The sequence below is a fragment of the Dromaius novaehollandiae genome, chromosome 17, assembly GCF_036370855.1.
Source record: "Dromaius novaehollandiae isolate bDroNov1 chromosome 17, bDroNov1.hap1, whole genome shotgun sequence".
NCBI lineage: Eukaryota > Metazoa > Chordata > Aves > Casuariiformes > Dromaiidae > Dromaius > Dromaius novaehollandiae.
This window is the reverse complement of record NC_088114.1, coordinates 2,110,159-2,240,388: the sequence shown is the minus strand read 5'-3', so window position 1 is coordinate 2,240,388 and position 130,230 is coordinate 2,110,159. Positions and strand designations below refer to the sequence as shown.

General features: G+C 45.4%; 5 protein-coding genes and 1 long non-coding RNA gene across 11 annotated transcripts; 4 read left to right on the top strand and 2 right to left on the bottom strand.

Moving 5' to 3' along the window:
• Positions 1-12,926: 12,926 nt before the first annotated feature.
• Positions 12,927-16,764, top strand: LOC135330180 (uncharacterized). The gene is made up of 3 exons (XR_010391991.1): positions 12,927-12,980; positions 15,391-15,516; positions 16,634-16,764. It is a non-coding gene; the product is annotated as an uncharacterized LOC135330180 (long non-coding RNA).
• Positions 16,765-17,626: 862 nt separating this feature from the next.
• Positions 17,627-61,494, top strand: MYO1H (myosin IH). 2 transcript variants are annotated; one of them, XM_026114584.2, is made up of 33 exons: positions 17,627-17,761; positions 17,958-18,056; positions 35,406-35,564; positions 36,719-36,834; positions 37,829-38,027; positions 39,106-39,186; positions 39,631-39,810; positions 40,696-40,794; positions 41,129-41,242; positions 41,649-41,720; positions 42,674-42,793; positions 43,157-43,224; positions 44,019-44,124; positions 44,798-44,878; positions 46,410-46,501; positions 47,884-47,978; positions 48,600-48,646; positions 49,240-49,320; positions 49,787-49,892; positions 50,133-50,250; positions 50,619-50,732; positions 51,712-51,788; positions 52,387-52,455; positions 53,147-53,231; positions 53,810-53,969; positions 54,865-54,948; positions 55,429-55,522; positions 56,301-56,356; positions 56,914-57,049; positions 58,056-58,123; positions 58,545-58,642; positions 59,672-59,771; positions 60,726-61,494. In XM_026114584.2, the coding sequence occupies exons 2-33, from the start codon at positions 18,045-18,047 to the stop codon at positions 60,747-60,749; spliced, it is 3,111 nt and encodes a 1,036-aa protein (XP_025970369.1). In that variant the 5' UTR covers positions 17,627-17,761; positions 17,958-18,044; the 3' UTR covers positions 60,750-61,494. The 2 variants fall into 2 exon arrangements, with proteins under 2 accessions (XP_025970369.1, XP_064377953.1); XM_064521883.1 differs by lacking the exons at positions 17,627-17,761; positions 17,958-18,056 and adding an exon at positions 31,582-31,694.
• A 459-nt stretch (positions 61,495-61,953) lies between these two features.
• On the bottom strand, positions 61,954-76,269 carry KCTD10 (potassium channel tetramerization domain containing 10). Of its 2 annotated transcripts, none has more exons than XM_064521884.1 (7): positions 76,148-76,269; positions 73,984-74,197; positions 69,137-69,306; positions 68,363-68,452; positions 67,614-67,666; positions 66,678-66,873; positions 61,954-66,079 (listed from the first exon to the last, which is right to left on the bottom strand). In XM_064521884.1, the coding sequence occupies exons 1-7, from the start codon at positions 76,148-76,150 to the stop codon at positions 65,861-65,863; spliced, it is 945 nt and encodes a 314-aa protein (XP_064377954.1). In that variant the 5' UTR covers positions 76,151-76,269; the 3' UTR covers positions 61,954-65,860. The 2 variants fall into 2 exon arrangements, with proteins under 2 accessions (XP_064377954.1, XP_064377955.1); XM_064521885.1 differs by having other exon boundaries at positions 68,363-68,449.
• On the top strand, positions 76,245-102,442 carry UBE3B (ubiquitin protein ligase E3B). 4 transcript variants are annotated; one of them, XM_064521882.1, is made up of 28 exons: positions 76,245-76,366; positions 76,983-77,086; positions 77,634-77,803; positions 77,899-78,019; positions 79,361-79,420; positions 79,768-79,872; positions 79,984-80,080; positions 80,626-80,711; positions 81,071-81,153; positions 82,114-82,219; positions 83,571-83,691; positions 84,370-84,547; positions 84,956-85,125; positions 85,829-85,996; positions 86,798-86,969; positions 87,740-87,858; positions 88,567-88,681; positions 89,098-89,197; positions 89,802-89,921; positions 91,613-91,789; positions 91,880-91,990; positions 92,589-92,726; positions 93,159-93,224; positions 95,715-95,773; positions 97,803-97,985; positions 98,427-98,538; positions 98,922-99,014; positions 99,482-102,442. In XM_064521882.1, exons 3-28 carry the CDS (start codon positions 77,643-77,645, stop codon positions 99,671-99,673), a joined length of 3,213 nt encoding a protein of 1,070 aa, XP_064377952.1. In that variant the 5' UTR covers positions 76,245-76,366; positions 76,983-77,086; positions 77,634-77,642; the 3' UTR covers positions 99,674-102,442. The 4 variants fall into 4 exon arrangements, with proteins under 4 accessions (XP_064377952.1, XP_064377951.1, XP_025970377.1 ...); XM_064521881.1 differs by lacking the exon at positions 76,245-76,366 and adding an exon at positions 76,425-76,578; XM_026114592.2 differs by lacking the exon at positions 76,245-76,366 and having other exon boundaries at positions 76,780-77,086.
• A 5,714-nt stretch (positions 102,443-108,156) lies between these two features.
• MMAB (metabolism of cobalamin associated B) lies at positions 108,157-113,117 on the bottom strand. Its single transcript, XM_026114590.2, has 9 exons — positions 112,920-113,117; positions 112,788-112,849; positions 112,575-112,668; positions 112,085-112,142; positions 111,099-111,171; positions 110,620-110,717; positions 110,226-110,290; positions 109,122-109,181; positions 108,157-108,719 (listed from the first exon to the last, which is right to left on the bottom strand). Exons 1-9 carry the CDS (start codon positions 113,033-113,035, stop codon positions 108,632-108,634), a joined length of 714 nt encoding a protein of 237 aa, XP_025970375.2. The 5' UTR covers positions 113,036-113,117; the 3' UTR covers positions 108,157-108,631.
• Positions 113,118-113,232: 115 nt separating this feature from the next.
• Positions 113,233-127,243, top strand: MVK (mevalonate kinase). Its single transcript, XM_026114588.2, has 11 exons — positions 113,233-113,289; positions 113,389-113,472; positions 113,553-113,697; positions 114,511-114,658; positions 115,857-116,012; positions 119,115-119,218; positions 120,269-120,314; positions 121,056-121,146; positions 121,623-121,739; positions 125,036-125,189; positions 125,523-127,243. The coding sequence occupies exons 2-11, from the start codon at positions 113,395-113,397 to the stop codon at positions 125,672-125,674; spliced, it is 1,191 nt and encodes a 396-aa protein (XP_025970373.2). The 5' UTR covers positions 113,233-113,289; positions 113,389-113,394; the 3' UTR covers positions 125,675-127,243.
• The last annotated feature ends 2,987 nt before the right edge of the window (positions 127,244-130,230 follow it).

The following is a 130,230-nucleotide window of genomic DNA, read 5'->3' as shown; positions in this document are numbered from 1 at the left end:
TTATCACATGGTATATGGGGGATGGGACTTGAAGACATGGGAGATCTTTTCTCCTGCTCTTAATGAGAATCTGTTCAGTTTAATGAGCATCAAATCTCTCTCCCTTAATTATAATCAGTAGAAATTGAGAGTAATCAATAGTTCTCAGCATCCAGGCCTTAATATACTAGGCACATCCAGAGAACCAAAAAGCAGCATAAAATATAAAGTAATAGTACTGCTATAGCCTAAGGTATGGAGTATGCATAGTTGCAAGTATTCACTAAAATACAATGATATGCTATGCCATTTTCATAACTTCTTACAAAGTCGACTTCACTTAGTGTCTTTATATACCTATGTTTTAACTTAAGAAAAAAAGCATATTTAGAATGCATTCCTTGTAGCCATATATTTGTAGGAGGGGTAAAGATAAAACATGGCATTTCTTCTGGAGTGTCTCATAATCTGCTTGAGCCATTGTATTGAACTTTTCGCTTGACTGGTTTCCTTGTAGTAGTACATTCACTGTTAAGAATCATTTCTGCCACTGAAGTGATTTGCATACCTCCTGCTTGGAAGTCCCACATGGTAACAGGTAAGGAGTAGAAGGGTGATTTATACCCATCTTGTTCACTAGGGGAGCTTAAACTGAAACGTGAAGGGATGAAGAGCTTAGTTTTCCAGATACTAAGAAGAGCACTTAACAAGTGGCAACAAGAGAAGTTCTGATTAAATACTAGGAAGAAAGGTTTCACAGTGAGGGTAATCAGATATTAGCACAGGGACACAGAGGTGTGGAGTCTCCATCCTTGGAGATACTCAGAGCTTGAGCAGATGGGGTCCTGAGCAACCGGATCTGATTCAGCCCTGCTTTGAGCAGGGGTGTGGACCACCTCCAGAAGTCCCTTCAAACCTAAATTACTCTATGACGCTGTAACAGTGACATCTATTACCCCTTGGAAAACACACATAAATGTTTACAGGCTCAGATTTTCATTACTGTTAATCAGAGCAGGGACAGAGTCTCCCCATTACCATCTAAAAATGCAGTTAAAATAATCAAACAGCGTTAAAAACAGAATTTCTCCAATAAGCAACTGGCTTCAGAGGTCACCATGTATGCTTTTGCTGTTACTCCCAGACTTTTTTCAGAAATTCCTTGACTGTTCTGTGGTATGTCTTACCGGCTTTAAGTGTGAAGGCAGGTGAAGTTAGTTTTACAATGCATATTAGCAAAAAAAAAAAAAAGTTTATTAGCTATTTCTACCCCTTCAGTTTCTATCTAACTTATTTTGGGGCATCTAAAATCACATGTAGCCTTTAAAATAACATAGTGTTCAATGATTAAATTCTTCCTTTGTTTGGAGTAATTGGATTGTAACAAATAAATAATGAAATAAAGCAACAGAGCCAAAAGAAAGATTTGCTTTGTAAAAGCATTGACTTCCTTGTATGTGAATTTCTCCTAAAATTAGCTTGAATTTCTATATCCTTTAAGCTGTAGTAGCTTGCTTTGAATGCTGAACTGAATTTATTTTGCTACCAACTGAGGTTATTGTAAAATATCTTAATTTTATTTTCCCCTCTCTCAAGTTGTATTTTAAGAGAGAGGTCCAAAAAGGAAAGGGAGATTTGAGGTACCCTCAAAAGCAGGTATTTATGAGCATTCCATCTAGACTTTGACCTCCGTGTGCCATCTAGTCAGAGTATAACATCAAAATATTTCCTCTACATCAAAGCTGTTTGGTCTGGGAATTGCAGTTTCTATGTTCAGTCTGGCATGACTGAAAAGCTGCTACATGTTTCCTCATCATCTTTTCTGTTGAAGGACATTAGAATATCCTGACTCTTTATCTTCTTCATCTTCATAAGGCATGATTTCTGATTATAGTTATCATCCTTCTTCGTTTGAATATCTAAAATGCGTGGAGAAAATAATGATGCGCATTAAGATCAGTGTCTTCAATTTACTGAAATGGGGTGCTGCTAAAGCAGTGAGTGCTTTTTAAAAAGGAATCATTTTGTTGCCCACTTCAAGCCAGCTTTGTTTTATGTGAAAGAGTAGATTCTCTGGCTCCTCCTTTATTTACCCAGTGCCTTTACAATTCATTCCTTCATTCCCCTCAGTACAAAACCTAAATATTCTATTTACATTTTAAACTGCAAATTCTCAGTCCCTGATCAAAACAAGAAGAAATTTGTTCTTCATCCTCCTACGAGTACACAGATTTTAAGTTTGTGTGTGTATTCTTTCCCTCAGAAGTAAAAAACAGAGCTATTTCAATTACTAAAAAGGATCTTTTCCCAAGACACGGGCATTCATGTCTAAATGAAACTAATGTGAAAATGGACTCTGTACAAATCATTTTAAATACAGCAAACTTCACAAGCTTCCTCCTTTTATTACAATGCAGCAGCACTGACCGTTTTTTATTTTATAATACTGTATCGTAACAAATTATACTTAAAAATCATTTAGTGTGAAATTGCAGATTAATCCCATAGGGATGGGGTTTTAGCACTAGTCTCGCCACTTGGGAGCATACAGATGGTGAATCTGAGTTTTACAATAGGCACAATCACTGATTACATGCATGGATGTAACGGACAAAAAGGCCCTCCTCGCAGCTAAGGTAAGGCAAATATGCTGGAGGTCCTAGTGCCTGACTTCTTCAGAATAAACTACATTTTAAAATGCCTTTAGCTTTGAAAAGTTTTATGATATGTATCACAGACAAAAAGAAACCTGCTTTATAAACCCTTTGGGATTTTTACTTTCTAAGGAGATTACTACTTTACTTTTTTATTTCTTTTTTTTCCTGTATTGCATCTTTAAGTAACAAACAAACTGATTCCTGTGGTAGGAGTTTGGCGGCTTCCATCAATGTCCTCGTTGCTAAAACTAATGCCTGCTGTTCTCTATTCAGCAGGGAAAAAGTTGTCTCACTCTGCATGAAGCTTGGCCTGTAAGAAATTAATCTTTATCGTCATGAAGATGATATTGCTGCCCAGTGTAGCCATGAATTTAAAACTGCAATCTGACCTACTCGCTGATTTTAATGTCATAGTCTTAATACTTAGGAACAAAATCCATCATACTCAGTCTGAGCTTATTAGAGTAAGCATGTCATGGTAAAGAGAATCATCTTTTCTCATATCCCAACTTAATTTGTTTAAACAGGCGTCACTTTTTAGCAGCAGTAATAGAGTGATCAATGCCTCAATGATTTTACAAATTATGCAAGATCCAGTGTTCATGTATGTGCTATTTTATGCATAGATACTTTCATCTGATTGTCACAAATTTTCATTTTCGGTTAGAAGGGAGGAGGTGAAATGTATACTAGTATACTTGAAATAGGAATACATTCCTTGAACAATTTTATAGACACTCTTATTACAACAGAGACCGATTGAGATTTTGTTTTTAATTACCTCAAAGAGTTTTAAAGTATAGAATGTAAATACAAGTTAGGTTTTGTTTGTATTATGGACTAAGATGTAGTTTTAGAAAATAGTGTTATTGAATAATGCTGAAGTTTAGGAAAAAAAAACAGTTGTGGATAACTGCTCTATTTACCTCAATTCATCTCATTGTAATTATATGTATCATAGAATTGCTCTAAAATATTAAAAACTATGCAGTTAGTGTGTAGCCCCTTTTGAGGCTGAAACCTTCTCACTACTGTATATTTACACAGTGCCTGGAAAAATGGGCCTTATGCTTCTAAATGCCACTGCAATGCAAATAATACATAACCATTATTATATGTGCTTTAAGAGCTGGCAGAGCCACAAAAACACAAAGCCTGACAATCTGTTCATAATTTACCCACTTAAGCTTAACCATTGCTGAGTTTTATCTTTGTGAGTGGACTACAAGAATACTTTGCCTCGATATGTGTCTATTTTGGGGCAAAATATAGTCTATAGATAGTGTAATTGTGCACTCAGTGGTTATTATATAAAATATTAGGAAGCAAGTGTTGTGACAAGAGAACTCTGATTGGCTGGCGTGTTTTCCAGCACTTCAAATGTCCAACATAATTGCCCTTATCGCAGTCTGTTAGCAAATTTTAACCCTCAAAATGTCATTAAAAAGAAGGTGATCTCTGAGAAATGTGATTTTAGTTTATTTTTACTCAGCCTCCAGCAAAATAATTACTTGCAGAAATACAGTGTCTAGTACAAGACCACAGAAACGAGAAGAATCAGGACTGAGGCTAAAACTGCTTCCCTGAACCATTGTATTTTCTGTAGTTATTGTGTCATATAATGACAGTTAGTATCACCTATATGGAAGGTAATGTCTTCTATACTTAGATGTATGACTTACAACATGTAGGTATAAAAGGTTGGGATACAAACTTCCTTTTTAGTGTGAATTTTGAATAGCCTGAATTTGTGAAATTAAAGCATAGCCTTGTACTGCGTAAGGAAAAGTATTAATGCTTTTATTTTACATTTTGGAGGTGAAATGTATTCTTTCAAAATTCACCTTTTAATTCAGATATAATGTTGCTGGCTGGTGGATATCATTTATGAATGTAGCTAGCAATTGAAAGAGACTATCTCAGAAACAGGGCTGCAGACGAAATTGTCAGTTTTGGTCCATTTATTGCTATTTTGTAGAATACAATTTGTTTACAGCCAAAGAACATTAGAGAGTCACGTGTAGATCTCATCTATTTCCTTGCTATAATAAGGAGCTTTTCCAAAATAATATTCCTAATAGTTTTGATCAAATCTCCATGGACTGCATGGCACAGGTAAGGATAACAAATGCTTTCATCCATACCAGTTTTCACATAAAGTTTTCCCATTTGTAGGTAAAAAGTTAGGAAAGAAGGCAAATGGAAACCTTTCTGGCAACCCTTTCTGGCTGCCTGCTTTCAGCTTCAGGCGAATGTACAACTTCTTGTCATCAGAGCAGCAAGCGTAAGTTGAGTACTTAAGCACTTCGGGAAATTCGTCTCTGAGGGGCTATTCACTGCCTCTGTTGGTGGCATTGCTGAATCTTTAGCCCTTGGAAGAGTAAGTCAGTTGCTTCACACAGCAATAGACACCTGGAGCATAATGATTAGCTTCAGAAGGAGCTGAGCCTAGTCCACCTTGCTTCTTAGCAAGGCTGCTGTAATGTCTAACCTTGACATAGTGGAATTAAATTTGGCCAGGATGTTACTCGCTGAGCCACAGAGAGAGACAGGAATCATCTGAAGATCACAGTCTGGCCACACGAAAACTGATGTTTGTTACGTAGAAACACAGTGAAAATACAACAGCTGAAGAAAGGCCAAAGACTACTTTAGAATTTAAAATTTTGCAGAACTCAAGTCTTCTTGATCCAGGGGCTAAGGATTACCTTCATCTCTGATAAGGTCTGGTTTTGATTGTTACCCTGTATGTTGTTGCACTAGTCTTATTAACCATGGCTAGAAATACTTCAAGTAGAGTATTCTTTAAGGTTTCTGCAGAAAAATGTTAATAGCAAATACACATTTTTTTTCTTGATTTCTATTTCTGCGATATTTTCAGCATATAAACAGACATTTTCATCTCAGACAAAAAATAAAACTTGTAGGATGTCAGCGTAATACTGTTAATGTGTGAAGCCCAAATACAATGTGGTAAAGGACAGTAGACAAAACTATCATGATCTGGGACAGAATAATTGATTTCCATTTTCTCTGTAGCTTCTGTGAATTTTAGGTGAATATATAACTAGTTCTAAGCATGTATCAAGCCTCATAAAAGCAAATCTACTTTCCTGTCAGTCATTCACGAAGACTGATTGTTTTCTGGAATTTCTGGTTCTGAGTATGCAAGTATTTGCACAACTTACCGTTACAGGTGGAAGTATCCTACAGAAAAATATCATTATGATGATTCCTATGAAGTCAGTGAGACTATTCATATGAGTGTAGATAAGCATGTACATATTTATCTAAGGATCTAAGACTGACATTTAAGATCTCTGCTGTTAATAAGGCCATAATCAATTTAGCATAGGCAAGAAGTAGTCACTTCTACTTATGAATAGCTTATGCAGCAGATATCTTGCTACCTCAGCATCTGTGTTCTAAACAATATCACGTTTTAGACAAGTGTCATTTCATGTTTACATGACTCAGAAATCTAATTAAACCATTTCTGCACCTTCCCTGCACCAAAATTCTTAATTCCAGTAATTAGAAGACACCAAAGTAAAGGCACGCTGTTTCATCAGATTTTAGACTACGAGACTTAAAACTAACATTTTCAAAAGCATTTCATGGTTTGAGAGAATGGTCAATTAACCTTGAGTTTCCTGTGGGGAACCCTGCAAAGAACTGTCAACAGTTCAGTTTAGAGAGATTTGTCCAGTGACCTACAAGGCCACTAAGTTCACGAATGCATGTAACAGTGTCATCATAGATTTGTTTCCTGGGTTACTATCGCAAGAGAATAAACCAATTGTTTGGCAGTTTCTGCTACAGTACATAGGTGACCAACTGAATGCTGGGAAGTGCCCCACTGCTATGATGTGCTCCAGTATAGCAGTTCGAAACTAGAACCACTCAACAGGAAAAAGAAAATCTCCGGTATCTTCAAGATGAATTATGTGGCTCTTTCTGTCCTCTCCATAACACTTTTTTTAAGGTGAAGCCAGGGGGAATGCATAGGCTGCCTGCTGAGTATATTTTGAAACCTCTTCAAATGTTAGTGTAAGATAAATATTTTATTATTCTAGTGGTGACAGTCTTCAGATTTAAATGATAGCAACATTTCCCTTTTTATTCCAAATTAAGGGCATCCTGTAGAGCAATAGAAATTTATGCACCTGCTCAAGAAAGCCAGTCTTAACACACTCTGAGCCCTTTAGGAAAGATTACACCGTCAAGCTACAGTGGCTGCATCAGTGGCCTGATTTTGTGTTGAAACTGAAAAGAAACTCAGAATCTAGTCCTGGCCATTGAAGTCAAAAGAATCTTTGGTTTCACGAGGGAAGCAGAATTAGCCATAAATAAAATGATCTTCTCTGTAGGATTTGATACATGTAAATGCAAACTGAAATCTAGCAGTTGGCATTTGGCTTTGCCTTTACTTCAGTGCTATATAAACAGGAGTGTAGCACCACTGTGCAAGCTGAACGAAGAAGTGATTTTTTTTCTTTATTCAGCATCAGAATGTTATGCCTGGCCAACTTGGCAAATGGAGGTTTGGTGTGTTGGTTCTTTACTGGATGCCAGCTGTGTGGATTGTTTTCAGCGCTTTCCTACACAAGACATTAAATGCTGTGTATGCTTCTATGAAGTTAAGTATCTAACTTATAAATACCAGGCAATTCTAAATTATAACACGGTGCCATAGGCTGAAATGAAAGTAGTTCAGTGGCATGAGAATAGGGAGTTCCTATATTAAAACTGATTTTCCTGGCTTTTGTCATTTTGTCAGACCCTTACCACTTAACTTTCACAAGTGTTGTCAGGGTTGTTACTTCATGATTGTAACTGTCTTTAGTAGTGATACTTCAACTTATCCTATGTGATGCTGCAAATTTGAAAGTTTAATATATAAAGTAATTAGAAGTGTTTGTGTAGGCATTGTTTTGAATACACATCTATATCTTTGGTTAATATTTTATTCATCATAGTGCACATTATTGTCGAAGTACTTCAGTTAATTACTCATTAGAATATATATTGTCATATTTTATCCATTAATGTAGAAATGTAACAAAACGTTTTTCTTCTTTAAATTGAAAAATGCTTACATTTTAGTATGCCTTAAAAACTAAGAAATTCCAGAATGTTTACCGAATATCTTTTAGTGTGGAATATTAGGGTTCCATTATCCTCCTTTCAAATTATAATTTAAAAAGAGAAGTCTAGTCCAAAAGCCTTTTCTTATTGTTTCTCTTGAATAATGACAATTGATGCCAAAGGCTATGACTTATTCCTTCCAAATATGTATGGTAGAGGGTCATTTTTAAGAAGCCAGGGGAGTCAGATAGTTCACTCTTTCTCATTGTTTTGATATTCTGTGTGTGAAGTGTGAATTCGAAGAATTTGGACTGCTGTCGCATTCTACGGCTCCGAAGAAGCCGACTTTCTTTGTAGCTGGCTGTGCTGCCTGCTCTGATCTCGCAACATCCCCTGTTGCTCGTTCCAGGCTATTGCACTAGCACACGTCCTGGGGGAAGCCGCTGCCGCTTGTCCTCCTGCAAGAGTAGCTTAGGACTAAGGGGAGGTAGGGGGAAGCTGGTTAGGGGGAAAAGAAATGAGCTTTTGAATAAAAAGTAAAAATAAAGCTGGAAACAAGAAGACAATTTTTAATGAAATGATTGTGAGTAACATAAGAAAATATCAGTCATGTAGCTAAACCAGTTGTTAGAAGATATTGAATATATTCCTCTTTTCCTAGCGCTCTCATAGACTGTCATGTGTATGGCCTTGCATAATCAGTCACAGATTTCCACCCTTTCTGAAGTATTTACTAATGCTGGATCTATTTGCTAAGTGAATTACTAACTCATTTTTCATCCTGTTGCAAGAACTGCTGAATACCAAGTCCTAAGTTGAGTTAGATGTCCAAAATAGAAACAACCAAAATTAATGAATGGTGGTGTAAATGTAAATTTCTGTTCCTCAAAAATTTCTTATTCAGAATTAGTCAATGAGATGACTGATTAGGTGGGTTCTGCTCAGCAGACAGTAGTATAACATGATCATCTGTGCCTTGGTTTATCCTTCTGTAAAATAGAGATAATGTCCCTCTCCGTTGCTATGCTAGGGCTTCATTCATTAGTTTTTATAAAGCTTTCAGATACTCTGATGGAAGAGGTCGTAGAAATGCAAAATTCTATCATCATCCTTTGCTGTTGCAATGAAGGGAAAAGTTTTAAATTTCCTTATAGAAAAAGATGTAATATATAGCAATTCAACTTGGCTTGGTTGCACAAATCCTAGTCATCACACTGCAGAAAAATAGGCTCAAACTTTGAAAAGTTGCAGAACCTGAACTGTAAGCGGCCTCCTCTAGATCAACTGTCTAGGAAATACAGTATCTTTTTGTTACGAACACTTTGAGCTCCTTCAAAGTTGTGAATTGAAGTCAACCACATGTTTAAATACTTCAATATGCTAATCCACTTTAAATACTTGACATGATGACGTGAGTTCCATTGTTGTTATACTTTTCCATGATGCTTACGTTTGTCCTTTAGAGGTGTTGTACACCTGTGGAAGTCACAGGATAAGATCAAAACAGAGGGATATAAAAATTCTACAGAATATGCCTCTTGGCATTGATCAAAGTCATAGGGCTCAAGTGATAATTAAGCTAGCAAAACATTTGCTTCTTCCAACTGAAGGGTGCAACAATTAATATATTTAATGATCTTTGTTGTTTTCTGTTTAAAAATATGTAAATACATATGCATACATACATGCATATGTGTGTGTACCTATATGAAGTATGGAAAGAAGTTCATACAGAAATATGGAAAACTGTGGAAACTTACTGTGGAATCTCTACGGCCTTGTACTCATGCACCCAAATCCCCACCAGAGAGGCACTGCTGTGTCCTCTAAAAGCACTTTTTATACTGAGTGCAGGTAATACATACTGCTGTGAATAACAGAATTCTCCAAAATCTTTCAGTACCTCTGTTTTGCTGCATGACATGAGCTGAGTATACTTCATACTAGAGGAGAAGTATACATTTTTTCTTTTCTTTCTTTTTCTCTTTTAATCTATAACATTGTTAACGATTGTAATAGGAATATATGCCCTTTTCTTCCAGGTGCTGCATAGATGTGCAGATAGCCAGGACGCGGGCTCCGAAGATATCCCTGCCTATGCTGATTCCCACCAAGTACTTCCCAGTCCTTCCAGGCAATTGAGTGAACAGATGTTTGGGTCAAGTCAAGTGGGTTTTTGCCCGGAGCCTGGGATGACTCAGTGCACTCAACCAGGAGAAGACACTGGAAGAAAGGAAGAAAATTGGCCCTTTGTATAGCCGGTAACCCTCTGTTGTATTTTAGCAATTGTGTTGTGATGTTGTAATGTGACCATAGAGAGTCCCCTCTTGAGGTCCTTAGTGTAGAAGAAGGAAGTATGAGGAAAAATAATAGGTCAAATTACAAATTTGCACATTCCTTTCAGCACAAAGACAAAAAAAGTCACATGGAGGAGAAGCACAAATGCTCAACTATTCTTTCTTTCCTCGGAAGTCACAGAGAACAGATTTAGAATGCAAAGCATGACTTTGCAGGCTGATACGTGTAAGGGGGGAGGGGAACAGGGGATAAAGTGCCAGTGGCAGCACGTTGCAGGAGCATCGTTAGACATTGAGAAAGATATCATTAGATTAAAAAAATGTCTTCACGGAGAAACAAAGGCAAGCCAAGGCACAGTGCGTCAGAGTTGCCCAACACGAACTTCAGAGTCATTGCTGTTGACAATAGATGCGCAGGCAAGCTTTGCCTCAGAGAGGTTAAAAATTCCAGGCAGGGTAAAAGTGGTGCCAACAGACACTGGCTGTCATTCTAGCCGAATAAACAGTCAACAATACTCTACATCTCCCTCTCCGTTCAAGATTAATTACTCATCTAAAATGACAGCTACTGTCTAGTGTCTAAAAGTTGTCAGGAGCCATATCCTCCATTCATTTTTCTTCAAGGACAAATAGCTTCATTTCTCTCAGTCACATTTCTGAATTTGTCTGACTGTTCAATTACATCCTTGAAAGTGCTTAGCAAAAGCTGACAAGTTTTTCCTGTTTTTATTGCTGTTGCTGAAAAGGAAGTAATCTGTTCATCATATGTTCCTTCTATCAAGACAGCTAGGTTTCTTAATATATCCAAATTATCTTTCCTGTTTTTATTTTTTATATCATGTAAAATAAAAGCTCAGTCTTTTTACTAAAATCTCTGGAGCATCACATAAGAAAAATATTGATCCTCCTATACTCCTGAAAATTGGTACTGGGATATGTAGTTGGGTACTTCTTTTTCTAGTTTTTCTTTCATCTTGTCAGATAGATTTAACCTTTATGCAATATATCTTTCTTTGGTTTAAGATGGGCAGTTTAATGATTAGGTGAATAGCAATATACGGGTTTGTAACAGAAAAAAAGAATCTGTTGAGGTTATTCATGTGCTTTTGGATTTGATTTACTTCCTACTTCCTTATTTAATAACTGGGTTCCTTAAGACTCCTTAAGCTTGAATGACCCATGTTTTGTTGCCAGGTCTATTCCAATGACCCCTGCCAAGACCCCTGCCCCAGTTCGTCTATCAGACAAAAATGAATCTATTCCAGGAGCTATCAGTTCCCATTATCTCTAATTGAGCCTGACAGTTGGAGACAGGCCTCATTATTTTTAATTGGGCCCTATAGTTCTAGAGTTAAATTAAACACAATTTAATGCAGATAGCTCATATACATTGGTATGGCAGAGTCAAACTGTATTTTAAGTTTAATGAAACAACACGTTTTGTTTCCAGGCTTTGTTTTTATATAGTTTTACTGCTTTGAGCTCTGCCTTATTTAAAACTTCCCTATTGCATGATGACACATGCATTAATTAGAATCTGAGCTGATCATGCACCTGTTTCGCCTTTTCACTAAATATACGTTTATAATGAAATTCAAAATGTAGGCATTCTTTATCCCCTTAAGGTGAGGTGATGATGAACAACTCTATTCTCCTATAAGATCAGCCCTCTCAGTGACAGATTATACAGAATGGTTAAGATAGTTTAAAACAGATTTGCAGTCACTGGTCATGCAAATAAAAGAAACTCCTGAAAGTTTTTCCAAAACGCCTAACTGGAAGTTTTATTTAGAATTTGAAAATTAAGGTATATATGTATTCCTTGGTTAGTGTATTTGTAATGCTTCATAACAGAGCATCTATGCTGTTTCTGTCATGAAGCCAGTGTTTTTGTTATTAACCAGTGGTGCTTTTCTGTAAAGACACCCAGGAATAAAGAAGGAATTGAACCATCCTGTTAAACAGATGCATGTTGCTCTAAATATTATAAATGATCATGTATTGAGTTTTCAGTAGGAAGGAACATAACAATCTATGCTGGTAAAGGAGCCAGTTTCACAAGCTTTACTCTAGCAGTCTTCAGTCATACAAGAGTTTGTAAAATCTTTCTCTGTGCTTTCTATTTGCAGCATGTAGTGAGTGAACAGCTGCTGCGAAACGAAGTCTACTTATTGAATTTTTAATTGTGTCAGAATACTTTGTTCAAGCAAGTAACCCATCAACGATACCCTTCTTTGGATTAAATATTGAGAAACCAAGGTCCCTAATTACAGAGACAAAAGGCTTTGGTTAAATACTGGATTTTCTGATGCAAGTTTTTTTAAACAGGTGAGGTAAGTGGACAATTCTTTGAATATCCAGTTTCTTTAATATACTTGCATTTGCTCCTTCTTCAGCTTTGCTTCAAGGACAAATAAATAAATTAAACAGCTTTTGTAACTGGATGTAACAAACATAACCAAACTGGACATTTTTCACAAAATTGATAACTTTAGGAGCTGTAAATCCGAAACAAGTATTCTTCCATTTGCAACAGCAGGAATACTAGCCTTCTAAATAGCTCAAACAGTTTGTATTTAATAATTAAATATTGTGTGTTTAATTAATAGATACTTAATCATGGAAATCGTATGTCATCAAACCTATAGGCTGGGCTTATCCTGGAGAAAAAGAAAAAGACTAACCAATATGTATGCAGTTACTGTACCTTTCTAGCTGTTTTTCTTGGCCTGTGTATAGGCATCCATTCCAGACCAGATATCAGTTATGCCTTCCCTTAGTTGCATGTAATGTTTCTTGTGAAATACGTTACACTCACAGCATAGACTAGCATCTGTGTGAGTGTTTTGTTGTCTATTATGCTGGACATAATCTCTAGCTTTTTTTCCCTGTAGTATCTTTTGGGGAAAAAGGGGTGACATCGCAGATTAAAGGTCTGCTCTACCTTCATTTCTCCCGGGTGAGTGACTGTCACTTTCAGGTGGTAGACACCATTTGACATTTTAATATTTTTTCAGTTTATTTCATTTGGGGACACATTTTAAAGCATGTTATATTTTAAAGCAACAGTAGGGAATATTTTCCTTGCTGAAAGTCTAATAGGAATCTCGGGTAATATTGTGCAGCTGTGATGAGTGCTGTAGCAAGCGGTAATGTTGGTGGGAGGACGTACTGTCACACACTTCTCCTGTCTGCAGCTCTCCAGGGAATGCTCCCCCACTCCAGTGGCACTCGCTGGATTCCCAAACCCCAGCGCAGTGTTTTCCAATGTCCAGCACCCTCACTGGGCTGAGTGCTCCCACACCTCCCCATGCCACGCAGCACCAGGACCCGGTGCCACAGCGCTTGTCCCAGCTGCACACCCAGCCCCTGCTGTACAGCCTTCCCGTGCACCCTCGCACTCCTGCACGCCCAGCAGCCACAGGGCACAGCGTTTCCATCACGTTCAGTTCTCCTTGCACACGACGGCGCAGGGCTTCTCTGACTCTCTTCTCAGTGGCTCCTTCTCCTAAGGTGTAGCCACATTGCACAGAGCCCCTCAAACTGCCCCATCTTCCTCTTCTTACCCCTCAATGGGACCAGTTAGTGATGGGGTGTTGGAGATCTTGTAGCTCCGACAGGTAGGAAGCGGTGTAGTGTGGGTATGAAGCGGTGTAGTGTGGGTGTGAGGTTATCAGCAGGGAGAGAAACGGCCTGAGGCTCGGGAGGGGAAGAGTCGGACTAGAAGCTTGCAAGATGCAAGTCACGGGCTGTGTTCAGGCTGTAGGGCAGCAATTCCCTTCCCCTGCTCCAGAGAGAAAACAGGGGGGATGGTGGCATAATTTCTCCCTAAAGTACTTTTTAATTGAAGTAAAAATTGTTACAGAAAGCAGTATTTTTTAGTCAAAACAGTTGATTGAAAGTATATCCAATAAGATCTCTGGAATTATTTTTTCATGTCCACATTCAGTATACGCATACTACTTTAGACATAGCTAAATACATGAGCTTCTCAGCTCTTCTACTCATTAGGTATTTTTGTTAGCTTTAGCTTGGCCAGCAAAAAAACCCTCTTTCCTAGCACTGCAGGAGGTCCCTGCTGTGACAGGCTAAAACACCAAAAGATACAAGGGGTCTGTCATATGCTGTTGTCCTTTTGATTGAACTTGGAGAGAAAAGGCTTTTGTATAGCTTGTGGCCAGTTAGCCAGCACACTCCCAATATTATAGGCACAGATTTTGTGACCTGCATGAGAACTGAGATTGAAATAGATTTATTACAGCTTTACATGCCCTTAGAAACCTTGTATCAATCTGTGGAATTTTTACTGTTTTTCCCATATATTAGCATATGGACACTGCAGAGCAATTCACGTCTGAATATTTGCAACCGCCATGCAAGGGAGGGGAATTATTATAGCCATATTTTACAGATGTGGAATTGCAGCTTCGCCTGAAGCTTCAATTCCTTCAAGAATTGAATTCCTTCAGGAATTGGAGCTTACCTGATTTATAGAGTACAATGCTATGGGAAGATCTAGATGAGGTAGACTTAAGTGCTTGTATCCTGGAAAGCAGTCTAGTTTCTGGGGGTTTTTTATATCCATGCTTGCTTTGCACAGCATCGTTGTATGGAGGCTTTTTCTGGGTAAATTCATGCTGGAGGCCTGTAACTGAGCAGGGAACTGCATCCAGGTCTCACAGAACTACTGTGTCAGCTCTCCTTCTGTGCAGACATAGACTCCCTAGATTGGTGAATTATAAATTCATTTATTACAGCATAATAAGTTGATTTATCATTTCCAGTTATTATTGGAACATCCTTGAAAATAAATGGTCTGTTTAAGCCACCTGTTTTCGTTTCCGTCATCACATAACGGTGTCATCCACGCTGAGCCCTTCTGAGAGCTCCAGGCTGAGAGTTTGAGCACAGCGATTCACCCTGTAGCAGTTGGCTTCTGAACTGACACACATGGAATGGGCAAAAAGCTTCCATGCATTAGTGACACCTTCTCTGAGAACGTAATGATCCCTTTCAGCTGCAGAACTAAAATGCTTCCTCTGTCACCCTCTCCATTGTTATCAGAAGAGTAACATTAACAAAAATATTACTACTGCATTTGTTGTACTGATTAACTCCTGTCTGTCCCAGTACTCCAATGAAGACAGGTCACTGCTTATTTGGTAAATTTCCCACTGCGTGCTTTCCAGTTTAGGATGAAATCTTAAATCCTTGTTCTGAGAAATTCCTCCTACTTTCAAGTGCAAATAAGCATATGCTCATTTTAAAAGAAGTGAGAAGAACAAGTGTTTATTGTATTGCATGGCACAATGAAAAAAGGTATAGACAGCATTTTGTCAGACTTTTTTTTTTCTTTTTTTCTGGAGTAGAAATCCATGAGAGACCATGAGATCCAGACCATGAGAAAGTGGATTTTCCCGTTTTTCAAAGCTTCCAAGTACCATTCTGAGCAATGCCAGTAAGAGAGGAAATATAAAATGAGTCCCATTTCACAGGTAGGAAAATTGAGGTGTTCAGTGAATTGTTCAGTATGACTTTCTCGTTTGCCTTGTGAAGATTAACTTTTTTGTTGGATACATTGATGATTCCACTGCTTGTGCAGCACAAGTTGTTGCCACATAAGGTTCCTGAATTGTGATGGCCATACCAGATTTGATATTAAAGAACTGTAAGGGGAAAAAGACTTCTGCTTGTAACATTCTCTTTTCAGCAGGGTTTTAAAGGTTAAGGCCTGCTGACTATGGGAGTGACTGCACAGGCTCTGTCAAGTAGTAATGTGTATAGATGGCACATCTCCTGCTCAGCAGTGCTGAGATTGCTGTTTTGGCCTTGGATGCAATGTGAAAATAATGTATTCTATTCTTACCATGATAGAAGAAGAGTCTTTGCCTCTTGAAATACTTGATCTTGTGTGATCATACTACTACTGTCAAAATGAAGTGCGGTGTGGTTTTGAGATCCTCACAGGCAGAGCAGGTCGCAATTTTTCTATATTACCAGGATCAAATTATCTCCTATTTCCTCTGTATTTTTTTGTCAACTTTGTTTGTTTCTTCTCAACTGCCTTGAGAAAGAATGTGGTTTATAAACAAAACATGTTGAGGATTTAATTTAGCTGGTCAAAAATACTCTTTTCAGATGTTAAAACTGAGGCTGAAAGAGAGGTCTGAGCCGCTGTTTTGAAAGGACAGGACTGTCTTTGCAGTGCTCTTTAGCCATCGCTGGCCCCAACAATGGTGGGAGAGATTCAGGGCCTGAGCTGATGAATCTGCCCCATGCTACTTTTTGAGACAGCACAACTATTGTACCTTGCTTACTAGCCTGCCGCCTTCTTTAAATAATATATGCTTGGAAGCCCGTGTAACTCACTCACTAGTTTGCAATTACATGAAGAAAAGATTAAAAAGCAAAAAGAAAGTATTTTGGAATCTTTAACAGAGCAGTAGAGGAGGACTATTCATTACTTGTGATGTTTGGAATTAATGAGGTAGGGGTGAATAATTGATAACCATTTTAACGCAAGCAAGAATTCAATTAAATATGAACAAGAGAAGCCTGGGCATGTGGTAAAGAATTTCTCTTTTCCCTTTTGACTGCAAACAATCCTTTCAGATCTGGTCACTAAAGACAACTGGCAATGAAATGGGTGTGTGAAAGAGGAGGAAACCAGATATTATGTTACTTAAAAGTCATTCATCATGTCACAGGAAGGCAGGAATCTGAACTCCTGAAATAAATAATCACTAAAGGTGATCTCCCTACACAAAGGTACTGTAGCATGAAGCCGCTTTCAGTCTCTAAAATATTCCTTCTGTAATTAGGCCAGTTACCCAAGTGCTATGTTTGCAGTACACCCGACGGAAGAACACGACATACTAAAATGATTTCCTGTGTTAGACATCTCCATGAACTGTCTGTAGAAATGAACTTACTGCTTTATTGTGCAGATGGGAATGCAGTGCAATATTCTCATCTTTATTTTTACCAACGTGGACACTGAAGTATAGCAGGATTCTGGGTTAAATTCTCAGGAAAGAATATTATTCCCTACTGACTCTCAGTTCCATTTCTGTTTTTTTTCCTGCCCATATGAAGTAATTGTCTAACATTCCTTACTGAGAAAGGATTGCATGAAAAGATCTATTTGGTATTACGTATGCTGACAACTTCAAAGTTGTAACTGTTGAAAGAGTAAAAATGCTTTTGTTGCTGATCAGGGTAATAGCACCATAGCACATTAAAATAAACACAGTCCATACCAGTTTACTGAAAATATACTGGCCTTATCTGTGCAAAGAGAGTGTCTTTGGGATGAGAATGGGCACAAAAACTTCTGTCAGCAAAGTGAGTGAAAAGTAGTAATACATGTATACTGCTTACTTCCAAGAGTTTGGCTGGGCACAAAAGTACTTTGTTTCTCCATCTCTCACAATATGTAGTGATATACTCATCCCCACTCTGATGTCTAGCCCTACGTAGGCTAATGAATTTCCCTCGGTGGTTTCTGCACCGAAGCCAGTAATGCATGTTCATATACTTTTCCTGTTTTGTTTTGTTTTGTTTTGCTTTGTTTTGTTTTTTATTTTCCTCTCCGTTTGCTGGAATGTGCCTAGAGAGCTAAACATGAGTGGTTTTGTAGTATTTATCAGCATTTTTTGTGATTTAGATGCACCCAGAAGCTACAGAAATTAGTCAACGGGAATGTCAGTATGAATCTTTGCTGTTGCTCAGTTTTCTGATGTGAGTACTTACCACTCCTCATTCTGCATAGCCATGTACGCTGCTGCTTTGTAAGAGAAGCATAGAGATACCTACTTAAACATGCACGTGCACTTTAGATGCTGCTCACTGTATGCACTATGTAATGGGGAATGAATTGCTGTGTAAACCTGAAAGAATCTAGTAATTTTTCTCCCTGTCTTTCTCTTTATTTAAGCAAGCTGTAGGAATCAATTGAAGCTCAAGGTCTACTTTTTCATCAGCTAATGTGTGTGGGACTGAGTACGAGGACAGTGCTGTGAGGATGCCAGCAGAGGTAGGACTACCTTTCCTTAGATCTGGTTACAATACGTCAGGACTCTGTAGAAAAAAAGGGGAAAATACAATATGTGAATGTGTGAGTTGAGTAGTCATTCACTGTAACACTGTTGTGCTTCTATTTTATTTTGGATAAGTCTGAATCCACACGTCTGCCCTGTCACAGTGAATGGCACATTGTACAGTGGGGTGAAGAGATCACAGAGGTTGCAGTGAGGCAGGGAAGTTAGTTAGTAAAATTTACTATGTGAGTTGGAATCACATTAAAGATTAATGTGTAGTCTTAGCATCTGTTCCTCCTTTGTAGGATATCTGCACTTTTAATTTTTAAGCACGTCTTAGCCTACGCCTGGGAAGAGAGATACTATAACCAAGAGAATATACATTATTAACCTTAAAGCTTCCAGCTTGAGACAGTTCCTACAGCTTCTAAAGTTCAGAGTTCGGAACAAGCAGATGAGCACAAACCACCGGTCTGCAACACCAGCACTGTACTGGATTGAGCTGACTCCAGGGGCAGTTTTAATGCAGCAGACATATGCACTCACTTATGTCGGTAGTTCATAATTAGGATAAAAAGTTTATACTGACTAATGAAAGATCACTGAGGTCTGCAACGTAATCTCAAGAAAGATACAGTTTCTAGTTCTTATCTCTGAAAAGCAGCCACTAGGCGTATACAAGTAGCCATAGGACAAGGTCCCTGACTCACACTGTAAATTATTAATGGTATTCTATTCGGGTGAGAAAGTAGTCTCATACTTAGCTGCACAGTGTTACGAAGGACCGTAAACAAGTTCAAAGCACCTTTTGAATGTCTTAGCTGGAATAATTGTTAACAGCTGGCTTTAACAGCATTCAAGATGGATACCCAGGTAACTTTAATTATTAGTGGCTATAGCAGTAGATGTATTAGCGGCTAGGTAGAGATGGAGTTCCATATGACATTTCTATTAACTGCTTTAGCAAATATTTGGATAGTGCATTTCAATAGGCTAGATGACGATACAATGATTTTGAAATATTTTTATAAAGCACACAACTGCTGTTATTCAATCACAAATATCTAGGCTCATTTCAAAAACTTCGTAGTGCAAGAGTAAATGTGTATTGCATTTGTCTTGGACAGTACGCCTTCAGCAGTAAGAACTACTTTTATCCTTGATACGTGTGTATTCATAAATACACACTCTCTCTCTCTGCTTGGAAATGTAATTTAGTGGACTTTGACAAAGAAATTTTTTGAAAGCTGTGGCTGAAGTGACATCTCGCTTGCATGCTAATGAAGTCTTGACAGAGGTGATGACAGATGGAACTCCAGGATCAAACCAGCTACGTTTTTTCCAACAAGATATTAAAATTTAAAGGTTTATAACAATTAACGTGCATGTTTGTAGGTGTGTGCTGATGACTTTCTCTTGCCATAGACTGTAGCAAAACTTCCAGGGAAAGTTCTGCAAGACATCAGTGGCTGTACTGCATCGTTAACACAGACTGTTTTCCTGAATAGTCTATTTTAGTCTTCCTCAATGCTTCAAAAGTTCTGAAGGCTGGCCTGTTTGGACAGCGGTCACAGCTTTGATGTGGCGCTTTGCCTCCAGCAGTCTCCTTCAAATCTCATCACAAAACCTGGTGACGATTTTCGGTGTTTGAATTGTAGGACCTCCAGCTAACATTGACGTTCTTGTTCCAGAGCTGACTTGTAAACAAATGAATGACGTCGTGATATTCTTGTGATCTATTTGGCAAACAGTGCGCTGCAAAATAACTATATTAATCCTCCATTTATTTACTGAGCATCAACGTGCTTAGAGGATGCTCAAAGGAAAAATGGTTCCTTTTCTTCTCCTTCTTTCTTCTTCCTCATAGAAAAATTACAGACTATACTTGACTGAGACAATAGAATTCACACTCACATACATTTCATGAAGGTCACTTGTGCAGCAGAGACAATGTCCTAGGAGGAACTGCAGTCGAAAAGCTTCACAGAGAGTGGCTCCGTCAAGTGATTAGACTGGAGAGAGTCAGCTTGGCACATAAGGAGAGGGAGGCCCTTCCCAGGCTAGGGGGAGGCCTGAAGTAAAGAATGACATCGAGTCATTTGGGAGAGATGATGAAGCAAAGGTGGTCAGCTGTAAGCAGCAGCAGCACAGAGGGAGCAGAGGTATGAGCCGGACTGGAACTGTACAGTTGGCACTGTGAAGACCAAATGACAGAGCTTGATGCCGAAGCCAAGGAGAAGTAAGCAAATTATTCCCAAATAAAAGAGAAGGTGACAGAGGCAGAGCATAAAAGAGTATTTAAGCTGCATCTTCTGAGTCAGAGAGAGAAATATAGTGACCAAAGGCAAAGCAGAGGATTTAATTTTTAATTAGCCGTAATTAATTCCTTCCGCGTCTCATATCTGGGGTGAGAACACCCAGTGAAAGGAAGTAATATTGGTTTTGCTTCAATGTATCATACTACCCTGGAGAGAGGGAGATAAAGGAATGTATTTTAGTCATTTGGAGTACTGATTACTGAACTTCGTGAGACGATGTGGGTGTCTGGCTGTGCAATGATCCTGTTAAATATATTGCAGTGTTGCTTATTGCAACACTGAAGTTTGTTTTAGTTCAGTTTGCATGTGATTTTCAATGATGCTGAAAGTGTATAGTCTAACTAGGAATCAGAGACAGCTGAGACCCCCTGTTCAGTGGTCTAAATAGGCCCATACTTAAGCATAAGTGTGTGAGTAGCCCATGGGATGTGATAGGTACCTTACAATCCAGGCTTTGAGCTGATACAGGAACAGGGGAATTTCTTTTTCATGAAAGCTGTAGATAACTTCCTCCCAGGAAAAGTATTTTATTTTATTTTGTTTTGTTTCATTTTTTAATTCCAGTTCTTATCTTTCCTTCTTTTAATGTGTATTTATTTGACAGATCCAGACTTGTTAACAGCTTTTGGTAGCTTGGGGCTTTTTGCAACTCTATTTAGAGTGAGCGTTTTCCTTCCCATTGTCATACTATTTGACAGGCACTTGACATAAATTACAGTTATCAAACAAAAACAAATGCTCAAAGAAAAAATCATTTGCCCTTATCTGATAACTTGGTGCAACTTCTTTGGCCCTACTGATATTAAACTCGCTAGTTCTTCATTCATCCTCACAGAAAAAAACAGATCAACAAGACCTGCATTTCTCATTTAAAAATTCCAGAGCAGAATTCTCCTGCTCCTTTTTCTCAGTTTGTCCTTTTGAAGGTCAACTTTGAAGACCATAAAATCAGCACAGTAATCCTAATGGTATACATGAGTAATTCCTCAGGCAAAGTTACCCTTTGTGTATCTTCACCCTGTGTTCCACAAACTCCTGAGCTTTAATATTGTGATGATTCTTACGGTGTCTCCAGGCCCTCCTGGCATGTCACATACTACTTGTTTCTGAAACAGTTTATTAACTGGCTGTAATCGTTGGGTACAGCAGCAGCATCTTCCTATTTGCTAAGCATTTAACTTTGGATTTTCAAGAGCTGAAAGGAGCAGAAGACGTCTCATATTTAAAAATAACCCCTCTTTGCTCTCTGTTTCCTCTCTACGAGCGCTGGGCTCACCGGCCTGGCAGAGCAAGAGGCAGGGCAGGCAGGCTCCGGCCGGGCCAGGGCTCTCCGTGGGGCTCTGCTCTGGGGACTAGGGGAAGGGAGATGGCCTCCTGCCACGGAAGTGCAGATTTTACAAACGTCATGAAAGGCAAAACAAAGAAAACACTATGTACAAAGTGAACTGTGAGGAGCAAACAGCAACTTAAATATGGTTTGTCTTTGTCTTTATTTTTCTCCTTCTATTTTCTCCTTTCCTTTTCTCTTCTGTCTAGTTATTTACTGTATTAATGACAAGAGAGAGAATTACAGCAAACAGGCTGAGCACATTCATTACTGCAGTAATTGTCATCGTTTCATACTGAGCCGGGACAGCCAAGCACCGTGCAAAGCACTGACACTGAACCGACCGATGGTTACAAGCAGAATGCATGAATAGTTCTTATCTTCTTTCTCCAGATTTAGGCTGCTTTTCTTCCACTTCTTTTCTTCACCCATTATCTACCAAAAAGGAAACATTCAGTTTGGCTGCCAGGATACTTTTGACTCACTGTAATAGTCCTCTGTGAGAAGAAGAGTTCTTACAGGAAAGACTTACGGATTCATAAAGACTAAACATTCCTTCCTTCAAAACCTCGTCTTTTTATTTTAACATATAAAGCATTTACTTCTAACTCAACTGTAGGTATTTCTACTTCTACAAGTAACATTCAGCGTTAAGTGTAAAATCAAGTTAAATAATACATAAAGCTATGTATCCCTTGTATGAAACTCATTTAAGAAATTAATAATTTTAGGTAGGTTTATTTTTCAGTACTACAGGAGTATATACTTTGATAGTAACACTTTCTGATTCAAACAAGCATATGAATCTGAGAGTTTCATATCATATCCTGAAATACAATATAGTAAAATACAAAAGCACCTGCTCATATATTGATCTTATATTTGTTAGCCTACAGTTACCTTACCATCTAACTCTTGTAAGCAGTTACCCATACTACTCAGTTAGGATTCTTTATTTAAAAAAAAAAAAATCAAGTATTGCATACAAAAATCTGCTTGTAGGAACCGCATTTCTATATATTGCTTCCTCTTTTATTGCTGTTAAGCACAAATAAAATAATTCTCTACTGAATGCATTACACTTTCTTCTTTAATACTACTGTTTTATTAAATAAAAACCTTCCTTTCTTCTTTTTTTTCTGGGAGGAAAAAGGAAGAGGTTTTACAGCAACTGCACCATAGTGGTATTTTATTAAAGATCAAGGCTAAGATGTTGTAATCAATATCTTGTTGCTGCTTTAAAACATGTCTATTTACTTACCTATTTTAACAGTTTTTTCTGCTTCAGATGATCTCCAGCTGTTAAGTAGCCTTTTAATCATAAGACCAAACAGCTGAGTCACCTTTTTCTCCATTCTGCACTGTTGCAGCAGTACCTAATATGCTCACTGTGGTTAGGTTTGTGTTTAAGATGGTGGGGTTCTTTTGTTTTTTGGTTTTTTTAAAAAACTGCTTTGCTTGCTTCAGGCTATCCTTTTTGTAGCAATATGGAAGAAGTGAGGGTAAGTCTAGAACTCTTTGTAAGGTTTTATGTTAATATGTGCTCTATTATGAGAATCTCTGTTTAAATTAGGAGGGACAACTATTTTGGCAAGCTAAGTCTAGGAGTCCCTGACTGGCATTGTGCAGATGGTAGTGATTTTCTTCTCTCTCAAAGAAAGGGAACTGTCTCTGGGGTTGTTTGGGGAGAATGTTGTGACCAAAGGAGGAGGAAAGCAGCAAGCTTTCACCTCTTTGAAAAAGGAGAAGAGAAGAATATTTTCTGATCAGTACAGGTGATCTTGCCTCTTACAGATGATCAAGATGACTTGCAACATGCAGATACACCACAAAACGCCCTAGGAACTCATGTCTAAGGCTTGAGGAGCCTTGACTTTTATTAAAAAATGAAAATAAAATGGGGGAAGTTGTTCTGTGGTGACCCTGATCTGTGGGTCCTGCTGCATGCAAAATGCTGAGAGCTCCCACATCCCCAAATTGTTTATTATGGAATAAAAATAACTTAGACACTGTAAGGGGAATCATTGTTTCTTCCTCCTTCCCCCCCCCCCACCCCCCCTTCTCTGCCCCCACGTTGGCAGCAAGTTAGTTAGCAATAGAGTATTTCCTTTCCTCTAACGTGCTTTCAGAGCTGCAAGTAGTGCTGGAAGTTCCTCATGGGTACCAGGAGCAGACACTTCCTAGCCTCAAGAATAGCTTTTCTACACTGTAGAGTGTAAGGACAGGTAGTTATGGGAGGTCTTCTGAAGAGAATACCCTATCTTTCCCTTAAACAAAATTCTCTTTTAGTAAGTCCTATTGCACTGTTCTTTGCTTAATGATACAATGGTTTTGACAGCAAGTCTGGTTTGTTAACCCTTGTGTTAGGTTATTTGGTGGGCAGACTGCAAAATACTATCCTGCGGCTTCAGGTGGTAGTTCCCAGAATGAAGTAATTATGTGCCCTGTTGATAATGTCTTCATGCTTGATACCTGAATTGAAAGGCTTGTTAGCGAAGCGTCTCATGTGCAAGGGGGTCTAGGAAAATTAAAACAACAAAGGAAGGTCAGTTAAAGTCATCTTCTGAATCAATTCGAGGGAGGTTTGTTATTTAATCACAAGAACGCTCCCTTCTTGCTTTGGGGTTGCCTGTCTAAGGTCTGTTGAAATACTATACTCACCAGTATGTCTGCACCTAGATCGATGAGTCTATGCTTGCAGCCTCTTCAAAATCCTCTGAGTTCTTTCTACCTGTGTACAAAACTGCAGTCTTAGCATTTGATGCTACTTCAAGCCTGACAAACCAGACCTGGAGCAAGTGCAAGTTCTAAATTAGTGCAAGCATTCAGGTGACCTTTGCTATAATTCATGTGAACTAGATGTTTATGTTGCAGCCCGTGTAGGTGACTGTTTTGTAGTACTTGTCAAAGCAACCCATGATTTTTGGGCTCTCGTGCAGAGATAAAGATTGTCTTTTGCTAAGGAACTTTAGTTGCAATCCTGTCTTGGACAGTGATATGTTGTCTTAGGCATCATTCATGTTGTCTGCTTTAAGTTTCCACACTGACTTCTCACCTCTCCTGGAAGAGAACTGCTTACACAGGCCGGCTTCTCCTTGCTTTCTGATGTCCAAAGGGTTTTGTCATCAGGGTTTGCATTAGAACGCTTGAAACATGATACCAATACTTCATTTTATCTGTCTCTTCCTTGCTGGGTCCAGTGGTGTGTGTTGGTGTGCGTTTTCCTTTGGTTCTCTAATCTGACTGTTTTGAAGCCTTTCCACAGTCGTGCCGTGCCTGCTTTGTGAATGCCATGGTGGTGCATTTACTTGTGCTTGAATTGTGGTGTGGGGTTTCCCCCCCACACACACCTGGAATACTAGCTTAAGAGTAAAGATAAAAATTGATTATATTCCATAGATTCCCTTGCCAAGCTGACTTTTAAAGGTTTCCTAGTAAATGCTGATAGTAAATTGCCTCTCTACAAAGATTTCATTGTACTTCTAGGAGTATTTTGAAAAGCTGTATGGGAATGGAGGGAGAAAGGACTATCCACAGGACGTGGAGCAGTATGCCAGCAACGTTACTAGTTTACTTGCCGTTCAAACTGAAGGAAGAAGGATCTGTGCTTGTCACTGTTTCAAGCTGTCGGGGTTCTAGAAGCTGAGAGGTGGTGACTGGCTTTTCTGTGATGTGAAAACCAGAATGCTCGAAGGATGAGAGGGGGAGAAGGTGCCTTTGGTCTCTGAGACTCCTGTGCAGCTGGTGCAGATCTGCAGCTCAGCCAGAGGGCTGCAACTTCTGACTCCAACGCCATGCAGCTGGGAGAAGTTACTTCATCTCTCTGTTTTCTTGTGACAAGTAAGAATAATGGTGTGCTTGTTCTGAACAGCCAAACTCCTGGTTATGACCGGAAAAGGAATAATTGTAAATATAGAGGGACCGCAACCTCATCCAGAGAAAGCAAATAGTTTTTACCTCTTCCCTGTAGTTTAATTTAAAATTTGGGGGGGTGGGGGGGGACTTGTGTAGTTATCAGAGCTGAATCGAGGACTGAGCTGTACTCTGGGTGACGTGGGAGGCATCGTAGCAAGGTGTCTTTCTCTGCTCATTTGCAAGACCTATGAAGTACATTAACTTTCTGTTATTGAATGCTAACATCTCTGTAATTTATGAATGTTCAAGGACTGTGCTCATCTGTCTTAGGAGCTGCAAAAATCTACTTTCCCCTCTTTCCAGAAGTTGTAACTGTGAGTTTTAGTTTCTGACTGGAAGTACTGTGCTGTGTTAGCTTGGGAATACATTTTATGGAGCTGATCAGCAATTTGTGCTCTCTAATAAGATGTCCTGTTCTGCAAACAGTAACAATCCAAGATTCATTAAGGAGCTGCCTCTGGTCCAGCAGCAGTAAATCTAAGCATGTCAGTGTTGAAGAAAACTTTAGCATTTATATCTAAAAAGCAGTGATTTACAGAGAGCAGAGTTCAGCTGTCTGTGTCCTGGCCTGGCGGCATTTGTAGCTTGCCTCTGTACAGCGTGTGTCTTCGCAGAGAAGGTGCCATTGCCGTTCCTCTCCTCGCTTGTCAAGCTGGGGTGCAGGGGCTACAGCAGTGCGTGGGCAGATGATATCTGCTGAATGCCAAACAAGCTGATAAAGCAAAATGATCTTTGCTGGCTATGCAGGAGCGCGTTGCCCGGCGAGGCAGGTAGCCAGCGCGTGCCGCAGCGCTGGGAGCTGGGCGCACCGGGCTGCAGGAATTTGGGGGATGCCCTGGGAATTAGGTGGAGGGAAGGGCTGTTTTTACTAACCTGGTTCTGAGGAGGAGGATTACTGGCACTAAACCAAAATTCGAACTGCTCATATTAACCTGACAGGCAATTGTTTTATTAAAGCTGACATGCTGAATGGGACTCTCTTTAATGATATTCTTTACCTGTCTCATTGTGTTAAAGTGGGGAAAGGAAAAAGGGGAAAGAGGAGAGACCAGACTGAGGGAGGGCGAGAGATGGCAGGTGGAACAGCATATCAGTACCGGTTTCATGTATTGAACCGCCCAGCTTAGCCGATGTAGACCGCGTAACAAGAAAGAGTTGCTAAGAACAAATCTCTATTGTTCCCTGTCATCTTTAAATGAGTGTCAAAGTAGGCAGGGGGGCTTTGACCGTTAACCGCACAATTTAGCCTGCCTGTTGTGTCCAGCAGGCCCCACCTCCTTGGAGTTTCTCAGATTAGAAAAGAAGGCCTCAGTCCCTTATAAATGGGCCAACTCTTCTCCTTTGTGTGCAGACTGCCCAGTGTGAAATCTGCAGTGACGTTAAATGTTTTCTAATGAATAATTACTGAAAGGAAATGCAGGAATATATGTGTAATGGATTGTAGCGCATTAAAATGTTTTATTTTGCGCACAAAAATGTTGTCCTTCACAAGCACCACGATTGTTTCAGAAAGCCTTTTGTGCGGGTTTGATTCTCAATGGATTATCTGTGAGCTCTTACATTTCAAATAGAAATCAAAAGGGTCCTTTGGCAAACCAATGTTTTTCAAAATGGCAGCCATGAAGCCCATTTAGTATTTAAAGTTTGGGTTTTAAAGAAATGTTTGAACTCTGGAGATTTTCTCACTTTTTTTTCTTTCTTTTGATTTATGAAAGTGAAGTAGTTCACCTCGACCTCCTTTCTATAGAGAAAGACAGACAGTCACCCTTTAACAAGTCTATAGTAGACTATTCCCTAGATACAGACAAGGGGCCTGAAGAATTGTTGGCGTTTCCCTAGGCTGTTGATTAACCTTAAAACCCTCTTATTCTGTATTCTTTTGAAAAGAAATTAGGTTACAATGTGTAAATTTTTCCACAGTATAATTGTATTTATGAATTCTGTTGCCTTGAAAAGTGTGTACAGTAGTTCAAAGATGTTCTAAACTACTTGTTTCAGGCCCAAGATATCATGCTTTTTTGCAATGCTCCAGTGTTTCCAAGGGCAGCTGATATGTAGCGTTTCAATTTCCATATACAAATGTGGAAAGAGCTTCCAAGAATATAGGGGCCAGTCTAACTACAATTTCTAAAAATCATCTACTCTGTTGATTATGTTGCAGTCAGAAGATTATAGCTTGGTCACTTGGTGCAAATTTGGTCTGCTTTAATTGGTGTATGTGCAATTCTAGTTTATCAGAAGATTGCTCCAAAAAGGTTAATCCTTATGAGCCATGCCAAAGTTTCCAGAGTAGGAAGAAAAGTTTCCCTATTGCACAGAGCTTGCTGTTTGCTCTGTGGTGGTAACATACTGTTCCAAGTCTTATTTGCAAGCATACATCAGTACTAGCTCTGTAATGGTCACAGAATCCAATTTCCCAGGGAGGAAGGGATGGGGTCCTGGCTGCTCTCTCTCGGAGCAGACACTGTACAGGCAGTTGCATATAGGCCTCTTCCAACATCCCTCTAGCATGCTTTCGTCTTGACCTTGGGTGAGCTGCCAGAGTTGAGGGAGGAAACATGATTGCCTGGGTCTGTCAGTCCTTATTCTCCTGCTGACCTTGCAGCAAGCTGATTCTGCTTACAGCAGTGCTGCTTCTCTCTTGCAGAAGGTTTTTCTTTCCCACTTTCTATGGTTGAGTTCTGTCACTGCCTTTTTGGCCAACCTCTTTTGAGAGCCTTAGGTGGAAGAAGCTGGAGTAGAGCCTGAAGGGTTTCCTTGGTATTATCCTTGTGATGCCTGGATTCAGTTTTAATGAGCAAATTCCTCAGCACAAGGGGAGCAGGACCGCATCAAGGAGTGTTGCCTGTTGCAGTGAAAGAGTATTTCCAAAACAGGACTTGTTGAAAAGGACTCTGCATTACCAGTGCTGCTCTAAGATCATCTGTCTTGAGCAGGCCTGAGACTTTCATTTCTGAATTTAAACCAGAGAGCTCCAGAGATGTCTGTTTACTGCCCTGCACTGCTTTGCTTATATCTCAAGGGCATAACAATAGAAGAACAGGCAAAAAGGCCGTAAGTGTTTGGTATGACAATAGATTTCCTAGGATGCCAGCTGGAAACAGAACGGAACAAATACGCTGAACACAGCGTTCAGCCTTAAATGAGGCTCTGATCTGGGGGGAGTGGGAGCTTTATTGCAGAGAGTATAACACAAATGTGCTCTTCTCAGTGAGATTTATCTTACCCTGTTAGCAAAGACTGTTTCTGTTGGGAAAAGAATGGTTTCAGATAAATCCTATTTGTCTGTTAAAGAGGTATATTTTTTTCATTTCATCTAAATTACTGGGAGTTTTTGTGTTTTTTTTTTTTTTTTTTAAGTTTTGTACGTTCCTGTTCATGATCAGTATTAGCAGAGAAAAAGTCAGAAATGCCTTTGCCCTCTCAGCTTCCTGGATCTTACTATTTGCCTTTTCTACTCAATGATTCTGAGCCACAAAGCAAGATATTTAACTTCTTAATGTTGCTGTAAGTCCAGGCAGAGACATTTTGCAATACAGCAAGGTTTCTTCCACTCCTGTAGACCCTGATCTCGCTGTGAGTTCCTTTAGAAGGACACCTTTATTATTCAGGGAAGTTGCACTTCAGTGTGATGTTTCATAAATATAGAGCTCTTTACAGGATTGAAAGCATCACCTAGTGTCTGTTTGAACAGAACTGATAGATCATTGTCACATCTGCTCGTGGATCACTGGCTACCCAAAAGGAGGGATTTTATTCTGTTGACAATTGTTTACATAGAGAAGTAATCGTGGGAAAATGCTTATTTTTGGTTGTCCTCGACAGCTGGGCAGAGCGAAAGAGCGACAGCTGGCATCATGTGAGAGCCGGCAGCGTCCAGAGATGTACCAGTCCAGCCTGAAAAGTCGTTTTTGGAAAACTGCCTGTTGCTTATGAAAAAGGGGAAAATCCGTGGCAACTTCATGCTGCAAATTAAAATGGGTTTTGTAGTGACCTCTAGTGGGGAGAGGAGCCCCTATAAAGGGGGTGCTGAAGAGCCGGATTCGAGGCTTAGAGTTTATTGCTTTGTCTTAAAACTCAGCGTTCGGTCTTTCGCTGATATCTTCAAATCATCAAGTGAGGCCGTAAACATAAACCCCATCACGGTGTGAGTGCTGACAGCATATTAGATAATTCATTAAACAGGAATGTTATGATCCCTGCCCAAGGAGGAGGGCAAGCAAACAGACCGGACATGTGATACTTGGTATCAGTGGTCACAACTTTCACTCCGTTAACTCTCTGGAAGAAGCATGCTTTGGAGAAAGCACAGTTTGCTGCTCGCGTGACAGAGGTAAAGCAGGAAGAAGGAAAGCAAAAAACACAAAGCAAAAAGTAAAAACGCTTTTGGAGTAAAACCACTTGGATTTGTAGGCTGGTGTTAAGGAAATCCAGCAGCTCTGGCAGGTTGGGATGTTTTGGGGTCGAGTGGAGGAGCCCCAAGAAGATTTTCAGATTTTTGTGGTGGGAAGTGTGTCCTTACAGCTGGAGCCAGTAAATCTGGAGTCTGGTGACTGGCATGGCGCTTTGCTAGAGTTCAGGGTGCTTGCTTGACTAAATGGGTATGAGACTACTTGAAAGATATGCTGCGTCAGACAGTGTCCGCCTAAGGCTTTGATCTTTTATTTGCATGGGTAGTGTGTAGCATGTTTTTCAATGCTTCTAAAATAGCAGTGGCATCCTAACTGATCCTTCTCTTCCCCTGTACATTAATGTCTTCTGTTCTATGGTATTGAAAACAAAGAAACAGCAAGAACTAACTTTGGAGCATGTTGAAAAAATAAATTCTGAACATCTGGCAAAGATAAGTAACTTTTCGCAAAGTTTCTAAGAAAAGTTGCAGGCCCTCCTTGCCAGGCCTTGTTTCTTTGTTATAAACTGGTACAAACTATGTCAAGCGAACTGGTCTGTGGCTCCTGACCTTTTTAGCCCTTTTTCAGGAGCTGCACATCTCATGAATTTGCGTTTTGATCCGATTTTTAGTTTGTCTTAGTTTTCAACTTTGATAGACAAATCCTTGTGGGAAAAGAAAAAGCTCTCATTGTAGCTGGGGATAGATTTTCTGATAGAGCTTGCTTCTCAGTAGGCAAGAAAGAAATCTCCTGACTCTTATAGTTAAATGATGAGGAAAGGAAAATAATCCCTTAAAAGAGCAGTCAGCAGTGTCTTGCTGGGGTAACGCGTACTGATGAATCCTGCTGAGGTATCTCTTACTGATGATGATATTAGGTGAGTGCAAAACTTCCAGTAAACTCTGAGAACTGGGGTGGGGGACAGGGTGGTAACCAGGGCTATGACAGTGCAATTGGCTGACCTCAGCCTTTGGCTCAACAGTAGCAAAATGCTGAGAAAATCTGAGCACAACATAGCCCAGTAATGAGATTTTTTTTTTTTTGTCTAACAGGGAACAGAGTGTTGCTTACCAATTAACATACTGGTGAAAGAATTAGGCTAGGGAAACCTGATCAGCTAGATAGCAACTGTGGTTTCGGGCTTATTCTTTCATGTTTCTAGGCTTGGAAAGAAGGTAAGATGCTCTTGTCCAGTTTGTATTGAGTTCTTGTTCAGAATGACAAATCCACCTTAAGTGCAAGCAGGCATTGTTTATACTAAACATTTCTAGTAAAATGATAAACTCTGTTAACCTTGTCAGATAGCCACTGTGTCATGACCATATCAGAGTGAAAAATGAGTATCAACTGTTTGGGGGAAAAAATAAGGGGAAATATCGTTTCAGTTCTGTACTTCCTTAGGTCAGTCTAAGTTTAAAGTTTTTGGTGTATAGTTTAAATTCTTTGTTTGGCCTGGCCCAGGGTATCTGCAGAGGAAGGCGGGTTTCAGAACATTCTTATTTTGATTAATATTGTATAGCTTTTGTAAGCACCAAAGTCATTCAGGCATTCTTTTTGCTTGTGATAATTCTGCTGAACTACTGCTTTACCCTGGGACAAAAATCTGATGACTTCTTATTCAGACCATCAGGAATAACTTGAAAACCTTATGCAGGCTGAAAGAAAACAACAGTGTAGAGAAAGGTAAGTGGGTTCATATGCAATACACCCTAAAAGAGGTCGTATGGGATACTCCAGAAGAGAACGCGCTTCCACTGTGGTGCAGTAACTCACAGGGATTGGGACTTAATGTTTGGCAGTTAGGTACCACTGACAAATGACCAAGATAGGGTGAAAATGTCCAGGTAGGTCTAACTCGGGTCAGAATAGTTTAGGTGCGTTAACAGTGGTCTGGTACTAGTGGCTGCTGACTCTGATTTGTTGCCACATATCCGATGAATAGATAACTTGATGGCTTACTAGAAAGAAGCACTGGCACGTTCTGTAACCACTGAATATACGTGGAGTGAAGATTATTTTGGGAGGTTGTGTTTCTGCAGCGCGAAGCTTAGCGTTAGCAGCAAACTGTGGGATAGCTGGGAGTAGGGCAGTATAGCATCTAATGCTGAAATTTGCCCTGGTTTTGGTGCATTATTACACATGGGAGATGATCCCTCTACATACATGGGGTTTGTATTCTCTCAACACCTAAGTGCTAGTGGCTTCTGCTAGAGATGTGGAATAAAGGGCTAAAAACACCTCTGGTCCTATCCAGTATGGCTGTTCTTTATATTACTAGCATTTGTATTTTTCTGAATCTTCCCTGTTGTAGCCAGACACAGGCCTCTGTTCTAAGAAGGGGTCTGCAGTTAAATTCAGAGATGCCTCTTACCTGGTAAGACATGCTTAAGTTTGAGAACTCATCCAACAACCCTGATTTCCTAACCTTGATTGCTTTCAATTCTCTGTCACTGGATCCTGTTTGATTACAGTTTGAATGCTCATTTGAGAGATGCATATCTTTACTGGTCTGGGATGATGGTAAGTCACTTCTGTTCTTGACCCTGAGCTAACAGACAGCTGCCCTGTTAAGCCCAATAAACGTTTGTACAGCTTGGTGAGGTCTTGGGAAAGCTGTGTGCCCTGCCAGCCTGGGCAAGTTGCTCTTGTTTGCAGCCAAGCTCCAACCTCAGTTGCCGTTGTATCAAGATAAGAAAGTCAGGATGATTAAAACAGAAATTTGTCTGCTAAATGGTGAAGAAAATATTAGGGCAAAAGCAAAGGAAAGAAGGTAAATATTTATTTCTATGCTCTTGTGTTTTGATTATGAAATGTATACTTGTCATTCAGAATATTCATCCTGTGGCTACTTATGGGGAGCAGATAGGTTTTTTTCTAAAAATGCTTTGTCTTTTAGTAAGAAAACATCTATAGATTGTATTGCCAAATAATATTGAATACTACTCAGATGAGATAGAAACTTATCTAAAAAGATTACTCTAGTAACTTGCTTTATAGCAGTCCATTTGTCCTATTTGCAACTTAGTGAAGTTGCAAGATGATTAAAGTCTTTGCAGAATAGATTTTGATTTGGATGTCACCATGGCAACTGTAGATTCTCAGTACAAAATCAGGTATGAGTGAATGTCCTGTCACGTGTATTAATCCAGAACAGAGAGAACTGAAATGATTACAGTTATTCCAGTTAGAATGGTCTTTCAGAGTGCAGTATTGTCATGTCTTCAGTGACTTTGCAAACCTGTAATCCCTTTGGGAAATGTCACAGCTACTGGTGTGACTAGCAGTCTGGAAACACCAGCATTAACAAGTATTGAACTAGCTACTTGGTTCAGAGTGAAAGTAGTAATGACTAGTGGTTTGAACACCCCTTAGCTGCTGCAACTTTTGTAGAATCAAATTCGGTATTTAATGTGTGAGACACGATGAATAGAAGGGTGGTGTGTGCGTGTGCGTTTTACTATTTGCTTGGGGGTCTGTGGGGTGTGGATTTTGGTTTTGTTTTGTTTTTTGGTCTCCTCCCTTGCCTCCAGTATTCCTGGTAGGAACACAACCAACTGGAGTTAGTGAATGTAGAAGGCAAAAAAAGTAATTACTTGTCCTTGAAGTTAGTGTTGGTATAGCTGTTTGTTTTGCTTTGTTTTTTTTAACTACAATAGGATTTAAATAGTATGTGGTTAGAACCTCTTTTCTCCTGAATATCCTGAATACACAGCTCAGATCTCTCCGTGAAATAAACTGATCTGAAGAACAGACTGTACTAAAAGTGGGACTAATGTATTAAAATTCCTGCTCGAGAGCTGACTATTCTGAGCTTCCCTAAATGATTTATTTCGGTCATAGAGTGTTACGAGGCTGGTCCTTTGCTTTTCATTGTAGTGAAATTCTGCTTCTAAATCCAGCAATACTTAGTGTCCAAAGTATTGTTGTGTTCAGCCGGTGCTATGCAGACTCTTCCCAAAAGCCCACTTCCAAAGTCGGAGTTTGCCAAACTTTATGATAAACATTTTACACTGTGCCTACTTACAGTTTACAAAAGTTTTGCTAAAACAGAAAAAAGCAACGTGGCATTGGCCGCCACTGTCCTTTTAATGCTTGTTCCAAACCTTACACATGATATTCTTGAGCAGTGGAGCAGCAAAACGTAAAAGCCCAGTGTCATAAAGGGCAATATGAAAATAGCAAAGATGCTAGACTTACGCACGCCCCCAAATCTGAAGAACTGCTGTATACATTCAACTGATGATCACTTAGCCAGTTTCTCTCATCTAATTTGCAAAGTCCAGGAACTGATAAAAGGTAGGTTGCTCAAAATATATTGCCTTCATTCCTGTCATAAGGAAAATATTTTATGCATTAGAGTAGGAATTTTTCTCTTAACCAGGTAATCTTTGGTTTTTAGTAATAATAAAACCACTATGGCACACTTATTACTATAGAATGAAGGATATCCTGTTTGCCTATCTGCTAGCATGAAATTATCAGCTTGGTTTTTACTTTAATAGTTAACATGCAGTTAATTCTTACGTAGCCTGTGAAACATAAGCTTGATCTTCAACAGTGAGAAGTATTTTCAACATAAAGTCCACTTCCATGATAGAGTCAGGAGTGGAGCATGCAAAGAAATTGTGATATTTTGTCAGTGATTTCCTTTTTGCAACCTTCAGCTTTTTGAGAAAGGAGAATGCCAGTAAAGGTGTAACTGTTATTTCAAATCGCTGTTTAATTGCAGTTCTATCGAATAGATGGAATAGCATCTCACTGCACAGATCTCTTGCTGGTGTGTGGAGACATCTGCTGCCCAAATGTAAAAGTTGACTTTGATCTGCTTGTGGACAGCATGAATAATAGTGAAACAGTCTTGTTCAGCGTAGTATTGTGGGAATTTTTTTTCCAAAAGATCAAGTCAAATGCAGCTTTATCTGGAGACTCTCCATTTTCATAATTATATCTGTGTTAAGTAGTTGCAGGTGTTGTTAACAACCTGTCTGGTATCTTCCACTGTTACCTGCCAGTTTAGTGCTTGAAACTGCTTTGTCTAAATTGAGTTAATAAACTATCTGAGATCATAACTGGATCTTCAGAGCTAGGTTTGTTTTTAAACGGCTGTTCTAATGTGCGGGGCTGCCTGGAAACTTTGGTCTTCCTCTCTGATTGTAGTAATGAGCCTCAGACTTCTTGACTGTAAAGATGTTAGAGTGCAAACTCGCATGGTGTGAAACTCCCGTCTTTGGGAGAGTTGTTGATAACAGCTTGGATAACTCTCTTTTGGGAACAATCTGTGCAAAGTTGACTTGGCCTTGAGCAGTGAGGAAGGAAGTCACTTAACTGACCCTAAGGGTCACTATCAGTGCTCTCCTAACACTGTGAACTCTTCATATAATCTTTGTATTGTAGAAGGAAGAAGTGGAAGATAACGCTGATGCAAACATGGAAGGGGCTCTGATAGCCCGGGACAGAGTCGGGGTGCAGGACTTTGTGCTTCTGGATTCTCACACCAGCGAGACTGCTTTCCTGAACAATCTTCGCAAACGATATCAAGAAAATCTCATCTATGTAAGTCTGCATGTTTTAGCATCAGTGCTGATCTTATGAATTCATGTAGCCCACTGTAAGTTAAATGTCTCTAAGTGTAGGCTTGCTAGTCAGTCTAGGAAGAGCTGTAGATATATATATTAAAATTGTTGCACATCTAGGTGGGAGTAGGTAATGCTGCAGAGGCAGGAAGAATTATCGATACAGAGAATAAATGTACTTCCCAGCATTGGTTTCCTCATGCTTTGAGACAATAAACCTTGTTTAGATGTTCATGGTACCGAGCAGAGTGATTATTCAATAGTAGTCTGCCCATTTTAGCTAATGAAAACAACAGTCTCAACCTGCTCTGATTTTGCTTATAAAGATCCAGATTATACGCATCAGATAGTAAAGGAATGGGAAAGTGAAACACCATGTTTGAAAGCAAGACAGCACTGAATGTCATACCTGACCTCTCGGAGAAGTGCTGAGTACTTCACAGGGTAACCTGAGGGAAGCCTTCACAGCCACCTTCACTTTCTCAACAGCCCTAAGGTTATATATTGACTTACAGCAGTAGCTGGGTGGAGGAACAGGACTACGACTTCCAAACATGCGCTCTGTAAGTAAGGACTGATGTTTGCGTGACAGTAATGGAAAGCATTAAAGAAGAGTGGTGAAGGTAGAACAGGGCTACTTTGGCATGCTGAAAGTGTATACAAATTATGGAAAAGGTAATTTCTGTCCTAAAATGTGTTATTTGATCACCTTTCATGGTCAGCAAGGAATTTTCTGTGTTGAACATTTTTTCTATGGAATAGGTAGGTATCCTATTTAGCTTTCCTTCAGAGTATTAGTTATTGGTCATTTCCAACGATTTAGTAAAACGGAGCTGGTATAGTTAGTGCATTGTTATATTCATTTTAATCCAAGCAGGAAAAAAATCCCATAAGCCTCATGAGCTATCAAGACTTTTTAATTAAAAATGTGAGGGTCTAAGCTTGTGTTTATTGTTTGACTCCACTCTTAACTGGGTAGGTTTTGAAACAGGTTTAATGTTGGCTTTGAGGCTTGGAAATAGCGAAGCCTGTGGATTTTTCATAACAAGTTCTGTCCCATCTTTCCTGGTTGTTTTTGTTTGTTCTGATGTACTTGACCTGATTTTCAGGAGCTGTTATTCTTTCCCCCTGTAGACATATATTGGTACCCTTCTTGTATCTGTCAACCCTTACAAAGAGCTGGATATCTACACAATGACACAGATGCAGCTTTATCGAGGAGTAAACTTTTTTGAACTGCCACCACATCTGTAAGTAGAACCCCTAGGGTTTCAATATAAATTAATATACTGGATTGTCTCTGTAATGTCATGCACTAGCAACAAGGATGTGTGTCCAGAGTCCCTAGGTTTGGTGAATGCTGATATTCATATCTTTCTGTAGGTAGGGAAGTATTTGTCTCTCTCTTGCAGCTGACCATGAGAATGAAAAGGGAGCAAAGGATTGCAGAGGTGATGTCGGGAAATTGTAGGTGAAGAGACTCCAAGAGATAGTCTTGAAGTTACTATCCAGACTGGTGCTCCTTACTATATATGGTCTAGTCTGGTCACTGCCTGACTGTGTGCATGTGCAATCCAGTATCTTTTCTTTCAGTGGTCCAAAACATTCAAGTTGTCTTGGCCTGCCCTCTGAGGCCCTGTGTCAGTGCAGGCAACCAAAAGATAAGCACAGTGCTTGTGAGCTGCCTCCACTTGGACTTCCCAGGAGGGAAGGAAATACAGACTTCAGAATTCTGAGCCAGAATTTCACCTTTTGGTGGCAGGAAGTTGCTGTGTTTTTGTGAGGTGTGTTTGGGGGCATTCGTTTTGGTTTGGTTCCCTGCTCCATTGGCATATTTGGTGAATGCAACATTATTGATTAACTTTGTATCTGTCTTTTTATGCAGAAGTTGAGATTTTCCTTGTGCAGAAGTCAAAACTGGCTTGTCTGCTTGAGAGGAGGGATTCCCTACTGTGTGCAGACTATATTCACCAGAAATACAAGCAGCCCATAAATCCTGTAGCAAGAGTGAAGAAAGAACAAGCTTTATCTGCCCTTCAAATACAAACTAGGTTTTTACTGTGAGACCTTGAGTCACAGACTTTTGTTCTGAGTGCTGCCTTCTTGTTGTGTCCACTGCCTGTAACGTTAGTTAGCCAAGCAGTCTGTACTTCTGAAAAACCTGCAGGCTTTTGATGCTCAGCTTCCTGTCACCATTTCTAACGTGCACTTCTCATCTGAATATTTCTTGTGATTCTTGTGCAGATATGCCATAGCTGACAATGCCTACCGGGTAATGTGCAGTGAATACAACAATCATTTCATCCTCATCTCTGGGGAGAGCGGAGCTGGGAAAACAGAAGCGTCAAAGAAGATCCTGCAGTATTATGCAGTAACCTGTCCAACTACAGAACAGCTGCAAATAGTCCGTGATCGTCTGCTACTTTCCAATCCCGTTCTGGAGGTAAATAAATAAGTTCACAGGACAGAAGTGTTGGCATCTATGATGCGTGTGTACACACTTGCACTCACAGATGGCCTCCAATTTTGTATTGTTTCGTGCTTGCAGGGAACAGAAAGTTAGCCTCTTGTTAGCACAGCCTCTGACAGAATTCTTAGGATTTAATATCACTGAGTGTTTAGGAATTCAAACTTGTTTTTCTACTGGAGGGTTTTATGCTGCAATGTCTTCCATAGTATTAAAATAGTTCATCCCTTCCCATAAGGCAAGTGTTATATAATGGGGCATAGTTAACAAGTTCCACAAAAGAAATAGGAAATGATAGAGATCACTTAATGAAGTCTGAATGTGCAGATTACTGAAACTTCTTTGAGCACCCGTGCCTGTCCCATTAGAAGCTTAATGTGGGAAAAAAAGGTGAGTAGCTGAAATGTTGCTGAAGGCAGTTACTGCTGAAATCCTGCCCTGAGTGGTCAGAGCTCTCTGGCTGGGAAGAGGAAGCCAGCACACACTGACCTGCCAATGTTTGTTCTTTGGTTGGTCCCCTATGATCATGTATCTTAGACTGGTTGACCGAAATGTTCCTTATCGAGAGTGACAGTAACTTAATGTAAGCCCTTGATGCATATGTGTACTCCAAGAACCAGCAGGCAAAGACAAATGGAAGCACAGAATACGTGGCATGTGAGCGGATGGATACCACTCAGGAGAATGTATGGGTAGAGCTTTAGAAAGGCAATTTAGTGAATGCAGCATAAATATCAACGTGCAGTTTCACAAGTTTCAAAGCTGATGTGTAAGGTAGCTGAAACTGAGAGTACAAGGAATCTGTACACCGTATACCAATTCCTCCTGACTTCAGTTACAGAAGATAAAATATATATATATATATATATAATGTGTGTAGCTGAATTACAGATTAAAGGTAGAGAAATACATTAGTTTAGTTCTTTAATCCCACTAGATTCAGTACTAGGACTCAGCTGATGCAGCAAGTCTTTGTTACTAGAACTTTGTCCTGTCTTGGATGTTAGATTCTCAGTAGAATGAGAAGTGACTTGATTTATCTATTTATCCGTAGGCTTTTGGAAATGCAAAAACTCTGCGTAATGACAACTCCAGTAGATTTGGGAAATACATGGATATCCAATTTGATTTTAAGGTGAGAACAAACTTAATGGACCAGTATTAAAACAAGCTGTATCAGTGAACCTCTTGGATGCTTACCAGGCAGCATAAGATTTATCGATTAAGGGTTACTTACACTGCAGATTTCTGACCTCATTTTTACAGGTCTTGCATTCTGTGAGTGAGGTGGCTAGTTATATATCTTGAAAGCTTTCTGTATTACTGGCAACACTGCCTGTACTCAGTGGAAAGGTAATATAGATTGCTGTAAAATAGGTTATATTAGAAGGACAGCAAACTCCTTGGGTACAGCATATACTGCTGTTGGAAACTTTTAAACTAAGAAAAAGACAGCAGATAAATAATGACAGATATGCTCCTCCTGACACTGTTCCTTGTGGTGGCTGTTTCTCCACACCTAGGAACAAGAACGTTATTTATATTTTTTGGTGTTGATCTGGTTACTTTATTTTCCTAGGGAGCTCCAGTAGGAGGGCACATCCTCAGTTACCTAATTGAGAAATCCCGAGTCGTCCATCAAAACCATGGAGAGAGGAATTTCCATATTTTCTACCAGTTACTGGAGGGTGGAGACAAGGATCTTCTTTGCTGGCTTGGGCTGGAGCGCAACCCTCAGAAGTACTCTTATCTCATACAAGTTAGTGAGAGTTCCTCCCTGTCTCTTCATTTTACATCTGGAACTGTAGGGATCTGAAAATACAGTTTTCTTCACTTGTTGAGACTATTCACTGGTGAACTGCTAAGAGAACCCACTGTGCATCATATTATAGTGAAACTTGCAGACAGACTGTTTGCAAAGATGTTTGCTCTGGGATTGTTGTACACCATTCTACCCTGCTTATTTTTGTAGCAGTAACTGTTCAAGCTGTGATGGTCTAAGGATGCAAGCGATAAACAGCTTATAAGGGATAAAATATTTCACTGGATCCACTGATACAGCTGCGGGGATAGAAACAAGCTTTTGGCTGATATGGCCCAGTGACAGCAAGGCTAGCAGAATTAAAAAAATAAAATCACTTTTTTTATGACAACAAGTTGTGCTTTGTATAAAGGCACCTCTTCTAAGGGTCCTTTGTAAGACTCTCATATAAAATGAGTGTCTCAGGACTTAGGGTTTCATTCATATTGTACAGGTTCATAAAATGCAGTGTACCATTCATAGTAGTGTTGTTGGAGTTTCTTCCTTGGTGAAGAAGAATATTTGGGCAAAAGATATTACTATTATTATAAACACAGTAGATGACTTTAAGCCCAAGCTCTTCTCAAAGCTTCACCATTTTATAGTAATCACTGTTTAGACTCTATGTTTCAAGTGATTGTTGCTGAAAGACATGATCAAATGAGTCACGTTCTGGATTAGCAAAAGTGAAACCAGTTGTTATAGCTAAACAGTTCCAAAGTGCATCTACGCAAGCTGAGGAAATTGGAGAAGAAAGTGTTATGCCTAGGCCAGACTGTGCTTGTTGATGATGCAATTGCTTTACCAGTGAATTATACTAATTATCTTTCTTTTACTGTCTAGGGTCGATGTGCCAAAGTGTTTTCCATTAATGACAAGAATGACTGGAAAATAGTCCGCAAAGCTTTTTCTATCATCGACTTCAGTGAAAAAGATATAGAGGTATACACAATAAAGGGGACTGAGCCTACCAAAGGGGATTTAAGTAAGGAAAGCACTGCTGTTTCTCTCTAAAAGTGATGGAAACATCCTTGCTTGGGAGAGGTGTTAAGAATGGAATTGCACAGCCTTTTTTGGGAGGTGGGGTGCAGGTGGGTGAAGAGCTCTATTGCTTGACACAGCATGGTGGCAACTGATGGCAGCATGTCTCTGAAGCAGGTTATCTAACTTGCTTCCTTCGGCCTAGACATGCTTTATCATCATGAACAGTGAAGATCACTACCATTCCACAGAGCTGTAGGAAACTGTTTTTTAATAGTTCATCTCTTGTTTTTAGCATCTCTTTGGAATTGTTGCCAGTGTCCTGCACTTTGGGAACATTCAGTTTGAAGAAGATAGCAATGGACATGCCATCATTCGCAATGGCACTCAGATCAAATGGATCTCAAAGGTATCTCTCTCCTCTCAGATAGTGTCTGTTTCTGTATGTCCTAATTGAGCGGGAGATCTGTTCCTAGAAGCAGAATGACTGCTGTATAAATACCCAGCTCTTGCTATAAATTATCTTGAGTTGTAGGGCCCCTTTTTTCCATAGCCCAGGGTGAGAGAACACTTGGATGAGCATCCACGGCTCTCTGTAATTTTCTTGCTTGCTGTTGCTCAGTGGTGAGCATAACTGTGATCTGCCAGTGCTGTTACCTTCCAGAAATGAGTGGGAATGGATAATGGGGGGTTATGCCTTCACAGAAAAGTGGTTTTTAGTTCATAGGAAAACCATTTCCTCCCCACACTATGCTACTTCTTTAAGCAGGAGACCGCTGGTCATATTTTGAGTACAAGTATTTCCTTCTCTGCAGCTACTGGGTGTGCACTTGTCGATTCTGCAGGAAGCTCTCACCCATCGGAAGATTGAAGCCAGATCTGAGGAGGTATTGACTAGACCACTGTAACTCCAGCCAGCTGGAAGGCAGCCTCATCTAGTGTTAGTGACAGATGAGGAGCTCTGTTAAGTGTCACAGTAAAACCAGATCCCTCTGAGTGTCTTTCTCCTCATCCATATTACCTTCCTCTGTTAGCCTGAGACTTTAAACTAAAAATATATTCCCATTATTAGAGTATTTATTGATGAATGAGGTAATAACCCATATTTAAAAAGTCAGTAATGGGAGACTTGCAGGTAGCCACATGTTTGAGCCAATTAATTTCTTTTTGTTTAGTCCCTGGAGTTCTTCCTGGGAAACTGGGCTGTGTAAACAGAGGAAAGCACTGGCATAAACTGTTCTTTGAGCATTTTGTAATAAGATTAAAAGAAAAAGAAGAAATAAATGGAAGTCAGAAGACTTCTCCCTCCTTTCCTAAATTTGGTAGTCTCCAATCAATCCTGCTAGCACGTGGCTGCCTTCCTGTCTTGCCTTTGTGCATCATATGGAGGGCAATATACACTGGTGAAAGCTTCCTCAAATTAATGGATAAAAATGTTAATACTTTAGGGCAAACATTGGCTCCTATTATTTGATTGGTGATCTCTTGCCCCACAAAGGATGGAATATAAAGTAATCTGTGAAGTTCTGGGAAAAAAAATGGACTAAGAACTAATCTCTGATCCAGTCAAAACTGCTTTATATGGACAGTTGAGTGGGAAGTGTTCACAGCCATCATGTATTAAGACCAAGTGTGAACTTTCCTGGTGGAACTGAGAAGAGGCCTAAAGCTGGAGGTTCACCAGGCTGCAATAACACTGATGCCAAATAAAGTTGTAGATAGTTACAGTTCAAATAGGCTGAACACTGCTGTGTTGACTGCCTGCTCTCCAGTCCAGAACTGTGAACTGGATTTGCAGCTGTGTTATTTATCATGTCTGGCATACCTTAATTTCTTCTAGGTTCTAAGCCCACTGAATGTGGACCTGGCATTCTATGCTCGGGATGCGGTAGCGAAGGCGATTTATGGGCGGACTTTCACTTGGCTAGTCAACAAAATTAATGGCTCTCTAGCCAACAAGGTTGGTTTCTTGTCTAGGGTCCTGTGTACTTCTAACACACTGAGTAGTCTTTCTAGAATGAGGCCCGGCAGCTTCATCACCAAATATTTTAAACACTTGGTAGTTGATGCAGGGGCATCCCGGAGCATGGAGTTGGAAACCTGTGTTTAGTTAGGTGTGGAATGTGGGAGATATGTGTTAAATAGCCTGGGCAGTGCATTACGTGCTTAAATGTGGTCACTGTATTGGCACATGACGTGAAGCTGTCAGAAGAAGGAGAATTAAGAGATTAAATTTAACAGTGAAGAAAATGATATGAAACATGCAGAGAAGGAACATCAGCTGAAGCAGCAGCTCACTAAGGAAAAATGGTGTCTCTGACAGGACTCAACCCGGAAAACTGTTATTGGTCTCCTGGATATCTATGGGTTTGAAGTACTGGACACAAACAGGTAACAGCTCCTGGGGCTGTCTGTCCTCATGCTAATGTGTGTGCGTGCTGAAGTACTACATGGCTCCTTGAGCTTAGTCTTACCTCAGCAGGACAAGCTACACATGAGTGCATGGTCTGAAATGCACCAAATTAGCTCAGCTTTGTGATGAAAGCTTTAGCTCAGATTGCTTGCCTGGATTTGAGCCATTGGTACAACAGTGTAGAAAGAATATATGCCATATACACACTGTTAAATGAGGAAACTTTAAAGCTTTGAAAGCCACAAACACACAGAAAATAGCTTTCTTTGGTCAAACATAGTTCTGTCAGTCTTGAGGACTTCAGGCCCCCAGTGTGCCTTCAGGTGAAAGGATATTGCAGAAATGTCAGCAATGTCACCTGCCAGAGTTGTTGGTATCTCTGACTTGAATGAGCTCTCTGATAACTGGTCCAGCATCCTGGGAAGGTGCTGGGACTTCAGGATTGCAGTACAGCTGATAAGGTTCATATCTAGCAGAGAGGGAGACAGGCCTGAGCACAGGTGGTGTGTGTGTGTGGTGGGTTTTTTTGTTTTTTTGTTTTTTTTGTTCTGTTCTCAGAGCTCTCTGATCTGGTTACAGTTTTAAGGGGTAGGTAGGGAAAAGGGAGCGAGTGTTTAAAGAAAATCCTTTAGCTCTCTTTATAAAACATTGTGGGGTTTAATCTGTATAGAAGTAGACTGTTTGATTGGAAAAGAGTGGGTGGTGGGTGGGGGAAGGAATAAAACTATGCCCATGAAATACTTGGATTAATGCTCATTTAACCACTCTGAAGCTTTGAGCAGTTCTGCATTAATTACTGCAATGAGAAGCTTCAGCAGCTGTTGATCGAGATGACCTTGAAAGCAGAGCAGGAGGAATACGAGCTGGAAGGAATAGAGGTAATTCATTATTCCCTTTTTCTCTTTGAACAGCCATTATGCTGAATGCTGTTGATCATCGATGAAAAGGACAACTTGTTTTTTATTTGCCCTGTTTGCTTCTACCCATGTGTAAAACTATCCTCTGTGTATATTTATGTTCCCATTTTAAAGACTGCTTCCTATGTGAGTCTGTTCTGCTTCAGTATGCCTTCAGTTTTTTCTACCCAGCAGACCCTTTCATTCCCAAATCTGGACAGTTCATCTTTGCGTTATTAATGTGGGAAGTACAAGATGACTGTGGATCTTATTTTGTAACCCTTTTTTTCCAGTGTAGTTTAGTCTGGACTTAATTTACACTGTCTAAGAAAGGAACAGGATATTCCCCAAAACTCAAAAGGTCAGCAGTGAAAATGTCCCTGTAGAAATAAGAGATCTACAGCGCAAAAGACACTGAAGGATTGAGTGTACTAGTGTAGGGAACAAGGGAATGGTCTGGGCTGCTGAAAGGGGGAAGACTGTGTGATCAGGTGATAATTCACTATGCTGCCGTCTTTCCTCCAGCAGCCTGGATAGTTCCAATTCCCTACACCGATCTTCAGTAGGACCAGAGAATCTAGCTCCAAAGAACTGAAAAACTGCACAGGAGAAGACCTTCTCTAAAACTGTTCTTCCTTTTTCTTCCTAATTCTAGTGGGAACCAATTCCATATTTTAACAACAAGATCATCTGCGACTTGGTTGAGCAGAAATATAAAGGAATAATCTCCATTCTGGTAAGAACAGTGTTTGTGCTATTTAAATTAGAATGCCCGTGCCTTATTGTGTATACCTCACAATCATATATATTTTTTCCTCTAATTATGTGAGGGGTCTGCATTATTTAGAATATAAACAAATAGACCTTGAAAGCAAAGACACAGAAGATTAGTGCAGAATCCTTGCTTGCTAATGAGTTGTGGATTTTGGAGAAAGCACACTGCTTACACAGCAACTCTGAGTGCTTGATCAGGGAGGTCGAGACCATTCTCTTCACTTTTTGCCTAGAGACAAACTGAGGCAGTAGTGGACAGAAGTGAGGTGCCCAAAGCTACCTAGCTGGCTGTAGCCAGTAGCAGGGATGAGACCCAAGCCTTTTCTGAGTACCATTCACAGCCTTTCCTGACAGCCTGTATTGCATTAGGCAATCGCAGAACACCAGGAATACTTCTAGCCATGGCTTCTCCATGCCATCTGAAGCCCGATATCCTGGCTCTTATAAAGATGAAAGAGGACTGCTCATCACATTTGTTGTTTGCTTATATGACTTGCTAGGCTTGATATCTAATGAATCAGAAGCCTTCAGCTAGGAAGGAGAAACCTGACAGCTGCCTACCTCCCGAGCTACTGATCTGACCCTTGTTTCCTTATTCTTTAAATGCATGCAAGCGCTCCTAAACCACTGCTCTAAAGGAGACCCGCTTTATGCCTTCATAGTGAGAGGAGGAGAAATGGGAGAGGCCGAATGCAGCTCTCTCCAGATCCTTTAATAAGGAGACGGTTTTGCAGTGCAGAGTAACCCTTTTTGCTCTGATTAAATATGCATAGGGAGACTAAGCGCAAAAGCTAATTACCATGATACATTCTAGAATGCAAACCCTAATTAGTAAGAAATCTAGTATGCTTCCTGAAGAAACTTGTAACCAAACTTAAAATTAAACTTTGCCTTGCCACTACCGCTGACTTGCTGACAAAGAGGAAAATTTTCATCACCTCAATGCAGAAGACAAAGGATTAGTAGTACACTGTAAGCCAGAGAGGATGCTACTGAAGCTTAGCATTAGTATCATATTACAATGATTGTTCTTTCAGGCAAAGCTTTTCTACACATAGAATATTTGTGGGAGCAGTAGGAGTTGTTTCTTGAGTTAGAAGAGAATATTCTATAAGCAGAATCCAGCTGTGTGATTCATGCAGACCAAGGGTCCTTTAGGTCCTTCTGGATTTTGGTGTCCAATAATATCATCTTTCACACTGTTATTTTTGCTTAAATGGGCTATAAGTAATAAAGGCTGAGGCAGAGCATTGCTGATTTGGAAAAAAAGGCAGATTTGACTTGACTTGATTTGACTTGACGGTTCTACATGAAACAGAAAAACAAAGCTCTAAATTTAACCAGGAAATTGCTTGTATAAAGTAGAACTCATTTCAAATTATAACAAAGGTCTTTGGTTTTGCGTAACAATGTTACACTAAATTATTAGTGAAGAGGAGGGTTGGCTGTTATTTACACATTGTTCAGAACAAAATTTTGATCTGCTGTTTCAGGATGAAGAATGTTTACGGCCTGGTGAAGCAACTGATTTGAGCTTCTTGGAAAAGCTGGAAGAGAAAGTAGGAGATCATGCCCACTTCGTGACGTATGCACTTATGCTCTGTATCCTACCGCAAAGGCAACTCTTCTCAAGGACCTCTCCAATACTCTGTTATGGGGAGGGAACACTTTTTCTTAGTACCAAAGAAAATCAAGATGAGCAGCCTGTCTACCATTGTAATGAGCTGCCCTGGTAGAGTGTGACCTGCGGTATTATGGGAGGGGGAATTTCTGTCTTTTTACCAGTGGGTTGCTGATCTTTGAGTCTGGTTTCATTCCACATTTGTGCCCTATATAAAAATTAGGGATTAATCCTGTGAATCGTAGGTGACTTTGACCCCCACTGACTTCAGGGAAAGTTGAATATACCGTGGAGAGGAGCTGAAGGCCCAGGCTGTGAAGTGTACATAAATATCTTTCAAGAGTCCATCTTGATAGGTCTGAGGAGTAGGAGTAGGGAAGAAATATGCTCTTGCTAGAATCTCCCAAACATGTGGCATTTTAGTAAATGTTTAATTTATAGTATTTGTGGATTCTGTTCTAGTGGCCAATTAACACATTCATACTAGATTGTTCTGGCAGTTCTTAACAGAAGCCTAATGAAAAACTGACTAGTTGTCAATTCAGAGTCAAGCTACTGAATTTACTGTTTGCAATATACTGTGTTTCTAGGTCTTTGAAGCTCATTACAATGAAATGAAAAACGTGTAGCCAAATTCCTTGTCACCACAGTGCGTCTTAATACTGTTCTGTCTGATTAAAAGCTTTAAACAGGAGTGCTAGAACTGCTTGCTTATACCATATCTGTATTTGGCAATACAATTGGAAGGAAATTTTAATATACTATTGTACTATTGTGATACACAACTCTGTGCAGTTTACACAGCTGAAACTTCAACTGTGAAGTTAACTTCTCCCCCCCCCCCCACCCCCCACCCCTCCTTTCTCTCCTCCAGGAGCCCTTACATTCTAAAATGTTCCTGCTATGGAAAACTTTGATTTTTGTTCTGGGGCAAAATAAGTCAAGCAATCATTCCCTCCTGATTTCAGTTTGAAATTGAGGAAGCTGGTGATATTTTTAGCATGTGTGAGATGAGAATATATTTAAATGAATGTTATAAAAGGAAATCTTATTACCTGCAGAATGAGCGATCATTTCCAAACAGCAATGGATAGATTGTAAATATTTTTGTTTCTGTGGTAATAGATGACTCCTGTTCTTCAGTACTGACTTCTGCTTTTATTTGTTCGGAACGGACAGGTGGATAATTCTCTGATTATGAGCTATAACTGTGTAGTCAGAGCTGTGTTAGTAGAAGTCTATTTAAAATCTGTTCCTATCTGTCATACAGCTGCTTTCTGTGCAAGTGAATTCCTACAAGCTGAAGAAATCTATTTGCCATTTTTTCTTCTTGTTTCTTTCTGCAGTCGCAAACTTGCAGATCAGAAAACACGAAAATCAATTGACTGGGTGGATTTCCGTCTCCTTCACTATGCAGGAGAAGTCACTTACTGTGCTGTCGGTAAGTGTGAACAGAATGTCAGTCTAGAAGTTACTTGAGCATTTAAACCAATGTGGGAAATACTAACCTGATATGAAGATGAATTATAAAACACCTGCCTTCTAAAGGTACTCTTACTCAATAGTCTAAAATGGTGAATGCAGTGTGAATTCCCAGGACCTAAATTTTCAGAAGGAAAATCTAGATAAGTTAATGTTATCCTGCTGCAGAATCTTGATGGTTTTGCAGGTTTGATGCCTATCTGCACTGAGCTGTGGACACATAAATTCTAAGTGTGTTGGCTTGACTCTGCTCATAGAGCAACAAGGCTGCCACTGAATGGAGTCAGACTCAAGAAAATATCTGTTCTTCAAGTTTTGTTTGATAATGGCTACAGCAGGAAATGGCGGTATCTCATTAGGTCAATAAATGAAGTTCACCATCATGTTCTAAGCACATCCACTGAGAGCCACTGAGAGCTCACTGTGTGGAGTGTTGCAGGCCTGTTAATGTGTTGAGGTTCTTGATGTAGAAGTAGACAACTGCCTTCTAGCGAGATTGGAGATCTCCTCTTTAAGCTCCTGAAACTTCTGTGCTAAAGAGTGTGGCATCCAAGAAGAACTGAAACTTTTTTTCTTTCAGGATTTCTTGAGAAGAATAATGATCTCCTGTACAGAAACCTGAAAGAGGTGAGAACAAAAAAGGGATACTGTTCTTGTAAGCTACCTTTCTTGAAGCAAAGAGATGTTTTGCAGAAGATGTACTTTACCTCTGTGGCAAGCAGGAACACAGATTTCTTCTTAACTGTGTTCTTTAGGTATTTACATGGAGCCTGTCTTGATCTGAGAGGATTATCCTTGGCTGAAATCAAAACCAATGAAAAGGCTCTTACTAATATCTGCCAGACAGAGATATGGCAATTACATAGTCTCGTCATAGGCTGGGCTGGATCTGGGCTGATGAAATTAAGAGGACTTGGACATAGGAAGTCAGGCTTCTGGCCTTAAACTCTGTAGATCGGTCTTTAATACAGAGTTCATTGTCCTTCTAAGAGATGTGTGCGACATCTAGCAATGAATGTGAATGCATGTGAAAGGAGTCAAAACAGATGATTGGAGAGATCACTTCTGGTTTTTGATTTTTATGACTCTTAGCAGAGAAATGCAAGCAATAATCTCTAGTGCTGAATGTCCTTACAGTTGTGCTATTTCAGCTTAGATGTATCACAGTTAGGAATATCATGCCTGCTAAATGTGGCAGCTTTTCATTTATCCTGTTTCAGGTGCTGTGCAACTCTAAAAATGGCATCATTAGAGACTGTTTTTTACTATCAGAACTAGACAACAGGAGGAGGCCAGAAACTGTGAGTTTCATCTTTAGTCTTAACTTTAAATGTAAACTTAGCTTCCTAACACATGATTTAGCCTCCCTTCCTGTCCTTAGTCTTGAATTCAGTGGAATTTTTTGCTGGTGTTACACCCCTGCTAGCTTCCTGAATAGTCATATTGCTTAGACAGCAGCTAGCAATGTGACACATCTTAATATTGTTATTAATGTATCATTCTAAAAAGAGCTCTGTGCATAGCATCCAGCAATTTTTAGTTTCTCAATGGCTACCTTGCGTGTCCAGCTGCATGGCAGGGATTCAGATCTTCCAGCTAAGCACCCTGTCCAGATAACTTATAGTTAGCTGTGCTTCTAAAACTCTTTGTGGTGATAATGTATAGATCAGCCTTTAACTTACAATCTAAGATCGGTGCAGTGAATGAGTTGATTTCAACGTAGCGGTTGAGTTCCAAGGCTAAGAGAGATTGTCGATGTCTTTTTAGGTTGCAACCCAGTTCAAAAACAGCCTTACAAGTCTAATAGAAATACTGATGTCCAAGGAGCCGTCTTATGTTCGATGCATTAAACCTAATGAAAACAAGGAGCCTGGTAAGGTATTGGGCTGAATGCACAGTTAAGGTAAAGGAATGAAGAAAGGGAGGCCTTAGCTTAGCTGTGGCTAGGTACAGCAGACAAAAAAGTATTTCTTGGTTAAGTTAGCAGCCAAGAAGTCACCTTGGGTAATCATGGATTTAATTCTTTTCTCCTGTTTTCTGTCCCAGTATGTGGAACACTGAATGAGCTTTTACTGATCGTATTTACCAGTGACTATGTGTGTGCTTGCTACAGGGAAGTTCGATGATTACCTGATCCGGCATCAGGTGAAGTACCTGGGACTGATGGAGCACTTGCGGGTGAGACGAGCTGGCTTCGCATACCGGCGGAAGTATGAACTCTTCTTGCAAAGGTAAATGGAGCTGTTCTACCCTCTAGCCAAGAGGAACCTGCCCTTTCTGATCCCTTGCGCAGTGCTCCCATGAGGGCTTCAGAGCAAGGTTTTTTTAAATGTCAAGTCTGTGATCTGAGATGTGTAGGTATCAGCAGATGTGTGTCTCTTCCCCCCCCACATTTCAAAACATGTAATCTCCAAAGGTTTTTTCGTTTACTTTTTGATGGGTGGGTGTTACAAGTGTTTGTTTGTTGTTGTTTTTTCCCCCGTATCCATTTCAATCTGCTTTGACATCATCTGCCTTGAATAAAGCTGTAGCACTTTCGGGGAGGAGGGCATCCCTCAAACCTGAACTGGTTTATGTTGATGTCTTGCTGATCTTTTAGGTATAAGTCCCTGTGTCCAGCTACCTGGCCACACTGGCATGGGCCAGCAGCTGAGGGTGTGGAGAGGCTCATAAAGTATATTGGTTACAAGCCAGAGGAATACAAGTTAGGAAGGTAAGCTTCCTTTCTCTGGCTGCGATCTCTGCTTGTCGCCTGCATAGTGCATGCTGTATTTGGTAGTCTGTTCTGTCCCCGAGTGCAAGCCACCATGCCCTGCTTTCCTGAAGCTGCAGCGTGCTGCCATGTGAACAGACCCCTTGAGCTTGGCTCCTGTTTGACCATGTGAACTGGGCAGACCTGCCTGGGTCTGGAAATCTGACAACTTCTGGTTAGTGACTTCTTTAAAACAAGCCAAAGTAGACTAACCCCAAAAGCATACAATGCACAGAGCAAGGGGATAAATAAAAAGTCTATATGCATAGATTTTCTGTTTATTCACTCCTTCATATCTCCATGGAAGCTTGAATCTAGCCTAGTTACTTCTGTCTCTGGGTTAGGAGAGATGGGCTGCCTTGCTTCAGTTCCGGGTCTTCCTACATCCCTGTCCTGTACATGCTTGGGCAGCCTGAGGCAACTTGCCTGTCTTAGGCCTGGGAACTTTTTTAAGGCCTTTGCAACCATTCCTGAACCACAACTTTGTCCTTTTCCTGCCAGACAAGACATGAGCCAGTCAGGGTTCTCTTACATGACCGCTGGCCAACAGAATCTGTGAATTAATTGGCTAGAATTATAGCTAAGAAAAGGAAGCCTGTTCTCACTGGGTTTCAGTTGTTTATCCTGAGCTCCACAACTCCTGGGATTCCTGCAAGTTTCCCAGTGTTGAAAATTACAAGTTGTCTATAAGCAGAGCTACTCCATCCAAGGCCACTGGGATCTTGTGCAGTAACTATTTCTGCTTTGCTTCCTTCCCTCTCCCTGCTGCCCTTTGGAAAAAGTGCTTGACAGGATGTGCAAGTTAGGGGAATGAAGAGAAATAGTTATGGAAAGAGATGTAACTTCTCAGTACTACAGCTAGTTGGAGGACTTCGCCCTTAGTTAGAGCAGCTGAAATGATGGCTCACTATGAATAAGCTGTTCACGGTCTCTTTTTCAGAACCAAAATATTCATTCGTTTCCCAAAGACTCTGTTTGCTACTGAAGACGCATTTGAATTAAGAAAGCACCTGCTAGGTATGGTTTCAGTTCCGTTTATCGTATAGACTGAAAAGCAGAGCCTGACTGAACTATGTTGTGGATTCTGGGCTCCAGATTCGTGTAGCAGATGCACCCTGCGGAGAGCTGAGGCCCCTAGTCTGCGTAGCCCTAGAGAGTCCCAGGAAACTTTCTGCGTTAGTCTCTTTTCAGGATGGGGAAAATCACTAGCTATATTGCTTGAGTTCTGGATACGTCACTCCTTCAGAGCTCCTTGCTGCTTCATCTCCTTGGTCATACTAGTAACATTGTGCATGTCTAGATGCAATAAGTACTTTTCCCCCAGGATTGGGATGGCACCTGTCTTGTAAACAGGGCATTCTAGTGTTACCTTTTTGTACCTGCTTGAAATGCATAGTGCAGATCAAGGGCATATTTTCCTATTCGGGTTATTTATGTTCCTGTTTCATTGGTGTTTTGGCACCTTAGTTCAGTATGCAGTAATTGTGGAGGACCCTCTGTGGCTGTGACTGGCACCTGGTGTCTGAAGGAATTTCTCACTATGAGTTTGGGAACGGAGCTCCTAAATGCTGTGATGCTGTAGATACAAGCAATGTCTCTCTACTTTTTTTTCCAGTTTCAAGACTACAGGCCAAATATAAAGGATGCCTTGGGAAGAGAGAGTACAAGAAGAAGAGAGAAGCAGGTACAGGCGTTGAAATCAAGGGTTCTGTTCTCAGGGCTAAATTTTCCAGTCAGAGTTGCAGCTTTGGGAGGTCATGAATCCATTTTGCTGCAGACAGCACTTACCGCTTCCCCACAGGGAGTGTTAGCTACGGATGTTAGGTCCAGATGCAGATGACAGCTGTATGAAGAACACTCCAAGAAGTCTCTTTACTCCACTCCCCATACCATGTGCGCCTCTTGGCCTCTCTTCAGAACTGCAACCAGTTCTGTGGGGCAGCAGCACCCTCTGCTGTGCATGTGAGGATGTTTTAAGATACTTGTTTTAATTTTTTTTCCCTCTTATGTTTTAAGAACTTCTGTAGCTTGGTAGGGAAATAACAGCTTGTCCATTTGTGATCAAGCAGTTTTATATAATATTGCAGATTAAAAGACTGGTTTCCTAGGATAGGCTGCTTGCCATATATAGGATACAGTGGGAACCTGAATGGTGACCCGGTCAGGCACTGCCGTGAGGTTGAGCTCTACAATACAGGTGGTGCTGGATCAGCCAGTTACTGTGAAGAACAAAATGTTCTCGACTTCTTACTGTAAAGATCAGCTGATGAGAAGAGCTGCAGAAGAGCTAGTTATAATTTCTGCTCTGTGAATTCACAGGATACCATGACATAGGACCTCTAATACTAATACAAGGACCTGATTAATTCTTGCAGCTATCAAGCTGGAGGCTTGCTGGCGAGGGGCACTGGCACGGAAAGAGGCCAAGAAGAGGACATGGGCTGTTCAGATAATCAGGAAGTAAATATCGCTGTGCGGTGGTTGAGGGGAGGGTCACAGCATGGTGACTATCTCTGGACAGCAAGCCCAGAGTACTGACAATACGCTGAATCAAAATCACTTCCTTCATGCCTATTTCTAAGCTACTGTTGTAGTTACCAGGACGGTTGCCAGATGGGCTTTATCAGAAATGCCTGTCACCTATTCATGAATTTCCTGACCTACTTGTGCAAATTTCTGTTACTCTGCTAGTTCAGTGGCATATCCCAGAGGATTTCCAAACCGATTATTGCAAGCTTGTCCATTCTCCTTGTATGTGATCTTCCCTCTCCACTCCCTTAAGCCCAGCTCTTGAATACTGCTTCAGAAGTGAAAAAACTTTGAACTCCAAATCACTGTATTTTGATCAGTGGAACTTGGAAAATTTTATTAATGTTTGACATATTGCAAGGCTTAAGATTTTCGTTACTGTAATACAGGTGACTGCACCCAAGTGTCAGTGATCTGTTAGCCTGTTTTCTGCCTTTTATGATTTCCCTTTCATTTTCATTGATTTCTGAACATAACATCTAAGTTCTGTTTGGTGATGTTTTCTGTAGATTCATAAATGGCTTCATCAATCGAAAAAAACCTCTTTGCCCAGAGAATGTTGAATTTGTACGGCTTGTACAATATACCTACTTTATGAAGCTCAGAGACCATCTTCCAAAAAATGTCTTGGACAAGAGCTGGCTCCAGCCTCCTTCTATCCTAGAAGAGGTGAGTTCCGTTGCAGGTTTGGTGAGTGGTGAAGGCGGCTTCTGTTATACGGTCATTTGTATTTACACTTCATGAATGAAAGAGCAGTGATCTGCTGGCTTGTCCTCTGTTCAGACATGATTGCAGATCCTTTGAAAGACCCCGAGATCATTTGTGTGGGCGAGGGGAGGAAGGGAATGGGAGGAATGTCACTGTCACTTAAGTTCCTGAGGGAAAGGAGGGAGCTTAATGCTTTGTTCTCAGCAATAGGAACAAAGGTGCAGCATCAGAAAAGTGAACTCATGAGGTCAGTTAAAGACAAAATCCTGCAACCTTTTAAACTTGCAGTGCAGGTAGAAACTTGTAGCCTTAGGGCTTTGGCAGGACAGGCATCCTCAGTGCACAAGCTGGACAAACTTAAATTGCTTCCAGCAGAACTTTCATTTAGAAGCAGCTGCTGACTGTTGTTACTGTCCCTTTGATCCTGCTCTTAGACTAGATCAAGAATAGAAAGATCACTCCCACACTGGCTGTAGCCAGTGCTTGGAAGATCAGGTGGGTAGAGGAAATTGAAAAGCTAAACCTGAAGGTAACATGAAGAACAATGCTAATGGCATGCTACCGGCTCTATGCTGTGGGCTCATCTGCTGGTGACAGATGCTATTTGCTGCTTTCAGTAACTCCAGTAATAATTCAGCCGCGTGGTGTCCTGCCTTTCAGCTGTCGTATAGGCATTAACAGAAAGCTATTCTGTAGGTGGGGCTTTAGGCTGCAAGAGCTGAAATGTACTGTCCTGTCAAATGACTACTGGATTTCTGACTAGATGTTAACAAATGTTTGTCTGTTGCAAGCTATTTTTAGGGCTGCAGCAGAAGCTGTTTGCACAACCGTGTTTTTTTGTTATTATTTTTGGTAGACATCCGAGATGCTGCAGAAAATCTGTATTAGGAACCTAGTAAGAAAATATTGCCGAGGAGTTACTGCGGAGAGGAAAGTACAGGTAACTAATATGTGAAATGTGAACATGCAAGTTAAAACATACTGTGTGCCTCTTATGTGCTCTTCAGAGAATTATCTGAAACACAAACTGTACTTTTTAATAGGCCACTGCTCCTTACACTGAACAAACACTTCTGAAGCTGGAGTCCAGTGTTCACATTTCAGTAACACTTGAAATGTGCAGTGCAGTTATACAGATGCACAGGTCTCAATCTTACAGCATGTAACTGCATCTCATATAAGCAGAATAGATCCATAAATAAGAAAGGATCTGCAAGACTATTTTCCCCTACTACCTCTTTGTGTGCTATAGTACAGGAATAAACTAAATAAGCTTAAAATGAAGAAGTGTGGCATGAGTCAGTTAGATATTGCATGAGTCAAAGAATAATACTGTCTAGCAGTGATGCCTGCATTATAACTGCTGATGCTATTAATGGAGAAACCCTAAGATGGTAAAGGGTGTTCCTTCTTAAAACAGTTGCAGCAAAAAGTTGTAGCAAGTGCCATTTTCAGAGGGAAGAAGGAGGGCTACCTGCAGAGCATAAACCAGCCTTTCATGGAAACCCGACTAAGTGAGTACATAAACCTCCTGAAGGATGTGGTCCTTGCTCAGGAAAATCCTGTCTGATAAAATAGATTCAGTTTCCAAGAGGAGCTCCTATCTGTCAGAGGCAGCCTCTCCTGCTGGATTCGGCCCATGCCATGGGAATTCCATTGCCCTGTCATGTTTAGTGGTCACTGTCAATCAGTCTGCTAGACTTTATTCTCAAACTGGGGTTAGCTGGAATCCATCTTGGAACAGAGAGCCATAAACCCAGGTGAAATCCCCCATGGGCTGGGAGTGACCTGGGACCTACCTTCAGCATGCTGAATGGAGCAGGGACACTGAGCTGAGACATTGTAGTGCAACATTGCTAGCTGTAGGGGATCCAATCCTAAGGATTGGGGCTGTTGGGGAAGGAGAGATGAATTTGGGGGAATCTGTATAGTCAGCGTTAAGCACATAAAAAGGATGAGAAAAGAGCCCTAATGGCACATTGCAAGGGAGAAGGCTCTGGAAGTTCTGGTAGGGTGCAAGGACAGTGGGTGGGTGGTGGGTGAAAGTCTGGGCTCACTATTGGAAAAGTCAAGTAACTCATGCTTCAAGTTACTTTCAGGCAGAAAAATCACTGAGACAGGTTTAGGAAGAGTTGGACATGAACACTTAATTTAGAAGGGAGCGTACTGTACCAACAGGATACAGATTAACAGGATTAAGACAACTAATGTAGCTGTTTAGCTTTTTGCTGGTAGGGGTGTGAGCAGTCCATTGCCTACACTCAGTTTGTGTCTTTCTGGTTTGCTTCTTAGAAGAGAACGATATAAACCCCAAAGTATTGCAGCTAATCCATGGTGAGAAGATCAAGGTAAGTAAAGAAAATTGGAATTTAGCAGCCCGTCAGCAGGCATTGCTGCTCTTGAACCATCTGTGTTCCAGAGTCCTGGCAGACAGCCACAGAGACTGGAGCAAGCCTTGATGCCTGCAGCGGTCTGGAAGCCACTGCTAGGTGGCAGGGCAGAGAGCAAGTAGCAGTGTAGTAGCAATTATGTCTTTGCTTTTAAACTGGAGACAGGTCTCAAAATACACCGAGACAAAAAGATGATTATTTTAAGTGTGTTTGTTAATAACAGCTTAACAAGCATCATTCCTGACTGAACTATAATCGACAGTAAAAGTGCAGATGTGTGCACTGCGCTTCCCATGATTATGGCACAGAGGGCACGGGCAAACCATTTTCTCAAAATAAGATTCTATCATCTGAATTTCAAAGCATAAAGAAACGAGATTATAAGCGGGTGGTGGCAATGGCCACTGTAAGATGTAGATCCCAGCTGCACAGAGCAGTGTTGCATGTTCCTGAACTGCCTCTAGCACAGAGCCCTGCTATAGTGAGAAATACTAACACTAACTTGTTGTTTTCAGTACGTGACCCCCGTGGTAAAATATGACAGGAATGGCTTCAAAGCACGAGAACGGCTACTTGTTCTGACCCAGTCCGCAGCTTATGTGGTAGAAATGGCCAAGATCAAACAAAAAATAGACTATGCCACTTTGAAAGGTAATGGTGTAAGTCACTGTCAGATTTTTTCCTTTCCATCAATGAACTTGAGGGTGAAAAGACAAACTTCTAAAACTTGGTCTTTGAAAGACTCTTGAAGCAGTGTTCTACCTGACAGCATTCTTTCCTGTGGCTGGCTAAAGGGTCTGCAGATCAGCATGCAGTTTCTTAAAATATTTAAGAGCAGGAGGACATAGTACCTTGAAATACTTAAGAGTATGAGGACTTCCTTTTATGCTGAAATGGGTAGGGGGGAACTTTCTTACCCTATTTTTTAGGTATTGTTTTAATTTTGCAGCTGGACTGAACTGTAGTCCAGGGGTAGAATCTGTACTTTATCCCTCCTCCTTTACTGTAACAATCTACTGCTGTATTTTAGAGCAGAGTAGGTTTTCATAGAGACACAGCCTTATCTGAAAAGCAAGTACCAACTCTTGTTTCATTCACCCCTCAGAACCTTTCTGTTCATGAACGTTCAGCAGTAGTGGGTCTTAGGCTATCACCTCTGCACTCTTATGGTCACTTTTTGCTTGGATTAGGGAAATAGATCTGTTTACTAGAATCAAATGGTGGTTTGGGGAGGGACAGGGAAAGTGTTTTTCAGTGGGAATCGAAATTTTACCTCGGAAGAACAGTGATTATGCTAGTTTCATAGATGCATAGATAATATGGAAAGGTCTGGGCCAAACATTTAATGAATCATGCTTAAATACAAATGAGTTTCGGGTAAATGGATGACAGTTAGATCTACAGAATGTATTCTGAAGACTTAAAGCAATAAAACTATGCTAATTCTTTGAAGGTATCTAAGCTGGGGGATAAAATTCCTTTGCACGTGCAAAGGTACAGAGTCACTCTTCAGGAATACGACTTCTTCTGCAAACAGGACAGAGCTTGAGTCACTGCCATTGCAAGAACAGTGCCCTCCTTAAACTGAGTAGATGCTGATCATGTTGTGTAACTGTCTTTGGTTGTTTTTCCTCCAATTCTTGCATTTCTTTTGAAGGCATTTCTACCAGTAACCTGAGTGATGGAATTGTAGTCATTCATGTTCCTGAGGACAACAAACAGAAGGTAGGAAGTTGAAATGTAACTACTGTGTGCTTGTGGTTAGAAACAGGGTCTTGTAGCCGACAGTTTTAATATTTTCCTGTGAAATACTCAGATACACCACTACTGACATTTACTAATACTGTAGATCTGTTAGTCCTTTAAATTCATGTTGCCTCATTATGAAAGCTTTCACTTTCCTTGTTAGAACCAGAGTTGCTATAAATCCTGAATAGCCCTAGGAAAGGCTTTTTAACATATCAAACTTGTATGTGATCATTTGTAATTGATATGTGGTGGTTGGTCATTTCTGTACAACAGTCACTACTCTGGTATTAGAAAGGAGTTTCCCCAAACTGGGGAAAGTTTCTCCAAACAAGAACTGTTGACTAGCTTGCATGCTGATGTAACACCAGATGACTTTATGCCTCTTTCTTGTTTCCAGGGAGATGTGATACTTCAGTGTGAGCATATCTTTGAAACAGTCACTAAACTCTGCATGCTGGCCAATAAGCAAAATCTTGTTAAAGTTGTGCAGGGAAGGTAAGAAATGATGTAGAATGGATAGAATCGTGCAGGCTGTATTTTGTGTCAGAATCTGCTTTAAAGACTTTTTGGTCTGGACTACTTGGGTCAAAGCTATTTATGTCACAGCAGCAGACACTACCCTGTAAGCTGATTAGAGATCTGTTGCAGTAGCACAGCTGTTCTGGTGACTTCTTTTCATTGGCAGTGGGGAAACAAGGTGGGACACACTGGAAGATAATATATTAAAAATCATTGCAGCCCATTACCAATTCTAGCAAAGCTTGCTTCCATAATGGTTGTGATTGCACAGTTAGGTGTACTGCTCCAAGAGTTGCCCATGAAAAACAAAGTTGTTAATGGGCGACTGTACTTTGAAAATGCTTTCCCCCGCCTACTGTTGTAGCATTACAAGCAGACCTGTTGGATCTGGCTGTACCCACCAGTCTCCTACTCATGTGACCTGTGCATGAGGTTTGTGCGACTAGTGGTTTTACAATAGGTCTCATCAGAACCAGCCCTGAGAAAAGCCTGGTGGGCTAAGCCTGCAGGTCATTTCAGGAAAAATGCTTCTCTCCCTAGAAGATTTGAAAGGCCCTAAAATGTGACTGCTGAACACAGGAACCTTCTTAGCCACACCACCAAGCTAATGACAGGTGATGCAGTTTGTCTCTTAAATCTATACATAAATTGAAACTGTCATATGAAACCTGTACTTCTATTCCAGCTTTTTTCTCTGGCCTTTGCATTTCAATTGTAATTAGATTCTGTGTATTCAATAGTTTTCTCCAGGCCAGATCTGCTTATCTTCTAAAGCTTAATTGCACCAGGAAAGATTCTAATGCCCAGACCAGGCAGGCATGCTCCATTCATCAAATCCTTCAGGGTTGTGTGGTATAATGCAATTGTTTAGGAAATTTACCTAAGCTGGAGGGTTCTGATCTTCTAATCTAACAAGATTTGCCAAGGGAACAGAAATAAGGGGGGCTTAGAGTAAAGCCTATTTTGAGGAAAGAATCTAATGAGTAATTCTCTGTCTACATGCAGTCTTCAGTTTCGTGTTGGCTCTGGGAAGGAAGGGACGATGATTTTCACTGTTGGGCAGGAGCCTCAGATCTTTAAAGCCAAAAATGGACAACTAACAGTGGTAAGGTTTCATCTAAATACTGGGAATATGACTTGTGCTTTCTCCTCTGATGCTCAGCCCTCGTGGAGAGCACGGCTAACTTTGTCTTGCAAGTGCCTGTTGTATAAGCTCCTCAGAAAGAGGCCTCCATTCCTCTTTCAGAGAGCAGAGATGTGCATGACAAAACTACCCGGTCAGCATCTGACCTACATAAGATAATGAATAATAGATGGTAATCACCCTGTGAGGAGTTGCAGCTACTCACCTTGCTTGTGAATTTCCACTCCTCCTTACTCTGCCAAGCTAGCACAGGAGAGGGATCAAGAGCATCTCCTGGCTTGTTAATTTGGAGAATTCAGCCTGAGCCTGAATTCAACATGCACCTGCAAACGTAGTCTTCTTTCTCTACCTCTTGCTGCCTCCCCTAGCCAAGCTGTATCTGAAATTGGTTCTGGGGTGGGGGGAAAAGCAGTTCTTATAAACCAAGCAGGCTATCTGAGAAAGATCTGTCTGATCTAGGGGCAGCCCCAGCAGCACTGCTAGGGAGGAGAGAATGAATTCTGACTCCATACGTAGCTGCAGAAAATGGGCTGGAGTGGAGCTTTACTCCCTGCTCTTGCTCATGTTCAGGCAGGGAGGCATGTTAAAAGTGAGAACCCTGCCTGTACCAGCTCCTGGCTGCAAGCCAGTAAACAAGTGTGGAAGGAGGGAAAGAAAAGATGTAAATCTTTAATGCTGCTTCAAAGGTGACCTTAGCTGTTTGATAGTTAGCTGAAAGCTCCAAGGAAGAATTAGGTACTGAGGTGCAGTACTGCTCAGGGCACTGGTTAGCTCTCTCCATCCCCAGAGATGAAGGGTGTTGGCTTTATATGCCAACAGTTAAACAGAAACAACACAACCCTTTTTACCGCATGCAGGGAACCTGAAGGGCATAACATTTGTACTTGTTAATGACTCCTTCCTTTTTCATCCCAGGTGTCAACCCAGATAAAGTCTTGATGAGAAACAGGAACTGTTCCTGGTCCCTGTCTTGGCTAGGAACAGAAAGGAACCTGCAGGATGAGATCAGCACCCACATCTCCACTGGAACCTTTGATGCCATAGGGCTGCTGTGATTTAAGAGTTTGCTTGCATCTTTTAGGTTCTTTTTTTTTATAGCTTAAAACTATTCAACTATAGCTAAGTAGATTCCATTATGTTGCTATAACATTCCAGTGAGCATTGATGCTAGTTGCACGTTGTCACAGGGACATGTTTAAAGCAGATGTTGAAGTTCCAACCTGTAAAATGTTGGTCTTTGTGCATGCAGTAACGTTAAAGCTGAGAACTCAGACCAGTCAGGAGAAGGATTCAGGTAGAAGTAAAAAGCTTTTCTGGCTAAAGTTTGAGTCACTGTACTGAACAGAAGAACTGCATAAAGTGCAGATCAATGATGTTAACTCTGGTCTGAAAACCCCTTTTCTCCCAGGCAGACTGGCAAAGCCTTCAAAACCAGCAGTTAGTCCTTTAGTGTGCAGAGATGTGTTTAAATGTAGCAAGAATAAGGCTGGCACTGACCTTTGAGTCAGTGCATCAGCATTTGAGGCTGCTTATCTGGAAACCTCAGCACACAGCTTTCTTGTCTACTGTGGTGTGGGATAAGGAGATCTTTCCTCTTGGAGTAACACTGTCCTTACTTTTCCCTGTGCAGCAGTTAGGCACAATGCAGTCAGACTGAGGCAGTGGAACTGGCAATATGAAAGCTGAGCAAAATTCCTTAGCTTTGAGAGATGCACCAACCTGATGCACTCCAGTTCTGAACAAATCAGTCTCTTCCTGCTTCTGAAGAACCTTCATCTCCCTCCAAAGAACTGAGATTTTGCTCCCTCCTGAGAGGGCGAGTGCTCTGTAGTAGGAGTCACTATTATGGCAGCTACAAGGGGAGGGGGTAGGAGGAAGGCAAGAATTTCCCTCTGCTCCCTCCTGCCTGGAAGTCGCAGCTGTACTGCCAGTCTGTGTGTTCATAGTGCTTACTCTTCTGCCTCACATTGAGGCAAATTTGTGGGGCTCCTGCTCCAGTTTGCTTGGGTTAGGCTGAAACTACAGCCTGAAGGCAAAACTAACAACCAGGGGGAGGATAACGTCTGTACTTTCTAACTCTGTGGACCATGAAGATAGCGTGATAGGCACTGAACTTCAAACAAGTAATAAAGCAACTCCCATGTAAATATGAAATTTCTAATTTATTTTGCATTATATTAAAAAATGAAAAGTACATATTGCAAACACAAACCATACATTAATATCCACTTATGCACAAAAAAGCTTAAGTATAAAATGGGAGGGAATGATTGTACAGAACAGATGAACATGCTATTGGTGTCCATGAAATGAAACAGTGCTGTTAAGACTAAAAGGTTCCACCTACCCTTTCATTAAAGGGAAGACCAGAGCTTGGAAACATATACAATGGCTTTGAACCGGCAGTGTCCTGCAGCAGGTGGAGCTCAGTGTGGGCTCCAGAACCTGCCTGGGCCTCTGTAAATACAGGTGCAGCTGCTCCATGGTGTTACAGCTACGCTGATGTACTGGAGTGTAAACACATCCTAACCTCCCTTTAAGCCAGTGGCTGGTGATTACTCCTGCCCACCCTGGAGCCCTAACTGTGTCACAAGCAGCAGTCTTGAGGCAAGGTTTTCTGCTTCACTTTGAAGGATAAAAACACTTCCTGGAGTAAGATTTTAGTCAGGTCTGCTCTGCCATGCTGTCAGTATTAGCGCCTGTTCTGGGGAGCTGGAGAGTAGTGTGTATGAATCAAACAGGACAGTTCTGCACGCACTGTTAACGTCACACAGTACTAGGTAATGTAAGAGCTGCTTGCGACCAGGATAGCTGTTCACTGTCCTGTCTTCAACTGAAAGCCACAGAGGCAAAACCATTTAAAGTAAAAAGGCTCAAGAGCTGACAGCAGTTGTGCAATGGCATTACCTGGCTCTGGGAGCTGCTTTTGTGCACTAAGTCTCCCTTGACAGAACAGTCAAACCTGTACCAAGGGCAAATGGCCAGCAGGTGAAGGATGTTGTAACACATGACAACAGTACAGCTCTATTACGCAACCACAGCAATTAGAGGGCTAAATGAGGAGTGTGTTAAGGCAGAGCTTGTGTCCATAAATCCAATACAGAATTTCCAATTTACTCAACCTGTGCCTCAAATCTCCTGGAGTGACTGACTAAAATGAACAATACCGCTACAAACAACTGTACAAAGATTACAAGTAATCACCCCCCCCCCCCCCCTTTAAGAACTAAGTTTGTAAAAACTGGAAGAGGAAATGCTGAAACCAGTTAAGGAACTATTTACAGAGAAGTTAATCACTTAGGTGTGATCTGTCAGGTGCTTAGCACTGGTGTCAACACACTTCAACTCCTAGAGCCAAACCTGCTGTTACACTACAATGAGCTACTGGATGCTGTTTGAACAACCACTGCTGGGTTGCCGGAGTCTCCTCTGCACCATCTGGGGAAATCAGCACAGCTAAAAGTCCAGCTGAGCAGGAGGAGGAGGAGGATGGCCTGTCCCTCGTATCGTACAGGAGGGAGCCACCGCTATAGCATTAAAGGAGGAAGCAGGGTTTGCTCTCTAGACCCTCACTGTATTCTACAGTAATCAGCTGGTGTTTCCTTTTCATTCTCTAACGTCCTGCAGAGCACAGATGGACGGCTGAGACAAGGGACTTTGAATGGCTTTAAACTGCAGCTTCTAAACCATGTCAAGGACAGTAGGTCAGTCACAGGCACCCAAACACCCACTGAGAGCCTGTTAACACGCCAGTAAGCGTCAAAACACAGAGTGCTGAAGAGACGGAACAATTCAGGGGACTTGTCTTCCACCGCCCTCCCTCTGCCCCCTGTAAGAAGGGAGAGGCATTGGATCCCTCAGAACAACAGTCTGCGCTATGAACTCCCACAAACCTAAGACGTGTTGTATCAGTGACACACACATCAGTACAGCTTAAAATAGAAGCCTGTAACCGTCAGGACATAGCTGGAGCTATTAAACTACAGTATAACTGACACTTTGTTTCCTGCTGAGCTCTTACATATCAATCAGGATCTGAAGAAGAAAGAGTAGACAGGTACAATGACCACATCTGCCACACAGACACCAGCTGTCTATAACTAGAAAATTCTTTGGTTACTAAAAGGAAGTCCTCAACCTAACTTTGAAAGTTTTTTTAGCTTTACACAACGCTCCAAAATTGTACCACTGAGCAAACAAAAGGCTTAATGCTTTATTTTAGCCGCTAAAGACAGGCTATACGTAGTTTTGGATGTAACCGCTATTAGAAATACAAGTACTAGAGTAACGTAGCTGGTGATGCTGACAACACCTTTGGTATTTAAAGTGTTAATATGCCATAATCAGCTTTGAGTCAGGAAAAGGAATCCTTGCAGCAGGAAGCTTGACAAAAGCAACTAACCACGTCACTGAGTAACAGGAACACGGAGTCGCAGCTCTGTATGGGATGTCTGGTCATTAAGGCCAGGCCTACATATTCCATATGAAGATACAAAAAACTCTAGAAAGAGCCAAAGTATCCTGGTGTGTGCCAAGGTGTCACCCTGATTGAAGTTTAAGGCTTCCTACTGCAGGTGTTCTTTCTCTCCCTCCCAAGATTTGTTATATTAACCATTACAATTGTGGCTCTTCTCATTATCCTTTAGCATCCAATCCCACTGAATAATACATGATCTTCCACTGTAATTGCTACTTGACTCCATAGTAGGCAACAAGAGACTAGGAGGTAGATAAAATATTAATTAATAATAGAAAAGTACTCTTAGAAAACTAGAATATCTCTCTTCTCCACACAACATTTTAGCTCTGCCCTTTCACACACAGCTGCCATCCTTGAAGAGACTTGGAAATATGCTCAGGATAGAGGCAAACAAGGAATAACTCCCTCTGTGCCACTGTCTACTCCTCTGCCCGACGGCGATCTCGCTGCCCTCGCTCAAAGCAAGACCATGCTCCTCTTTCGGTTACAGAACTTGAACTACATCCGCTGGCCTCCTACCTACACCAGGCTTGCGTGGAGTGTTTGCAACCTGTGATGAAATCTTACCTGTGGCAAAGAGCAAAGAAAGCACAGCTCACAGATCCAGAATCTGATGGAAAATAAACACCCCAACGGAGATCTGGGGTGAAGCAAAAGTAGTAAGCGCTGACTAGCTGGTAGCAACACCACCTTAAGGAAAAGCAATCAAGTACAATTTGCTCCTAATCCTCCTCCTGGAGGAATTTTAACATCTTCCACCCTTGAACTGCACCAATAAAGCAGGGGTGGGTCTCTACAGTTCGGTGCTGCAGGAGTTTCACCGAACTGTTGGAGGGCAGGTCCCGGGAGCTGCAGGGAGCACACCGGGAGCACAGCTGCCTGGCAAGCCGAGCCCAAGCTGTTCTCGTGCTCCCTTCCACCTGCCCCGAGGGCACAGCCACCAACGCAGCCTGGCATTGCGCAGGCTCCTTCTGCCCCCAAGCACTGCAGGAACCCAGCCAGCACATGCCATTTGTCCTTCCAGAAGTCACACTGAGGCACTCCGGAGCTACCAACCCTATCGCCTACGGGCTTGGAGGAGAGGGAATTCTACAGTAGCTCTGGTTTGTTTAGATAATGGCATTTCTCCCATGCCGTAAGGCCTAAGAGGGGATAGGGTCAGCGAGTGCCTCGGGGGAAGGTATGCGACTGACTGACCTTTTTATTTTTTCTTTTTTTTTCTTTTTCTATGTTTTTTTTAAAGTGCAGGATAATTACTAAAGCCGAAGGAAGCCAGCCCTCTTCCTCACCAGCCACACAATAGTAAAAATGAGAGTGCTAAAAATTCAGGGCATTTCTCCAGATGCTCAATAGGGCCTTACAATACCTATCACATGCCCAATAACCTTTTTTATTCTTGTTCTAGAACTACTTCACTTAAATACTCCAAATAATCTAGTTTGTTACAAAACATAATTTACAGACTTCGCTGAATAGAAGTTAAGGTGCCTGATCACCTACTGTAGATAAAGGACCAGGCGAGGGCAGCGCCTTCCAGGCAGGACTGTGCAGTCTGCAGCTGTCGCTCAGCTCACTGATGCAGATGTGCCCTGTCATCCGGACGTTTAATATGAATTCGTCGCACCCGTTCAATGCGCTCTCGCTCCTCATCTTCATCTAAGTGATGGGAGCGGCCAGCTGCCCCTCCTGTGGCTTCTAAGAGTGCGTTGTCGGGTCCTCGCCCATCCTGGGACTCGTACAGCAGAATGTTCAGTGTCTCCTCATAAATGCGGGCTTCTGGGAACTCCACCTGGCCCCCAAGAGAAATAAGGTCACTCTCACCTATTGTCAGTCACTGCAGACAGCAGGATACCTCGCTTTTTGCTCTTGATACCTCTCTGGTTTTTTAAATTTTCCCGATTGCACTCTGGCTGTAGAAATCCTTTCTAGCACAAATGCTCTTGCTCTTTTATCTGCTTTCAACCCTGGGGCCCAACAACCAGCTTTCTCAGAACTGGCCTGTCTGCAGGGCAGATTCTGACGCCTCGCTCCTTGGGAAAGGAAGAAGGTATGGGGAAGGAATGCCATTGCTCTTCAGGAACTGTTTTTACACAGGAATGTAAACCAGACCTGGTCAAGTGCACAAATTTGTCTAAAGACCAGAGTCGGAATGAACTTGCATTATGAAATATCACAACCGCCCTGTGTTAAGTGCTACAGCCTCAGAGTCCCTGTCCTAAGGAACACACAGGATCAGCTCCACTGAGCTGTTCCTGCTTTGAATGGCATCGATTATTCCATAGACATGCTAAACAATGAAGGGAGTGTTCAAAACAGAACAGATGTCAGGAGGCCAGCCTGATGGCAGCTGGACCTGCCGTTGGGAGCGTTCAGGGGTTTACTTGTACCTTTGTCTGTTTTTTCTCAGTAGCATAAACAATGGAAGTGCAACAGACTTCGGCAATCTTCCGTCCCTGCCCATAAAAAGACCAGCAGCAGATCTCATCTCCTATCACGTCTTTTATAAAGAGCACTCTCCCATTAAACCTCAAGGACAGCTTATCAAATAGTTCAATGTTCTTCAGCATGTTGTCGTCAGAGTTACTGTGAGAGATCAAGGAGAGCAGCAGTCACAGAAGGGTAATTAAGACAGCACACAGAACAGAAGCGGGGTTCAGACAGCGAGCATTTAGAGGCCCATACGCCCGGTTTCCTTTGACTTACTGCGTCTCTACCAAGGTAGTGATTAGAGGTGGTATCCAGGACTGCAGTGGTAACTCATTTGACTAGTACAAGCAGGATACCCTGCTGCTGAAGAAGCAGTAACATGACATCAACGGGACTGTGAATACTACTGTCCAAGGGCACTGCATTTGTGTACAAAAGCCTATCACCCAGATGAAACCATTTCTTCAGCTCAGGCTTAGCCCCAGCTGGAGGGTGACAGCATTATGCCATGCAACTTTTATACCGACATAGCAAAAGGAGGACAAGGACCCAGACTTAATGATTTTACCACATACTGGAAACACTGCACCATGGAAGGCTTCCTGTACTCGACTAACGTACTGCAGCCCGTGGGAATGCAGGGCAGCAGGCGGTCAGCAGCCTCTGCCAGCTGCACCTAAGTATTAGAGGAACCTTTCTGTCACAGAAAGCACATACTTAATCTTCTATTGATCACACTAGGCTCCTTTCTGCCTTGATTTTGAAACTAATTGGGGAAAAAAATGAGTGCATGCCAGCACCAATCTGCCATTGGTTCTGACTGAAGAAAAAGCAAAGGCTTATCATGGACTTTAGTTTATGAACGTCTTCAAAGAAGTACAATTGAAGTTATTTACCTGGTATAGGAATATTTGTTGTTGCTTCTGTTATATAGCAACTTCACTGCTGGCTGTGAAAAACAAAACAGATCAGTTACAGGAAGTGCACTAAGAGCTGGAATCTCAGTGCAGTCCCAGGACCGTTCAGTAGAGGAGCTGCAATATGAAATGACACCATCAGGCCTAAGCCCAGTGGGATTTTGTTTTTGTTGTTGCAAAACTGTCATGCACCAGTTGGCAATGGGGCTGCAATCCCTTCTAATCCCTTCTGTGACTAGATCATAATTCATTCTTATCCTCCCTCTGTCTTTTTGCCAAGGCTAATCATTATCACCAGCCTCCACCCTTCCACCCGCTGCAACTAGCAGGCTTCCAGGAACAGGAGTCATTAATTCACTTCATCTAAAGTAAGTATTTGTCATTACTAATGAGAGTGGACAAATAAATGAAAGATCTGATAGCCCTGATGATCCGCTTGATCAGCCTGCTACTGCCTACGCCTTCTATTTTAATACGTAAAGTGGAGAAAGACATAGACAGGCCCAGCCTGAGCAATATTTGACGATTAATTCAGCAGAAATGGTTAGTCTGCTGTAGGTTTTCAATGTCCTGCACTTACAACAGTTAAAGCACCTGTATTTTAGGATAAGCCCATTGCTGAAAACTAAAGACCACCTTCTAAAGACTATTTGGTCAAGGTCCCATGCAACTTTCAGGGCAACAGGCCAGCATTCACCCAAGACACAGCACAGCCTGACCTTTCTTACCTTATTAGAAGTGGCTATAAGTTTTTGCTCTTCCTTGGAAGAAGTGATCACTGGTACCTTGCAAAACGGTTCATATGCATCTTTGTTCTGCTGAAACAAGAATTAAACAGCAGCTGAATGTAAACAGACCTTAGGGCACCATCCATATTAACTGGAAAGGTCCTGCATATTCTGTGCTACAGCCCAAGCGACACAAGTCCACTGTCCATCCTCCCACTGCAGTGGGAGGCCGTTTCTGGCCTGTGTCCTGTGCCAGGCTGGCACTCCAGCCTCCAGGCAGCATCCCGCTGGGACAGTCCAAGCTGCTCATGTGTGCTCTCTCTGAAACCCAGGGATTGAATGTTATAGCTGTATTTAAATGGTAAGAGTTTGCACTGAGGGCAAAGAACCCAGGATCATTTCACCAGACGAGACCCTGAACAGTCCGTGGGGAACACCGTGGAGGAGCCAGGCTTCTGCTCCCTGCACAGCTGCGAGTGGAGGGAAACTGAGCAACTGCTCTTCCTCCACCGTAACTGGGTGGCACTGCCTGCTGATAACAGCTTGGTACGGTTTTCTGGATGTGACTAGACGCCAGCAGAAAAACGACATGAAGTATTTCAACTCCTGGCCATAATCCAGCCTCAGAAAGGCACCCAGTAGAAACCAGCAGAAAATCTTGCTGTGCACAGCAAAGCTCTGCCCACAGCTTGCTTCCCAACCAGAGCAAGCTCCTCATCTCAGCCTTCCCTTGTACTGGGGGTAACTGGGCTCCTCGTCAGCTCTGCGACCTACCTGCAAGGCTGCCTGGCACTCGTCCACCAGGCCCTGGACCAGGTAGTACTTTGCTTCAGCCAACAACTCTTCTATCTCTCTGCGACTCTCAGGGAGCGGCACAGCCCCATCACGCAGGTAGTTCAGTATCGTCCCAAAATGTTTCCCACAGCGGTCGATCAGAATCCAGCCTAGGGAGAGGGGAAGACCACAGTACAGTACAGCAGAGGAAAACACAGCAATGGATCTTTACCTTGGCTTCCTCCAGTCCCCAGTGAGAAACCAGCTCGGAAAATATTAGTGCTGTGTGTCAGGCTGGAGCGTCCCAAAGAGCGGTGTCCCATGACTCCTAGTGCCTGGGACTGCTGTACCGAGCAGCTTCCTGCTAAGAAAGAGCAACTCCGATTCTCTGCTTGAGCTGGCAGAAAGCCGCACTTGCACAGGGAATGCACCACCTCCTGCGTTTCTCCAAGTGCATGTGTGGCAGAAAGGTAGGAAGCTCATTTGTTTTTCAGAGTTCCCCACCTATTGACACATGATTAATCGAAACAGAGGAACAAACACTTCTCACTCTCAGACCAGTTCCTCCTCCACTTCCCCTAGAATCCCTGCCACATTATTTTCTTGCCTTCTATCCTAGGGCCCTGTTACATACACATGTGGCTATTTCTTATAGCCACAATGAAGACGGCTCACTAGAGCCGACCGGACTTGCCCAGCTGAAGAGTCTTGTACCTGAACAGCGTTGGGACCTACTATGATCCACCACCTCCAGCAGATGTGCAAAAAGGTTGGAAAGAGAAAGACAACATAGACTTCAGCAGTGTTATTGCAAATCCTGTTTCAGTCTCCGTATTCCCAAAGACCGTTATTTGGCAGAACAACTGGTTATTAGCAGAATGTCTAAAACTGCTAAAAGACATGATGCAACAGCACGCATAAGCAGAATGTAATGTACAGCCCCTGCCCTGGAGCTCACCAGCACTGCTACTTACTGAGAATAGCGGAAAGAAAGCAAAACAAAGCTATAACAAAATGCTTCACAGTGACCAAAGGATCTATCCTTCACCTCTCGCTGCCAGTCTGCTGCCTGAATCAGGCTGGACCTTTAAAAACTGTTACGCAATGTCCAGGCTCAAGTTTCCATAAATGAACAGAAGGCCAATCTTACGGGCTGCAGCTCAGGAATGCAGTGAGGAAACGCTTGTGGGGAAGGAGTCATATTTTGAACAAATAAGGAAAGTAGGTTAAAGCCGACCCTGTATGTTCTGCATGAATGGAATTACTAATAAAATATGAATATTTGGTTAAATTTGGAAAGCAAATAGCCCTTTCATGCTGCTCCGCTGAAAAGTAAGCTGTTCTCCAGCAGTTTACTACAGGCTTTCCATCTCCCTCGTTACACTTCTGTCTAAGCAAAACGCAGTGTGTGCTCACAACTGTGATTTTCACAGACTGTAATAACAAACCAGAAAGTTGGAGGCAGGGACACTAGAGACAGAGAAATCAAGGAACAAAAGATTGGTACAGGCTAATGAACACAATATACTTATCCAACCAGAGCAGAAAAAAGCTCATTTCTCAATGCAGAGGTATTTAAAGCAAGCTCTCCCATTTTAACAAGCTGAGGGAGCACAAGGAATGGTAACAAACAAGAGCACCCAAATCCCACACGTGCAGCCACTGACAAAGTTTATTAGAGTACCCCAGACACGTAGGGAAGCGAAGGGCAGGCTGAGAGCGGAATTACGATCCCCAAACTCCTTTGTTTTCCTCTCTGCTGTGATTCCCTCTGTAGGCTGTAAAAATCTGCTGCAACTTCATGTTTACAGATGGTGAAACCAAAGCAGAATTGCTCTCTTTCAGGTGGGGGCGGGGGGGAGAGGAGAAAATATTTTGAGCAGTATTGCAAAATACAAGTGGCTGCTAAAGCAGCTTTCAAAAAACCTTCTGTTTTAACCAAACAGCCTAAACATACAGCCAAAAGGAGATGACTCACAGGAAAGCGACCCTGCTGCCACTTAGTTATGGCTCTGCAGAGCCTAAGAATTGAGTTTCAGCTACGATCTTTTAAAGCCTTTTATTAATTATAGTATTATAAAAATGTCTTGCAATTCATTTACTGAGGTAGGAATACATAATGAACTATATGCACACACGTCAGATTTTTAGGAAATTAAACTTCTGTTTTGCAAGAAGTCATAGGGACAGCACCCAAACACTGAAACTAAAACAGACTACATTTTCTGACTAAGCCTTGACAGAGTAGTATCCTGGCACTGAAGATTACCTGACGCTCTAGTCTTACTAGCAACAGACGAAAAAATATACACCTTGATCAACTGTTTAAGAGCAGTGGGGAAGGAGGAAAAAAACACTTTGCAGAAAGGAAAGTCTGGAAACACACTGATGGAACTGGAAAACTCGCATCCTTCTATCTTCCTATTGCAAGGAGATAAAATTTTCAAAATGTGCAGATTTGCTACAATTCACAAACAGTATCTAAGCTGAAAATAATCAACTGCCATCCACCACCAGAGAACTCCAGCTATTTCTGCTACAGCCCAAATAGCAGCATGTCATAATTGTTAAACACTGAGAAAGAGCTTGGGAGATGGCACAGGGGTCAAACGAATGCATCTAACCCAAGAGGAGGATACGCAGTGTGAAACATTCCACAGATCACTTAGAAACTTTGCTCCTTCCAGTTTCTCCACAAGTTTGGCTGCTCTTCCTGAGGAACAATTTGTTTTGTGCCAGATTTTGGGTGGAACCAACTAACAGCATTTTGAAGAATTTCAGATAAAAAGAGTTTCCTTTAACAGCTATGATGCTATTGTCCCAGTTTCCAGCAACAAGCCAGGGAGCGGGAGATAAAACAAGAACTACAGCAATGGGAGTGTCTCACTTACAACATACAGGAAGTGTCAAATTCCTATTAAAACATAAACTGGCAAATGGAACAATCCCACACAGACACAGTGGGATTCGCAGCAAAATAAGCTTGGGATCTTACATCGCAAGCATGAGATTTCAGTGGATTAAATTCCAGTTAGCCTCATCTTAGCAGTAATACTGTCAGCTGCTCTCCAGGTGGAAGTACCTGTACTTAAGCGCAGCAGTAAATTCTGTGCTTTAGGGACACACCGTAACAGCGCTCCCACGGAACCTGCCCGGGAGGCCCGGAGGAAGCGCTGAGACCAGGCAGGGACCATTCCCAACATGGAACCGCCGATCAGGTTCCAAAACAAAGGACTTGGGAAGTGCTGAATTACCAAATTTTGTAAAATATGGAGCAGTTTCTGGGAGAAACAGGAGAAAGCTGTGTCTCCCTGGAGTTGCCTGAAGTTTAGCAGCAAGGAGAGAGGTGCCTCAGTGCACTGGCTCACAGGTTTCCACTTGAACACCTCTCCACTCCTCCCACGGCGGCAGCTGATTCCCATTTCACAATGGTTTTTCAGTTTGACCCACAGACTGGCTTTTCTACACAACCTTCGCAGACCTCTCGGAGGCAGCCCATGGGCCCTTTGCTCTGGAGTCCCAAAACCACAGCTCTAAGGTTCATGCTATACAGTGGCTGAAAGCTTGCAAAAGCCATGGTAGAACAAAATGGAACAATGCAACTTTTTTTTCCCCCAGCTTAAACATAAGCAGTTCTAGCTAAACCAGGAATATTCAGATACCAGACTGGGTTGTATTTTTTACAATTTTTTCTCCAAATCCATTTCCTCCTGTCTCAAGAAAGCTCATCCCAAAAGCTTACTAAATCCATCATTTGTTCTGCATGACCTCTAAATACAGGCTGAATACATGCTAAAGCGTTCAAAACTAGGTCCAACTGATCATCCAAATGATACATTTTCTATACTTTTAGCAAATTCAAATAATAATTTCAAATAATTAATTAATCCCAAGAAAGGTGATTTGAATCTTTAACGTGAATGGCATAGTAACTATTGTTAAAAACAATGTATCCAAGTTCACAAATAATAGTCACGGGCAAAACGCCAGCATACAAATAGAAACTTGTGCTTTGAATTAAGGTCTGTGACACTCCCATTATATGAAAACGCTGATATAAAATTACTCTCAAAGTTGTAAACAGCCATAATATAAACACATCTTTGCAGTTTAAATTAATAGCATAGCTAATGTTTTAAGGAATCACAGCAGAAGAGAAAGTCAACATATTTCATAAGGAAGCAAAGCATTTGAGCACAGCTCCTTGAGGAGGCTGTAATTTGACATCCTGTAGAGTCTTTCTTTCCAGACACCTTTAACTGGAGAGATCCATGTGCTGCCAGTAATACCTGCAGCAAATTTTCTAAATTTTCACAACTGTTTTTGTTTTAGGGAATCCAACAGTCAATACTCTCACAAGAAAACAGATTTCATTTCAAAGATTAGCTTTTAGCTCAAAAAGCCCTACAATCTTCAAAGTAGATTTTCTCTTTATACGTCAGATAAGGAAACAAGACAAGGGAACTGCCCTCTGAGCTTCAAAACAAACAAGTGAGTTCTGGCTCATAGTTTCTTAACCATTACCCATAAACTTAAGAATTTTAGTATTAGTATTTCAAAAGAAAAAGATAGCCTGTTCTATCTGGCCCTGACAGCGGCCTGTGGACTTCATATTATCCTCTCACTGTTTGGACAACTAGTCAGTCATACGTGTCTTTTGTTCCATGTGGTTTCTCAGCTGTAGAAAACAGTAGTTGAAACAGCAATAAAATGCAGAAATATCTGGGACAATGACCAGATATTCCTCTCTCTGTTTGTTCCCTAATTCTTTCTCCAACCTGTTCCTACCTTAGCATCCTTGCAGATGAGAGCAAGCTGGTGTGAGGGCTGCAGGGAGCACCGCTTACCTTCGCTGTCGGTGAGGACCTCCATGCGGCCACTGAACATGGCCTTGAGCATGGTGTCCTGCTTGGTCAGGGTCTGCATGGTGGTGTAGTAGAGGGCACCACCAATGTTCAGCTTCACATACTTGGAGCTCGGACTGGTCCCTTTGAAGGAGGTGGTGCGAGTTGCAGCCGCCGGCACTGCTGAGCTCACCACACTTTCTCCCGACATCTCTTCCTGCAAACAAGCAGTTACCAGTTAGACTGGTACCACTACACAACACCCAACTTCATGTTAACTTCTCAGATTATTTTACACACAAGTAACAGCACTGTGTTGTTCTTCAGCTCCTGGAAGGAGCTCATAACTTTGTGAGCTTTACTGCCAAATAGATGGAACATCTCCATTCTGTCGATGGAGAAAACCAAGCCAAATGCCTTGTCCAGTATCCAGCACAGCTGGCTACAGCAGTCTCAGCAGATCTGAACGTAGCCACACAGGTTCCCTGTTCAGCCTTCCCTGCTGGGCATCATCAGTCTCAGCTCCTCTCACCCTCTTTGAAAAGTTTTCAGATGTTTTAGTCATTTTACTTTGTCTTCTTTCTGATGGTGAGACAAACCAGCTAAAGAGCGTATATCAGCTCAGCCAGTGAGGAACTTTGAGAATGCTGGGCAATATTTTACACTGTGAAAATCAGGACTTTCCCACATCAGATAAAAGAGAAGCTGTGTTTGCCTCTTTCAGAACTCATAAAGCTTACATTCTTACTTCACATGTAATCTGGTGTGTAACCGGGCAATTCCCTAACGCAAGAAGCCTGAGCAAATGATCCAGGAAACTTTCTGTGTGTTTAAATGTAAACTATCCATGGATTTTCTTGAAAGGTTTTTTCTTAGAGCAAATGTAGCTCTACAGAAAGCACATGTAAGCGCCTCGCTCTCTTTCCTGCACTCCCAGATTTCTCAGTGCACCGAAATCTGATGTCCAGGATCACTCACTACCTCTGCCTGGAGCCCTGAGACAAAGTTGACTCCAGTCGGCTAATGAGGGCACACGTGTGTGAGGACAGCAAGTCAGCTTAGCAGTGCGAGTGCTCTGGGAACCACAAATGATCAGCCCTCCATCAGAAGGCTCCTTTGTGGCCAACTGTTTTGTCACAGAACACGACAGGATGTGATGATTAAAGCCCAGCTGTCTCAAGCAGGTCCACGTCCCACAACTTTCAGAGTACACTGGCTGATTTCTGTGCCAAATGATTTTTGATCTGCTGTCACTGACAGCAAAACTCTTACAGCAAACCTGAACAGAGCTGTAGTTACACATCAATATTGCATTTCAAGGGGTGAGAAAGTGGGATGGGCAGAGGGGGCCACAGGGTTACTCCCATCACAGAGCCTGCCCAGTGCTGTCAAGGTGCTTCCCTCAGCTCCAGGCTCTAGGTGCCACCAGGCAGCTGAATTCACCCCTTGCTCAGCCATGAGCCGCGCCTGGGCTCCCAGAGAGGGACCTGGGCTGCAGCACGATGCGAATCACCAGGGCCCAGCCCAGCACCCCACCACCTGCGTGGCCTTATGCCTCAGGGATGCACCCCCGGGTGCCCCAGAGCCGCTCTCCCAAACCACCCCACGCTGAGCAGTGTGCCAGCACCCCCAAAGCCCAGCCGGGGGGAGGAGGGGGACAGGACCCTCCCCGCACACACCCTGAACCAGAAAACCAGACCCTGAGCACCCCAAGCTCCAGGAGCCGGATCCCCCAAACCTGGGACCCCCCCTTTCTCTAAGCGCCCCAACCTCGGGGGCTGGATCACCCCAAACCCTGGATCATCCCAAACACCGCGACCTCCCCTGTTTCCAGCCCCCCCCAGCCCTACAACCCCTTAGAGCCAGCACCCTCCAAACCCCGGGGGCGGGGTCTTACCCCCCAGAGCGCCCCCGGGGGCTGGGTCCCCCCCCAGGTCCCCCCCCCAGTGCACCCCGGGCCCTGCTAACCGCCCCCCCCAACCGGACCGCTGCCGCCGCCCCCCCCCCCACACACACCCTGCGCCCCTCCACGTACCCCAGCCCCGGGCCTCCCCCCCCCCCACGGCAGCGCCCGGGGCCAGCTCCCCCCCCCTTCGCCGGGCCCCCCCTGCCCCACGCCCGCCCCACGCCCGCCCCGGGCCCCACGTCGCCGCCGCCGCCGCCTCACCATGAAAAGCCCTGCGCAGCCCCACGGCCGAGCGAGCGGAAGCGCCGGGGCGGGAGGAGCTTCCGCCCTATTACGTCACTTCCGGCCCGCCCCCCCCGCCCCCACCCGGGTGCTCCCCCGAAACCCTTCCGATGTCCCCGCTCGCTCCCGCCGGCGCCGCGCGGCCCCGCGCTCCGCCGCCCTTCCGCCGGTGCCGGCCGGGGCAGCGGGCGGGCGCCGGTGCGGCGGGGGGGGTCCCGGGCCGCCCCCGGCGTGGAGCCGGTGGGCGGGCGGAACGGCAGCGGGGGGGCGGGTTGCCGGCCGGAGCCAGAGCGCGGCGCACGCGGCGGGGGTAGCCGGGCTGGGCCGGGGCCTGGGCCGGGGCCTGGGCCTGGCGGCGATCGGCGCTGCCCCGGGGCGGCCGCGGCCCGGCCCCGCCGCCGCCGGCGCAGGTGGCTGTGAGGGCGGCGGGGCGGGCGCTTCGGGGGCTGCGGAGCCGGCGCGCGGGGCGGGGGGGGCCCAGGGAGGGATGAGGCCGGCGCCGGGGCCCGGGGGGGCGCGTGGGTCCTGCCCCGCGCCGGTGGCGTGAGGCGAGCTCGCCGTGCCCGCTGCGCCGCGCTGCCCAGGGCCCGGGGTGGGCAGGGCCGGCCCGCGCCTTCCCGCGCCTTAAACCGTTGCTTCCCCGCTCTGAAGTGTCAGGAGCTGCCGGCGCCTGTGAGCGCACCTAAGCGCCGCTGCGGCTTCTCTCCTGACGCTTCTCTGACTTTTTGCTTTCCCGAGGGGGGGTCGGAGGTCGGTCTGGTCAAATGGGCTTCGGGCTGCAGAGGTAAAGAGTAAATCCCCAAATCACTTGCAGGTGATGTGCTCGTCTGTGCAGGAGCCGGTGGAAGCCGGGGGAGGTGCATCGTGTCTGCGCGTCGATGATTAGAAGTCGCTTCTTTTGGGGAAGCAAACTCTCAGGCGAGTTTGTTGTCGATATTTGTGAAGGTCTTGCTGAGTATATACATTTCATGTTGAGTGGCAGTAAAGTAGTTTCTAAGAGTCCTTCCTGCCATTCCCATTCTGTACTGAAGTATAGTATTGTTCTTTTCACTTTCTTGTATATCAGCGTTACAGATAACAGACAAGACTGGGAGAGGGGAGCTGAAATACAGGGAGTGGGACACAGTGACAGGACACTGCTTTTATTGCTCATAAAATTTACTTGTCCACCTTAGGTTGCAAACTGTTTGCTGGAATGGTTTTGATATTGACTTTTATATTTTCTCATTACTATCCCTTTGCCAAGTTACTTTGGCCTTTCCCGGGCTGTATTTTGCAGGCCTTTCTTCTGTGTTGTGGGATATCCTACTTCCCCTGTTTAAATTTGGGATGCAGGTAGTCAGCTCAGTTAGTGCAGAAGTACTTTGAAGAATTGCCCTTGCCTGTGTGCTTCATCCTCTTTGCTCTCAGTTCCTCAGATGTTTACTGCAATGATTCTTTTTTTACTTAAACGACCTTTTGGTAGGTTGTAAAAATGTTCAGTGCAAGCCAGTCCTCAAAAGCCCAGTTCCTTGATAAAGCACGCCAGGCTCGGGAGGAGCGGAGGGAGCTGAAGGAGAGAGAGCGAGCCGCCATTCAGATCCAAGCTTTGATCAGGAGATTTCTCTGTCGATGCCGCCTGCAGAGGGAGATAAGGTGTGTGAAATTCTACCCCCCACGCTTCGCTCCTTTTATCTGGAGAGGTGTGCTTGCCTTTTAACTAGCAATGGTTCTTTTCTTCGCTTTCCTAGGAGAGAAGTCGAGGATTTCTTTGAGGCAAATGAATCTGGCTCAAGTAAAAGAAGTGCTCTTTCTGTCTTCAGAATTGCTAGGAAACTGCTGTTTGTATTTAATCTTAAAGAGGACAAAGAGGTAAGATTGTTACTCTGAAATGGTTTCCTTCTTTGGATTACATATTTAGCATCTTAAATATGTTTAAATTGTTGACTAGTGACCATGTAGGTTCCTGCAATACATTTTGGCTTTGGAAATTTGATCTGTCTCTTAGTCCTTCTTGGAAAGGACTGTGGGTAGGACTCAAATCAAAGGACCCTCAAATTTTTAGTAGCAGTTCCCCATTCAGGGCTCAGTTTGACGGATGTTTTCTCTGGTGGCCAGGCCAGCTTTGGTAATTCAACAATTCATGTTTTTGTGAGCTGCATCAGCACCAGTCAGGTACATTGTGGCAAGCTGACAGGGCTGTCCTGGCAGGGTGTAGGGGAAGGGTGACAGCTGTTTATACTACAGCTGCTTTTCTGACTGTACCCTGAATGTGTGGTTTCAGGGTAGAGCTCTTTGCTGTAGTGTCTTTGTCTATGAGAAGATGGTATTTGCCCCAGGGATGTGTGAAGGCTAATTATAAGTAAAAGAATTGGAAAATGAAAGGCTATATTTAAATTGCAGGAGCAGTTGGTGTTTGGTTTGGCAGGGGGAAGGGGTATTTGGTTGGCTGTTTTTTCTAATCTCTGTCTCGACTAACATCACTGCTTTTGAGGAAGGTATGAGTACAACAAATGCTCTTCTCTGTTTTTACTGCATGAAAGACAAATGTGTATATTGCATACAGGTTTTTAAGTGCCTGGCATCCATTTGAAGTTCTGCATTACAGTAGCTAAGTGCGTCACTGAGATATGTGTGTTCTGCTTCCTCCTCTTCCCATTCCAGCAGCAAGCCAGTCCCTTGCTGGACCAAAGACTAGACTGTGCTCGTTTCTGGAGAATAATCCCAGTCAGGGCAACCATGCCAGCGAAGTTCTGTAGCTCAGAAAGGCTTCATAACTCACGAGCACGTGGTAAATGCAACTGGACTGAAATAGGAATTAAGGAGTTCTGGATATGAGCCCCAAGTTCAGCTGAGAGCCATGATGGTCAGCTAGAACAACCGAGCCCCAGCAGTGCAAAGAGTGCTTTTCCTGGCTTCATGCCATGCTGTTGAGGGAGGCAGTTTAGCTGGGAAGGCTGAGAAATTCCTACTATTGATGAGTACTATGTTCCAGGAGAGAGCTCTTCTGCATAGCTGTAGCATGAAATGTAGATGTGCTCTCAGTGAAGGAGCCGCTGGCCCAGTCCATGGGGAATGTGTGTTTGGAGCATTTGTTCCATTACAGAGGTACCTTACTTCTTGCACCCCCTTCTGAGCTGTTTGTAATGCTTTTCCCAAGTAATTCTTACTGTAATTAGAACTGATATGACTCTCCCCTTTTTTTTTTCTCAGAGATTTGAAAAGCTGTGCCGTTGTATTCTTAATAGTATGGATGTTGAGAATGAGCCCAAGGTCAGTAGGATTTATTTTTTCCTTCATTCTGTGTGTGGGGAGTTAGGTTGGCGATGTTTGAATTAGCTTCTGAAAGCCCCCAAACATTGCTGAGATTCCGTGGGGAATGCTTGGACAGGTTCCTCCGTACCCCTCTGACATTTTTAGTCTGTGTATAGCTATGAAAGGTAAAAGGCAGTTTGTGTGCTTTGATCAAGTCAGTTCTGGGGAGAGAAATAGCTTGGCTCCACTGCTGGGATGAGCAGTGCGCTGAGATCATTTTGTTACAAGGCTTCCTGGTAATGTATTTTGCCAATCAGTAGCACAAAAACCTATCACGGCTCGCATCTGTTCCCTGCCATCCTCAGGTGTGGTATGTGTCACTGGCACTCTCCAAGGATCTCACGCTCTTGTGGATCAAGCAGATCAAAGATATTCTGTGGTTTTGCTGTGAATTTCTCAAGCAACTTAAGGTAAAATAAATAAATATAAATTTCACTGTGTTTTGTCTCCCTACATCTAATGGTTCTGTAGTTTGGCACGGAACTAACTTGATTTATTAATGCTGGTGTTTGTTATTGCAGCCTGACATCTTACAAGACTCCAAACTAGTCAATTTGCACCTCACAATGCTTGTCACCTTCACAGACACTTCTACATGGAAAATCCTTCGGGGAAAAGGTGGGTGCATCAATTCAGTATGTCATTTCAATACTTTTAGTCGGTGATTTGTGATTTGCTCTTAAAATCTGCTGAGTGCTGTTTCTGCACCTTGCCTTCTCCCCATACTTTCTACAAAGATTCATTACGCTTCGGTGCTTGCACACAGCACAGAAGAGGCAGTAAGGATTCCCTTGGGATTAGAGAAGGTATTTCCCTTAGAACAGCAGCAGCTCAGTGTTGCAAGTTTCTGATAGCCCTGCAAAGTCTCACATACCAGAGCATTCAGAGTATAACGTAATGTGGCTCTAGCTCTGGGATATTGTGGGAAATACACATAGAAGAGGTAGATATTTATAGTGAAGAAATGTGACTCTTTTGGCTTAAATGATCCATTTTACTGGAACTTGATGTGGAATGCTGCTAAAATAGTGCTTTTTGCATAGAAGGGCAAGAAATTTTGGTAAGAGAGACTTATGAATTGACAAACTGTTTTATGGCATGTAAGGGAATAAACAGTACAGCTGTGATACGGTTTTAGTAACATCACTGTTTTATCCTCGAAGGTGAAACCCTGCGGCCTGCCATGAACCACATCTGTGCAAATATCATGGGACACCTCAATCAGAAGGGATTTTATTCTGTCCTGCAGGTCAGTCTGAGGCTGATGCAATTAGTGCTTCTACTTATTCAAAACAAACCCTGATCCTGTGCTGCTGTTCTTGTTCCGAGGAAATTTTTACGATCTCTGGGGTGGGGGGAGTGTCAGGCAGGAGGTGGACGTGGAGCACTGGTGATCTGTGCTTCTTTAGTGTGGTTTCTGTTATGCCACTATTAACCTGAAGCCCTTCTAGCTCTGCCAGATGACTTGTTGCAACTGTTTCTTTGTTGTTGTTGTTTACTGGTTGGTTGTTTCCTCGGCTCTGAAAACGAGCACAGTGTCCTTCAGGAGTAGTCATAATCCTTTTCTGAGCTCTGCAGTGTTTTTGTTTTTCTTACTGTTTTTTCCAGATTTTGCTAACTAATGGCTTGGCAAGATCCAGACCATCCTTGTCCAAAGGCTCTTTAACTGCCATCTTCTCTCTTGCATTGCGGTAAGACAGCCAGAGCTGCTTCGGGTGATGTGCAGCCAAAGTTGTCTTTATTGTGTTTCTGAAGATTTCTCATTCTGCCAGTCTCTCTTTGTGCCTTTGAGTGACTGCCTCGATGAAAGAAGCTGCTTTAGGCAGATAGCCTACTCCGCTATAGTCATTTTTCATGTCAGAAATCTGTAGGTTAATAATAAGTGTTAGTGTAAGACTAGATGTTGGAGCGCAGTTCCAGTATGGGGTCTGTATGCCCTTCTGCTGAACCATCAGAAGGGATTGGTGTTCTCTGGATGAGAATGGTTGTGCCACTTCACAATGAGCTGCTGATGCAGATGTACCTGTTACTCAATTTCCAGCGGTAAATTTTGTCCCTGAACTGGGTGTAAGTCTCTCTAATGATTCAGTCTGTTCACTTTTAAAGGAAAAAATAAATAAATAAACTGTTACTCTGAGCTCATCCCTGCAGAGCTCATGTCTCTTCAGTTTAGAAATCTGCAGCCAGTAATGAGCATTCTTTAAGACAGCAGTGGTTAATTCTGTGCCACATTCCTTCCCTAGCTGTCTGCTGGGATCGTGAGTATGTGATGTTCAGTGGCATAACAATGGGTGTCCTTGAATAAGTCACTGAACTTCTACCTAATGAAAACAGCTACTTAATTACTACTTGATGACAATGGGGAAAGAGGAAACTTCAGAGATGAACTGGAAAATATTTAGGGTGTGCTGGGTAGAGTGGATGTGCTTTCAAGAATATTATGCTGTGAACTGTTTGGCTTACGTTCCCTTGAGTCACGATTGATTTTTATGAACCTGCTATGATAACAGAAGTGTAAGGAAACTTTTTTTCCAACAGTTCATCCTCATGAGAATAGAATGATCAGCCAGTCCAGAATGGCTTGGTTAGAATGACTGTTTTGTACAGTGCTAGAGCAGATTTCTCACACTCAAATATTTTTCTCTCTGTAGCCCAGTGGTTGCTGCACAGTTTTCAGACAATCTCTTGAGATCATTTCTGATACATATCATGTCTGTGCCTGCTATAATGACTCATCTTGCTACTCTAACACCTGAGGTAAGTGCGTGATGTAATAGTACCAAAAGTCCATTGAATATCACATAAGGCCACTCATTATTCATTTTATCACCTCTTAAAATAGAGCGTTAGCATTTCTGTCTTTCTCAGTTTCAACTTTCTCTTTTGAAAGTGTTTGATCCTTCTACCCTCTGCATTGTCTGGCTTTCTAATACCACAAAAGTTATTAATGCCAGAGGGCTGATGAGCTAGACTGTCCATGCTGGCTATAACATTGGAAAAAACATTTCCAGTAATGGAAGTGTCCTTTAACTGCCTTAGCATAGTGAGGAGGGCTGCTCTTATGCCTTTGGTGTAACTTTGAAAGTTGGGGTTCTTCTGTTTTTCCACAGGCTGCTCCCTGTGGCTTGGGGAGGCTCATTTAATGCATTTTTCAGTTTCCCCCACTATAAAATGGAAGTGATGCTTTTGCTACTATCCTTTGTTTATTTTAATGGAGAAGTGGGACTCCTTTTTTCACCCTGCCCAACATCTGGATCCTAGCCCCAGATGTCAGTTGAGGCCCATAACTATCGTGGCACAGCTGCTGCTTGTATTTGGACTTTTAAAATGTGTGCACATGCACGCTTTCTCATCCTCGCTCACTCTCTCTTTTTTGGTGCAGTCAGAACTGCAGTGTAATTGAAGTCACAAATATGCTTTCTACTTGAGTAGATATGGTGATGACTATAACAAATAAACCAATACTAGCAGGACCGGATGAACAGACATAAAAGTGGGATATTGTTATGGAAACTTACTTCAGAGGCTTCTATAGTGAGTGTGTCCAGAGAAAGCTGCAGTTTCCTTTTTAGGACCGAACTACAATTTCAGTTTTTACCTCCAGTGTGCCCATCCTAAAGAAAGTCTTATGTGACTCACAGCTGGAATTTCTGCGTGCCTTTATCCTTCCATCTCTGTTATGATGGAAGTAGCCAAAGCAGAAGTCAGTCTGTCATATGGAAAAGGATCATAGCTGTAAATAGCAGGTTAATCTAATTTAATGTGTCTCCTCCTCTGTGTAGCTCAGTGCAGGCAGAGATTAGCTTTGTGCAAAATGTGCATGTTTTTGTAGACAGACAGCTGAAGGTCTGTCTACAACTAGAACGTGGCATATTCACCTCTAAGGGTTTTTTTTGGTTAGCATGGACTCCTACTTGCCTGTGATATTAGAAATCTATTTCTTAGGCCAGCTTCATTTCAAAGACTTGCTCTCTTCAGTGCAACAGTTACAAGTTGGTGCTTTATTTGGAAAGAAGAGGCAATTCAAATCGCTAGTGGCAGGTCAGGTGCATTGTTTTCTGTGAGGGTACTCAATCTCACTTGCAGTTTGTTGAATTCTGTCTTTCAGCGTCTGGCAGTGATAGAATCTCACGAACTTTTCCGCAAGTTCATCTTATTTTTAAGTCGCGAGGCCCAATGCCGAGATGTCTGTGTGTGCTTGGAGGGGAGCCACACTCTCTGCTTGTTGGGTAAGCACCTGCAAGACTTCTTTCTTACTGTGCTTGGAGGAGAGCTTTGAGTCGAGTCTTCATTCTCCATGGGTCAGAGTTGCCTCCAATCCACTGGGTTTTTTTTATCCTTACTTAGCTGGTTTCTAAAATAATAACTAAGGTTTATTTTAGGATACTGCAAGTATGATTTAGCATTAAGCATATTAAGAAGGCACTTGCAAATGGCAGCAAGGTCAGAGACCTGTTCTTGTAGACGTGTCATCATGCCTACCTGTGAAGCATTCTCTCTCCTAGCTTTCCACTTGGGCTGTGGGTGAATCTTGCAGCGTGGCAGACCTGAACCTAACCTGCCTAAATAGATGTGCTACTGAAATATTTAAGATCACATTTCTGTAAAAGTAACAAGAGGAACACTTGGAACTTGGGAAATAAATAACCATTGATTGTATGTAGCTTGGATGGGATGGGATGCAGCTGAGAAAGCTGCAGGAGGATACCAAAGTGACACATCACCTTGGCGGTTGTTGTGTGCTGGAAATGGCTTGCTGTGGGGTAGCCTCCAATAGTCATTCTTCCCAGTAACCCTTCTGCACACCTGAAAAGAGATAGAATGAACCCAAAGCCCTCATTGCCTGTACTCACTGTCCTGCAGCATCTGTTCCTCTTAAGTCTTTTCTGTGCTGGTTGTTCCCCCAGGTAACCTTGTGTACCTGGGCTCCTTGAACGATAAAGTTCTTGAGGAGGAGACAGCTCATTTTGTTGGTGTGCTCATTCACATGCTCTCCTACTGCCAGAAGTATGTTTCACAAAAGAAATCCAACCTCACTCACTGGCATCCTGTTCTGGGCTGGTTTTCCCAGACTGTGGATTATGGGTAAGTGGAGAGAACCTTATGGTGATAGATAAGCTTTAAGTCTTTCATTCACTTGCTCTTTCGCTCACTTGCTCTATGTATATATCTTTTTAAGCTTCAATATGTTTCATGCTTTGAGGTGAACAGTGTGACCCTGTGCAGAATAACTTCATAGGTGTTTCAGGTTATATCTGCACTGTTTAAATTGCTACATTCATACATAGACTATTACCTGAGGAAATTCAGTAAAGTGTGGTTAGATTGCTGAACAGTGGCGATACGCAGATCCTGCATTGAGTGTGTCAGTATCAGCTCTTCCTGTGAAGACCAACTGCAGGCTGGGTGCTTTGACTAAATGTATCCAAGTGCCACTGTCCAGTGTTTTCTTCCAGCTTCCCTTCTAACATGTGTCTGCAACTTGTCTTTTAGATTGAATGAGTCCATGCCTCTGCTGACCAAGCAGCTGCAGCATCTCTGGGGTGTCCATATGATCCGCATCCTCTTCAGTGATGTGCTCAGCAAGAAGTTGCTGGAGAATCAGGAAATGGCTCAGCTGCCAGCACAGCCAGTTTCCCCTCAGAACAGCCTCCCCATGAAAAGTCAGTTCTGGCGGGTTGCGTGTGTGTGTGTACATATGTGTGTTTGTGCGTGCATGTGTATCTCTCTCTGTGTCACAGGAGTTTGACTTTCCCACTAGTCTGAAAGCTTCGAGTAATTTCTTGCAGCAGATGCTGCTACTTAGGTGGGGATGGGATGTGATCTCTCCTATTTGCAATTCCTGCTCAGGCAGCCTCTGTGAGCTGGGGCAAGTCTCTTTCTTTGGTGCCATGAAAATATTTGCTTATTTTATTTTTTTTCTATTCTTTCCCTCGTAGCTGAATTGCTTACTGCATAGCTTATTATTTCTGAAGGCAAGATGGGGAGGCCAGCTTCCCAGGTGGAAGGCGAGGTGAAACTGGCTTGTGGGTCTGCCTGTGTTTCTGCAGAAAAGTGTCTGGCACAAGACAGCTGTGATCTGGCTGTTTTCCAGCTGCCGCACATAAGACTAGATCCTGTGGTTACTGCAGTTCTGTTAAGGTTTTTAAGCTCTGGAGTAATGGCTCCCTTGAAACCACCTTCTGCATTGCTAGCAGCTATACAGTGTTCTGCCAAAAAAATCCACGAAAACCTACTGTGCATGGAGTGACCTGTCTGCTAAAATCCTCCTCGCTGTAGGGCTGCCAAGCAGCTGGGGGTAAGAAATGGTTTGGAATAGAACTTTTGTCTCCTGGGCCAATGTTTTCTGCACTTCTCTGTTACCAGATCTTTTCAAGCGAGCTTTCCAGAAGTCTGCGTCTGTCCGCAACATTCTCAAGCCTGTTGGGGGCAAGCGAGTGGACTCGGCAGAGGTGCAGAAAGTGTGCAGTATCTGTGTCCTATACCAAACCACGCTCACGACGCTAACACAGATCCGCCTCCAGATACTCACAGGTCAGGGCACGTGTGTGCTTTTCAGATCACTTAAAATGGGAAGGAAAAAATGGATTTTTCTTATTAAATTCTCTTGACTTTGTTGGTAGTTTTATTACTGACAACATTTTATTGACTGGCTGGGTGGAAAGCTTGTTCCACCCTGAATCATACATCTGATCAATAACATTCATCATTTCTTTATCAAACATTAACTCTCCAGAATACGAATTGAAGCAAGTTTTCCTATAATGAAACCTTGCTTATTCCATATCAACCTTAAGACTGACTCAGTGTTTTCCAGAAGGCTAGCAATATTAATCTTTATGTGCTGTGTGAATGCTTTCATACATCTTAAGAACAAATTACCTGTCTAAGAATGGATGGAGGAGGAGATAAGTACTCTTTGGGTCTAGCGGCTGGAGTAGAGGAGTGAGTCCAGAGCTCTGGATGTTTTGTTTTTGGTTATAGTGCTGACCACAGGTACAACCCTGTCCTGGGTGTTTTCATCTCTAAGATGGCTGTAATGATGACTGGGTCACAGAAGTTAATTCTTTTCTAAAATTGCAAAATAACTGGTCGGAAGGGGCTGCAGATATGCAGACTGTTACTGCCTCATTAAAAGCTTTCTTTTGCTTTCCCTGTGATTGGACAACTCTTGTTAATGCAGATGTTTGGTAGCCCAATGTATGTGTGTTCCCTTTGGAAAAAGGATCCTTTGTAAAAGGATGTGTCAGCTCCAAGTCACATTTGATTCTGTCTGCATGTACAAGCAGGCAGAACCAGCTCTACTGAGTGTGCTTTATATTTTTCCGTTGCTAGGCCTCACTTACCTGGATGACCTGTTGCCTAAATTATGGGCTTTTATCTGTGAGCTGGGACCACAGGGTGGGTTAAAACTCTTCTTGGAGTGCTTGAATAATGACACGGAGGAATCTAAGAGGCTGCTGGCCATGCTGATGCTCTTCTGTGACTGTTCCCGCCACCTTATCACGTAGGTAGCAAGCAGCGGTTGCTCTTTAGGTTTGTAATGTGCAGCTCTTGTGTGTTCCTTAGGTTTCAAGAGGGATAGTTAAGGCATTACTGCCTTTGCATAGAGATAACTGGGCAAGGCAGAGTAAACAGAAGGCTTTTCTAATAAAATCCTAAGAAATAGAAAGGGACTTCAAAAGGACTGTCCCATCAGCCTTGTGCTGCTTCTTAAGGGATATACCGCTGCCTGACCTGGTAATGAAATATTACAGCATTGGCTAGGGAGGGGGGAAAGAAGATTTTTTTCGACTGCTTATGGGCAATGGTTGCATCAGTCCAAAGGAAACACTTTGATGAACCCAGGTGAGCTTTGAGGAACGGTGGTATAATGCTGCTGCAGGAATGCTTCCCAGCTTCGTTTCATGACTCCTTTGCTGTCTTGGTCATTGACTTGCATAGCACAAAGGGCAGGGGGAGTTGGCCTTGCTTGTCAGTAGAGACGGTTTTTCTTAGCTTGGCTGATGAAAAAGCTTTCTTTGGGGACTAGTGCACAGGTCCTTCTTGCCATGAAGTATTGGCTTCGCTTATATCGCAGACCTTTTATACCGTCTTTTGTTAGGATCAGATATCGATCAAAACCAATAAATAAGGTTTAGTTGTTTATGGCTCTAGTTCCTCATAGCTGTCAGTCATAGAAATAAGAGCTGCTGCTAAAGGATAATGTGCCTTTATGAAAATTTCAAAAGGGAATTAAATTAACATTTGCATATTTGGGTTTGCTTTCTCTGATAGGATTCTTGATGACATAGAAGTCTATGAAGAGCAGATTTCATTCAAACTGGAAGAGCTTGTTACCATCTCTTCTTTTCTGAATTCCTTTGTGTTTAAGATGATCTGGGATGGAATCGTGGGTAAGTGCTTTTAGTAGTTTGAATTGAGGATACCACTGAACAATAAATGGCATTAATTTTGGAATTTGAAGCTTCTGCTAGTTAATACTTTGCACAAAAGCATAATGTATTGCGTATGGCTTGGAAATATGTTCCAGTGTTTTGGTGTCCAGATACTGCTATCATGTTTGGCACTAAATACAATGCACTGTTCTATTTCAAATGAGAATTTGTGTACCAGACACGATGGGAATGTTAGTTTTGCCATCCAGAGGCTAAGTCTCGCATGACTGGACCAGGTATTGGACAAGAATGTAATGTCATGCTTTGACAAAGCAGAGCAGGCTTGCTGGAGTCTCCATAGATGTATTATTGTCTGTAGATCACAGAATGGTGGAGGTTGGAAGGGACCTTTGGATCTATATGCTGGTATAATTTGAGTGCAGTTCCGTTCTGACAGCTGAATGATACAGTCCGTTTCTGTTCTGATGGCTGTGTTGGAGCTGGCTGAGATGGCTTCGTGTGGCTAAGAGTTTCTGACTTTGGTCAGAGAAGAGGCTCTGTGTTTTCTGGGGGACACACAATCTCTTCCTTTCCTCTGAAGGCAGTGCAGGTTAGGAGAAACATGCCTTTACTATTAGTGTGGGGCTGATGAGCAGCATGTCACTCTTAGACACTCCTGTTGTCTAAGGTGCCCTTAGACACTACCGCTTTGTTCCTTTTGTTCAGAGAATGCCAGAGGGGAGACCCTGGAGCTCTTTCATTCTGTCCACGGCTGGCTCATGGTCCTGTACGAAAGGGACTGCCGCAGGCGTTTTGCTCCCGACGACCACTGGTTACGGAAGTAAGTGTCCCAGCCCAAGGCAAGGGCCATGTCCACCTGTGTGCTAGTCCTAGTGCATCAGCTCCCTTTTGGGTGGCTCTTTCGGGATCCCTTGCTTTAAATTGGTCTCTCTCTCTCATTCTATCCCTGAGATCAAGATCAGAACTGCTCCGTACATTGTTTACCTGCTTAGATTTAAGAACTCCCCTCCTATTCTGCTTCTGTTCTGTGGTGTAATTAGCTGCTGCTCATGGAGAGCGATGCTTTGAAAAGTGACTCGGCACCTAACAGCCCGAGTGTCTCTGGTTTTGTTAGATGTGCACTCCAAGCTCAGGTCATCTTTGGGAGCATTCTGAGTTTCTTCTTTCTTACCACTGGTGGTTTACCACACCTGGACATCTTTCAGGGATCTCTGAATCTGTGCCTTTCTTTGTAAGGGACCTCAAACCCAGCGTGCTCTTCCAGGAGCTGGACAAGGACAAGAAACGAGCCCAGCTGCTCCTGCAGTACATCCCTCACGTCATCCCCCACAAGAACGTGAGTGGGACAGGGGCAGAGGATGGAGGCTGAAAAGCCAGTGACCTAGCTGGTCCTGGGATAGAAGAGACATGTCTTCAGTGTTTCCTGGGTTGGAGCTCATGATTGAAATGCCAGTTAGACAAGGGTCTGTGTGGCTTTTTGTTTTTTTGTTTTTTGCTCTCACATATCTCCTCTAAACTGTCTTGGTGTCTTTCAATGGGAGAAAACTTATTTGTGTGGGGAGCTGCTTAAACTCAGCCAGCAGTGCCTGATGTGACCTTGGAAAGAGTCTGCATGCAGAAAGCTGGTTGTTTAGTAAATCTGCAGAGATGATGGTTTTTTATGTGGTGATAGGAGAGGAGCTTTTCCCTTTCAGTATTGTCAGGTACCCTGTCCCTACCAGAGCAGAGCTTCGGGGCTTCTCTGCCCAACTGGGGAACAAGGAAGCAGATCTCACTGCTTCTAGTGAGGAGTAGGTAATAGTGGCATCAGTGGAGCCTACTTGGGAGCAGGACAACCAAGAGCTGGTTTTGGCATGTGTCAGAAGCCTCTGAAAGCCCTGCTGTGCTAGAGGATGAGGCTCGCTGTGGATGAAGACTTACACATCATTTTTACTTTTAAGAGGGTGCTTCTTTTCCGAAACATGGTTACAAAGGAGAAGGAGAAACTTGGGCTTGTTGAAACCAGCTCTGCATCGCCTCACGTCACACACATCACTATCCGTCGCTCACGGATGTTGGAGGTAAGTGACTTGGCTTGCAGAAACCAACTAGCAAGCCACTAATACGGCCTGACAAGGATGTGGTGTGAATATGTTTTTATCTTCTCTCTGGGTGCTGTGGAATTCAGTGCCAGTTCTGTCTCTGTTGGTGACAGTTGCAAGTTCAGTCGGACATGGCTGCTACTGGCAGCCCTGGGCAGGGGAGGTCATTCCTGAATGTGATGAGCATTGTTGGAAGTTTTTCAGAACTGCACATTCCCTGAGACAGGCATAGTGCAAAACTTGGAGAAGTAAGGGCCTGAAAGACACCATCAGCATTTCTGTGGCTTGTTCACACTGTAACTAATTCTCCTTGGCATTTAGTTTGTTGCTCATCGCATTCAGAATCCTTCAAACGCTGTTGAAGGTTCAAACGCTGTTACGTTACCATTAAGCTATGACAAGCTGGGAAAGTTTTCCCTTTTATGCCTTGATCAGACCCTGGGATTTGACATCCGTCTGAGTTACATGCACACACTGTTCCTTTGCCAAATGATCTTGCATATGTTGACATGTCTGCAGTTAAATGTCAAAGCCTGATAAGTGTGAGAGAGTAAACATGCCTGCTCACTCATGCAGAAGCACACCACCCTCTGAGTCTGTACATTCAGGGCTTTGCCAGGGTCTGAGGGGCCCTTCCTCCCTGCTTCTAGCTGCAGAAGCATGCTGGGCTCTCTTCAGCTCAAGAACTCTTTTGTTGACAGAGGATGCATTTTTTTGTTTTTCTAATGCCAGTTTTCATTGCTGCTCTTCATCTCACTGCTGTTGAAAAGTTCCCCCCTGTTCACAGGCTGGGCCCTACTTTCCAGTCAAGACGTAACTCAAGGGCAGAAGATGCGTTGCATGTGCTTCTGCTTTAAATCAGACTCTTGGGGGGGGGGGGGGGCAGTGGAGAGTGCCTGTGTCTTCAGCCACCGGCTGTGCTTGGCTGCATTGCTTCTTTGCTTTGTGTTCTTTTGAACTTGCACTTTTTTAGGGTAGTACAAGATTTTTGTTTGACTTGCCAAAGAATCTGATCAGCCGAATTGTACCATTTTCTGTAAGACTCAGCAGTCTGTTTACTGTAGTATTTAAATCACAAACTGCCTTTTGTTTATATTCTTAAAATATCACTGTATCAATCAGAGGATGTACTTTCACTGAAAACTCCTTTGTGCAAGTGACAAATTTTAATGCAGCTGTTGAATAAGCACCTCGGTGTTTCTCTTCCTACTTTTTGTTCCTTTTAAACCTCAGCCTGTCCCTTTCGGATTCTGAAATGCCTAGGGATTGCTATGTAGTTGTGACTGTTGGCTAGCCAGCTCTGCCTGCTTGTTCTAGCCTCTTCTGCAGGGTAATGCCTTTGCTGTAGTTATGGAATTGTTTTCCACATCGTGTGGTTCCAGGTCTCTAGTGCTCTGCCTCCGAAGGCAGCCTTCTTCTGAGAAATCCTTGGGTTTGTCTTCAACTTTTGTTTGAAGCAATGTTACAGGAAAATGACGGGCCTTTGTTCAATTCATACTGCTACAAACCTGGAGTTTTGTCTAATGAAAATGCCAGTCTTTTCAGATGTAAATTTTGATGACAAATGCAGATCTGATGTATATCTGTGTCCGTCTGTCTCTGCTGTATGTCTGCATGGATGTTTGACATCGTCCTGCATGACTGGCCTATGGCTCTTCTGGTCTGTGTAGGATGGATACGAACAGCTACGGCAGCTTTCCCAGAATGCCATGAAGGGAGTGATCAGAGTGAAGTTTGTGAATGATCTGGGTGTTGATGAGGCTGGTATTGATCAGGATGGTGTCTTCAAAGAGTTTCTGGAAGAGATAATAAAGAAGGTGTTTGACCCTGCGCTCAATTTGTTCAAGGTATGATGCAGGGCTGCAGATGCTGACCTTGATGGCCCACTGCAAGCAGATGCATACTAGTTCATCATACTTTTATCTCTGCCTGTGTAGACAACCAGCGGTGACGAGAGGCTGTATCCATCCCCGACATCCTACATTCATGAGAACTACCTGCAGCTCTTTGAGTTTGTGGGGAAGATGCTTGGGAAGGCCGTGTATGAGGTGAGACACAAGAACTGCGTTTGCATACTGTCACTGTTGGTATAGCACTGTCCAGGTGTAGCTCTGTGAGAACATCAGTTATGTGCTTGGGGAGGTGTTAACTGAGGAGGTGAGGTTGAAAAAATGGCTTGGGTAGATATACCAATGGTAGTGCAGCCTGGCACTTTTTTAAGGATATGTTAAAAACCATTTTGGAGGTATGACCTGGGATGTAACTGGTTTGTGCTCCTTGGTGCTGCGGACGCTAGCTGGAATGCTGTGCTGTTCTGGTGTCACACCTCATAAACGTCCCTTTGCCCATACATTACATAAAGTGGTATGTGGCTAAAAGGAGGATGGAAAGGCAGAATGACCCTCTCCACATAAGGTAGTTCTTTAAAGGAACCTTGGAGTTCCTGTTTGTGGTTGCCTTTTTGCACCTGCTCCACTAACTGGTGGATTTTAAGAGGATGTCGTTTTGTTAGCTAATTCCAACGTGTTTTGCATTTCTATACTTGTTCCAGAAGATATGGTCTATCCTGCAGGCCTCATAGGTAACTAGTGGTGTTGCACATAGCAAGTGCTACATAGAGACTTAGGTGTGCACTCTTGTCTGCAGGGAATAGTTGTGGATGTACCGTTTGCTTCCTTCTTCTTGAGTCAGCTACTTGGGCACCACCACAGTGTCTTCTACAGCTCTGTAGATGAACTTCCCTCCTTGGACTCCGAGTTCTATAAAAATCTCACTTCAATTAAGGTTTGAGCATTACCTTTCCTGTTCTTCAAATCCCCTATCACTGATTACTGTTAGAAATACTAGGTTTGCAGATGCCTTTGGGATACTGATCATCTTTAAAAACACATACTCTGAAAATAATTATGTTAGTAGAACTGCATGCTAATTCTGAAGCAGGTTGGCAGGTAGCTGTCCTGTGTCATTACTGGGGTGAGCAGGGATGAGAGGGGAGCCTGAAGGGGTAAACCCAGAACTGGGAACTGGGAGTTCCTAAGTTTTAGCCTCAGCTCTTGTGCGGTCTCTCCATAACCTTGAGCAAGTCATGTATTTGTTCTGCTTTGTTGCCTAGTGCCTGCTGGGGAGCAGTTAGAGGGAGAATAATACAAAAATGCAGAGCTGCTGTTCCTGCTGCTGAGTACTGACCTTCTTTCCCTTTCTCTATTGTTCTGCTAGCGTTATGATGGTGATATCAGTGACTTGGGCTTAACTCTGTCCTACGATGAAGATGTGATGGGTCAGGTAGGCGTTCATTCAGTTACTCTATTGGATCTTGTCTCTGCTTTGTTCCAAGCGCCCTCCCTGTGCCAGCTGGTGAACAGCAGAATTCTGGGCCCCTGTAGTCCACAAGCCTGGCCCAGGCAATTCCCTATTTCTCCTGGTTAGATACTAGATCCTCCGTGCGGGAGCGTCTCCCTCACCTCATGTACTCGCCTGTCTGCTGACGTTACCGGCAAGAGCCTTCTGCTGCGAGGGGTGCTGGGGATTGCTGTCCATTGCTGTGGGAAAGCCTGCGATGCCAGAAGTGACAAACTGAGTATAAGCAGTTGGCAGAGGAACTAGGTCTGACTCCTGAACGGGGACGCCTTAGTTCTTATAAGGGGTCCTTAGAGTCAAGAGACACGCCTGTAGTCTGACTTGCCGGCAGAACACTGTTTTTCTCTGCTGAGCTTTGAGAGCTGGTCTTGAGCTTCTACAAGCTAGCCAGTCTGTCCAAGCACAAGCTCCCCAGAGTGCTTTTTGCTCTGGTATCTGTGTTCCTGATACGTAAGCTGGATGCTCTGTATGGCCCTTCTGGCCGAGAATCCTGAGGAGACTGGTAAATAACCTCGGGCTTGGTTGTGGTTAGGGCTTAGCTCTGGTCTCCTTTTATACAAAACGCCTGTGCTGTGAGACTGGCTCAGCTTCAGAGGTTCCCTGAACTCACCTGCAGGGTTCTGTGGCTTGACTCAATATTTAGTTGTGGATAGAGACCAACTTTTTCTACAAAGAGGCTGCTGTCTGTCCCTTAAGATTTTTCAAGTACTATGATTTTTTTTTCTAGTTGAAAAAGATTGTTTTGTGCTTTCCCTGCATACCTGGTTTTCCACTCTTTTTAAAAGAAGTGCCTGTGGGAACGGAGAGGAAGAATTACTTTTCTTTAAACGTAGCAGTTTCTCTCACAGAAACTTGAAGCGTGGCAGAAAGCCACTTGGCCTTGAGAAGAAAAGGCTGTTTGTCACAGTCTCTTGTGAAGCCTTGAACTTGGTTACAGCTGTGCCCTGCGGTCACTGAGATAACTCTGCTCAGCCACTGATGTTACGGTGATGCTGCGTGCGCGTACCTGGAAAATACGTAGAGATGAGACAGTCTTTGCTGTTTGTGTATCCTGCTGTCGGTGCCAATTCCAGGGGCAGAGCCAAGCTAGAGCAAAGCCGGCCAGCTCGGGTGCTGCCAGCGGGGAAGGCCCAGTGGCATATGGCTCAGGGACCACTGAGTCACTGAGCGTTGATCTGGGACAGCTGGTCCTTGAGATGTGCATTGCAATTGCACTGTCTCATGCTCAAGCTGGCTGGTTTGGACCTGGCTTGAGTATGTCTGAGTTGCAGCAATTGCAGCTTAAGCGCACCTGCAAAGCGGAGAGGGCGCATGGCAAGGCAGCCGAGCACTGGCACAGCTGTGCCCGTCGGGTGAGGGCAGGGTAACGGGAGGCTGCTCGGCTGGGCAAAGCAGGAGGTAGTGGCCACTGCCCAGTGCGCTGAACGCCTTGCTGCTGCCTCAGGAAAGCTGAGATTTTCAACTCTGGGGGTTTTTCCACCTTAGAAATAAAGGCAGGAAATAGCACAGGAGAGCCCAGTAGTAACATACTGAAGGCTGCAGCACTCAGAGCTTCAAAATAAACCTGGGGGTTCCTGTTTGCCTTGTGCTTTTGCTGTGCTGAAGCAGCCAGGTGGGGTAACGCCCGTGGTTCCCCAGTGAACTGCGTGTCCTCGCGAGCTGCGGCTCAGCGTTGGGCACAGGGGAGTTGAGCTGGGTCCTCTGCTGGGCTCTCTCCTGACCTTGGGGAACTGAAGCACAGAGGCCACCATAATATGTGAATAATGATTTTCTGCTTCTTAGTGTTGCTGCAAAGGTGAGTCATGACTCTGTGTTGCCGTAGCAAGCACCAGAGGGTCCCTGCGCTGCGTCTGAGCAGTGCTGCCGGTTAGCGCCAGGCCCTGGCCCGACGGGGCAGGGAGGAAGAGCTTCCCAGCAGCAGCCTCGCTTTCTCAGCGCTCTGTCTCCCGCACCAAGTGCCCAGCTTGAAAGCCGGCGAGCTCCAGGAGCTCGGTCGCTCGGACGGCCCCGGGTGATATCCGCGGGGCAGGTAGCTTTGGATTGCGCTGTTAGCCTGGGCTACGAGAGGGCTCTGCGGTTGTCCAGCTGCTGCCTTCTGCACGTGTGACAGTCCCCTGGGGCGCTCGGAATTGATCTGCGTGCGGTTCAGCAGGGATGGACCCGACCAGAGAGGAGGCTTCCTCGAAGGCGGGCTGCCTCCACTTGTGGCAGAGCTGGAGTTCCCTACCGTTCAATTACTATGGCAATAGTTAAGTGAAACTGGTTCAAGGCAGAAGCAGGGTTTTACTTAAATTTTAAATCCTACCGTTTTATTGTAAAAATAAATGTTTTATGGGGAGGTAACAGCTTAGCATGGCATTTCTTTCCGTTGTGGTTCCAGGCAGTAATTAGCAATACAATCATTTCTTCCCTCAGCTTGTTTGCCATGAACTTGTTCCTGGAGGGAAGACCATTCCCGTTACCAATGAAAATAAGTAAGTACAGCAATTAGATTTTTAAGGTCACCACTGTAAAATACTTTATTCTGGTTCCTTGGGCTTGCATCTGGAATGAATTGAGATAGATTGGAGTAGAAGGAGCCCATAAATATCTTAATAGAATTTACTGGTTACAGTTCATCGGCAGAAATTGTATTAAATTCGATTTGCAAAATAAAAATTGACAATTTACTTCTTGAAACAGCGCTTCTGAGGTCAAAGGCACACAGTCTGTGAGATTCTGCAGGATTTAATGATGGTGATAGATACAGACAGATGGATTCAAAGCAATTCAGGCACACAGTCGTGAACATAGAGGGCACAGATGCTCAAAGACACCTTGGAGCAGACAGATCTTCTCAGAATGATAACATGTGGCAGTTGTATAAAGCACTGTTCTTCAGAAGAGACAGTGGTGAATTCAAATGTAGTCGACAGTCGTACTTTAGACACAGGAAATCAGAGGAGACACTAAGCCCTGCAGCTATTTTCACAGATAACTGGCTTTTAGATAGTTATCGTAAATGTCAACTCTGGAGCCTGAAAACCAAACCCACCTTTTTGTTCCCTTCATTTTTTTTTTCCTTTGCTATCCCCTCCAGTGATCATGAAAGCAGGATAAAATCTCTATTAAGCAGGTGTGTGTTTGAACTGGTAATCTGGGGGTTGTTCTCTTTAATGGCAAATGGAAGCTGGATCCTACCTGAAGATTCATCTGTGTTAGTTGTGCTTTGCAATGTGATGTTCCTGGTCTCTTCCCCTCTTGAGCTGCAACCAGGGAGTTTGCATTTGAAAGGGACCTTTCTCCGGCTTGTCAGAAGTCAGCCCAGGGAGAAAGCTGAAAGTCCTGTATGTTGCTCTGCTCACTTAGGAGAGGAACTTGAGAAGGTTTTGTGCACATGTGTGCCCAAATGGGCAGCTGGGAGGGAGTGGGGGAGGTGGTGTAAGTGGAAGCAATCTAGAAACACTTCTGTCTCCTAAAAGCGGAGTTAGGTTGCCTAGTTGAAAACCTAGTCAACGTGATTGTGGTAGTGTGTGTCCAGGAGCTGACAGAAAACAATTAGCAAATTGGATTGTTGTGACTGTTGAGAAGCAGAGGAAGTCTGATGTTGGCTCCCTCTAGTAAACGGTGCACCTCTTCTTTATTCCCTGGGATGAAAGTGGAAATCTCTTAAGTGTTTTTAATCTGTTGATTCCAGCCCCAGTGAGGGTTCTACAGAGCATGACTTGTTAATCCTGTGGAATTGAAAAAGGCCTGTATTTTCGTAATAGCAAAGCATTTCATATGCACAGTATTTCTGAGGGTTGTGAGCAGGTGCAGGGTCTGTGCTTCCACGTGCACTGCATAGCAATTCACGTGTTCCAGGGGTTGTCTGAAAGATGTTGAACTGCAACAAGATAGAAAACACAGCCAGTGTGAGGCATTGACAGTGCTTCTGTCTGCACAGCCACATGCAGCAGGATCAAATTATTTTCGTAAGTTGGGTTTGTCTGAAAGACCCATGGAAAAACTGCACAAAAGCATCTGTAGAATCCTTCCAGTCCAACCGTCTCTGCTTGCTGGCTTGCTTAGGGATGTTGTCCTCTCTCTGGCAGGTTCATCAGCCACGGGCTTTGTCGCAGGCAGCACCAGAGCTCTGGCGATTGCTTTTCAAACCTAGAGAAGTACCTGTCACTGGGGATCTGCCCTTTTAAAGGGGAGCTGGGCACATGTTCCCCTCTACATCAGCTGCTGCCCAGCCATGGTTGATCACCTGATTATTAAAGCCAGCTAGTCCCTGGGTTAGGAAGGAGATTTAGGAGATGAGAAGGCAGACCAGGAGGCAGGAAGGAGAAAGTCTCTGGGTAGAGCAGCAACGCTTGCTGCTTAAATAAAAAGCAGTGCCCTGGAGGAGGAGGTATGTTGTGTTGCCAGGCAGTGCTAGTTCTCCCTGGGCTGGAGGGGCAGGTCAGCAGCCTGCACTGGAGAGGTGGGTGTCCCTTGCAGCTCCAGCCCCCTCACTGCTGCCTTCCCTCTCACACACAGGATCAGCTACATCCATCTCATGGCTCACTTCCGGATGCACACACAAATCAAGAGTCAGACAGCAGCGCTCATCAGCGGATTCAGGTCGATCATTAAGCCTGAATGGATTCGTATGTTTTCCGCGCCAGAGTTACAGCGGCTGATCTCTGGTGACAATGCTGAGATTGACCTCGAGGACTTAAAGTAAGTGAGCAGCTCAGTCTGCTGGTCTTCTCACTCAGCAGACCAACCCAATACGTTATGCAGTTGTTTGGAGGCTTGCAGCAAAGTGACCCTTTCCCAACTTTCTGCTCCTTCTAATTGAAATCCGAGGAGCAGACAGAAACTAGTGGAGCTGAAGAGCATGTCGCTTAAAGCTAACTTGGACAAAGTACTAATGAAAGGGAAGGGTCTTTCCTCCACTCACTCGCACTGTCTCCTGAGAGCACAGCTTCTCTCTGCCCTTCTCTGTGCTCTGATCAAGTGGCTGGCAGGCACTGGTGGGGAAGCAGTGCTGGCAGCATCTGCTCTAGCAGTGAACCCTGACTTGTGGCAGCAGTTGTGATCCTTCCAGGACATGTCAGCTGGCAGCTGTGACCCTCCTGCTGCTGCAGTGAGACACAAGTGTGTCCTTTCTCTTCCCAGAAAACACACGGTGTACTACGGGGGCTTCCACGGGAGTCACCGGGTCATCATCTGGCTCTGGGACATCTTAGCCAATGACTTCAGCCCTGAGGAAAGAGCTATGTTTCTCAAGGTAAATACAGTCATTTCAGCCCAACCTGGGATTTGGGGGTGGTTGGGGCAGGGCTGTTTTCTTACTGTTGTCTGTGTGTCTTCTGCCGTGATAGAAGATGTATCAGAATGCCTGATGCCTCAGAACTTGCACTCTGCTCCCCTGCAGAGAGGCAGCCCGGGAAGCAGAGTGCCTTTAAACGCTCTTGTGTTGCCATGAGTAGTCCGGTGTAGATGGCTGTTGTCACAGGTTAGCAGGGCTGAGCACTGCCGAATTGTACTGTGGGATGCTCGGGTGTAGTCGCAGGGAACAGCTGCTTGGACCGGCATTAGCCGTGTGTCTTTGTTAGCCAGCCCGCTCTCGCTCACTGCTGCTGTCTTTCACTGTCCATCGCTTTTTTTCAGTTTGTTACCAGCTGTTCCAGGCCTCCACTTCTGGGCTTTGCCTACCTCAAGCCTCCTTTTTCAATCCGCTGTGTGGAAGTCTCTGATGACCAGGTAGGCAGCCTGCTGCTCGTGCCTCGTGCTTTCCCGGCCAGGCTTTTGGCAGGCCTCCTTCCCTGCTCAGCCCCCTCATCACCCCTGTTGTGATGGGGAAGCTTTAAGGCATAGAGAGGTGTGTGCTATGGGGCAAGGTGAAAACATCCCTACGCTAGTAGGATGCATGTGGCTGCATCCACTTCCTCCCACACAGCCCTTGTCCGGATCGTGGTTTCTCCTTATGATCTCCCTGTGCTCCGTACCTCTGATCCCGTTTCCCTGTGCCCCCTCAAAGGGACCCTGCACGAAGCTCCTTTCTAGCAGGTTTGGGGGACAGGGGTCTTGGGTTTGACTCTCACTCTGCCCAGCAAGTGGGCTTTGAGGTAGCCCTTTTGCCCCGTGTGTAGGGAAGATGAGCGCAGCACCCTGCTTGGAAGGAGCACGGCAGAGAAGTGCAGAGGTGATGCGTTTCTGCCCCTTTCCAGGACACTGGTGACACGCTGGGCAGTGTGCTGCGGGGCTTCTTCACCATCCGCAAGAAAGAGCCGGGTGGGCGTCTCCCAACCTCCTCCACGTGTTTCAACCTCCTCAAGCTTCCCAACTACAGCAAGAAGAGCATCCTGCGGGAGAAGCTGCGCTACGCCATCAGCATGAACACCGGCTTCGAGCTGTCGTAGTTGCCGTGGCCCTGGACTCTGCGATGGGGGCTCTCAGAGCTGCTGACTGCTGCTGGGGGTGCAGGCCTCCATGCGTGGAGGTTGGATCAGCTCTGTGGGACCTGACTGCTCACTCCAGGGCTGAAGAGATGCAGCTGGTGATAGAGGTTTATGGGCAAGAGCTTCTGGGCTAGACGGGGCTGGTTCTGCTCGGGCACTCCTCCAGGATGACGGAGGTGATGGGCCTGACCCGATACACTTCACTTGTCAACCATGTAAATTATCTTTAAAAGCAAACCCCAGGGGAGCGTAAAAGGAACAGTAAAAGTGCCGGTCAGATTAGTGACCATAATACCCCCAGCCGGCTGCGCAGTCTGGGCAGCTGCTGCCGTGGAGGGGTTTCCTTTCCCTGTCCCAGGAGATGGCCTGGATTTTTACTGGGTGGAAGCCAGTCCGTGGAAAGGTTCACAAAGGCAGAAACATGACTGAGCCCACAAGGAGACGAGCATGAGGCTGCAACGTTGGGTGTGCAACGAATGCGCACTCTTTACTCAGGTCAGGTACTGCGCGGGGGCTTCCTGATGTCCTCGTGCTGTGCGAGGCCCTTGCGTTTGTCTCAGAATGAACCACTGAATGAGCCACCAGACTCAAGAAGCAGCAGGTTAAGCGCAAGCAGAGGGACCCTGCCACTCTCCGGAAGGCATCGGAGTGCTGTAGGTTACGAGCTGGAGCAGCGGGCGTGGGGTCGGCGTGCTGAGCCAGCGGTGCCTCTGCCACGCTCTTGCCAGAGCTGCGCTTTGGACAAAAGGGGTTGTTTGAATTTGCTCAGGAGCAGAAAAGGTTTAATTTGATTTTGCTTCCAGAGTACAAGAGCTGGCTCGCGGCTCGGGCAGCCCTTGTGCCCCAGCGCAGTGCTCAAGCGGGGCAGGTGCCCCTGCCCTCTGGAAGGGGAACGCGTCAGGCTGCCGAGAGCCTCTGGAAACCGCCGCTGGCAGAGTTTCTCTTGCTTGGGTAGAAGCTTCATTTTAGGTCTGCAGTCTCTTTCCCTAGGGAGATGGGCTGTTTTGAGCCCAGACTTGGCCTCTGTGTAACAGCCACATTTGCTTTGTCGCCAAACTATTTATTTCAATTGCTTTGTCTCTCTTTGGCCTTATTTTAACAATTGATGTTTGCCTGTAGCAGGCAGATTTTTCAGGTGGTTCTGAAGGGGAAGGGGTGTGTGTGGGTGTGTGCACAAGTGTGTGTGTGTGCGTGTGTGTGTCGGGAAGGTGAGGACCCTTCCTGCCATTTTCTAATGAAGTGCAGAGCCTAATTTGCAAAGCGTCTCTGCAGCTCTGTCTGCAGCTTCCCAGCCTTGATCCCTCATGCTGCTGCAAGTCCTGCCTCAGCCCGGGCCGGGGGAGAGGAGAGACGGCCGTTTCCTCGGCGGCTCCGTACTTGGTGGGTCTGTGGCACAAGAAAGCCATGTACCTTCTCCTGTCCTGGGACGGGAGGCAAAGCCAGACACCTTCTCCCCTTCCCCTGTTGCTGCTCACTGCTAAAACAAGCTCACGCAGAGGCTGCTAATACCTCCCTCTGCCTTCCCTTCCCCTCCCTCCCTCCCCGTGGTGCTGGGGCTCGCCCTGCGCTCTGCCCCTCTGCTCCGCGTGGGCAGAGCCGCTCGGAGCCGGGCTGCCCGGGTCTCCCAGCAGCAGCCCCCGGGGCCGGGCTGCCCTGCCCTGCCTCGTCCTCTGGCTTTCCCTGGCCCATCGAGGGGGGTCTGCAGCCACCGCATAGCGCACGTCTCGATGCGGAGACGGTCCCCCTGGCTCCCTGGAAGGCCCTCTTAACCATTACGTGTTGCACATTTCAGACAGACCGGAAAATATTTGGCACCGCTCAACCACGAGTACAGAAATGCCCTTCATTTCATCTTCCTCTGTTCTGTCTTGCTTTAACGGATTTTCAAAAAAACCCTTTCTTTTAGAAGCAATTCTTGGAAATGCATCTGGAGAATGATGTTGCTGGGGACCTTTTTCCGTGTGAACTCTGTTAAACAGGAGTGATCGGAAGCGTTAGTGAAGACAGGAATATCTGCATTCAGAGAATTCAAGCTACTGAACGGAGTGAGTCTAGAGAAATTAAAGATGTTAGTAAAATTGTTTTGTTTTTCTACGTAGAGAGGATTTCAGTATTAACCAGTTGTTGATTGTGTAGTTGAGAGGCTTATGCACTGACTTGTACCATAGTTGAAAATATTACACAGAATCCCTTTTTCCTTCTAGGAAAGTGCAGTGTCTAAACAGAGCACAATGGTTGTTCAATGAAACAATTTGTTCAACACAGCGAAATAAAATCTTTGCTCTCCTTTTTTTTTCCTTCGCTCCTCAGGAGTGCAGTTCTTAGCAAACATCTTAATGCAGTCTTCTCAGCTTGGTCCTCCAAACCTAGAAATATTGCACTATAAGACACTACATCCAATTTTGTAGCTAGCGTATAAAATGTGATTGTGTAGTAAACGCCCTGGTGGCTGTGGCAAAACAACAATATTTCTCTTGAGTAGCTAATTTCTGTATGACTGAGAGGCTTTAATACATTTTTTTACCTGAGCAGAAGGCTATGAATGTGCGTCGGTCCCTGCCTGCATTGCTGTATTCTGCACGGATGTTCTTTGTAGGGCAGGGAAGGTTTTACCACGGGAGATTAATGACTATTTTTTCTATAGTAGACTTGCTGCTGTGGAGACCTTGGTACATCCCTTGTATCAGAAATGCAGGGAAGAGAAAATAAACCTGGTTACGAGTAAGACAATCCGGTGTCTCTTCTTCCTTTCCCTCGGGGCGGAGGAACTGGTGGGCGCGATGCTCCTGCCAGAGCACGTGCCGGCGGGCAGAGTAGCCGTGGTGGGATGCGGCACCGGTCGCCCCCCCGGCAGCGGGGAGAGCAGAGCTGTGGGGTCCCGAGACCTCCGCCGGGCTCGGAGGCAGGTGATGGAGGCTGCTGGCCGCTTGCAAACCCCTTTGTCAGACCGGGCCTGGCGCATCCTTGGAGAGCGGCGTGGGTCCGTGGAGAGGAGAGCTGCTTGGGCTGCTGATAGGAAGTGCCCCTGAGCCCAAAGGGACCCGGCAGGGTCGTTTGAAGCAGAATTTGATCCTGTGTCTTGGAGTATGCCTGGAGAAATGGTGCCTGGTCCTACGGGGTGCTGCGGTGCTGTGCATTAGGTCCTCGGTACCCAGGTGTCCTTTGGAGGCCGGGGGTGGTGGGTCCTGCCCCGGCGCGGGGGCTGGGGGTAGCGGTGCTCTGCACATCTCTGGTCGGCTGGGAATGACGACTTGGGCCACACGGAGAGAGCTGTTGGCGAGGAAACCGGACCGGAGAACCACCAAGATCCTCCAGCCCAGGGGAGCAGAGCCGCGTGTCCCCGCGCACTCGGCACAAAGCACTGCTGGTCCCTGTCCCTGCAAAGGGGGCCACAACTGTTCTCCCCACGTGAGTCTTCCCAGCCCAATTCCTTCCGTAGTCCTCTAGTTCGTGGAGGACAGCGTCCGCCTGGGACGGCACCCCAAACGCACCAGGACCAAAAGCCAGCACAGAACAGGAACGCTGCTGCACAAATTGATCTCTGGGAAATGGTTGTGTGTCGGATTCTGGCAGCTGGGAGGAAATCTGCTTTGCTTTGCCAGGGCTCGTTGGAAGAGAGGGAAGTCGCCAGTGCGGCGCTGCCAGCGGAGACGGGCACAGGCAGCCCCGTACGGCAGCACGTGCCGCGGGACGCTCCCTCCTGCGCTGCCTTGGCAGGCGTCGGGGGGGGTTGTGGCAAAGCTGAACCCCCCAGGCTCCTCTGTGAGTGATGGGACTGGTTTTTGGAAGGCCGGAGGGGTTGGCTCTCTGCATCTGTCTGCTGAGAGATCTGTTGCTGCCTGGTTTGGAGAGGAGAAGGAGGCTTACAGAGGCCCCAGGGAGACGTGGATTTGGGGGACAAGGCTCTGCTTTGTTTTCTAAAACCTGTCTTAAGGACCAGCCACCTGTGCGTTAGCCCTTAAGTGGCTGACGTGGGTTTTGTTGTTCTCGTTTTAAACAGGTGATTGCAGGGCCTTTTACATCGTGTTACTCCTCCTGGCTCCGGGAAGCTCGCTGTAAGAGCGAGGAGCTGCGCCTGTTGCCTGTGATCCGGGTCTCCGTGCAAGCGCAGCTTGGTGCACGGCCGCGCAGCCCTTCGCGAAGCCGGGGGAAGCTGGTAAGCTGGGCTTTGGCCTTGTCTGGCAGAGCTTGCTGGGCCGATCCCCCCGCTCGCGCCCGTGGCCCCGCACGCGAGGGCAGGGTGCTCTGGGGCAGCCCCACGGGAGCGCGGGCTCGTCTGGGGAGAAGGAGCTCGGTGGGAGCGTGGAAGAGGGCTCCCAGTCTGTGCGCAAGCACCGTTGTTTTGACACGGAGGCATATGGCACAGTCAGAAACAGCAAAAAGAAACCCTACAGCAGATGCTGCAAAGGCAGAAAGCTGGCAAGAAACAGCCAGGCCTGCAAAGTGCCTGCTTCTCCATCGCTGCTCGGAGGGCTGGCGAGTCGCGCTCTTGCCGGCACCGGAGCTGCCTCCGCACGCGGCTGCGCCTCGGCACCGAGCTGAAGGGGAGGCAGCCGCGAGCCCGGCACTGCCCAGGCAGCCGCTGGGGTCGAACAGCCTACTGCTGCCCTGCGGGAAACGCCCGTCTTGGGACTGGCCTGAGCAGCACAGAGGGGTCCCAGCGGGTCCCGTCCCTGACCGTGTTTGGAGGGTCCGTGTAGCCCTCGGTGTCACCTTCAGCCAGTCCGGGAGAGGTGAAGACTCCTGCAAGACGCTCGCGACCTGCCCGGGTGATGGAGTGGTCAGATGTGTGTTACTGGCTTGGCACTTAAACTGGCTGTTCAGAAATAAGGTTTTGTGGCTGTTTCTAAGATCAGGTGGTGACTTCATAACGCGCCCACCCTCTGCTCTTTCGCCTTCGGGTTGTTTGCGCGCTGCTGTAGCACTCTGCCCGCCTGCGTGCTGCGGCAGCAGGGACGGGGCGCAGCAGCGGGCGCTTTCTGCCGGGCTGCAGCGGAGGTAGAACTGCGAGTACAAGCCGTTCCTTCACTGGATACAACTGGGGGTGAATCTGCTTCCCTCCGATGCAGGGACGGTGGCACGTGCCCTTTTCCCAGGGTGCCTTAACTGCACTCCTGCCCTTTTCGAGCCAGGCTTACCTTGCTGCACATCAAGGTGTTTGGGTGGGGAGGGTTTTTGTCTGACCCCTTCCAGGCATAATGTGTTTTTTCAGGGACTTGCAACGGCAGAGGACTTGACCTGATGGCAGCTGTGATCCTCTCCGGTCCTCCAGCTTGACTGGAGGGGAGAAGAGTGCTGCTGGCTCCTGATTTGGTGGTGTGAGCACCCCAGACCTGCCCCTCAGCAGGGGCAGGGCACCCGGTTGCGGGTGGAGCACACGCCTGTACCAGCTCTTCCCTCTCCTCTGTAGGAGCAGGGGAAATGCTGCCATGTGCAAATTTACATATGACTTGGCAAAATGTATGTTTGTGTCATTTCTGCAAGAGCAGCAGCCGGCTCTGCTGCTTACACATTGCGGCAGTAATAGAGGTGCCTGAGTTATAGTGAAACTTATTTCATTTTACAGCTCCTACAGCGTTAACAGATGTACAGGCGTCTGATCCAATCATGCAGCAAGAGATTTTGGGGCCAGTTCTTCCAGTTTTGACAGTGTGTAAGCTAGGAGCAGCCATACATTTTACAAACAAGAATAAACGACCCTTAGCAACATATGTCTGTGCTGGCAGTTACACCGTTACCGTAAATAAGGAACCCTGCTAGGCAGAAGTGTATCTGGGCTCTGCATACGGTCAGTGTGGACAAAGCATCTGCCTTCCTCCTGCTATATTAATGAGGTGCAGGCGCTGGAAGCCCTAGGCTGTAAGGATGGGTTGCTGGGTGGGCCAAAGGACTTGGAAGACAAATGTTAACCTAGAGCGTAGAAGGTTTATTGATTTTAAAGGCTAGATTTGATTTTAGCCACGCTTTACATAGGGGACAGGTGAGCCAAGTAGAAGTAGCTTAGCGTTTTGTTCACTGGTGCATGCTCCTCCCTGCAGATTAGCATTAACAGCATTATTAACATTATTAGCAGGTGCCAGCTCTGCCACCGGAGCTCAGTGCAGAAAGGCTCCTGCTTCAGGCCTGGTGCCCCCCTGCCACTAGCCTCTGCTCCCCGCAGAGAGCGTAGGGTGCACTGGGGCCTGAGGACCCAAGCCCTCCCGCAGCTTAATGACCAGCAGCTCCCTCAGGCGTGGGGTAGCATCCAGGACAGAAGAATCCCTTTTTTAATACTGCAAAATACTTACTACAAGGTGTTGAGGCACAGGACAAGTACTGCACTTGCAAAGAGCCAAGCGTGGCCTCTGCAGGGTTCTGCTCTGCTAAACCGTGGCAGCCCGTGAGGCCCAGACTGCTCTCAGCCTGACCTAGGCTCGTGCCTAAATTCAAGCACCAGCCCACTGTGCCTCCTCCTCTGAGACAACAGGGCCCAGCTGAGAGCAGCCTCCCTCTGCTTCAGCTGCGTAGAAACCATTGCCCAGAGAAGGGGAGAGGAGGAGCTGGAAGCTGAGTGAACCCTAATAAATTTAACCTCTACATCATGTTAAAATGTAGTAGCTAAATTTATTTCTCCTTGCAATCAAAACAATACTAGCTTTGGTCCCAAAATGGCAGTGAGATTTCTCCCCACCCCAGCTGGAGGAAAAAAAAAGAAAATGCTATAAATCCATCCAGGAGCTGATTTATATGGCATTCATGAAGAATTTATATTGCAAAGAATTTTATTCAATTAAACTTGAAAAGCCTCTGGATTCTTAAGGTTCAATAGTGATAACTGAAACAGAGCTATCATAAAACTGGATGGCCTGTCTGGAGCAGGCATTGAGGAAATGCCTGATGTGACATTGCAGCTGACGGCACAGTCCAAATCAAGAGCATTTGTCACTGGGATGTGTTACAGGCTGAGGCTTGGAAAATTACTCTGTGAAAAATGTGCATTAACAATAGCCATGAAATATCTGTTTAAAAAAGGGGGGGGGGGGTGAATAATGAGACAGCAGTATCTATTAGTGCTGGGCATTCTTCACGCTGACCCTGCGCTGATTAAAAAGTTAACACAAAAGCCAGAGACAGTTTCTGGGAGCAAGTTTAAGGTTGTTCCCACTTGAATAATTGAACAGAGGAGGCTGCATGACTTAAAAGCTCCCAACACTGAGAACCGCACTCTTAGTGCAGGACACACACTCCTAATTTGGAGCTTTTTCAAAGCACAGTCACCTTACAGCCAGGAGAATTTTTCTGTAATGCTCCTTCCTACAGGGACAAGAGGGCTTAAACCAACATGCCTGACATATATTCTTCCAAATTATGTTTCCAAACTGTAGGAGCCTTGGACTTAACTGTACAAACTGTAATTCTCTGGCTATTCTGAATACAACATGGGTATCAAGGAGTTAGCTCATTAAGCTTGGTGTAATGCACTAATTTACATATCCAGGATGTTTTTCTAGCAGTTTTCAATGCATGAGGCAGCTGGAAAGACTTCTAACAGAGCTATTCTAAGATTCCTGAATTTTAGTGAGCTTGCTCTGTCAAATTACTCAAAGCTGCCTTTGGTTTCGTGTTAGAGGCTCAGGTTGCTGAGCCTGTATGATGTAGATTGATACACTTGAAGTTGCAGCATTAAAATAGCATGTGGAGGAATGTTTTAAAAAAAACACAGCAAAACATACAGCTGTTCTGAACGATTAAGTGTTCAGTTGACCTAGGTGAGCGCTGACTCAGAGGATGTCTCTTCTGTTAAGTACCGCATTCTGCTATCATGAGGTTTGCAGCCAGATTTTCAGACTTTAGCACATGCTCAGATCTATTCTACTGATGGCTCCATGGGAAGCAGTGAAACTCCTGAGGTGACCACTAATTTCTGAGCTCTGAACTTTTAGCTAGCCTCCCTCTTCTAACTGCAGGTGTGTCAGCTGAAAAGGCCCCAGGCCCCTACTGCTCATCACAACACGCCTCTCTGCAGACTCAGTGACTGAGTGGCCCCCCCGTATGCAGATATTCGATAACGGGACTCAGACTACGGGAGGGCTCTATCCCCTCAGCTCATACCTGCAGCTAAAAGGGGATGCTGCGACCACGCTGTGCTCAGCCTGGTCTGCACGCTGGGAGGGCAGGTCCACATGGAGTTAACTCCTGCTGCCTACACAGATCTTGCTTACACATGAACTGTAGGATTTAGCCCCTCTTCCTTTAATCCCTCTTTCCTGCATGAGCCCCATTCCTGGCAGAGGATATGCTGAGAAATTCTTCACGTATGCATGAAAAGAGGCAGCCAGCGCCAGAGTACATTCCTGTAAATCTACAAAGCTCTTCTTCTAGCTTCAGTCAGGGCTGATGGATTGAAAGCAACTTAAGAAAAGAAAAGCAAGCTGGGCTCAGCATTAAAGTATGACAGTTAAGGGCCCTTTGGTACAAGTAAATCACATTTATTATTTCAGAGCTGGTGGACAGAGTTCCTGAATCTCTGCACTGTTGCTGTTCTGTATGAGCATTACAACTTAAAAAGAAGCTGATTATTTTCTCTTCTCCATTCCTCAGAGTCCTGTCAAAGTCTTCCCATAGCATCTGCCACTGTCCAGAGTAATTAAAACATCTCTAAGAAATCAGCTGTGGTTATTTGAAGTCTTTTGCTTCAGTTTGTTTGGGGCAAACATTAACTCTGAAGCCACCATTACTACAAGAGACACTTGGACAAGGCCTAGTGAACAGCTGTGTTCCTTATAGCACTTATGAACAAGGTCCTGGTTACATTAGCTGGAAGTTTTTGGCCACCTCACATTCCCAGTCCAGCCTGATTCTCTTCCCTTTCTTGCCTGGGGAAAACAGTCTGTTGGATTTAGCTCTTCATGATCTGGAAAGCAACATCCTGACTCCCACTTATGGTTCAGACTTTATATATATTTTCTCTTCCTTCCCTTCTTTCATTGCAGCATAACGTGCCAAAACGAAGAGATAGTCGCTTAGTCTAGAAACCAAGGGAAAAGCAGTGAAACCATTTCTCACATCAGGTGCGGTTGTATCCAGCAATGTGCAACTACACAGCAAAGCACATTTGATTATAGCAGGGAAACTGCAGGGAAAGCCAGGCAAAGAGAGACCATGTGAACGAGTGATTCTTAAAGTGGCCTTCAAAGAGAAAGTTTAGTGGCTGCTCCCTCAGCACCCCAGTGTTGTCCGCAGACACATACAGGCCATGCAAAAATGCTTTTTAACAAGCTGTTCATTAAAACTTTAAAAGACCTTAATCTGGAAAGGAAGCTTCTTGAGAGGTTAAATCCTGCAGTTCTATGCCAAGGCTAGAGAAACACCACCAAGCACACCTCAATAGGACACAATAAGGGTTTGGGATTTTTTTTGTTGTTTTTACCTGTTTAAATATTTGGCCACATTTGGATCTGCCTCCCCTGCTTGTACTAATGGAACCACACTAGAACAAGAAAAGAAAATCATGAGTGTATTTAGCTTGCTAGCTCTGAATGCACAAGCGAATGCAGTTTGCTGGAGCACTAAACTTCATGCTGCAGCCTCACCTGGAGTCCCCACAGCATGTGTGAACACCACCTAGTTCTCCAAGAGGAATCATGGTGGCTATGCAATAAAACTAGTCAGTGTAACTCTTCTGGAGGACTGCAGTCCCACTCCTCTAAAGAACACTGATGAACAGGTATCACTGAACAATGGAGCAGTTTGTAGGTGATTAATACCCTGGAGGATTATTATTCTTTCCTGCAGGTGAACACTGACCCTTCTTGGAGCCTTCTTTGTCTCTTGACTGGTGTACAGCCTTCATTCAAGCCTCCTTTTGACAAGGGAACACTGACTATGATGTTATTTTTTTCCAGGATCACATTGTTCCAGTGTATCTTGTTTCAGCAGTTTAAGATGCTGTTATTGACCACAGTCAGAGCAGCTCTCCTTGCAGCAGAGCACGTCCATGGAAACATCCTCCTGCTTGTCAGCTGCTTCAGTAAGGAACCCCCCAGCATCCCAGTTAAAACTGCTGATTAGCAGGTTCAGGCTAACACAAGGTATTTTGCATGGAAGTGACTTGTGGAATGACAGGCAAGTATTTCTCTCTGTGGACTTCACTAGGGGAGCTTTCACCTCCAAAAGAGGTGTAGGACAAGTAACACCTTAAGCTGCTACAAACTTCACTGGATCTTGTCTGCCAGTGCCCCAGTTTCGATGGGTGCTAGCCTACAAAATACACTGAACAAACGAGATACTAGAGGAATGCATCAATGCATCTCGGCATAAACAGGCCTGTTCTTTCTAAACTTCTAAACTCAGATGACCCAGTTGGGGGGGGCGGGGGGAAGACCAATGCAAACATATCAAACTTGACTCAAGTTCTAGCCAAGTGCAGAACATCTCAGGTCAGTTGCTCTGCAACTTTACACGGTTTGCGATCATAGCAATCTGATCATCTTTCATCCATTTTATTCAGTTACATTAACTGCCCAACACTCACCACCTTTCAGCTCTGCGGCAGACAGCTCGGGAAAAATGGAGAGCAGCACTGCTTTTACCTCCTGACTGAAACAACAATTAAACAGAGCATTAATTGCCTGCTGACATTAGATAGCCACCCACCTCATTGTATCAATGCAGCAAAGCTTATCACATCTCATACACACATGCAGCTGAACCTTATGTTCTGGCTAGGCAGTTGTGAAGAGATATCTAAACGCAATAGTACGTGGAAATTTAGCTTAATCTGGTCCTTCTCTCTGCTTTCCTTTCGGCATTTGGTCCACACAAGTAATGGTCTTACAAACTGTTTTTTTTTTTCCCCCCTCCCCAGTGGCAGCTGGTAGAGTAGATTTGCCCTAAAGAAGCAAGCAAGTGGCATAAGAAGTACCTACGGGCAGTATGAAAGCTCTGAGTGGGGGAAGCTGCTCTGAGTATTTGTCAATCCACTGTTCCAGCTCCAGAACCGGCTTCTCGCTAAAAGACGTTCGTTCTACAGAGGGGAAAGAAGAATCAACTAAAAGAAATGCAGAAGTGATTCAAACTATAGAAGATGGAAGCTCCACTTTGATATTACTTGGATCAGTGAGTCGTAAGAAAGCATCCTCCACATCCCTCCTGCTAGAGCGGGGCTGTCTCCCCGTTCAGCAGCTGGGGTGCAGGTTTTGGTGCAATGCCGCAGGCTGGCCCTGTCACTTGAGTCACACAAACATAGCAGCAGCTTTGGGGACTGCGTGTTATTTCCTTGCCTGCCGGGCAGCCCTCGTGCAGCTCTGACCACCACACGCACCAATAACAGCCACACAGTAACAGCCTCTAGCAGCCAGCACTAATTCCAGAACCCTTATCCCAGGAAAGGTACTTCGAGGCTTACTTAAGTGAGCCTCCCGGGCTAAGGAGAGCGGCGTTGCGATGTTGGAGCCCACATCCTGCAGCATACACTGGACCTAGATGTGGCAATCAGGAAAAAGAGCAAGAAGTGCTTTCATTATCCAGCCTTTGATGCTCTGGTGAAACTGCAGCAAGCTCGGGGAGGCGACAGCTGGTTGTACTGATTAAAGAAGATCCTACTCTTGTTGTTCATCATCCCCCAGTCTGCTGGCAGGAGGGATCAGATAAGTGCTCCCTAATTGCTTTATGAGAAGCCAGATTAGCACGTGTACTCATTTTCACTGGCACATTAAACTGCCCTGCCTGACTCTGCAGAAAGCAGACTGGGAGGGGTGCTCATACGATCCCTTTGCTAGTAGACCACCACAACCAGAAGCCTCTGAAAGAAAGGCAGTGACAAACAGCTGGATATAGTGCTGACTTGATGTCACATCTGTTTCTGAGAGGAGCATCTCTCCACGGCCTGGGATATCTGAGAGGCAGTTTGGTAAAGCTTTTCTAGGCCTCCGATTAGCTATTTCCGAGTTCTTTTGTACAACAAAGCTAATTAGCAAAAACCCCAGGCTGCCATGGTAGGAGCTGCCTCCCACCACTGTGCCCATGTAGTTGCTTCGTCCTGCTTTCAAATTTGAAGCAGACGTGACAACAAGGCTTAACTCGTGTCCACGGGCTTGTACAGTAACAGGTCTGAATAAATCTCTCAGAGATACGTTTGTCTACCCATAACTAATCTACTTGGTCTACTGGTTTCCTTTTCAGTTTAAGAAGATGCAGTTTATTACTTACAGAGTAATTAAGGATAAGACTCTCAAGTATTTATTAGATACTTCATTTTAATACTTTAATGCTATATTTATTAAATTCCTATGTCAATGGGAGCATCATGTCTGAAAATAAAGAGTTTAAGAATACATTTCAATAGCACACATGAAGCTACTACAGCAGGTAAAGATGACCATTAATACTCACTTTGTGAAGCTGTTCAACAAACGCGTGGCCCTTTTCACTGCCAAATTCACTAGCAAGCCTAGATTAAGGAAAGTCGAGTTAGCCAGAGACGAGAAGATTACTAGGACTGTGCATACACCTTTTTCTGTATCAAAGATGTGGAAATTGGACAATCCTAGCTATTTGTCAGCACAGACCTCCAGAGAAACGTAGTCCCCAGTATATCCCCTTCCCTCCTGCAGGAGGACGGGATACGGGAGCAGTTCTGAATAGAAATAAGACAACCAGAAGACCCCCAGCGTGAGGGGCTCAGGCCAATGCAACTGCATCTCTCGTGTGTGCAGAGCCCCCGGGCTGGGTGCTGCTGGTGAGGTTTGGCCTGTGCGGGTGAGAGCACCCCGGCTCGGCGGGGATTTTGGCGGAGGGCGGCCGGTTCGTGTGACTCCTGCTGGGCCTGCTGCTGCCCCTCTCCCGCGCAGCACCGGGGGACGGCACTGGGGCACGGGCTTACCCGATAGCCGAGCTCAGCTCGTCCGTGGTTCCCAGGGCTTCAAAGATCCGGTCGTCCTTCGGCCTCCTCTCTCCGGTGAAAGTGCTGGAAAAGCCTTTGGGAACAGCCAAGGGGGGAGAAGGTCGGAGCGTGGGCCCCGACGGAGCTGAACCCCGGGGCTGCCCTGCCCCCCCGCCCCCGGTACCCGTCCCCCGGCAGCGGCCCCGGCCCTACCTCCGTCTCCCGTTCTCGTGTAGATCTTCGGGGCGCGGGCGCTGCGGGGGCCGCCGTCCGGGCTGTGGAGGCACAGGCGGGCCATGAGCGCGGGGAGCCGCCCCCGGCCCCGGTCCCTCCCCTAGCGCTCACCTGGCCGCCCCGCCGCCGTGGCGGCGACCCGCTGCTGCTGCTGCTGCTGCTGCTGCCACCGCCGCGCCCCGCGGCCTGCGAGGGCCCAGGGCCGCCACCGCCACCCGCCTCAGCATCCCTTTCGGCTCCCGTAGCTCCGGCCTCTGACCCTAGGCCACCGCCCCCTGACCCTCCTCGGCCACCGTCCCGCCTCTCTCCCGCGCTGTCACCCCAGCGCCGCACCACTCGACGCTGCCGCTTTCGCATTGGCCCTCCCGAAACCCCGCCCCCGCGAGCCGCCCGGCCATTGGCGCGAGGGCAAGGAGGGCGGGAGCAGGCGCGGCTCCCATTGGTCAGCGGGCCGGTCAATCGGCGGCGGGACTCGGCGGCGGTGAGTGGGGACCGGGACCCTCGGGCCCGCGGCGGGGGGATGGGGCCGGGCGGGGGGTCCCGGGGCCCCGCGGCGCTCTCAGCCGTTCCCCGCTTGCAGGCGGAGATGCTGGAGCGGAGCCTCGTGGTGTCGGCCCCGGGGAAGGTGATCCTGCACGGCGAGCACGCCGTGGTGCACGGCAAGGTGAGGAGGCGGCGCGGCCCCCGGGCCTCCCCAGACCCCCCGGCGGCGCGGCGCGGCTCACGGCTGCTCCTCGCCCGCAGGTGGCCCTGGCCGTGGCCCTGGACCTGCGGACCTTCCTGCGGCTGCGGCCCGGCGACGGCAGCGTGGCGGTGCGGCTGCCCGGCGTCGGCGTGGCGGCCAGCTGGGACCCCCCGCGGCTGCGGGCCCTGCGGAGCGGCTTCTCAGGCAAGCGCGGGGGAGCGGAGCCGCCGCCCCGGGCCTCCGGCTGCCCCAGGCCCTTCCACCGCGGCGGGTGTCCGGCCAAGGCCTCCGGCTCGCCGGGGCTGCGTCCCCCTGGTTCCGGTTCCCGGCGGCTCGTTCTAGCACCGCCAGCCCGGGGCCGTCCGGGCGCGTTGCTGCCCGTGTGGGCCCGGGGGCGTCTCTGAACCTGCCCTGAGCTGCTGGCTCTGGGGGCGGCGGGGACACGGGGCCCGTTCTCCCATCTCTGCCCCTGCCAGTCCCCACTGGGATTTCTGCGGTGTCCTGTACTGGAAGGAACTGCCTGGCTGCCGAACGTGCCGTCTTTCGCTGGAGGATCTGTCATTAACCACCGTGATCCTCACGGGCGCTGTTTGCTTAGCGGGAGGCAGGACAAAGTGTCAGCACGTTGGTAATCTCAGCACAGACCAAAATGTGCCTTATGCTGGTGTCTGCTCTTATCCGTTTGGATCCCTGGCTTCTGCATTACTTCATTTAAAGTTTTTTTGGCTTGCCAGGCTCTGTGTAACGGATGGGCGTACTGAGAGGAGCAGGCAAGGGGAGAGTCACTGGAATACAGCGTGGGGGTGCGGAAACACTAGGTTTTCAGAATGGCTGGTGGAGATTTTGCTTTTATTTTATCATGAGTCCTCGGGTAGCAGGTTTGTACACGAAACATGCTGACTGGGTCACAGTCTGTTGTGCCTGCTATAACAGGCAATGTTCTTGTAAATGCTGCTTTCAAGTCTAAAAACTCACTGGTGTCTAAGTGCTTAAATTCTGCCCTGCTTGCTTCCCTAGCTGACTTCGATGAATCTAAATCCCCCAGTGTAGAACAGCTGGATGCACTGAGAGAGTTTGCTGGAATCGCTGCTGAATCCTCAGCTCCTGAGAGCCTTGCTACTCTTGCCTTCCTCTATATGTGCGTGGCTATTTCAGCTAAGTATGGGTAAGATTATCTTCCTGTACCAAAATAAACCTGCTGTCTTGCGTGTTGTGCATCATTAATTGCTTTTACAAGGTTGCAGAAAGAAACCAAATGTCTGAGGTGAAATGAGAAATTAAAGAGACTCTCACTTAGGTTTTAAGCACCCCGGGAGCAACTCTTTAGAGCTAAGCTGCACTTGGTGGAGGGGAGGGGAATGCCAAGCGCCCCAAGCAGGTGGGGGAGGGATCATTTAGTCTAATTTAGACATCTACCTTTGAGATGTTTAAGTGCCACCCTTCCTGTGCAGTCAGCAGAGACAGACATCCGCCCCATCCCTGACAGGCAGTTCATCTCATCCTGAATTAGGTTAGAAAAATTACCATGGAAACGTACTTTTGAATTAAATGTCTGAGCTATGTCTGGTCTCTCTGGTGGGCTGAATCTCTCTCTCAAAACATGGGAGCTTGGGGTAGCCACAGGTTGGGGCTCTCCCAGTTTCTAAACTTGACCAACACTGTTGATGATATTACTGTAAGTTATTGGAAAGCTACTAAGGGTAAGGTGTGATACAGCACTGCCTGCTATTGCGGACAAGGTTAGAGCCTGAATCCAGTGTTCATAGTAAAGGAGTCAAAGGTTAAAGAATTATGATTTGTAGCTGCATTGTGTTTTGCTTTGCCTCTGAGCTTCTTGGTGATGGCACTGGTGCTGTGATCAGCCTGTTCCTAAACTTACCTGTTCATATCCCTGACCAGCCAGCAGAAAGCCCCTGGGTTTGATGTTGGGGTCTGTAATGCAGCCCCCATGCATTCAGTAGAGACCATGAGCACCTGGATGTGTTTCATTTTCCCATCAGTTCATCACACTAGTAAGATGCAGCTATGGTCACGTTTACAGCACTCTTTGAAGGTCTCTTTATGGTGCTACTCAAGTATTTGGTTACTGAGTGCCCCTGCTAGCAGCTTGACAAGCTGTGCTAATCACAGATCCAATTCAGTGAGGCTTTGTTCTAGTACAATGGCTTAGCAAGGCTACTCAGCTGTGCTAGCTGAACGCTCGTGAGGCCCATGTCTGTCGGATGCTTACGCATGTGCTGAGGTTGCCAATTTTCAACCAGCTTTTCCTGTGATCAGTCCTAATTGGCATCTCCTGCCTTTGAAATGTTGTTTCAAGATGGAATTCAAGGTCATTGTACGTCGCCTGTGTGTTTGTGTTTCAGAGACGTTCCGAGTGTGGACATAATCGTGTGGTCCGAGCTGCCCACGGGAGCTGGGTTAGGTTCAAGCGCTGCCTATTCCGTTTGCTTGGCGGCAGCCCTGCTGACCGCGTGCGGAGCCATCGCCTGCCCTCTGGCCGAGGGGGAGCCCACGGCCAGGTAACGCGTCCGGGAAGCCTCCCCGCCTTGGGTGCACGCTGCTGGGGTGGCTCTTCTCTCCGAGGTGCCCTGCTTGCTGACTTGTTCTAGCACGCTGGAACAGGGGCTTATTACCCGCTAAATGTAATTCATGTGCTTCAGTGCCTGAAGTAGTGTCTTACTCAATTATGCAGGTGCACAGAGATGGGCTCTAAGATTAGGATTGTAATTAGCATGGCTCAGGCCGTTAGTGCAATTTACAGAGAGGTTGTACTCGTTTGCATGAGGCTGTGACAGTCGCAGGAGCACACAGCTGTCCTTCCTGGCTGGTCTCCAGGATGGGCAGTTCGGCTCGGCACGTCCCATGACGTGACTGTTATGCCCCGTCTGTCTTTTCACCTGTCCCCACACTGGCACCTCTTTTGCACTCTCTGGTGTCCCCTGGACTCAGGATCTGGTTGTGACTCTGGTCACAGCAGTGGTACCCCAAACCCAGCTCCTTTCCGTTCCTGTGCTGTTGTCACCTGTGTTCCCAGCAGCAGAGGTGTGTCCTGTCCCCAGGCTCCGAGCTGTGAATGGTGTGTTTACAGTTCACTCCTGGTAAAGCGACTGGATGCAGAGACTGAGTTAAAAAAAAATTTTTTTAACCCACCTTTTGTTTTGTCTAGTATAAGATCCAGATGATTTATTTTGCAAAGAAAATATATGCTTTAACTTATAGGGAGGTTTTTTCTTTTTTTTTGCTTCTGTTTTCTTTGTCTCTGAGCATCTTCTAAGTTCTGCTTTGTGTTCTCCAAGGAGTCAAGGATCCTTTCTGTTTTTTCTGCCCTTACACACTGATTTCTTTCTGTGTGTGGCTCATTTCGTTCTGATTTCCTGCTTGAGCTTCCCCTTTTCCAGGGGCTGGTGAAAGGAAGTCTCTTTCCTAGCCTCCACCCACTTCTGCACTTTGTTGCTGTCACTTGATGTTTGGGCTTGAAAAACTGATCTGCCCTGCTCTGTGTCCAGGGAAGCTGTGTTTAAAGATGCATATCACAGCTGGAGTGCAGAAGCCTCTATTGTTTGCTCAGTGCCAGGTGCAGCCTTTTATGCTTGGCGGCTTCTGATTTTATTTCTGCCTGAAAGTGAGATGGCAGGAGAGGGCGGCGGTGTTCTACTTCAAAACTGGAGTTTGTAGACTGACCCAGAAACACATTTGCCGAGTGGAGCTGTTTGTGAGCTGCGCTCAGGCAGATCTCCCAAACAGTCACGCTATGTGAGAAATGAAAGGCCGGTTCCAAACCAGACAGCGAGTGGGAAGGATGCCTTCGTTCCCTGCTCACGCTTCTTAGCCTCAGCTTGAATACAGCATAATTTTTTTTCTTCCAGCTGGCATGCAGAGGGGTAAGTGAGAGATGGGGGTGTCAGACTTCAGAAGGTTTTTGCTTAACACTGCAAGAAAAGAACAGTGTGATATAATGACTCCTGTGTAGAGAAGAATCACAGCCTCTCAAAGAGGATTAAAAACAAGTGGTTTACAGCAAACTGTGCTTCTATTTTGAGTAGCAGTAGTGTGAGCTGTTTTCCTGAATGCTTCACAGATTAAATATTGGCAAGTGAAATTAAAGGTGCGTGAAGAAGAATAAAGAAATTCAGATGAGGCCCAGGGAACTGGAGAGTTAAAGGAAGATGCTGCCAGATAGCAGGTGGCTCCCAGAATTTCTGCCTTGGCATCAGTCAGTGACCGTTCTTGTTTTATGTAAGACTGTGTGATACTTATCCAAAATTCATGTTTGTGCCTCTGCTCTACCATGTGGCTCCTACTCTGGGCTTCGTTCTAAAAACCTGTTGAATGCGTGTTCTCACTGCGCCAAATATTAGCTGTGATTTCTGCAGAATACGGCTGATGCTGGGATATACGATGCCACTGCGCATTAGAGCGTTTGAGTGGTGGCTTGGAATGTGCTGTGTGTCTGGGCTGTGCGGAGAGGACAGCAGTGTGTTCCAGGGGAAGGGCAAAGAGGAGTGTTTGAGTTCCTCCCTGCAGGACGTGGGACTTTCCCTTGGGGTTGCTGGGTTTGAGCTGGTCCTTTGGCGTGGAGCAGGTGCCTGAGTGCTGGGGTGGGATCGTGTCGACACATGCTTTGCGCAAACGGGCCCAGAGCTGCTGGTTTTGGAGAGTCACTGGGGAAGAAATCATTATGGTGGAATCGCAGTGAAATTACAGCCAGCAAGTGCTTTCTAACTGGCAGCTCTGTGTTTGCTTTTTGTGCTGCTGCAGCCCATTAATGAGTGCATTCGGTCAGGGACCTTGATCCTCGCTGAGTCTGACCTGGGACCTGCTTTTAAGACAACAGAAAGCCATGCTTCTCTCCCTGTGTTTCTAGTGTAATGCCCTGAAAATCGATACTAGGTTCCATTTTGTGTTCCAAGTGCCATCACCCAATGCAGTTCGAAGTGTTAGAAGTTAGTCCCTAAAAAAACAAAGTCTTTACAGGAGGTACTAAATCAGTTCTTACTACATCTTTTGACCAAATTTGTGAGGTTTTTGCAGCTGAGCAGTTGGCAGTTAGAGGCAGAAGTTGCATGTGTGAATTGCGACTTTTAATATTCTCTTCCCACGTGATGCCTTCTGCATCTATAAATACGCTGTCCCGCATGCTGGTGAGCAGGGTCACAGGCCGGGATGTGTGGGAACACGTAGTGTCAGGGAGGTGCGGATAGGTCTGGACTTGCATTCGGTTAACTTTGATATTCCCCCGGTGAGGAACTTCTCCCTGAGTCCGCCTCTCTGCTGGTGCGCTGAGGGGACTTGCGGCAGCCCTTGCGTCCCTTGTGCCGTCCCTGCCCGTGGAGCCGTGCCAGTTCCCTCTTGCAGGGCTGGAAGCGTTTCTGCTTGCCGCTGCGTAGAAAAGAACCGAGCGCTGTTTAGGTGCTGTGAAGGGCGATGCACGCTCTGTGCTGATTGAATGCAACGTGCGACCGGCAATGAAAGGATTCACGGCACCGGAGCTTCCCACAGCGCCTGCTTGCCCTGCTTGGTTACTGCTGCTTTTGTGTCTGGTGTGGTCTCTGGTGGGTCCCTCTGTCACTCTGCCTGTGCTGGCTTCAGCTGCCTGTTTAAGTCACTTTCTTGCCTTTCAGGTGGACAGAAGAAGAGCTGAGTTTAATTAACAGCTGGGCCTTCCAGGGCGAGCGAGTGATCCACGGCAATCCCTCGGGTGTGGATAACGCTGTTGGTACTTGGGGTATGTGCGTGTTTGCTGCTCCCCAGCCCTGAGGAGAGACTGACGGGGTGTGTGGCAGAGCAGCAGCTGCATTTCCAGTCTCTTTTGCAGTCTGTGTATCAGCTGTGGGAAGGTGCAACCAGTGCTGTGTTTTTTGCAGGCGACGAAGACTCTCTTGGGGTTGCTGCAGGGGAAACTAGAGGGAGAAGGTTGCCTCAGTGCACTGAGTGCAGCAAAGGGACCAGAAATTCCCAAATTCAGATCCTCCTTTTCACCTGAGGGGAGGGAGCCCCTTTTCTGTCTTGGTTTGCCCTGTCTATAAGCTGGGGCTGGAGCCAGGCAGGCTGTGGGGAGACTGGCTGCATTGACCTCGGAGAGCTCTGTCTCCCAGGCAAGTGCCATGGGGCAGAAAACCTGTTGTAAATAACTGAAACGTAAACACTGTGGAGTGAACAGAGAAACGCAATCCTGTCCGAAGGATAATGCAGTAGAAAATGCAGTCGGACAGCTGTCATTTAGTTTCAATTAGCAGAGACTTTCCATTGTGTTGGAAGTGTTCTTTGAGACTTTTTCTTTTAATAATCTTTCTAATGAGACATAATCGCAGTGCCTCTGTGAAAGTAGGAGCAAAGCGAGACATTCCTTCCGGAGAGCAGAACTCTGGTCTGAAGGATGACTGCTGCCGTGAATGCACACGTTCAGACCTGCCTCCAGTTTGAAGCCTGCATGCTCAGCTATAGCCCGGGAGATCATTGCTTGATTCCTTTCTCAGTGAAGGTTTAATACTGGCCAAACTCTTTACCATTAAAAAAAAATTATGTGATCCTGCAGTAGAGGAGAGCAAAGGGAAAGATACTGGGTTAACTGTGTCCGGCCAGACCCTCTCATTAAGTCAGCGGGGTTAGGCAAATTCATGCTGTCTGAGAAAATGGTTCATTTAGCGAGTGTTTCTTGCAATTACTGTCACATGCTCTGGGTGAGGTTCTAAAGATGAAAGACCTTCTGTTTCTTACGACATTGTGTTATCTTGGGCTCACAGTGTACTGAGACAATGCATGTATTTTACTTTAGGTGGAGCCCTGAGATACCAAGCAGGAAAAATCACATCATTAAAGAGGTAATATTCGAGTTTAAAAATAACACTTACATACAGTGGGTGGAATATGTCAAAGACATATGGGATGGATTTTATATGGTACAAGATTGATGAAAGATTGCTAACAGCATGGCAGAAGGATTTGGTAGCCAGATCTTGCTGTTGGCCATGGGCGTAGGTAGCTTGAGTGTCATCTTGGCTTGGGGCGGACGAGCACAATGAAATGTTTAGTCATTATCTGACATTAGATGAACAGAGCACAGAGGATCAATATTAATTTCATGGCGTTATGGGCAGCAGGAACAGGTCTGCTCCTGGCAGCAAATGACATTGTGGGGAGGGGGGGCTTTTTGCTTACCTGGTGGTAGAACTATGTGAAAACCAAGCTGCAAAGAGCAAATCCAGGTCCTGAATGTTCTCTCTGCCTCCTGCCAATGAAGTATAATCTGACTCCATTAAAATCTTTCACAGTGCATGAAATTGCTCTATTAGCAGTTAATGGCTACTGCTGGCTAGCCTCGCAGATAGTATTTTAAAGGAAAGATTTTAGTTGAAAAACATGGATTTCAGTAAATATGTTACAGTCCCAGGCCACTTAAGCACCTCCTTAACTTTTTGAAAACTAATGGGACTCCTTATCTTAGGTATCTTGCTCAAATAGGCCTTTCAAGGCAGAATGAACAGCAGCTGGGTGATGGGTCTTGGAAGCTGCTGGGATATTGTGAAGGAAGGAGGCTAGGAGATGTCTCTTGTTGCTTCCAGGGTGCCGACATTGAGGATCTTGCTGACCAACACGAAAGTCCCTCGAAGCACCAAGGTCCTGGTGGCTGGTGTCAAGGACAAGATCCTGAAGGTGCTGTGCCTGCAGGGTTACAGATGACAGAGATGTGGGCTGGGGCGGTGCAGGGAGATAACCCTCGTGAGCTCAGATCTTGCACAGGACTGCAGGGCTTGTGGGGATCTCTTGCAAGATATCTGCTGCGGTCACCGCATTCCTGCCTCTTACAAGCTAACAAGCAGCTGCCCTGGGAATGGGAGTTAAACTTCCCTCCCTCCCCCCAGCACTACAGAGCTTGCCACAAACTATGCAATTGCTTGCAACCATGAAAAAATTGTTGCTTCCTCTGGCCTCTTTCCCTCTCATTCCAGTTTCTGCAGGTGTGGGCAACTTACCATTGCCTTGCCCTGCATTGGTTTTCTCTGTGAATGAGTAGCTCCAAATGGGATGAGGAGTAATCCAGCCCCAGAAGACTGAGCCCAGTTTCATCACAGCAGCACTAGGTCTAGGGGAGCAGTCATCTCATGTCCTTCCTCTTCCCCCGTCTGCAGTTCCCTGCTATTATGAACCCGGTGCTGGACTCCATCAACGCAATTTCTCAGGAGTGCCAAAGTGTTCTGGAAGCGATGCCTGGAAATCCATCACCAGAGTATTACCCTGTACTGGAGGTAAGGGGCTTGTTCGCCTGTATTTTTAGACACTGTTATAGTTGAACATCGTAATGTCATTTAAAGAACATTAGGTCTGAGAAAAAATTTGATAGCAGGAAATGTTCAGTTCAGTACAAAACCATAGCCTGTATGTGTTGCTTTCAGTACTCTTCCTGGAGCCAGGGACAGAAGATGCTGCTGGTATCTTTCCACAGCTGTGCACAGGGCGAGAGGGAGTGGGCCTGCTGCTCTGGGGATTCATAGCTCTGGAGGTTTTGTTTCCCTTCACTAAGAAACACTGAATGACTTCAGTCTGAGCTGCTGCTTCCCTGAGCTGCTGGCCCGCCACGCTCGTTCTGGCAGCGGCTGTCGGTGAAGCTACTGCTTTGTCACTGCCAAGGCTGGAGGGAAGAGCAGAGAACCCAGCAGCCACTGGTTTGTGATGGACTGGTTACGAGCCAGCCCCCACTGCTCTGTGCTCATCCTGGCTCCAGAGAATAACAAACAGAGTTGTGCCCAGAGCTGACCTGACAGTGATGCATGAGGTGCATACAAAGATCTGTATTTGTTTTGGCTTTGTTCGAGGTGGGAGAGGCTGCTGTGGTGGGGGAAAAGGCCCTTTCAAGTGGAAGGAGTACTTTGCAGCACTGAAAGCACTGTCATACTGGTTCATATGACTGTAGGGTAAGGACGTGTGGCAGTGTCCCAGCTGAGGCAAACCTGGCCTGGCCCCGGATGCCAAGTGATGTGGATAGTCGGGAACCATTTGGACAGCAGAACAGTTCCTCGGTGGTGTCTGGATCCCACCCTTCAGCTCCCTCGTGAGATGCTCTGCCTGTCCTTGCTCTTGCTTACTGGAGATGTCTCCTCTGCAGCCGTGGGTGTGCTCCGGAGGTGCAGCGGACAGTTCTCAGATGTGACGAGAAGCTCCTCGTCCCGGCTCTGCTCAGGGCAGCAGTGTAGGGCCAGTGTGTTAGGGGACAGTTGGTACAGCCTTTCCGTCTCTGCTTTAGGCTGTGCTGCACCTCCCTGTGTGTGGGCAGGCAGAGCCAGACAGCTCTTGCTGGGAGTGCAGCAAGCCCAGGAGGTCTCCCAGAGCACACAGAGATGGTGTAGACGGAGGGTTGCCGGAAAAACTGGGCAGGAAACGTCACGATACCCACTGAGTAGCTCGGCTGTGATCCTGTAAATCTCTCAGACACGTGCTAATGGGAAGCTCCCACAGGATTTATAGCAAAATCCTTCTGCTCCATTTGCACCAAGAGGGTGGTGGGACTTCTGTATGTGGGGTGGGCTGGTCCTAGCGAGGGCAGAGCTGGTATCGGCTGGGGGAGATTTGGAGTCTGTTCCACATCCTCACTGTTTGTAACGTGACTCCAGACAACTCCTCTCTGCCTCAGTGCCCCAGTGGTCTGACTGTTGGATAGAAGTATTAGGGGATGGGAGAGAGGAGGGCTTGTATAGGCTAACTGGAAGGTGCTTTGAGATCTCCACATGCAAGATGCCAAAGAAGCCTAGTGTGCCTTCCTGGGGAAGCAGCGCTGCAGTGAATTGGTTTGTCTTGTGTTTGTTGGTTTGTCTTGTGTCTGAAGCACAGTCGATTATATGCAGCTTTATATATATATTTATATATTTGACTGTTTCTGAAATGTGTGATTCTGGACAGCATTGTATTTGAACCTTCAAACTAGTCTACTGTGTCGTAAGCTGTCATCTGATTCCTAGCGGATTTTGGATGAGGAGATGACAGGTGTCTTGGATCATCATAGCTCTGTGCCCTCACTCAGGCATAGCAAGGGGCCTCGAGATGGACGTCTGTCCAGTGCAGCCCGAAGAACTTGATATACCCACTCTGCATGCAACTGGCTGATTCATCTTCCTGCATTTGTTTGAAACAGAGTATAGAAATGCTTTGGAGGGGGGAGAGGGATTATTTCTGCATCGTGCCCTCCTGCGTGGTGTTGGCAGGAGACCTGTGCGAAGCTGAGGAAGAGCGATGTGACCGACACCTGCCACGGGGCACCGTAGCCCCCGCCGCTCCGCGCACGCAGCATCTCGGGCTCGTCGGCGGTCGGAAAGGCGCCCGGTGGCACTGCCTGGAGGAGCCGGCCCTGGGTGGAAGGGGGAGCGCAGGGCTCCTTTTGAGGAGCCTGTTTGGGGCTGGTCCTGTCTCAGCTGCCTCCCTGCTCGTGACCCGCTCTGGGACAGCAGGAGGACAGTGGCTGCGCGCTGGGGAGATGATCCGGTTGCGGTGCCAAAACAGCTTTGTCGAGAGGGAGCTTCCTCCGCTAATGGTGCAGATGAGTTGGGAGGACACTGCTGTAGCTGGGGGCCTCACGGGTCTGCTGTCGATTGCTGGCCCTGCTCCAGGCGTGCTCTGCGAGGGTGTCCCAAGCACTTCCCTCTGTTCCTTAATTCCTCACCTTAAATACTGGGAGGAGAGAAACTAGCTCCCACCCCGGGTGTTGTCATCCCTTGCCTGGGCTGTTTGGACTGTGCCGCCACGGCAGCTTTCTCCCGGAGCAGCAGCGCTTGCGGCTGGCAGGGCCGGCGTGGCAGGGACGCGCTCGCTGCTCGCCAGAGCTGGGCACGCGGCTTGGAGAGCACCCCGCGCTGCCCTCCCCGGCAGGGAGACCCTCCGGACCCCGCTCGTGCCGGGTGCCAGATTCCCAGCGCGGTGCTGGGGAGGGGCCCCTTGGCTCGCGGCCCAGACCCTGCCCGCGCGAGCGGGAGAAGTGCTGCGCAAGGCAGACAAGGCCGTGACTCCGCGTCGCCGCTCCAGCACTGCTGTCTCTGCCTTGGCTGTGTCAGAAGTCCCCGGTTTTAGCTACGCGGGATGGATCGCAGAGCGGGCAGGGTGACAGCCAGCGATGAGAGGTGCTGGCTCCGTGCCCTTCCCACGGCCAGCAGGGCGTTTGCAGTGTCCTGTTCAGCGCTCGCGTGACGGGGAGAGGTGCAGCAGCCAGGACGCGTCGGAGGCTCTGGTTCAGCGTCCGGCGTAAATGCCTGCGGGCAGCTTGCTGTGACCTGGGTCTTCCCTGCCCTCCCTGAGCTGCGCAAGGAGGTCCGGGAGCTGTCGTAGCACCGTCGCTGTGGTGGGTGGCACAGGTTGGGGGCGGGACGGGGACAGATGACAGCGCAGGGTGCTCAGGCACCAGCCTCAGCCTTGCTGGTCAGTGCTGCTGGGTCCTGAGATGCATTTGTGGGGGCGAGATGGCTGTTTGGGGGGTTTGGGGGGGTAGCGCAGCCCCCGCTCCTTGCTGAGGAAGCCGTCCCCACGTGTGCTCAACTCCTGTGTGTGCGGTTGCTTTTAGGAGCTGTTCGATGTAAACCAGCACCACTTAAACGTGATTGGAGTCGGCCACCCCTCCCTGGACCGCCTGTGCCGGGTGACGGCCTCGCACGGCCTGCACAGCAAGCTGACGGGCGCCGGCGGGGGCGGCTGCGGCATCACCCTGCTGAGGCCAGGTCAGTACCCTTCGCTCGCTCCGCACATCCTCCCCGCTTCCCACAGCCCTGCCAGCGGGGTCAGGTTTGGGAGCAGGCGGATGTAACGCTATTGCTTCCGTGGCCGTGGTGGGACGTGGAGCCGCGGGATGGGGTCTAGCGGAGCAGCCTGGCAGCGTGGTTTGCAGCGCTCCTCACAGAGGCGATTCAGTGCCTGTATTCACACGCGTCGGATCGTTAGGGCATTGGCCCTGCTCCAGGAGGCACGTGTTTAGACGTGCGCTAGCCCGTTTCCGTCTCCCCACCGTGGCCTAGCGGACTTCTAACTGGCTGCTCTTGCCTTCCTCTTGGCAGACACCTCCCTGCTGGCCGTGGAAGCAGCCAAGCGAGACTTATGTGCCTGTGGATTTGAATGCTGGGAGACCAATATCGGGGCCCCCGGCGTGACCCTGCACTCCTCCTCATCTCTAAAAGCAGAAGTGCTGCACGCGCTCTCCATGAGCTGAGCTTGTGCCTCTGGCAGAGCCGAGCTCTTGGCACCGCGTCCTTGGAGCGATAGATGTTTGTGCCCTGGTGCCTGGAAACTTCTCCCTGACTCTTCTCTCTCTGTGGTTGCGGGTCTCTAGACTAGGTGCGGAGCCAAGTCCAGGCCTGGTGTAATTGGGTGTGGAAACTACAGTGCGGATCGAGGAGCAACTGCTTGCACTTGTACTAGGTGCAAATTTCACCCAGCCTCTCAAAATCCTGTTTTGAATTTACTTACTGAACTGCCAAGCTAATCTCAAGGGGCAGGAGAAGAGGGTCTTGGCTGGATTCCAGCTCGGATAATGACACTTTGCTTGGTTTCCCGCTTCGGATGCATGTGGTGCCTCTTCCCTTCTCCCTGGGCGTCTGCGAGGGCGCAACGAGGCTGGGGTGAAAAGCAGCTTGGCAGCTCAGGGCTTGACACTCAGGTCTCCATCATTCCTGCTGGACTGCAGAGTGTGGAGAGAGAACCTTTAAATACAGCTCTTACTTGCTACTAATTAAGAGTTTGGATAATTAAAATGGAAGAAACAGTACAATTCTAATGTAATTATCACTGTTTTCGCTCTCTCCTATAATCTCTGTTTCTGTCCAGGCTGATAAACAGGGTCTGAAACTCTGGTTGCTGTTCACGTGCTCAGGGTCTGGTTCAAACAACTGTCATCTGCTAGGAGGGTGGTTAAAGGCAAAGGGATTCTTAACATTTCTACTCGCTGTAGCTATTTGGGGATCTCTTATGCTTCAGTCATGAATGAGCACGTTCTTAGCCCCTTATCTGTTGTTGGGTATGTAAAGGGTTATCTATCAGGGTAGGTAAAAACTGGTGCTTGGTAACAGAGCAAACACAAATTTGCTTTAGTTTAAAATAATTTTTTTTCAAGTACAGTAAACTTTTTCCTCTTCAAAAAAGGCTGACCATAATTTGCAGCTGACAAACTATAAAACCTAAGTGTGTTTAAACTTATCAGACTAATGTAGTTTATAATTTTGAAATTTTAATGAGTCGTACCACTGAACTAGAGGCAGTTGGCAGGTAAGTGTCTGAAACCAGAGGATTTTGAAGGAACAGGCTGACTCTTAGTGGCTGTGGTCTCTTCTGTACCTGCCAAAGAGGTATTTGTCTCTGTTTTGTTTGCCTGGTTTTTCTAAGTGTAGCTCTGTTCACAAAGTACTTTATTCAAAGCTGAGTGATACATTGGCAGAAGTGGGAAGCTTGCCTTCCTCTTCCAGCACAGGAATAAACAGCCAAGTGCAAGAAGCTGAGACCTGCTAGCTCTAAAATCTTGGCGTCATGATGACCAGGTTTAGCTCACTGATCAGAGATTTTAAACTGTCTCTGGTTTTAATAAATCGATGTTTTCTAAGTGTAAAGTGTTCTTTGATAATTATGCTGGATACAAAAGGAGAAAAGTACCTTACACTGCTTCAGGAAAAACAGGTTTCAAATGCTGGTTTTCTACATGTCTAATTACAATTCCAATTTGCATCCCAGAACAGCTTTACACTAATCACAAGTCAAAAAGCCTAATAAATAATTTACCATTTCCTAATACAGTGTAATCAATGTGAATATCTGAATGCATGTTGACTCTAAAACTGCTTAAATGTGTCTGTAGTTTCTCATGGTTAGCACAAAGAAATGCCAAATTCAGCGCGAAGAGACTTAGCTTCAAAAACACACGTCTGGGGTGATCCTCATTAGCGATTTTCTTTGGAAGACGACGTAGCAGTCGCAGTGCAAGTGCCGAGGGAGTACGGAGTAAAAGAAAAGCGCCGGTGTCCATGGGTCCTCGGCTGTGCTGGCACCGGTGCGGCTGCAGCCGTGTCCTGGTCCCCCCGCACCATCCGCACGTGCGAGGCGCAGGGCACCGTGCCGCAGGGGCGATGCTCTCCGTCGTGCATCGCCTTCCCCGTGCCGAGGGCTGCAGGATGCCCGGAGCTGCCGTGCGGGTGCCGTGCTGGAAAAGCAGCTCTCCCCTGAGCTGGGGGCTCCCCCCAGGGCCACCTCGGCCCCTGCCCCAGGGAGCTGTAAACTGGGGGTCACTGCAGCTTGGCTGGGGGAGAGAGCGGACCAAAGGCGTGATCTCGGTTACGGCAGTGGATTTCCCTCTGTGAACGTGTTTTGGGTGTGTGCGATGCCCTCCGCCTCCCCCGCGCCTGCCCTGGGCTGCGGTCCCATAGCCGGTGCTTTAGGGAGCAAGTGAGGCTGCCCCAGCCTTCCCGGCTGGTGCTGGCCATGTCCTGCCGGGCTGTGGGTACCCTCTGCCCCCCCGAGCTCGGTTTAACTGTCCCTTCTGCCAGCAGCGAGGGACGGGGCCCCGCGGGCACCTCGGGGCAGCGGCTGCTGAAATGATCTGTGCTGAAAGCAGGCTGTTGCTGAAAGCGGCGTTGGCTTTGTGTCGGCTGCCAAAGAGCCACCCGACAGCGGTCACCTCCAGCGCTGAGACCCAGGCGGCAGCTGAGCGGGGCCCTGCCGGTCCCGGCCCACCGAGCCAGGCAAGTCCTTCAGGACACAGCGGAGCGTGTTCAATGCACCGTCTCACTTTCATTTTCCATCTTCCAGCTGCGCCGGGGCATAGCTGGGGCCTTGGTGCTATCCCGAGAAAGCTCCGCAGAAAGCCGTGACCTGCACCGCTTCCGTCTGCAAGCTCTCGGCCTCGTCCCGCCGGCCTCCGCGGTTTCTTTGGGGTGAGGATGCTGAAGTGGCTCGAAGGAGGGGGCTGAGCGCCGGGGCTGCAGCGGGGTGCTGCGGGGCGCAGGTTTGCTGCGCTCTTGGCTGGTTGCAAGCGGCCCGGTCGTGCCGAGGGGCCGCGGCCTCGTCCCTCGGAGCTCCGGCCGCCTCCGGAGGTTGCCTTTGGTCTCCGCCACCCCCGCGGGCTCGGCCAGGCCGTCGCTCCCGCGTTCCTCATCCCGCTCTGCTCCCACCGGAACGGAGACGTGCGAGGTGCCGGCCTGGTGCCGGAGGGACGTGGCGGGGTGGGATGGAGGGTCACCGCGGCACATTGCCGCAAGGGGGGAGTGGAGACCGGCTCTGCCCGCGCCGAGCGCCCGCGGCCTCCCCTGCGCTCGGGGCTGCTGCGGGGCCAGGGGCTGGGAGACGCGGCCGCGGGCAGGGCCCCATCCTGCGCTGCCCCGGTCCAGGGGCAGGAGCTCCCTGGGAGGCTCCCACGCATGGAGGACGAGGAGGACGAGGAGGAGGAGGAGGAGGAGGCCCGGGCCTCGCTGGAGTCGTTCCCTTCGCCGCGGGGAGCAGAACTGCCTAAGTCAGCAGCTGGAGCCGGTCCCAGTTTGTCAGAAGTGAGCGCGGATGTAACATCCATCTGCGAGCGCGGCCGTGCCGGCTGCCGCCTTCGTGCTTCCTCCCTGCCTCCCTCGCAGGCTCGACCGGGGCGGCTTCGCGGGAGCCCGCTACCAGCCGCCTGACCGCCGGGGGGGCCGGCACCCACCCAGCACCCGCGTTGGCGCAGGAGTCACCGCTCGGCCCCGCGGCTCCCGCGTCGCCCGTCTCGGTTTATGGATGTGCGGCGGAGCAGCGATTGCTGCTGAAGGATTAGCCCGGTAATTTGGCTAATTTTTCTTGAGCTTCGTTTTGCACGTTATGAGCTTTGCAAAAAGACGAACGATCCCCGTTTTGCCTCTGATAGCCGGGGAGGGGAAGGGGGCTCCGTCCGCGAGCAGGGAGGAGAAACCCCCGTGCAGCGGCGATGGGTGGCCCTGGCCGGGCCCCGGGCCCCTTCCCGCCGGGCACGGACGGCATTTCCCATCTTCAGTCCGCATCAGCACCGGCTTCTTTCTGCTCTGATGCGTAGACCCGAAAGAGGCAGTGACATTACTGGAGAGAACGGGAAAAAAGGGTCGGCGACGGAGGGAAAATGTCAGCGGGCGGCGGCGGGGGGGTCGCCGGCCGGGGGTCCCCGCCGCGGGGGCACCGCCGAGCCCAGCGCCCTGCCCGCCGTCTGCCGCCCGCCCCGCTCCCCCCCGGCGCGCCGAAGCCTTGGGAAGTTAAGTATTACTGTCTGCTTTGTTGTTGCCTAACTACGACAGACAAATTGAGAACTAGTTGTCAAAATGTCAGTGCACAACAAATCAACATTCAAAATGAGTCGCAGCACTGTGTGGTGTATAATTAAAAAAAAATCCTTTTTAGAAATTTCAGCGAGCGTTGGCTCCGCTTTATATTTGTCTGTGTGATTAATAAAGGCAGCTAATTTTCAGACTTTAAAAACAGCTAGAAAATAGCTCCTAATTACATATTAGGTTCCAAGCGGCCCCCGCTGAGCGAGGCTGGTATTGGTGGGCCAGAGAATTTGGCAGGGGCTTAATTACATTCTGAGCATCATCTAATTTTAGTTAAATGTAATGTAATCAGCAGCAGATGTCTGAAATAAAATATGAATTATGAATATGATGAAATTTCATTCTTGAATAAAAAAGTAATTTGCTATTTAGTTCATTAAAGTCGCAGAGGTTTATTAGGGAGCAGGTACACGGTGCGGCGGGGCTGCGTCGAAATGGTATTTCAGGGAGAGTAGGAAAA

Excerpts from the sequence above, each read along its gene's own strand:
- MYO1H (XM_026114584.2), top strand. Across the intron at positions 46,502-47,883 it reads GATCATGCCCACTTCGTGAC|TCGCAAACTTGCAGATCAGA; the intron begins GTATGCACTTAT and ends TTCTTTCTGCAG. Across the intron at positions 50,251-50,618 it reads TATGAACTCTTCTTGCAAAG|GTATAAGTCCCTGTGTCCAG; the intron begins GTAAATGGAGCT and ends CTGATCTTTTAG.
- KCTD10 (XM_064521884.1), bottom strand. Across the intron at positions 69,307-73,983 it reads GGTCCTCACCGACAGCGAAG|GCTGGATTCTGATCGACCGC; the intron begins GTAAGCGGTGCT and ends CCCTCTCCCTAG. Across the intron at positions 68,453-69,136 it reads AGTGCCAGGCAGCCTTGCAG|CAGAACAAAGATGCATATGA; the intron begins GTAGGTCGCAGA and ends TTCTTGTTTCAG.
- UBE3B (XM_064521882.1), top strand. The coding sequence starts at position 77,643 with ATGTTCAGTGCAAGCCAGTCCTCAAAAGCCCAGTTCCTTGATAAAGCA. Across the intron at positions 89,922-91,612 it reads GTCGCTCACGGATGTTGGAG|GATGGATACGAACAGCTACG; the intron begins GTAAGTGACTTG and ends TGGTCTGTGTAG. Across the intron at positions 92,727-93,158 it reads AAAATCTCACTTCAATTAAG|CGTTATGATGGTGATATCAG; the intron begins GTTTGAGCATTA and ends TTGTTCTGCTAG.
- MMAB (XM_026114590.2), bottom strand. The coding sequence starts at position 113,035 with ATGCTGAGGCGGGTGGCGGTGGCGGCCCTGGGCCCTCGCAGGCCGCGG. Across the intron at positions 111,172-112,084 it reads TTGTTGAACAGCTTCACAAA|GTCCAGTGTATGCTGCAGGA; the intron begins GTGAGTATTAAT and ends TGCCACATCTAG. Across the intron at positions 108,720-109,121 it reads GTGGCCAAATATTTAAACAG|ACTAAGCGACTATCTCTTCG; the intron begins GTAAAAACAACA and ends CTTGGTTTCTAG.
- MVK (XM_026114588.2), top strand. The coding sequence starts at position 113,395 with ATGCTGGAGCGGAGCCTCGTGGTGTCGGCCCCGGGGAAGGTGATCCTG. Across the intron at positions 121,147-121,622 it reads TCAAGGACAAGATCCTGAAG|TTCCCTGCTATTATGAACCC; the intron begins GTGCTGTGCCTG and ends CCCCGTCTGCAG. Across the intron at positions 125,190-125,522 it reads CATCACCCTGCTGAGGCCAG|ACACCTCCCTGCTGGCCGTG; the intron begins GTCAGTACCCTT and ends TCCTCTTGGCAG.